This window comes from Ambystoma mexicanum, chromosome 4p (assembly GCF_040938575.1).
Source record: "Ambystoma mexicanum isolate Mex_15411 chromosome 4p, UKY_AmexF1_1, whole genome shotgun sequence".
Lineage (NCBI taxonomy): Eukaryota > Metazoa > Chordata > Amphibia > Caudata > Ambystomatidae > Ambystoma > Ambystoma mexicanum.
Window position 1 is genome coordinate 22,286,759 of NC_090927.1, and position 144,179 is coordinate 22,430,937.

The following is a 144,179-nucleotide window of genomic DNA, read 5'->3' on the forward strand; positions in this document are numbered from 1 at the left end:
TCTCGTTAACAGAGGTAGGGTCTTTGAAACACCACCTGCGGTATTTCAGTAAATATGCACATATTATGTTAGGTAAAATTACCATTTAAACTTTCTGCTAATTCGGCACTATTGACAAAGCCAGAAAAGCATAAGTTAAAGTATTTTATTCTAACTGCACCAGGTGCAGAATTGACCTTGGTCTCTCGAGATGAGGTCAGTTTTGATAGGAGGTCTTCAGACACATCTCACAGAGTCTGCAACAGGTGTCCTCAGAGGAGCATATCATTAAAAGTACTTTTGTGGTTGTTATTCCAAATTAGGCGTTTCTGGATTCTGCTGCTTATTGTCCCATGTTGTCAAGGAGACTGCCTTTAGAAGAAAATCTGTCACTGTCCTGTTGCCCCTCTAGGGACCCTCACCGCAGAGGACACCAGGTAAACATCTTTTCAGAGGGCCGCAGGTGATGTCTTGAAGACTTCAGTGTCTTGAGTTTGTCTCCCTCGGATATGTGCTATTTTCAGTTCTCTGAAGGGTGTCTGTGCTCCAGACCATTTTGTCAAAATACAGGTAGTCAAACAGATTGATTGTGTGTTTAGAAAATGCAGGAGCAGACAGATCATAAATGTATAATTAGAGTGATTGATCACCAGGCCAAGATAGGCCTTCCTCTTTGTTTGGATTCAGGGGGTGCCTCTACAAATAGACCCACAGATTGTGTTGCAGGCGGTCAATTTCCTGCTTCAGTTAACATTGAAAATGATCCTGCCTTTGGATGGATGATTTGGGGTCACTGGTGCATGTACCCCTTCTAGTCCATGTTCATCTTGTGAAAGGAACGGCTGCAGTGAGGGATTCTCTTTAGCAAACAAGGAGACTCAACCTATCAAAATGTTCAAAAATATTCAATTTTGTTCAAGTTTCCTTTCACTCTACGACTGTTTGGTCAGAGTCTTTGGCGCCACCATGTCAGTCCTACATCCCATGATGTTACTCCTTCTGCTGTTGGACCTCCTCTGCGTTCCAGGAGTTGCCAGCGTTATGCACAGTCGGATGTGCACTTTCACAAATCCCCGCGATAAAGGATATAGCAATGATGCAGCCAGAATGAGGGGATATTACCGAGGAGGGGACTTCATCGTTGGTGGCATCTTGGATTTGAATGGTGCGGTCTACGGCAGAACGAGACCATGTGACGAGTAAGTGTGTATGTGTTTCCCTCTTCAGTGAGTGTCCAGCACTCATGACCCAGCCCCAGGCTATAGGATTTTGATGGCTATTTCATTTCCTGGTCAGCATATAGAGTGTGAAGCATTGCCTCGTCTGCTAGCCAGTCCCTCTGTCTCATCTGCGGGCAGTGTTCCTGGGGCATCTGTAGTACTCTCCACTGTGGGCTGTTCTTCAAGTTACATTTGTATCATTGGACTCTTAAAGCAGGTGAATACACCTCTAGACACATGTTCAATATTCTTGCGTAATGCAATGAGGAATAAAATCCAATATGAATTAGCGTCCCACAAATAGAACTGAACTAAAATTAGAGTTTGAGTCGAAGCACATAGTAAAAATATTAATTCTCACTTACAATTATGATGCATAATGAAAGTATTATGATGAATTTCTGACTGAAGAGTTAAACACACACACACATGCATGATCCACAGCCATGCACAAGTGATTTTGAAGGAGCCCTAACTCACCTCCACTGGCTTGAGTGCTACATCAAGCACATGATTACTTTTGGGAAGAAGGAGCAGAGCATCACAGTGACTGGCATCTCTCTGACACCCCAGATCATTTTGTGTGCTGTCACAGTGACTGGCATCTATCTGACACCCCACATCACTTTGTGTGCTGTCACAGTGAATGGCTACAGTACAAGCATGCTTTCTTGTGGATGACAGAGCAGAAAGGCACAGTGAATGCCTTGACTGATTTATACCATGAACATGTGATTTTAGGGAGTAAAGAAACATCAACTCACATTGAGAGGCTCCAGTGTGATACACAGTGTAAATAGGATTTCATGGGGAACAGGACACCAAATCACAGTGAGTGGCTTTAGCGTGATACACATAGTATATAGGATTTCAGGGGGAACGGGACACCAAATCACAGTGAGCAGCTTCAGTGTGATACATGGTGGATATAAGATTTCAGGGGGAAAGGGACATCAAATCACAGTGAGGGGCTTCATTGTGATATACAGTTATTAGAGGATTTCAAGGGGAAGGGAACACCAAATCACATTGAGGGGCTGCAGTGTGATAGACTGTGTATATACGATTTCATCGGGATTGGGACACCAAATCACAGTGAGGGGCTCCAGTGTGATACACCACGTATATAGGATTTCAGGGGGAACGGGACACCAAATCACTGTGAGGGGCTCCAGTGTGATACACAGCATATATAAGATTTCATCGGGAATGGGACACCAAATCACAGTGAGGGGCTCCAGTGTGATATACAGTTTATACAGGATTTCAGGGGGAATGGGACACCAAATCACAGTGAGAGGCTCCAGTGTGATACACAGTGTATAAAGGATTTCAGGGGGAAGGGGACACCAAATCACAGTGAGGGCCTTCATTGTGATATACAGTTATTGTAGGATTTCAAGGGGAAGGGAACACCAAATCACAGTGAGGGGCTCCAGTGTGATACACCACGTATATAGGATTTCAGGGGGAACGGGACACCAAATCACAGTGAGGGGCTCCAGTGTGATACACAGCATATATAAGATTTCATCGGGAATGGGACACCAAATCACAGTGAGGGGCTCCAGTGTGATATACAGTTTATGCAGGATTTCAGGGGGAATGGGACACCAAATCACAGTGAGAGGCTCCAGTGTGATACACAGTGTATAAAGGATTTTGGGGGACGGGACATCAAATCACAGTGAGGGGCTTCATTGTGATACACAGTTTATAGAGGATTTTAGGGGGCAACGGAACACCACATCACAGTGAGGAACTCCAATGTGATACACTGTATTTAGGATTTCAGGGGGAAGGGAACACCACATCACAGTGAGGGGCTCCAGTGTGATACATGGCGTATATAGGATTTCGGGGGAATGGGACACCCAATCACTTTGAGGGGCTGCAGTGTGATACACAGTGTATATAGGATTTCAGGGGTGGAAGGGAACACCAAATCACAGTGAGGGGCTTCAGTGTGATACACAGTGTATATAGGATTTCATGGGGTTCGGGACACCAAATCACAGTGAGGGGATTCAGTGTGATATACTGTGTATATAGGATTTCAGGGGGGAAGAAAACATCAAATCACAGTGAGGGGCATACATGTGATACGCGGTGTACATAGGATTTCAGGAGGAAACGGGACACCAAATCACAGTAAGGGACTTCAGTGTGATACACAGTGTATAAAGCAATTCATGAGGAACGGAAAACCAAATCACAGGGATGGACTTCAGGTTGATACACAGTGTATATAGGATTTCAGGGGGAAGGGACAGTAAATCATAGTGAGGGGCTCCAGTGTGATACACAGTGTATATAGGATTTCAGGGGGAAGGGACAGTAAATCATAGTGAGGGGCTCCAGTGTGATACACAGTGTATATAGGATTTCAGGGGGAAGGGACAGTAAATCATAGTGAGGGGCTCCAGTGTGATACACAGTGTATATAGGATATCAGGGGGAAGGGAACACCAAATCACAGTGAGGGGCTCCAGTGTGATACACAGTGTATATAGAATTTCAGGGGGAACAGGACACCAAATCACAGTGAGGGGCTCCAGCGTGATACATAGTGTAAATAGGAGTTCAAAGGGAATGGGACAACAAATCACAGACACACCACAAGAGGGAATAAGACCAGGACCAAGTGCGGGTGAAGTTAGGTTTGAAATGTATCTAAGTGAAATAAGACATGCAAAGAACTCTGCAAGATCAATGAGCATTCTGCCCAACATTTCATTACATGACATTATATGAGCAAGTTTCGTAATCAATGACGTATAACATAGGTGAAAAATATTTCATGACCATTGGCTAACTGTGAGAGTCCATTATAGTCTATACGGGATAGGACCTGCTTCATTGGCTGGTGCTGAACTGTTGCTCCTTGAGGCAGTGGGTCAGCTGGGCTTATCTGTGTGGAGCGCAAGGTCAGGTGATGTCTGTATTGCATTGCTCTATGCTAGATTTTGCCCTTCTGGCCACACATACTCATTCAGTATTCAAGAATGCCTTATAAATTCCACAGCTTACAATTCTAACATCACACAAAAAACAACACATAGCTCTGGGGTCCTTATCCTGTCTTTACAGAAATACTATGCAATAAAAGGACTGCCCCCTGGGTTCAGGTGGTTCATTGGGGGCACATGTCAGAGGTACCTTTGAGATATATCTTTGTTAGATCTGATGGGGGTCCTTTTTATGGTATGTTAGTACAAGAGTAAATACACTGCCATCGTGGTCCGTCGGGGTTGGGGTGAACTGAGGTACTACCAGGTCACAGGGCACATAGCTGGTACATCAAACTTAACTAAGGGCAAGGGGGCTCGGGGCATATTTCACAAGCGAGGGGTCTGCTGGCACCATGCTAGATTTACAGAGACAAGTGTTTTTTTTCTATGTGAGAGCACAGGCCCAGTTCATTTACAGGGCAGTGAGGCAACAAGGAAGGTGATAGATACAGTGTTTGAATTGTGGCTGTTACATGCAGACTTCTGTGGGAACAGGAATGGTGCTGCAGCAACAGGGTGGGGGGAAGGGAGAGGCGGGTTGGGCTGGCTGTCCATGCGCTGATCCAGGGGGTGAGAGGTGCAGGCCTGCAGCCTGGCATCTCTGAGATGCTCTTTGAGAAAATAAAGTTGGTAACCAAACAAGATGGATGCTATGCTTTGGCTAGAAACAAAGGTATAGGGGAGCAGGGATATTTGTTGCGTGTGCGGTGCACATGTATAATTTGGCCTGAGGCAGCCAAGTTACCCCAGCCGGTGGTGTGTCCATTAAAGGCCAAGTATAGGTGTGCACACGCAGGAGCAGGAACTGGTGGGAGGGGGGGTCGGATGGACCCTTCCTTCCATACAAAACGCAACACCAAATCACAGTGAGGGATTTCAGTGTGATGCACAGTGTATATAGGAATTCATGGGGAACGGGACACCAAATCACTGTGATGGACTTCAGGTTCATACACAGTGTATATAGGATTTTAGGGGTAATGGCACACCAAATCACAGTGACAGACTTCAGGTTGATAATCACAGTGCAGGGCTCCAGTGTGATATACGGTGTGTATAGGATTTCAGGGGGAATGGGACACCAAATCACAGTGAGGAGCTCCAGTGTGATACACAGTGTACATAGGATTTCAGGGGTAACAGGACAACAAATCACAGTGAGGGGCTTCAGTGCGATACACAGTGTATATAGGATTTCAGGGGGAATGGGACACCAAATCACAGTGAGGAGCTCCAGTGTGATACAAAGTGTATATAAGATTTCATGAGGATCAGGACACCAAATCACAATGAGGGGCTCCAGTCTGATATACGGAGTATATAGGATTTCATGTGGAACGGGACACCAAATCACAGTGAGGGACTTCAGTGTGATACACGGTGTATATAGGATTTCAGGGGGAACAAGACACCAAATCACAGTGAGGGGCTCCAGTGTGATACCCAGAGTGTATAAGATTTCAGGGGGAATGTGACAACTGTAGGTGCCTTTCCCCGGCTTACTACGTGTAAGAGAAAATAAAATAAGCAACACAACCCCTGTCGGGGAAGGAGGCACTGAGAACCGGCTGCAAGAGTTCAAAGGATAGTTTATTTCTGCAGCTAGGAAATAACCCAAAAATGCCCACACTCATTTACATCATCACTCATATATATATCAATTATAGTAACTCAAACAAAAAATACTAGATGGACCCGATTGGCCAGGCAGTGTGGTGCTGTAGGTGTGGGTGGAATCTCTTCCTTCTGATTGGCTGAGTGGCTGGTGAGATGATGGACATCAAATATCTTGTGCTTCACGCAGGTCAGGGTCCGGTCACTGTGGTCACTACCTAAACTAATATGTTGCATTCGTAAAACACTAAATAACAAATTATCTAAACATTTTATACTTCTTTTCATATTTCTATACAAATCACACATAGTATTTATTGTCAGTACAATTGGGTCATTTGTGGCTTTAATTGGAGGCCTTGACCTATATTGTGCATGTAAAAAGAGTCAAGCTGTGTTTCACATATCTCCTAAGCTTTAGACCTATTAGTATAAGTAAAAACATATATTGTGGCAAGGTGCTTAAGGTTAGTAGTGGGTGTGTTGGGTGGGTTTTGCAGCGCAGGCGAGGGTCTGGGACTTGAAAGAAATACCTTACAGGGAGCGCAGGGTCAGGATGGCAATAAATTACTCTAAATGGGGGTGGGTGGCTTGCACGTTTATGGGGACGAACAAGCAAAAAAGTGCTTAGCTCATCCTGGTTCACATGCTGGTTCTCATGCTAGCGGTGATCTCAGAGGAAGAAAACTGTATTATATTGATTGTTGCAACTTTCTCCAGCTTCAGCATGAGAATGGGAGCGCAGAGCTTTCCTTCGTAGGGCGAGTGCAAGGGTGGGGGCCAGCCAGCTGCCTGCACTCCTTGTGTGTCTCTGTCCTTGGCTGTTGCGGTGGAAGGGGAGCTGAGCCTTGCTGTACTATCGCAGTGAGGCCTGTTTACCCAAGATGGAGTCGAAAGGGGGCACAAAAGATGGATGCCCCGTGTCCTGCTCATTAGTCCCATATATGTAGCGGTCAACCGTGGTTAACTTTACATAAGGGCAAGGGGCAACCCCACTACTGAAGGCACGTCGTCCAAGTCCCGTACTGAGGAGTGTACGGTGCGAGTGGGCCTAGGGACCCCTCGCTCCCATACATTCCCCCCTTTCGTTACATCTAAAGTAACAAACTACTTATCTTGTTCTTTCCGTTCTCCCTTCGGTAGCACTCAGCTTCGGCCACAGCCTCATCCCAGGCAGGTGTACCCTTTATTGGCATCCATGCTTTGCACACACTTCTTAAGCTGTTACCTCTTCTTGTGTATTCTTCTGTGGTGACCATTAAGTATATCCCGCCATCCCCATCTAAATCTATCCAAACCTCGTTGTACCACAGCAAGTCCTTTGGTTCTTTAATGGTAGTGCGATGTAGATTATCGACCACGTCCCCATACTGCCTATAGATGGCAGTCATTCTATACTGCGGTGTGGTGTATTCTCCAGTTTGTACTTGGGCATCTATCATGGTAGCCACCGTTGTCTGTCGGCCCACTGTTACCATCATCATCGCTGAATTAGGCATATTATTTTCACAGCATCTTAGTCCCAGTTGGCACACACAGAATATTAGGAGAAGAAAGACTATAATGGGAATGAGTATCTTTGCTGCGATGTTCACCCACGATGGTATCCAGCTGAACAGATCGTCGAACCACGTGCTGTTGTCTGCTCCACCTTCTGTTCTCATTCTTTCTCCTAAATTACGCACTGCTGTTATCACGTGTGACAGTGTCCCGTTATCAGCATCTGAAGTTGGTACGAACGTGCAGCACGCCCCCCAATTTTTTTGCAAACACTGCCATCCATCGCCGTGATAAGATCTAAGACATATCTGTTTTGCATCGTCATCAGGCGCAGTGCACAAAGCTCTATTTTTATGATGTTGAATCCTTCTTCAGTGTCGTTAGCCAGCTGGATGAGCTCCAGCGTGTTATCTGCAGCCATTTCGCGTTTGTGCTGGCTTGAACGCCTGTTGCTAGAAATGATGCAAAAAATGTCTCTGCAGATGAGAAAAGCTTGTACTGCTCTGGGATTTCAGCAAGGAGTTCTGACAATTTGGATGAAATATAATTGGATCTTTTGCTGCGTGACAACTTGGTTCTCAATGTTTCTTCTGACAATAGTTCGTATACTGGGGGCGTCGTGATTGTCTCATCGGGCGCTGTCGATGGTTCAGCCGATTGCCCTGCTGCCGATATGTCAGCCGATTGGCCTGCTGTCGAACCGTCAGCCAAAGGCCTTGCTGTAAACTGAACATGGCTCTCTGGTATCACCATTAGTGCTGAGTGAAGTGTGGCTAGGGCACAAGTTCCTCTCCAGGAACCTGGGAGATGCAGGTAAGCTCGTTTGCCACAGATCCAGTATATGTCCATTAATGCAGCAGTGCCTTTTTTCATATCTGGTATTATTAAAGTCTTATTGCACTGCTGTGCGTTTCCCATATTCACCTTCCCTTCTCCATGGAAGCAAAGTTTGTGCGGTATTTCCTTTTGAATCTTTATGGGTCTCTCCAGGGGTGTGACCCATGTCAGTTTGGTGATATGCTGTGACCAGATGGGGATGCACGTTACTTTTGCCCACCCCGTATGTTTCGTCTGGCAGCCCTCGAAGCCCCTCAGCTTTGCATTCAATCATTTCATCATGCCACTTGTTGTCTGCATACCTTGTCCCTTTTATGATGAAAAATGGCTCTTGGAGGCAGATTACTCCTTGTCGTTTGCTGGTGCATGTTTGTTCGTTTTCCAATTTTTCCATGGCGACTGTGTGTGCCTGAAATGTCTTTTTTATTCTACACAGCATCAGATGAATCAAACATTGGGCCTCAGACAAGGGTACTTTTTGTGGAATTAACATTTTTGGGGTTCCAGTTGCATGAGGAATAAGTGAGCACACGTAGCAACTTTCATTACTTGCTTGCTTTGCTGCGGTGCTCATGTCTGAATGCCATTTATTTGATTGGTCAGGGTGTCGGGGGTCCTCTATTTCATCTAACCCCAGGTTATGATAAATATCATATCTGTTTTTTCCCGCCCCCCTTTTTCTCCTCCTTCTTTTGTTTTTTAATTGGGTACCAACTCGTTGATATTGCAGCAGGAATATTCTGGACCATGCATAATCAATGTTGTTCATGGTGACATGTGTGTATTCAGTAGTGGTTTCTGGTGTCGTGTGTGTGTGTGCATGCTTGTATTTCTGGAGTTAGTCAACCAATAGTAACCGTCATTTACATCCCATCCAGGCTCTATTTCCTTGGCCATAGTAATACTCAACAATGGGATAGCAGTTTTGTTTACATGCAATTGGTTATAGGGTGGCGTTGCATTTATACTATTCGATTCAATGTTATAAGTGTCCTTCCAAATGGTTGTTACTCCAGTCCATATTAGTTTAGACCCTGGTTTTATCATGTTAGCCCCGCTCCCCCCTTTGTTCATTTCATTTGTCACAAATAAAACAACGTTATACCAAATAAAATAAAACATCATTATTGCAAATAGTATGGCAGCATATTTTATAACGCATTCTACATTGCTCAGTCTACTGGCCCTAGTGGCATCCCTATTTCTATCTAACATTTCAGTCTGCTCAGCCGTTACATCGCATTGGCTCATGTTGAACCTATGTGGGCGAGACAAATTCGTTGTCATCATGAAAAGAAACATATTTGCAATTGTTCATTCTTTTTCATTTTTTTGCTTAGTTAGGCATTTAACAATTTCTTTCCATTTATCATAAAAACAATGAAGAAAAATAGGAGAAATAACACAATTCATATGAGAATAAGAGAGAAAAAAGAAAGAGAGAGATAGAGAGACAGAATATTAAAAAAAACAATTTGCTTTTCTACTATACTTTTCCTCTCTTAATTGCAGTTTTCGTCATGTCAGACTGTGTTAGTAATGCCATCACACAGTCTGTTTCATTTTGAGGGAGTGCAACACTGCGCGCCCTTCTCACGTCCGAGAGGTGCACCCAGTATTTCAGTCCCTTCACCTTAACTGCAGTTGGTGTGCTGTGCACCACTGTTTATGGACCATGAAATCTTGGTGAATTCCACCTTCTTACAAAGCTTCTAACATAGATGTGTTCCCCTGGCATTAATGGCCCCTCCGGGCTATCTGCTGCAGGCATGGAGGTGTCTGTTGCTACATCTTCAGTAAATGGCGGAGCAATTTGTTTTGCTATGCTGCGTACCGCGCGCGTTAGCTGTGCTAGGTATTCCTTAAACTCTTCCCCCAGCACTGTGGCAGCCCTGTGTGCATCCGACGCCCTCCTAACAGGAGAGAGCAGCGTGTACATTCTTCTCCCCGTCACGATTTTGTGCGGGCTCAAATGGTGATCCTTGCATGGTTGATTTCTGAGTTGGAACAGTGCTAGGGCCAGACAATATATCACATTTTTTTTCAACGTGCTGCATAATTTCGATAAATTTCTTTTGAGCACCCCGTTGATCCTCTCCACAACTCCATTGGCCATTGGATGATAAATCGAACATAGTTTATGTTTCACCCCCAGAAGGGAGGTTACTTCTTTGAAAAGATCATTTGCAAAGTGCGTGCCGTTGTCTGAATGGATCACGTCACAGATTCCCCACCGCGAGAATACTTCTCATACAAGGAACTTGGCAGCAAATTTTGCATCAGGGTGGGGGCAGGGGCCCGTTTCCACCCACCGTGAAAAAGGGCATACCACCACAATCAAGTATCTTGCTCCATTACATCTTTCTCCCATATCGGCGTAGTCGATATGTAGTTCTCTGAATGGACCTGTAGGGCGTGCCACGCAGAGTTTGTAATGTCATTCCTGAATTGTAAGTTTGGCATGTAGTACATTCAATCACAAATTTAGACAAGTATTCGTGCAGATTGGGAACAAACCAATCATCCTGAATGTCTGAGGCGATGTGTTGTTTTGCAACGTGAGCTGGGAAGTGCAGTTGTTGGAACGCTACTTCTAATAATTCTACAGGCATCACTACCTTGCCTGTCGTTTCCTGTCTCCAAATGAGATCTGTGGCTGATTGTTTACACCCTTGTTTGCCCCACAACTCCTGCTCTTCCGGTGGGGCCCTTCTCTGGAGTTCTATCAATTGTGCTATGGGTGTGTTACTGTATGCTTCTGCTGGTTGTTCTGCTGTGACTGTTTTTACAACGTGTTCTGATGTTGGTGTCTTATTGAAGTACGAGGCTTCCTTCGCTGCTGTGTCGGCTGTCGCGTTCCCCAATGAGACGGCATCTGTGTTATGGGTAGGGGCTTGGCATTTAACCACTGCCACTACCGATGGCTCTGCTAAAGCTTCTATTAGTTCATTTAGGAACGTGGCATGTTGTACAGGGGACCCGTCTGCTCTTCTGAACCCTCTCCTTTGCCAACGTGATAGCCCTGAGTGAACTGTGGTGGTGGCGTAAGCTGAGGCTGAATATATTGTTACGGCACAATCTTTGGCTGTGTGTAACGCGCTGATTAGTGCAGTCAGTTTGGCTGCTTGTGCAGAGTAATGTGAGTGGAGGCGCTTTTGAACAATCACTTTGTATGTGTCTTCTTCCATGCACACTACTGCCATCCCCACATGTTTCTCTCCTGTCTCTGAGTTTATGGATACTGACACGTCTATAAAATAGATTTCTCCTTCTGTAAGGGCATTTCCTCTTGCTTTGAGAATGTCATTGCCCTCTCCCTCATACGTGCTACAATCGTGTTCCTGTAAATCTTCATTTGTGCATGGCTCTGTAATGAATGTGGCTGGGTTCACTGTCTTGTATCTGACCACGTGTACATCTGGACTGGATATTATTATTTCATAAGCAGTGTTGTGAGAGTAGATTTTGATGTTTCCAGGATAGCAAATAATGAGTGTTATTGCATATAGCATCACTGAACATCCCATTACGATCGTGGCACTTTTCTCAATGGCGAAAACCACTGCAGCGAGGGCCTGTTCGCAAGCGAAATGTCCCTGCATTACTGGGTCTAATATTCCACTGTAGTATGCAAATGGTTTGTGGCCTAGCGATGTCTTTTGTGTCAATACTACTGTCATCAATGTTCCATTGCTGTGTGAAAACAGGAAAAATTCCCTTTCATAATCTGGATTTGCAAGGACTGGGGCGTCTGCAATAAGGTCTTTTAGTCGGGAGAATTGGGCAATTGTCTCATGTGTCCATTTTATTGGGGACCTGTTCTTCTGTGCTTCCTTCAGTGCTTGTAGCATTGGCCGTGTGTATGCTGCGTAATCGAGGATCCATGCTCGGCAATAGTTACATATGCCAAGAAATTTCTGCATGTCCTTCGCTGTTTTTGGTATGATAATATGTCAAAAAGCTGCTGCTCTGTCTGGTAGTATTCTTTTTCCATCTTTAGATATTTGCTGGCCGAGATATACAACGTCTGCAAGGCAGTATTGTAACTTTCCTTTGTCCACCTTGTATCCCTTGGCATCCAATATATTAAGCAGTGTTATCGAGTCTTCTCTACACTTCTTCTGTTTTGCTGCAGATGAGTAAATCGTCTACGTACTGTATAATGGTGCTCCCTACATCTATGTTGCCGATGTCTTCTCGTAGTTAAAATTGCTTGGGCTCTTGCAATACCCCTGTTGGAGTCTGCGGTGTTCATATCTGCTGTTTCCTAATGTAAAGGCTGTAAGGTACTGTGACTCTGGCACAGAAAAAAAGGAATTTTTCAAATCAATGACAGTGAAGCAAGTTGCCTCTTTTGGTATACTGCACAATATCAATGCCGGGTTAGGCACTAATGGGAACTCTTTTTGGATGACGTCATTGAGTGGGCAGAGATTCTGGACCATTCTCCACGCCCCTCCTTTCGCTTTTATAATCAGAGAAATCGCTGTGTTGCATGGGGAGGTTGATGGCACTAAGATACCTTGGCTTAGGAGTGCATTCACTGTTTCTCTAATACCTTCCTCTGCTTCTTTGGATATTGGGTATTGTTTCACTCTGGGTGGGAGGGCACCTGGTTTCAGTTTTATCTTTATGGGAGTCACCTCATGCAACAGTCCCACATCGTGTGGCCCTGTAGTCCAAATTTCAGGTGCTACCCTGGCCATGTCTTCCTCAAATATTGTCAGTGGGGCCTTTATGTTAGCCATGAGTGGGTTGTGTATTCCTCTGTATTGGATCATAATGTCACATGGTATGCTTATTTACATTATTATTTCTCCATCCCCCTCGTAATCGGTAAACAATTCTTCATCAGTTATATCTTGGAAACTTGAACTGCCTCAATGTCTATAGACATGATTGTGCCTGGCACTACATCTGTTGGTTTGATTGGGCGGAATATGAAGTCTGATGGTATTCTCCACTCTTTTTGTGTTATTTCAGGCACTACTCGGGCTGATACCTGTATTCCATAGACGAACATGTCCATGTCAATGGGGATCCCTCTTACTGCAACTTCCTTTGTAATCATGCTTATTATCAGGAGTGCTCGTACGGGGCATACCCCTGGCGTCGAGCACACTATCCCTCTCTCAGTAAAGGCTATGGTCATGCTTAACTTACTGAGCAAGTCTCGTCCCATCAAATTGATTGGTTTGTCTTCGTAATACAATAAGGGTGCGCGCACTGTTTTTCCTCCTACTGTTACATCAAGATCTTTTGTGTAAGGAACTTTTAAAATAGCCCCTGAGAACCCCTGCGTTTCCAAATTTCTTCCTGAGAGCTGTAACCGCCCTTCTGTGAGACATGATCTTTCTGCTCCAGAGTCTACCATAAAAATAAACTGCTTGTTTCCTATCTCTGCCGTCGCTAGTGGTTCCTCATTTGCACTTTGTGAGGTGGATAGGACTGGACACGCAAGTACTCCCTGTGGGCTGTCCTAGTCTTGGTATCTTTGCTGACCTGGCACTGAAAAAACGTTGTCACCTACAACCGTTATGCCACTGAATGGTGCAAGGGCACCATCTGCAGTCACTACAAAAGGGTTATTATTTATGTTCCCTACTGGGTTTTGTCTTGCCATGGGCTGTAGTGCGTTTTGCTGTTGTGGGGCTGTCTGCCTTTGTTGCATTTGGGGGTCATAGCAGTACTGATCTTGTTGTCCCCCCTCCCCGTTAGATCTCCACAAGGGCTACCTGGGTGTGGGCAGCCCCACCCCTGTTCATTGTTCATGGGCTGCTGCTTCCCCTGAAAATACCCTGATGGTTGCATTCTACAATCTTGTGAATAATGTCCCCACCTTCCACAATTCCAACATGCCCCTGTTGTCATCCTCTTGGTCCTTGCCCACCATACCCTCTGTTTCCCATTCCTCCGTATCCTCCCCGCTGCCCACGGTACCCACCTCTTCCTTGGGCCGGCCTGTTCTGCCACTGTGATCCTTGGCATGGCTGTTCCTCTCGTTCCACTGTCCTTGGTCCTCTCCAACCCACTGCGCTGCTATCCCAACGGGCCTTCCTCCTGCGTTTTCCTCTCCTTCGTTTCCTCTGTCTGCGGTTACACTGGCAGTAATGGTGGCGACCTTCACTAATTTTGTCTGCACTAGTTTTGCTTCGTCGGCCAGCCTCTTTTGTGTGACCTCCTTTTCCTTCTCTTTGATCCTCCTCCATTGGTGTACAATTATGCTCTGAATTTCAGGCCACCCTTTGGCTTCGATCCCAGCTATTTTGTCCAAGGCCTTCTGCACCTCTTTCAGCAACCCCTTTTTAATGATAAAATAGAATAAAGCTGTTGATTGATTACATGCCGTACCAGTTTCACTTCTCCATAAATCTTGCACTCGCAAAATGAATTGCGCAGGATCCTCGCTCTCCTCCATCGTGCACTGCATCACTGCATGTAAGTCTGGAACGTCTGGAAATGCACGCCGCAATGCATCCCACACTTGTGCTCGAACATTGTTGAAAGGTGATCCATCGTGGCGATCACAGCTCATTGTTACTCCCGGGAACCCTGCCCTTTCCCAGATTGTGTCTGCTTGGTCCCCGATTGCTGATACTAATAAGCTTTTCACATCACCTATAGCTAACGGCACGCCTGCCGTGTTCTTCTCGAATACATGTATCCACTTACCTGCTCCTCCCGTCAGATGGGGGAGGAGTTTTAACAGGTTGTTTTTGTCCATTTGGGCCCACGGGATATAGTTTGGCCTACCTGCTCCTTTATGTATTAGTGGCATTTGTAGTTTCTGTTTTTTCCCTGTTTTGCTCGTTCTCCCTTTTTTCGTTTTACTTACCAGTATGTTTCCTGTCCTCCCTGTTCATCGTCTTAATCTACCCTGCCATAATGGTGGTGATAGTGTGTCTGGGTAACGGCAGTTTGGCAGTGGGGAAACCTCTGCGGCAGCTGCCTCTTCGTATTCATCTAAATCATCCCATACTTCTTCTATTTCTGACTCTGGCTCGTTATTATACTCCCAGTTTTCCTTGGGTTCACTTCCTTGTCTTTCACCCTGATCTCCACTTTGTTGACTCTCTGGGGTATCTGTGCGTATAATTCTCACTGGCTTGTTATTCAATTGGAACAGGAACTGTCCTGACTGCCACTCTTGTTCTTGTCTTTGCTGTGATGACGTCCCTTGTGATGCTATAGATTGCCCTGATACTGAGACTGTTGGGTTTGCATTGCTTACTGCCCCTATCGGGGGTGTGAGATCTGCCAGTGACAGCGGGAGACCTCCCCTCCCCCTGGTAGCATTTGCCCTTTGTCGCATAGAGCTCTTAACCGTGTTATTTCCATTTGTGCATGTGCTAGCTGGCGATTTAAATCGCCTGTTAAACGTGCTAAGTTCACAGGAGGTGCACTCGTGGGGCCGTACAGGCCTCCTTTGTCATATGGTGGGGGTTCAGGGGCTGTTGCCCCGCACGGAGCAGTGGGGGTGGGTGGTATATACATGGGCTCACTAAACCTTACAGCTGGCCTGGTCATTAAGGGATAGATTTGTGTTACTTCGTTCTCGGTTGTAGTTGTTGAGCACTCCCCTTTTGGTGTCCCGCTTACTTCTTCAGGTATTTTCTGCTTTTCTATCATTCGGCTTGTACCTATGTCTGCCGTGGGGGTAACTTCCTCAAACATTCACCATAAATCTAACACTTCTCTCCGGTTCTGTAACTGTTTCCCTTTGTATCGTGCTAGCAAATGTGTTGAAACTAGGTCCAACACTCTTTTGTCGAATGACCCTCCTTCTGGCCAAATTGGTATAACCCCATCTCCTTTTATCTCAGTGATCCACTGATCGTGATACTTCTGTATACTGTCGCTATATAGTGGAAGGTGCTGGCAGATATGTGCCAGTGGCGTTACACCCCCATGGCAATACTTCTTTTCCTTTCTTATGTGTTCTGGTACCCTTGAGTCCCTTCCCACCTCTCACTTGGTATATCAGTTACAATATGTGAAAATACGTTCTTTATCAAAGCTCGCAATTATGGTATGTCACATTAGCTGTTCTTCTTGAGAGGTGTTACCTGGTCACCTCTCACAATTTATTTCTTTGCCTATTATTCATTAATCAACAAGTTACTTGTACTGAAATACTTTGGCGTGTTCAACAGGGCATATACACAAAGCAGACCAACAAACATATAATCATGCAACATACACATGCACTGCCTGCGCGCGTTTGTTCTTTCCCTATTCCAGTTACTGTCCCCAGTTTTTCTTCTTCCCTATTCTACCTACTATTTCGCATTCACTCCCCACTCCTTTAACCTTTATTATGTCTCAAGATTTCTTACCTCCACGGAAAAAGAATATTCTAAAACTACTCCGAGTCTACTCAATATACGAGACCCCTACTATTTTCTCTTTATCTCTATTCTGCACTTGGTCGGGACAAATGCTACGCAGAGCCGCCTTTTAACCCGTACGGGCTAGGATACCACTTCTCTTCTTCTCACTTCTTACAACACCAGAAAAGCCTTGCCGTCACTCACACAGACCTCATTCTTAACTACCTTCCGTTTGTTTCATATTTCCCTTTTTCCCGTATTTCCCCTTGCCTTCCTTTGGGGTCTTTGCAACCGGGACTCCACGTGTTCAGTCAGGTACACCGAGGGTCACCGCTCACGGCCGGACCTTGCTCAGGTCCGTCCCCCAACCAAGCCGTGGCCTGCCTTGGCGAGCAGCCTTTTCGATCGGGTTTTCATCAACCGGGAACCCTTGACCCTTTCTTCTTGATGTGCACAGTCTGGTCAACTGCGGAGGCGATGGTCTTGCCGGGGGCGTCCTGGATCTCGCTGCCGGGCGGTGCAGGCCTCGAGGCACCTCTCTAAATCACGTCGTGGGGGTCACCAAAAATGTAGGTGCCTTTCCCCGGCTTACTACATGTAAGAAAAAATAAAATAACCAACACAACCCCTGTCGGGGAAGGAGGCACTGAGAACCGGCTGCAAGAGTTCAAAGGATGGTTTATTTCTCCAGCTAGGAAATAACCCAAAAATGCCCACACTCATTTACATCATCACTCATATATATCAATTAAAGTAACTCTGACAAAAAATACTAGATGGACCCAATTGGCCAGGCGGTGTGGTGCTGTAGGTGTGGGTGGAATCTCTTCCTTCTGATTGGCTGAGTGGCTGACGAGATGACAGACATCAAATATCTTGTGCTCCACGCAGGTCAGGGTCCGGTCACTGTGGTCACTACCTAAACTAATATGTTGCATTCGTAAAACACTAAATAACAAATTATCTAAACATTTTATACTTCTTTTCATATTTCTACACAAATCACACATAGTATTTATTGTCAGTACAATTGGGTCATTTGTGGCTTTAATTGGAGGCCTTGACCTTTATTGTGCATGTAAAAAGAGTCAAGCTGTGTTTCACATATCTCCTAAGCTTTAGACCTATTAGCATAAGTAAAAACATATATTGTGGCAAGGTGCTTAAGGTTAGTAGTGGGTGTGTTGGGTGGGTTTCGCAGCGCAGGTGAGGGTCTGGGACTTGAAAGAAATACCTTACAGGGAGCGCAGGTTCAGGAAAGCAATAAATTATTCTAAATTGGGGTGGGGGGCTTGCACGTTTCTGGGGACGAACGAGCAAAGAATTGCTTAGCTCATCCTGGTTCACATGCTGGTTCTCATGCGAGCGGTGATCTCAGAGGAAGAAAACTGTATCATATTGGTTGTTGCAACTTTCTCCAGCTTCAGCGTGAGAATGGGAGGGTGGAGCTTTCCTTCACAGGGGGAGTGCAAGGGTGGGGGCCAGCCAGCTGCCTGCGCTCCTTGTGTGTGTCTCTGTCCTTGGCTGTTGCGGTGGAAGGGGAGCTGAGCCTTGCTGTACTATAGCAGTGAGGCCTGTTTACCCAAGATGGAGTCGAAAGGGGGCACAAAAGATGGATGCCCCATGTCCTGCTCAGTAGTCCCATCTATGTAGCAGTCAACCGTGGTTAACTTTACATAAGGGCAAGGGGCAACCCCACTACTGGAGGCACGTCGTCCAAGACCCGTACTGAGGAGTGTAGGGCGAGGGGGCCTAGGGGCCCCTCGCTCCCATACACAACAAATCACAGTGAGCGGCTCCAGTGTGATACACAGTGTATATAGGATTTCAGGGAGAATCGGACACCAAATTACAATGAGGGGCATAAGTGTGATACACGGTGTGTATAGGTTTTCAGGGGTGGAAGGGAACACTAAATCACAGTGGGGGGCTTCAGTGTAATACACAGTGTTATAGGATTTCAGGGGTATGGGATACCAAATTACAGTGAGGGGCTTCAGTGTTATACACAGTGTATATATAATTTCAGGGGGAACGGGAAATCAAATCACAGTGAGGGGCTTCATTGCGATAGACAGTGTGTGTAGGATTTCAGGGGGAACGGGACATCAAATCACAGTGAGGGGCTCCAGTGTGATACACAGTGTATGTAGGATTTCATGGGGTTCAGGATACCAAATCACAGTGAGGGGATTCAGTGTAATATACTGTGTATATAGGATTTCAGGGGGGAAGGGAACATCAAATCACAGTGAGGAGCTCCAGTGTGATACGCTGTGCATATAGGATTTCAGGGGGGACCGGGACACCAAATCACAATGAGGGGCTTCAGTGTGATACACAGTGTATATAGGATTTCAGGGGGAACAGGACACCAAATCACAGTGAGCGGCTTTAACGTGATGCACAGTGTAAATAGGATTTCAGGGTGAATGGGACAACAAATCACAGTTAGGGGCTGCATTGTGATACACAGTGTATATAGGATTTCATGGGGAACGGGACACCAAATCACAGGGAGGGCCTTCGGTGTGATAAACGGTGTGTATAGGATTTCAGGGGTGGAAGGTAACACCAAATCACAGTGAGGGGATTCAGTGCGATACATGGTGTATGTAAGATTTCAGGGGGAATGAGACAACAAATCACAGTGAGTGGCGCCAGTGTGATACACGGTGTATATAGGATTTCAGTGGGAACGGGACACCAATACACAGTGAGGGGCTTCAGTGTGATACACAGTGTATGTAGAATTTCATGGGGAACGGGACACCAAATCACAGTGAGGGTATTCAGTGTGATATACTGTGTATATAGGATTTCAGGGGGAAGGGAACATCAAATAACAGTGAGGGGCAAAAGTGTAATATGCAGTGTATATAGGATTTCGTGGGGGAACGGGACACCAACTCACAGTGGGGGGCTTCAGTGTGATACACTGTGTATATAGGATTTCATGGGGAACGGGACACCAAATCACAGTGAAGGACTTCAGTCTGATACACAGTGTATATAGTATTTCAGGGGGAATGGGACACCAAATCACAGTGAGGGGATTGATCCACAGTGTATATACGATTTCGGGGGGGAACAGGACACCAAAACACAGTGAAGAGCTCCAGTGTGATACACATTGTATATGGACTTTCTGGGGGAATGGGACACCAAATCAAAGTGAGGGGCTCCAGCGTGATTCACAGTGTAAATAGGATTTCAGGGGGAATGGGACACAAAATTACAGTGAGGGGCATAAGTGTGATACACAGTGTGTATAGGATTTCAGAGATGAAAGGGAACACCAAATCACAGAGAGGGGCTTCAGTATGATACACAGTGTTATAGGATTTCAGGGGAACGGGACACCAAATCACAATGAGGGTATTCAGTGTGATATACTGTGTATATAGGATTTCATGGGGAACGGGACACCAAATCACAATGAGGGACTTCAGTGTGATACACTGTGTATATAGGATTTCATGGGGAACGGGACACCAAATCGCAATGAGGGACTTCAGTGTAATACACAGTGTATATAGAATTTCAGGGGGAACGGGACATCAAATCACAGTGAGGGGCTCCAGTGTGATATGCAGTATATATACGATTTCTGGGGGAACGGGACACCAAATCACAGTGAGTGGATTCAGTGTGATATACTGTGTATATAGAATTTCAGGGGGGAAGGGAACATTAAATCACAGTGATGGGCATAAGTGTGAAACGATGCGTGTACAGGATTTCAGGGGGAACGGGACACCAAATCACAGTGGGGGGCTTCAGTGTGATATGCAGTGTATATAGGATTTCTGGGGGAATGGGACAACAAATCACAGTGAGGGGCTCCAGTGTGATACACTGTGTATATAGGATTTCAGGGGGAACGAGAACACCAAATCACAGTGAAGGGCTCCAGTGTGATACACAGTGTATATAGGATTTCAGGGGGAATGGGACTCCAAATTACAGCAAGGGGCATAAGTGTGATACACAGTGCATATAGGATTTCACTGGTGGAAGGGAACACCAAATCACAGTGAAGGGCTCCAGTGGGATACACAGTGTATATAGGATTTCAGTGGGAACGGGGTCACCAAATCACAGTGAGGGGCTCCAGTATGATACACTGTATATATAGGATTCCAGGGGTAACAGGACACCAAATCACAGTGAAGGGCTCCAGTGTGATACAAAGTGTATATAGAATTTCAGGGGGAACGGGACACCAAATCACAGTGAGGGGGCTGCAGTGTAATACACAGTGTATATAGGATTCCAGGCGGAACGGGACAACAAATCACAGTGAGGGGCTCCAGTGTGAAACACTGTGTATATAGGATTTCAGGGGGAACGAGAACACCAAATCAGAGTGAAGGGCTCCAGTGTGATAGACAGTGTAGATAGAATTTCAGGGGGAACGGGACACCAAATCACAGTGAGGGGCTCCCGTGCGAAACATGGTGTATATAGGATTTCAGGGGGAATGGGACTCCAAATTACAGCAAGGGGCATAAGTGTGATACACAGTGTATATAGGATTTGACTGGTGGAAGGGAACACCAAATCACAGTGAAGGGCTCCAGTGGGATACACAGTGTATATAGGATTTCAGTGGGAACGGGGACACCAAATCACAGTGAGGGGCTCCAGTATGATACACTGTGGATATAGGATTCCAGGGGTAACAGGACACCAAATCACAGTGAAGGGCTCCAGTGTGATACACAGTGTATATAGAATTTCAGGGGGAACGGGACACCAAATCACAGTGAGGGGCTCCAGTGCGAAACATAGTGTATATAGGATTTCAGGGGGAATGGGACTCCAAATTACAACGAGGGGCATAAGTGTGATACACAGTGTATATAGGATTTCACTGGTGGAAGGGAACACCAAATCACAGTGAAGGGCTCCAGTGTGATACACAATGTATATAGGATTTCAGGGGGAACCTGAAACCAAATCACAGTGAGCAGCGTCAGTGTGATACAGAGTGTATATAGGATTTCAGGGGAGAACGGGACACCAAATCACAGTGAGGGGATTCAGTGTGATAAATGGTGTATATAGTAGTTCAGGGGGGAAACAGGACACAAATTACATTGAGGGTCTTCAGTGTGATACACAGTGTATATAGGATTTCATAGGGAATGGGACACCAAATCACAGTGAGGGGCTTCAGTGTGATACACAGTGTATATAGGATTTCATGGGGAGTGGGACATCAAATCACAGTGACGGGCTGGAGTGTGATACACAGTGTATATAGGATTTCAATGGGAATGGGACACCAAATTACATTGAGGGGCATACGTGTGATAAACGTTGCTTATAGGATTTCAGGGGGGAAGGAGACACCAAATCACAGTCAGGGGCAGCAGTGTGATATACAGTGTACATAGGATTTCAGGGGGAACGAGACACCAAATCACAGTCAGGGGCTCCAGTGTGATACACAGTGTATATAGGATTTCTGGGGAACGGGACACCAAATCATAGTGAGGGGATTCAGTGTGATACAGAGTGTATTTAGAATTTCAGGGGTGGAAGGGAACACCAAATCACAGTGAGGGGCTCCAGTGTGATTCACAGTGTATATAGGATTTCAGGGGAGAACGGGACACCAAATCATAGTGAGGGGATTCAGTGTGATAAATGGTGTATATAGTAGTTCAGGGGGGAAACAGGACACACATTACATTGAGGGTCTTCAGTGTGATACACAGTGTATATAGGATTTCATAGGGAATGGGACACCAAATCACAGTGAGGGGCTTCAGTGTGATAAATGGTGTATATAGTAGTTCAGGGGGGAAACAGGACACAAATTACATTGAGGGTCTTCAGTGTGATACACAGTGTATATAGGATTTCATAGGGAATGGGACACCAAATCACAGTGAGGGGCTTCAGTGTGATACACAGTGTATATAGGATTTCATGGGGAGTGGGACATCAAATCACAGTGACGGGCTGGAGTGTGATACACAGTGTATATAGGATTTCAATGGGAATGGGACACCAAATTACATTGAGGGGCATACGTGTGATAAACGTTGCTTATAGGATTTCAGGGGGGAAGGAGACACCAAATCACAGTCAGGGGTAGCAGTGTGATATACAGTGTACATAGGATTTCAGGGGGAACGAGACACCAAATCACAGTCAGGGGCTCCAGTGTGATACACAGTGTATATAGGATTTCTGGGGAACGGGACACCAAATCATAGTGAGGGGATTCAGTGTGATACAGAGTGTATTTAGAATTTCAGGGGTGGAAGGGAACACCAAATCACAGTGAGGGGCTCCAGTGTGATTCACGGTGTATATAGGATTTCAGAGGGAATGGGACACCAAATCACAGTGACAGGTTTCAGGTTGATACATGTTGTATATAGGATTTCAGGGGGAATGGGACACTGTTAGGGAGAATTCTCTGTTAAGGCTAATTTCCCAAACCTAGTGAGTCCCTCAGCAGCTTTGCTGGATTTTTGGGGTTTATTTTTTCTCCTGCTAAGAGTGAGACTCTTTTTCTCCCACTCTTAGGCATGATTTGAGAACGTCCTTTGACTGTGAATGTGTTTTATGGGCTATGGGATCTTTTACTCCATATGGGTTCATGTGTTTTTGGTATGTGTGTTACACAGCACCCTCAGTGCAGTAACACAGGAGTGTCATAGTGACCCCCAAACATAGACTCCATACCATGTGACTGACTTCTGTCTCCCAGGGCTTTACTAGTCTCAAATTGTGAACAGAACCAGTACAAACCAGCATATTGTGGAAGTACTGGTAGGGGTAATTGGATTGCCCCGGGGTCTGTTTTCCAAGGGGCACTGTCCAGTCCCCCCTTGTTGAGTTTCTGGCTGGTGGCAGTGGATACCATGTATTGGATTTTCCCATTGATTTTAAACGCACCACTTTTTGGTGCAATGTTAAAGATACCGCTGGGTTATTTATTTAATATTAATTCCCTGGTTGGGTCTTTTTGCCAGGACTCGATTTTAAAATGGTGTTTGTGTTCGCCTCTGAAACTCTTACCCAAGTCGAGCCCTTTGTTCCACTTTTTTGGCAGGCTTCTGCACAGAAGCCCTCCAAATGGTGCCACTCTGTCTGGGGTCTACAGGATGTGTGGGAGGGGGATTAGGCACCCTGGACTGAGTTGCCTTGGCAACTCAAGTTGCACTATTGTGTGATTGGCCCAGTGGTGAGCCACCCGGCTCACCACTTAGCATGTTTGATTGACAGCTAGGCTGTTGAATGGGGTTTTTCTGCATAAAAGCAGGACATTGTCGACTGGAACTTCAGAAATTGCCACAGGACCTAAAGAATCTGAAGAGGGGAGAAGCTGAGCCATCTACAACGACAACACCACCGGTGGAGCCCTGCTGTACGAACTCACCACTTCCCCAATGACAGAGGAGATCTTCTTCCAGGAGAGTCTTCTTCCCTTTGAGCTGGTGGGACCAACCAGTTCGCCTTTTTCGCCTTCCTGGAAGTCTCGTGGTTGAATCGCCCATGCCAAGCACCCCGGTGGCCGGATAGCCATGTTTCTCCACTGACCGCAAATAAAGGGTCATACCTTTTTATCGAGAACTCCGCGGTTGGTTTCATACCTGGCAGTGCAACAACTTCTAGCTTCTTCATCGTCGAGATTATCTCTTCCTCTGGTCGAAGCCACGACTTGCACCCGCTGCCAGGAACAACTGCCACTGCTGGAGCCTTCTCACCATTTCAGGTTCTCTGTCCCTCCCGGTCTCCCTTGCAACGGATGGTCCAAGGTGTCCCGTAAATCCTTGACTTTCCAACTGGGTTGACATCAGACCGGCTAACTTTACCTTTCTGAACTGATCCAACCTCTTTTGACAATTTCTGCAAAGACTTTGAGTGCATTTTCACTGTGTGATCTTGGGCACATTCTGCCTTGCTCTCTCCAAGAGTGGGCCTGGCCTATGCACTTTGGCTCTACAGTGGACCCTGCCTTTCTTGACTTGCTGTGGTTTCTTAAAAGTGTTTGTACTGTGTTATTTCCATACTCTGCCTTTTTCTCTCCCTTTTTAACAAATTATTGGAGTGCCATCTAAGGTTACGCGCTCACCCCTGTCTTACTAAAAAATGGTGTCTTAACCTGGACTTGTCAAATAATTAACTAGGGAGGTGTATAAACTTATAGTGACTGTGTTTGAACTTGCTTGATATATTAGTGCCAGTGTATTTTCATAAGTGTGTTCTAAATAAATAATTATATACTTTTAATACCAAAGCTCTGGTCAGTGTTTGCTTGTTCTACTGTGTTTTTGGCCCTATTGTGTATACTCTATATACTGCCTAACTCTTCTTGAGAGAAGTCTGACTGCTCAGCCATAGCTACCAGGTAAATCTGGGTGGTGCAGACTGCTACCAATTGGGTTTACTTCTTACTCCTGTGGTATTAAAATGTTTGCAGTGGTCCCTAAGGGAACTGCACAGCTTTATGCCTAACAGACACCAAATCACAATGAGGAGGCTGCAGTGTAATACACAGTGTATATAGGATTCCAGGGGGAACAGGACACCAAATCACAGTGAAGGGCTCCAGTGTGATAAAAGGTGTATATAGAACTTCAGGGGGAACGGGACACCAAATCACAGTGAGGGGCTTAAGCGTGATACACAGTGTATACAGGATTTCAGGGGGAACGGGACAACAAATCACAGTGAGCGGCTACAGTGTGAAACATAGTGTATGTAGGATTTCAGGGGGAATGGGACTCCACATTATAGTAGGGGCATAAGTGTTATACACAGTGTGTATAGGATTTCAGGGGGAACGGGACACCAAATCACAGTGAGGGGCTTCAGTGTGTGTTAGGGAGAATTATCAGGAATGGCTAATTTCCCTTACCTACAGAGTCCCTCAGCAGCTTTGCTGGATTTCTGGGATTGAATCTTTTCACCTGGTAAGAGTGTGAGCCCTTTTTCCCACTCGTACATGTGTTTTGCTGTTTGAATTTTACATGTTTGTGGTCATAGATTGTGGAGCCTTACCACCGGCATCATCTTTTTATTGTGTGTTACACAGCATCTTCAGTACAGCGACACAGGGTTGTCTTTTAGACTTCACAACTCAGACTCCATTTTCTGGGACTGACTACTGTCTCCCAGAACATGTAAAGTTGCCATTGACTTTATTAGTCTTTTAAAACCACAGACCCAGTACACCCCATCTTCCATGGCGTACTGGAAAGGGTTAATAGTTATCCCTTTTTGTCTGTTTCTCTTGGAGCCATGTTTCACTCTCGTTTCATCAAGACTTGGCTGGTGGCAGTGGTAACTACCCTATTTTTCCTACAGCGGTTATCTTAAATAACTTTGGTACTGTTTTAGGCTATCTTGGTAGCCTCGAACTTAAACCGCTTGACCATATTGATTTTAATATTGTTCCGGCTGGGTTTAGTCACCATTTCTTTTTGAAAATATTTTTCTCGTGTTTTTCTCAGCGCGCCAAACCAGGTTTAGTTCCTTTGTTCACCGTCTTTTCGCGGGCTTCTATGCAGAAGCCCTCCTGAAGTGCCTGTATGTCTGTGGGGGACAGAATGTGAGGGAGGGGTTTAGGACTCGCTGCACAGGGTCTCCTTGGAGATCAATGTCGCACTCTACCATGATTGGCTGTGGTGACTGTCCCGGCGGGACAGCCACCCTGCTGTGTGATTGACAGCCAGGCTGTGTGAATGGGGGAAAACTGCATAAAAAGAAGGGCTCTGGGTCTGGAAAGGCAGAGTCGGCACTGTAACGAAAGAACCAATGAGGAGCTGATGGAAGAGGACCCCTACCACGACTAAACCGCCTGGTGAAGCCCTGCTGCTGGTCCAAAACTTCAAACTCCAACGACAGAGAAGATCCTCCCTGAATCGTCTTCCCCTGAGCTGGTGGGACCAACCAGTTCACCCAAACTACATGCCAGGACTCCCTCCTCTGGTCGAATTCGTTGCACAGTGCTACAGTGGGCCGGATAGCCAGGAAGGTAGGACCCTGTTGGGGTTTTAAGGAGCGCACCTTTTAATTGTTATTTGCTCTGCTGCTGGTTTCTTCCCTGGGTGGCCAGAACCCTCTAGTTTTCCTACTTCATAGCAGTCTGACAGTTGCTTCAGGAACCATGAGCCTAAAGGAACCACCAGGAAAGTCTGCCTCAGCTACAGCTTCTTCTCCATTGAAAGGTACTGTTCAAATCATCTGGTTGTTCATTTTGTTCAGCCGCGGTGTAAGTGTGTGAAATCTTTCTCCAATCCGAGGGCTTGTCCTTCTCTACTCTTTAAACTAACTTTTCTGAGAACCAACTTCGTCCGGAACTCTTGGAAAAGACTTAACCGCGAACTACCCTGAACTGTGTGATCTTGAGCAAAAGACTTTTGTCCTATTGTCTTTGGCCCTAAGCCTATTTCATCTGATTCCCTCACTGTAGTTCCTCTTTCTAGATTGCCCTGCTTACTTACATGTTGGTGCTATTCAATTTCTGCCTAAACTTTGTCTTTCCCTCCCTTTTAATTTACCAGAGTGCCATTTTGTTCCCACTTCATTTTGTGAGCTTAACTTGTCTGGAAACTATTGGAAGTTGTGTGGTGTATTAAGAGTGTGATTTTTAAACTGCTTTACTTTAGTAAAATGTTAAACAACTGTTGAGTCAATAAATATATATTCTTTTAATTGGAAACCTTGAGTCAGTATTTGCTTGAATCATAGTAATTGCTGTCCTTTGTGTAACTATTGATAATGCTCACTTACTCTTGAGATAAGTCTGGCTGCTCAGCCATCGCTACCACTTTTACTGTGTAGTACAGTCTTGTACCAAAGGTAAAATTGTACTGTCACTTGTAGTCTTAATTGTGTGTGGTGTTCTGAAAGGGTACTGCACATAATTCTGACTAACAGTGTGGTACACAGTGTTTATAGAATTTCCAGGGGAAAAGGACACCAAATCACAGTGGGGGGCTCTAATGTGATAACGGTGTATGTTGGATTTCAGGGGGGAAGGGAACACCAAATCACAGTGAAGGGCTCCAGTGTGATACACAGTGTACATAGGATTTCAGGGGGAACGTGACAACAAACCACAGTGAAGGGCTCCAGTGTGATACACAGTGTATATAGGATTTCATGGGGACAGGCCACCACATCACAGTGAGGGGCATAAGTGTGATACACATTGTACATACGATTTCAGGGGGAACAGGAAACACAATTACAGTGAAGGGCTCAAGCGTGATACATAGTTTATATCGGATCTCAGGGGGAATGGAACACCAAATCACAGTGAGGGGCTCCAGCGTCATAAACAGTGTATATAGGATTTCAGTGAGAATCGGACACCAAATTACAATGAGGGGCATAAGTGTGATACCGGTGTATAGGATTTCAGGGGTGGGACGGAATAACAAATCACAGTGAGGGCCTTCAGTGTGATACACAGTGTATTAACGATTTCAAGGGGAACGGGACACCAAATCATAGTGAGGGGCATCAGTGTAATATACAGAGTATATAAAATTTCAGGGGGAAAGGGACATCAAATCACAGTGAGGGGCTCCATTGTGATACAGTCTATACAGGATTTCAGGGGGATCGGAAAAACAAATCACGGTGAGGGACTCTAGTGTGAAAGACAGTGTATATAGGATTTCAGGGGGAATGGGAGCCAAAATTACAGAGAGGGGCATAAGTGTGATACACGGTGTGTATAGGATTTCAGGGGTGAAAGGGACACCAAATCACAGTTAGGGGCTTCAGTGTGATACACAGTGTATATAGGATTTCAGGGGGAATGGGAGCCAAAATTACAGAGAGGGGCATAAGTGTGATACACGGTGTATATAGAATTTCAGGGGGAATGGGACATCAAATCACAGTGAGGGGCGTATATTTAGGATTTCAGGGGGGAATGCGACACCAAATCACAGTGGGGGGCTTCCTTGTGATACACAGTGTATATAAGATGTCATGGGGAACACGACACCAAATCACAGTGAGGGGCATACATGTTTTAAACGTTGTTTATAGGATTTCAGGGGGGAACGGGACACCAAATTAAAGTGACAGGCTTCAGTGTGATAGACATTGTATATAGGATTTCAGGGGGAACGGGACACCAAATCACAGTGAGGGGCTCCACTGTGAGACACCGTGAATAGAGGATTTCTGGGGGAATGGGACACCAAATCACAGTGAGCGGCTCCAGTGTGAAACACAGTGTGTATAGGATTTCAGGGGGAATGGGACACCAAATCACAGTGAGGGTCTTCAGTGTGTGTTAGGGAGAATTCTCAGGAATGGCTAATTTCCCTTCCCTACAGAGTCCCTCAGCAGCTTTGCTGGATTTCTGGGATTTAATTTTTTCACCTGGTAAGGGTGTGAGCCCTTTTTCCCACTCTTACATGTGTTTTGCTGTGTGTATTTTACATGTTTGTGTTCATAGACTGTGGAGCCTTACCACAGGCATCATCTTTTTATTTTGTGTTACACAGCACATTCAGTGCAGTGACAAAGCGTTGTCTTTTAGACTTCCCAACTCAAACTCCATTTTCTCGGACTGACTACTGTCTCCCAGAACATGTAAAGTTGCCATTGACTTTATTAGTCTTTTAAAACCACAGACCCAGTGCACCCCATCTTCCATGGAGTACTGGAAAGGGTTAATAGTTATCCCTTTTTGTCTGTTTCTCTTGGAGCCATGTTTTGATCCAGTTTCATCAAGATTTGGCTGGTGGCAGTGGTAACTACCCTATTTTTCTTACCGCAGTTATCTTAAATAACCTTGGTATTGTTTTAGGCTATCTTGGTAGCCTCAAACTTAAATCACTTGACCATATTGATTTTAATATTGTTCCGGTTGGGTTTAGTCACCATTTCTTTTTGAAAATGTCTTTCTCGTGTTTTTCTCTGCGAACCAAACCAGGTTTGGTTCCTTTGTTCACCGTCTTTTCGTGGGCTTCTACGCAGAAGCCCTCCTTAGGTGCTTGTATGTCTAGGGGGTTACAGGATGTGAGGTAGGCATTTAGGACTCCCTGCACAGGGTTCTGTTGGAGATAAATGTCGTACTCTACCATGATTGGCTGTGGTGACTGTCCCAGCGGGACAGCCACCCTGCTGTGTGATTGACAGCCAGGCCGTGTGAATGGGGGAAAACTGCATAACATGCAGGTCTCTGTGTCTGGAAAGGCAGAGTCGCCACTGGACCGAAAGAACCAATGAGGAGCTGATGGAAGAGGACGCGTACCCTGACTGACCGCCTGGTTAAGCCATGCTGCATGTCCAAATCCTCGAACTCCAACGACAGAGAAGATCCTCCAGGAATCTTCTTCCCCTGAGCTGGTGGGACCAACCAGTTCACCCAAACTGCAAACCAGGACTCCCTCCTCTGGTTGAATTCGCTGCACAGTGCTACAGTGGGCTGGATACCCAGAAAGTTAGGACCCTGCTTGGGTTTTAAGGAGCGCACATTTTATTTGTTGTTTTGCTCTGCTGCTTGTTTCTTCCCTGAGTGGCGCAGGACCCTCCAGTCTTCCTACTTCATGGCATTCTGACAGTCGCTTCAGGAACCGTGAGCCTGCAGGAACCACCAGAAACGTCTGCCTCAGCTACAGCTTCTTCTCCATTGAAATTTACTGTTCAAATCCGGTTGTTCGTTTTGTTCAGCCACGGCGAAAGTGTTTCAAATCTTTCTCCAATCCGAGGGCTTGTCCTTCTCTCCTCTTTAAATGAACTTTTCTGCCGACCAACTTCGTCCAAACTCTTGGATAAGACTTAACCATGAACTACCCTGAACTGAGTGATCTAGAGCAAAAGACTTTTGTCCTATTGTCTTTGGCCCGAAGCCTATTTAATCTGATTCCCTCACTTTAGTTCCTCTTTCTAGATTGCCCTGCTTACTTACTTGTTGGTGCTATTCAATTTCTGCCTAAACTTTGTCTTTCCCTCCCTTTTAACTTACCAGAGTGCCATTTTGCTCCCACTTCATTTTGTGAGCTTAACTTGTCTGGAAACTATTGGGGGTTGTGTGGTGCATTAAGAGTGTGATTTTTAAACTGCTTTACTTTAGTGAAATGTTATACAACTGTTGAGTAAATAAATATACAATCTTTTACTTAGAAACCTTGAGTCAGTATTTGCTTGAATCATAGTAATTGCTGTCCTTTGTGTAACTATTGATATTGCTCACTTACTCTTGAGATAAGTCAGGCTGCTCAGCCATCGCTACCGCTTTACTGTGTAGTACAGTCTTGTACCAAAGGTGAAATTGTACTGTCACTTGTCGTTTTAATTGTGTGTGGTGTTCTCAAAGGGTACTGCACATAATTCTGACTAACAGTGTGGTACACAGTGTTTATAGAATTTCAGGGGGACAGGACATCAAATCACAGTGAGGGGCTGCAGTGTGATACACAGTGTGTATAGGTTTTCAGGGGGGAAAGGACACCACATCACAGTGAGGGGCTCCAGTGTGATACACAGCATATATAAGATTACAGGGGGAATGGGACACCAAATCACAGTGAGTGGCTACAGTGTGATACACAATGTATATAGGATTTCAGGGGGAACTTGACACCAAATCACAGTGAGAGGTTCCAATGTGATACCCTGTGTATATAGGCTTTCAGGGGGAAGGAAACACAAAATCACAGTGAGGGGCTCCAGTGTGACACAAAGTGTATAAAGGATTTTAGGGGGAATGGGACATCAAATCACAGTGACGGGCTTCATTGTGATACACAGTTTAGATTTCAGGGGAGTACGGAACACCACATCACAGTGAGGGGCTCCAATGTGATAATGGTGTAGGTTTGTCAAGATATATACAACCAATAAGGGAAGAGCGGTCGACACTCTCCCCCGAACCACAGAAGCCGAATGAAGTCGACCCTCCCACCGTGGTTGGCACAGGTGCCTGATATAGAGTAAACAGGACACCACGTGCAGCAAGTGGGGGGAAGAGGGGTAGGAAGAGGTTGTGGACAGGGTGGGGGATTACAGGGAAACCGGAAAGAGGTTGAAGGTAATCCTAGAGTGGATAGGTCGAGGGAAGCAACAGGAAAAAACCCTACACTACTAACCTGCCTAGTTTCCTGAACCTGACATGCCTCCAACACACTTGTATACACCTTAGCACATCTTAATACATGTACCACAGTGCACATTGACATAAACAATACATAAAGCAAGCAGTATGGCACATACAATGGAGAAACTCTCCCTTATGAAGGTCATAACACATGGCCCATTTGGGCTAGCAGAATGCAAACATGGATCACAATAACATAGATACACTTACACACGTGGAAACTGTTTTCCTGCTGCCAGATATAAACCTCTAGCGCAGTAATTTCTCGTGTCAGCAGATAACCTTATATGCTGTTTGAAGGAGGACGGATCTCTAAAAGTCCTCAAGAAAACATTGTATACCAGGGCGTAGTTTTTCCTAAATAGTGTTCATTTGAAAATGCCCTCGTGATTCAACATTGCGAAGTATACGGCCACCTCTCCGCATCCTAGCCTTTCAAGAATCAATGTTCGTGATACGTAGACCAAAGACCTCATGCAAGTGGGTAACCATAATTTGCAATAAACACTTATCTGAAGTCCGGGAGGCTCGGAAGCTGTCCCGGACGCTGGAGAACACAGAACTTCACAGCAGCCATTGACGGGACCTTGGAACGCCTGAAAAACCACTCACCACTGCCGCCGTCTCTGCCGTTGAGCATCGCTCCGGCATGGAGCTCAGCGTACACCCACAATAAGCCACACCTGCCATGCGCCACGTGGCATTAATAAACCGTTCTTAATTCACATCAGCTGGTCGCACGCGCGCACAGCAGTGAACTACCAGTCTCTCCCAAGTGTTCATGGGAATTGTAGTTTCTTGTTCATATTTGCATTTTTTGAGGTCTCTTTCGCCCTTGCCAGCCCCTAATCCTGACAAGGTTGGATTTCAGGGGGGAAGGGAACACCAAACCACAGTGAAGAGCTCCAGTGTGATACATGGTGTATATAGGATTTCATGGGGAATGGGACACCAAATCACAGGGAGGGGCTCCAGTGTGATACACAGTGTATATAGAATTTCAGGGGGGAACAGGACACCAAATGACTGTGAGGGGCTCCATTGTGATACATGGTGTATATATGATTTCAGGGGGAATGAGACACCACATCACAATGAGGAGCTTCAGTGTGGTAAACAGTGTATATAGGATTAGAGGGGGAACGTGACACCAAATCAAAATGAGGGTCTTCAGTGTGATACACAGTGTATGTAGGATATCAGGGGGACGTGACACCAAATCAAAATGAGGGTCTTCAGTGTGATACACAGTGTATATAGGTTTTCAGATGGGAACGGGACACCACATCATAGTGAAGGGCTTCAGTGTGATACACGGTGTATATAAGATTTCAGGGGGAACCAGACACCAAATCACAGTGAGGGGCTCCAGCTTGACATACAGTGTATATAGGATTTCAGGGGAAATGGGACACCAAATCTAAGTGAGGGGCTCTAATGTGACACACAGTGTATATAGGATTTCAGGGGTAACGGGACTCCAATTCACAGTGAGGGGCTCCAATGTGATACACAGTGTATATAGGATTTCAGGGGGAATTTGACACCAAATTGCAGTGAGGGGCTGCAGTGTGATAGACGGTGTATATAGCATTTCAGGGGGAATGGAACACCAAATCACAGTGAGGGGCTCCAGTGAGATAACCTGTGACCCTAGGATTTCAGGGGGAATGAGACACCAAATCACAGTGATGGGATCCAGTGTGACACACAGTGTATATAGGATTTCAGGGGGAACGGGACACCAAATCACAGCGAGGGGAATAAGTGTGATACACAGTGTATATGAGATTTCAGGGCAAATGGGACACCAAATCACAGTGAGCAGTGTCAGTGTGAAACACAGTGTATATAGGGTTTCAGGAGGGAACAGGACTCCAAATCACAGTGAGGGGCTCCAGCTTGACATACAGTGTATATAGGATTTCAGGGGAAATGGGACACCAAATCTAAGTGAGGGGCTCTAATGTGACACACAGTGTATATAGGATTTCAGGGGTAACGGGACTCCAATTCACAGTGAGGGGCTCCAATGTGATACACAGTGTATATAGGATTTCAGGGGGAATTTGACACCAAATTGCAGTGAGGGGCTGCAGTGTGATAGACGGTGTATATAGCATTTCAGGGGGAATGGAACACCAAATCACAGTGAGGGGCTCCAGTGAGATAACCTGTGACCCTAGGATTTCAGGGGGAATGAGACACCAAATCACAGTGATGGGATCCAGTGTGACACACAGTGTATATAGGATTTCAGGGGGAACGGGACACCAAATCACAGCGAGGGGAATAAGTGTGATACACAGTGTATATGAGATTTCAGGGCAAATGGGACACCAAATCACAGTGAGCAGTGTCAGTGTGAAACACAGTGTATATAGGGTTTCAGGAGGGAACAGGACTCCAAATCACAGTGAGGGGATTCAGTGTGATACATGGTGCATTTAAGATTTCAGGCGGACGGGACACCAAATCAAAGTGAGGGGCTTCAGTGTGATACACGGTTTACATAGGATTTCAGGGGTAACAGTACGCCAAATCACATTGAGGGGCTCCAGTGTGATTCACAAAGTATAGAGGATTTCAGCGGGAATGGGACAACAACTCACAGTGAGCAGCTTCAGCTTGATACACAGCATATATAGTTTTTCAGGAGGGAACAGGCCTCCAAATCACAGTGAGGGGATTCAGTGTGATACACAGTGTATATGGGATTTCAGGGGGAATGGGACACCAAATCACAGTGAGGGGCTCTAGTGTGATACATGGTTTATACAGGATTTCAGGGGAAACGGGACAACAAATCATAGTGAGGGGCTCCAGTGTGATACACAGTATATATAGGATTTCAGGGGGAAGGGACAGCAAATCACAGTGAGGGGCTCCAGTGTATACACAGTGTATATACAATTTCAGGGGGAACTGGACACCAAATCACAGTGAGGGGCTCCAGTTTGATAAACGGTATACATCGGATTTCAGGGGGAATGGGACACCAAATCGCAGTGAGCAGCTTCAGCGTGATACACAGTGTCTATAGGATTACAGGGGAATGTGTAACCAAATCACAGCGAGGGGCTCCAGTGTGATACACAGTGTATATAGGATTTCAGGGCGAATGGGACACCAAATCACAGCGAGGGGCTGCAGTGTGATACACAGTGTATATAGGATTTCAGGGGGAATGGGACACCAAATCACAGCGAGGGGCTCCAGTGTGATACACGGTGTATATAGGATTTCAGGGGGAATGAGACACCAAATCAAAGTGAGGGCCTTCAGTGTGATACTGTTCGGGAGAATTCTCCAGAATGGCTAATTTTCCTTACCTACTGAGTCCCTCAGCAGCTTTGCTGGATTTCTAGGTTTGTCTTTTACACCTGGGAAGAGTGTGAGCCTTTTTTCTCACTCTTACATGTGTTTTGCTGTGTGTATTTAAATTTGTTTGTGTTCGTAGACTGTGGAGCCTCACCTACTCCACAGGCATACTGTTTTTATTGTGTGTTACACAGCACCTTCAGTGCAGCGACACAGGGTTGTCTTTTAGTCTTCCCAGCCATGACTCAATTTTCTGGGGCTGACTACTGTCTCCCAGAACATGTAAAGTTGCCATTGACTTTATTACTCTCTTTAAATACACAGACTCAGTGCAAACTATCTTACATAGAGTGCTGGAAAGGGTTAATACTTATCCCTTTTTGTCTGTTTCCCTTGGAGCATTGTTTCGCTCCCATTTAATCAGGACTCGGCTGGTGGCAGTGGTAACTACCCTATTTTTCCTAGCGAGGTTATCTTAAATAACCTTGGTATTGTTTTAGGCTATATTGGTAGCCTCAAACTTAAACCCGCTAGACCATATATATTTTTAAACGGTTCTGGCTGGGTTTATTTGCCATTTCTTTTTGTAAATGTCTTTCTTGTGTTTTTCTCTGCACGCCAAACCAAGTTTGGTTCCTTTGTTCACTGTCTTTTCACAGGCTTCTACGCAGAATCCCTCCTTAGGTGCCTGTATGCCTGGGGTGGGACAGGATGTGAGGGAGGGGTTTAGTACTCCCTGCACAGGCTCTCCTTGGAGACCCATGTCACCCTCTGAAAAGATTGGCTGTGGTGACTGTTCCGGCGGGACAGCCACCCTTCTGTGTGATTGACAGCCAGGCTGTGTGAATGAGGGAAAATTACATAAAAAGCAGGTCTCTGGGTCTGGATAGGCAGAGTCGCCACTGGAACGAAAGAACCGATGAGGAGCTGATGGAAGAGGACCCCTAACACGACTAAACCGGCTGGTGAAGCCCTGCTGCTGGTCCTTCAAACTCCAACGACAGAGAAGATCCTCCATGAATCGTCTTCCCCTGAGCTGGTGGGACCAACCAGTTCACCCAAACTACATGCCAGGACTCCCTCCTCTGGTCGAATTCGCTCTACAGAGCTACAGTGGGCCGGGTAGCCAGGAAGGTTGGACCCCGCTTGGGTTTTATGGAGCGCACCTTTTATTCGCTGCTTTGCTCTGCTGCTGGTTTCTTCCCTGGGCAGTGCAGGTCCCTCCAGTCTTCCTACTTCATGTCAGTCCAACAGTTGCTTCAGGAACCTTGAGCCTGCAGGAACTGCCAAGAATATCCGCCTCAGCTACAGCTTCTTCTCCATTTCAAGGTACTGTGCAAATCTGGTTGTGTGTTTAATTCAGCCTTGGTGAAATTGTGTGAAATCTTTCCCCAGTCCGAGGGCTTGTCCTTCTCTTCTCTTCAAACAAACTTTTCTGCTGTCCAAATTCATCAGGAACTCTTGGTGAAGACTTAACCGTGAACTACCCTGAACTGTATGATCTTGAGCAAAAGATTTGAGTCCTATTGACTTTGGCCCTAGGCCTTTTTGATTTGATTCCATCACTGTAGTTCCTCTTTCTAGATTGCCTTGCTTACTTGCCTGTTGGTGCTGCTTAATTTAAGCATAACTTTGTCTTTCCCTCCCAATTAAATTAACAGGGTGCCATTTTGCTCCCACTTCATTTTGTGGGCGTAATTTGTCTGGAACCTATTGGGAGTGGTGTGGTGTATTAAGAGTGTGATTTTTGAACTGCTTTACTTTAGTGAAATGTTATATAACTGAGTTGTAAATAAATGTATATTTTTTTACTCAGAAACCTGAGTCAGTGTTTGAATCATAGTAATTGCTGTCCTTTGTGTAACTTCTGATACTGCTCACTTGCTCTTGAGATAAGTCTGGCTGCTCAGCCATCGCTACCACTTTTACTGTGTAGTACAGGCTTGGACCAAAGGTGAATTTGTACTGTCACTTGTATTCTTAATTGTGTGTGAGGTTCCCAAAGGGTACAGCCTATAATTCTGCCTAACATAAACACAGTGTACATATAGTATTTCAGGGGGGAATGGGACACCAAATTACAGTGGGCAGCGTCAGTGTCATACACAGTGTATTTAGGATTTCAGGGGGAACGGGACATCAAATCACAGTGAGGGGCTCCAGTTTGATACACAGTGTATATATGATTTCATGGGTAACAGGACTCCAAATTCACAGTGAGGGGCTCCAGTGTGATACACAGTGTATATAGGATTTCTGGGGGACGGGACACCAAATCACAGTGAGCAGCTTCAGTGTTATAAACAGTGTATATAGGATTTCAAGGGGGGAACTGGACACCAAATCACAGTGAGGTGCTTCACTGTGATACACCATATACATGTGACTTTTGGGTGTTAAGGGACACCAAATCCCAGTGAGTGTAATGGGTTTAATTCACCACAGACATTTAATTGTATGAAGGTCGTTTATCGAGGTAAAAAAAAAACTCAATCAGAAGGAATGTCTCCAGTTTGATATATTCTATACATGAGATTTTTTGGGCCGGTAACAACACCCTTTAACAATGAGGGGCTTCAGCGTGATACACTGTAGACATTTGATTTCATGGAGGTAAGAAACACCAAATCGCAATGAATGGCTTCAGTGTGATACATTGTATACATGCAGTTTCATGAAAGTAAGGGCCACTAAATTACAGCGAGTGGCTACAGTGTGATACATGGTATAAATGTGAGTTCAGCACAGTAAGGGACACTAAACTAGAGTGAGTGGCTTCAGTGTTATACACAGTATAAAAGTGATTTTACAGAGGTAAGGGACACTAAATTACTGTGGGTACTTGAGTGTGATATAACATAAACAGGTGATTTCAGGACAGCAACAAACAGCAAATCACTGTGAGCAGCTTGGATGTGATACCCAGTATAGATGTGATTTTCTGGTGGTAAAGTAACACCAAATCACAGTGACTGACTTGAGACTGTCACGCACATGGCTTTTTTGAGTTGGGTAGAGGAAATTGACAGTAACTTGCTTGAGTGTGTTGCTACAACGTTCGTGTTATATCTGTCATTTGAGGCATAGATTGTGCACATTGTCATAATTTCATGTAGCCACTGTAGTATGTAGAATTGTTTACCATATGTTAGGAAATGATTATTTTGTGGTCTTCTAGCCACTATCTAGATTCTGTCAATTGCAGCACAACTCCCCCACAATGAGAGTCAGTAAAAGGTGGGCACACCTCAGGAGGGAATGAGACCACGACCAAGTTTGGGTTAAGTTAGGTATTAGTTTTATCTAAGTAAAATAAGGCAAGCAAATAACTCTGCAAGATCTGAGAGCGCTCTCTCCAACAACAGGATGCAGCTTAGGTTTTATACAAAATTATGTCATCAGCAACAGAGGGGCCTAGGGGGCACATAGACAGATGGGATTGGACACTCGGGACTGGTCCATCCAGGATCTTTAGGGTTGGTTGGTGCTCCAGTATTAGCAAGACTTCATGCAATGTCACGATGATGCTAGTAGGTCAGCTGGACTCGTCAGGGTGGAGCGCAGGGTCTGGTGATGTCTGAGTTGATACATTGGGCCTAACCTGACCTTTGCCCTTGTGGCCACACACGCCCATTCATTAATTCAACATTGCCCTATTGGGCCTGCAAGTCGTTATTCTAACATCACAAGAGAAATAACACATAACTCTAGGTGCTCTTATCTCATCATCATAAAACTATTACAAAATGAAAGGATAGCCTTATGGGTTCACGTGGCTTACTGGGGGGCACATTTCAGGGATGCCTCCATAACTCTACAATATTAGATCTAGTGCGGGACATATTTATAGTTTGTTGGTACAAGATTAAATATACTGCCACTGTGGTCAGTCAGGGTTGGGGTAAACTGAGGTACTACCTGGTCAGAGGGCACATATCTGGTACATCAAACAAGGGTAAGGGTAAGAGGGCTGGGGGCATATTCCACATGCAAGGGGTAGGCTGGCACCACATTAGGTTTACAGAGACGGGTGTTTTTTTCCATGTGAGAGCACAGGCCCAGTTAATTTGCAGGGCTGCGACACAACAAGGAAGGTGATAGATACAGTGTTTGAAGTGTGGCTGTTACATACAGACTTCTGTGGGAACAGGCCTGGTGCTGCAGAGACAGGGTGGGGGGAAGGAGGAGACGGGTTGGTCTGGCTGTCCGTGTGCAGACCTAGGGGGTGAGAGGTGCAGGCCTGCAGCTTGGCATTTCAGAGATGTTACTTGAGAATATTACAAAATGGTGTCAGTAACCAAACAAGATGGAGGTCATTCTGAGGCTTGAAATAAAGGTATTGGAGGTCAGGGCTATATCTCGTATGTGGGGCGCACATGTATAAGTTGGCCTGAGGCATCCCCACTACCCTGGCCGGTGGAGCTTCATCTGCTAGAGGGCAAGTATAGGTGTGCAGACGAGGGCTTGAATCGGTGGGAGGGGTATCGGATGGACCCTTCCTTCTATACATTCCCCCTTTCGTTACTTAAGTAACAAATACTTTATTTTGCTCAATCTCCTGCATTCCTCTGCTTCCAACACCGCCTCATCCCATGCAGTCATGCCCTACAAACTGCTCTTAAACTCTCCCCAGCCCTGGCATACACATCAGGGGTACAGGCCATGTAGATACACCCCCCCATCTCCCTCCAGAGCCACCCAGACCTCGTAATAATATTGCAGTGAAGGGGGCTCTTTAATTGTTGTGTAATATAGATTGTCTAGAGTTTTTCTGTTGATAACAGCTCTGTTTTAACCATGTGCCTGGTGTCTATTGCCATTCAAACTGAGTCAAACTGAGTCGCAGATATGTGGGGAAAAAATAGAGGCAAAGACCCCGCCCTCTCAGATCAACAGTAAAAAGATCTCACCTCACACTTAAAAACTGTGCCACACTTAGTAGGTAAGTTGTTCTGAGTTTATAAATCCTTGTTCAATGAAACATAATTGACAAACACTGCCCTTTAAGATAACACGTGTTTCAACACATCAGTGTCCTTTTCAAATCTGGACTGATACAAACTGCATTACGCAAGTGACAAAATTAGTAACAACAAACAACAAAGAAAAAAAGTGCGGCGCAGTTTTTAAGTGTGAGGTAAGCTCTTTTCATAATATAGATTGTCGACAATGTCCCCTGAATAATACATCGGTTGCATCCTGTATTTGGGCTCAGTATCCTCTCACGTTTGCACTTGTGCCTCCTACCTCATTTGCACTCTCCCCGTGGCATTGCCTATCGTCACCTTCATCACAGCCCATTTGGGTACAGTGTTTGTGCAGCACCGAAGACTGGCACACACAAAAAATAAAAAGTAAAAAGATGATGATGGGTATCAGCAATTTAATAGTCACTCCAAGCCATGATGGCACCCATGAGAACATGTGATCGAACCATGTGCTTGGCTGCACACCTCCTTCTCCTTGCATCTGTTCCCTGAGGTTGTGGACTGCTGCTATCACATGGGACAGCGTCCCATTGTCTGCGTCAGCCGATGGTAAAAATGTGCAACATGCGCTCCCAATTTTCTGGCAATCAACTCCATCCATTGCTGTTAACGAGTCTAGGACATACCAGTTCTGCATTGTCATCAGCTGCAGGGCTCTCAGTTCCACTTTAATTATATTAAACCCCTCTACTGTGTCATTAGCCAATTAATGAGCTCCCAGTGAGTAATTTGCAGCCATTTTGGATTGGCTGTCGCTTGAATGCTCGGAATCAGGGAGGCGAAGGTTTCTGCAGTGTTGAAGAGTTTGAACTTGTCTGGCACTTGTGCTAAAAGTTCAGAGAATGACTCAGAGATGTAGCTGGATGATCTGCGCTTGCAAGACAGTGGGGGTCATTACGAGTTAGGAGGTAGCCATGACGCTATTAGAGGCATGGCTACCCCCTTACCGGGTACTGGGTCCGAGTTCCTTGAATGAGGAATAACATGGACATTCCGACCTTGGAGGGCCCGGTAATTCCTCATTCAAGGACCCATCCCCATTGCCATTCGAGCCCCCATAGGGCTCAATGGGAATGGGGAGGGTGCTAACAACGGGCCTGTTAATAACAGGCCCGTTGTTAGCACCATGGTCTGCTCGCGGGACCCGCTAAGGGTGCCTGGTAAAACCAGGCCTCCTTAGCAGGTTCCCGCAAGCAGACTCAATGAGGCGGTAAGGGGGGGATGGGTCCAGCACCTATACCGGTGCAATTAACCCCTTACTGCCTCACTCGTAATGACCCCCAATGTGCTTCCCAATCGTTCACTTGCGAGGACATAGGTTGGGGGCTTGCTGGTTGTTGGTGGGGGCTCTTATTGTTCCGTTGCAGTTCTTTTCTTCCCCTTGGATGTTGCTTTCTGGGATTACCATCAGTACGGAATGCAGCATTGCCAGAGCACATGTTCCCCTCCATTACGGTGGAAGGTGCAAGTACGCCTGTTTGCCGCAAACCCAGTAAGTGTCCATTAGTGCAGCTGTGCCTTTTTTCATGTCAGGAATCACGAGAGTCTTAATGTAGTTTTTGTTTGCACCCAGCTGTGTCTTTCCTTCTCCTTGGAATCATAGTACATATATTCCCTCCCTTTGCAGCTTGAAGGGTTTTTCCAGGGCTGTGACCCACGTTAGTTACGCAACATGCTGTGCCCCGATCGGGCGCACGTTCATTCTACCTATTTCAACTTTTCGTCAGACAGGTCCTTGCAGCGCATCAGCTTTGCGCAGTATCTGTTCTTCCTGCTTTTTATTGTCCAAAAACAAAGTTCCAGCGATCATCAAAAATGGTTCTTTAATTCAAATGACTCTGTGTGGCTTGTGGTAACAGGGTTTCTCATTCTGCAGTATTTGAAAAGAAACTGTGTGTGCCTGAAAGGTGTTCTTTATTCTACACAGGACCAGATGCAGGAGACATTGCGCATCTGCGATAGGAGATTCTTGGGGTAGCAATACCATAGGAGTGCCTGAAGCATGAGGTATCAAAGAGCACACACAGCAGCTCTGATTTGTTGTCTGCTTGGATCTTGTGCACATATCAGAATACCATTTGTTGGACTGGTGCGGTTTTTGGGGGTCTTCTACAGTATCTAATCCCACTCCATAATACTTATCATACCTAATACGCCCCTCCCCCTTTCTGCTCTTGTAGTTGCTTTACACTTTTCAATATGATCGCTGCCCTCCACCATCTCAGAGAAAGACCATGTATCGCCACCTCCCCCTTCATTTCTTTAGTCACATCATAATTTAAATACAGGTCTGATAAGGTAGATTGTGCATAGGTATAAAGTTTGTTATTGGGCCATGGGGTGGCTGAGGGATCAGGGTCGTTCATATTAAAGATGGAAAATGTATGTTCAGTAAATGGGCCAGCTGTTATTGTGCATTCTGGAGCGGCAGAAGTGTCATTAGTCATGGCATTATGATGGGTGCCATGTGCCCAAATCAACTTAAAGCCGTCCCAGATGAAATGTGTGCCCTCTTTCGCCATCTTTATGCCCTCCCCCTCTTTCATGACGATAGACAGGAAAGAGACCAACCAATATACAATCAAACTTAACAACAACATTCAGACAATTACTGCCACTCCAACCAAGCCACACTCATATGAAGAAATATGTAGGCCACTCATACCCCTTCTCCTATTGCTATCTAAATTTGGACAATTGGTAGCATCAGTGTTGGGGGCCCCATTAGCTATGGTTTGTCCTACAGGATGAGAAACAATTGGGTTAAGTACACGTGTATAAAACTTCTTTGAATTAATTATTTCTTGACATTGCATATTTTGTTCTTTTTCACTTGCCACATTTATCATCTACTGTTTGTTTAAACTTATGCATACTTTAATATATGTATATTACACCTGTATACATTGGCATGTCGGGAGAGCCACAATCCTGTGAAACTGGAAGAGGGATGGGGGAGAGAGAGAGAAAGAGAGAAAGGATGCTCTCCCGTTGCCTTGCATATCACTTTTCACATTTTCTTACAGAAACTTTTGTAGATACATATTTACATTTGTCATTCTCTCATGCAAATATTTTGTGTTATGTTTTATTTTCTTTAAAAGCAGTTTATTTATCTCTAGCACACTCGTTTCATTTAACTCATTACTCTGATGTGCTCATTGCACAATCCTCATTTCATGGCAGTACATTGTTGTAGGCTTTTCGGACGTCAGACAGGTGCACACAGTACCTAAGTCCCTTTACATTAACTGCTGTAGGTGTACAATAAATTACTCCATAGGGGCCATGAAATCTGGGTGCATTCCATATCTGTACGAAGCTAAGCACATATACCATCTCTCCTGGCAGTAACTGGCTTGCTGGGCTCGCTGTGGCCCGTGTTGCAGTGTTGCCCTCTCTCTGGTCTCTAGTGAAGGGGGATGCCATGTGTTTAGCAATAATTCGGGCTGCCCTGTCAATTTTTCAAGTATTCATGGAATTCCTCCCCTAATATTGTGGCTTTTGTGTGCATCTGACATTCTACGAAGGGGTGATACTGCTGTGTGCATTCTTCTTCCTGTCACTATTTTGTGTGGGGACAAGTGGTGGTCTTTGCTAGGATGATTCCTTAACTTGAACAGCGCCAACAACAAGCAGTACACCCAATTTTTCTTTAGGGTGTGGCATCATTTAGAAAGCCTGCTTTTTAAAAGCCTGTTGATTTTTTCCACTACGCCGTTCACTTGCAGGTGATAAATTGAGCATAGTTTTTGTGTAATAACCAGCAGTGCTGTGACTGTTTTGAATAAGTCATTGACGAAATGTGTCCCATTGTCGGAAAGTATGACGTCACAGATGCCCGACCTGGGGAACACCTCCCTCACTAAAAACTTTGCTGCACACTTTACATCTGGGTGGGCACAGGGTCCCGCTTCCACGCTGCGTGTAAATGGGCTGACCACCACTGTCAAGTATCTCGATCCATTGCACCTTTCTCCCATGTCTGTGTAATCAATATGAGCAAGTACTTGTGAGTATCGCTTTGCCGTGAGAGCCGTATTCTGGACAAATCTGGGTTCGTCTTTGTCTGCAAGGAAACTTCAAGGAATCTACTAGGTGACTCTCCCTGTGGCTGCTGACTAGTTGGGGAAGTGGATTGTGGCCATTGAAGCTGGTATTTTCCTCCACTGACACTGTTTTGATGCCTGTTTTGTTTGTTTCCCTAGTGAACTTTTGAGTGACATTACTCAGCTCCACCTTAGATTGTGGGGATTGGCTCCCAGGCTGCATTGATATATAGTCTGTTCTACTCACACACAGCGCACACGCATACGAGAAAGTACTAGTAAGTACCTCTTTGCCGCAGCGGCGCAGTAGTTCAGTGAGGTTCAGTGAGATTATTAACATGCTGCTTCATTCCTGCATCTAGGAGCCTCTAGTAAGTCTTGTTTGTGTGAAAAGCGTTACTGGTGTGTGAATTGTTTGTACTGGTCTTCTCTCATGGTGTTTAACATGTACACTTTAAAATCTAACATGCCAAACATGGCACCCAAAGATACGATCCCAGTCTGCACATCATTACCTAAAACAGTGCACACCATTCCAAGGTCATTAATCTAACCCCTTTAGGATCTCAGACTGTTGGCCCATTGGCTGGCGATTCTCCCGCAGTGCTGTTGTCATGCGTGGCGGAGTCAGCATTAGCGGGCAATGCAATTAATCCTGTTTTGGACTCTAACCCTTTGGTGTGTGGTATGCATCGCTGTTTGTCAGATCAAACTATTTTAGATTCTGTCAAGGGCAATGTGGCGGCCAACAAGCAGTGTGTCCTGCCGGTGTTGTCCCCAATTCCTTTTCCGACAGACAGTGGCAAATCCACAGGTATTTCATTCTATGCCAGCCAGTGTGAGTCCCCTATCTCAATAGTGAAAGACATCAATTTGCTTAAAGTATCTGTGGACAGGTTGACTTCTACGCTCTCCCTCTCCTGTTCCACGCTACCCTCCTTTGTGCACCCAACGCATCGAGCACCTACCAGACTAAAGCATGAGCGTTCCGCCCCACAATTACTAGTACCAAATTGTCCCTGTGGCGTGGAACTAGCATTAACAGCCATCAACACATCAGTAGTAGCGTTGGTCAAATTGTTTGAAGTGTTGGATCACAGGTTGGAATCTCAATCCAAATTCCTAACCAATATTGTCTCAAGCATTAATGTAAACCATGACTTAATTTCTGAGCATATGACAAAATGCCATGGCACCACCACACCATGGCTCATACCATTGCCACCTGGAACCAGTAATATTAATCGGCGATTCCATACAAATCAGTGCCCGACGCAGCCACTGGGAGCGATCCATGCTTTCTCGCTCCCTGCATTCGAGAATGTTATCCGTCCGGCAACAAAGACATCGATGACTGAGGTGATCAATGTTGAGAAGGACACCTTGTACATCGATCTCTTGGCAGATCCAAAAAGCAATGGGGAGGCGGAAGTCATGTCTCCTGTGTCTCCCGTAGTTCGTTGTATAGCAAGCAATCTGCTATATAAGAAAAAAGCCAATTGCAGTCAGATCAAGGGCCCCCGTGCCATTGCGAAAAAATCCAAGAATATGCCCGGCATCAGAGGACCCAAAAACACTCTTAATGCTTTTTTTCAACCCATTGGTGGCTCTGCTCCGCCTCCATTGAAACACACGCTACTGGCTGTTCCTAAACCGGCTAGCGGCCCTCTGAAGAGATACCATTGTGTGTCACCCTGGTGCAGGAAGACAGAATCGCTAAAATAAATGTAGCGGATACATCTTTGGCTCCTCCATCACACTCTCCCTTGAATCAACTTATAGATTCCATCAGGCATTCAGAGGCCTAGAGTGCAAATCCTGTGGTGGCAAGCTCATCAAATACAAAAACGGTCACTTTTCAACCGTCTCATAACCTGCCTACTTTGTTCCATGAAAGGCAGTCTACAGAGACGATTGCAACAATAAAACAGGTGATAGAGGCTTACTTGTTGGAACGTGACTCACTTTCTGAGGTGCATGCACAGCCAGCTGTTCCCGTCAATCCTTGCATTCTGAAATCAAATGCACTATCAGAAAATGCATTTCCTTCACGATTTTCAGATGTGATAAGATTCAACAGCCAAGGTCATCAGCCGCCCTCTTTGATCCAAATGCCATGTAGCTCTAAACCTAATTTTGCTCATTCGTCAACTACCCAGGCTAACCAATTTTACCCAAGAGGTAGTAATGCTCATTCATTTATTCTGAAATGCAGAGAGGTAAACTATCCTTCATATGATCTGAACAGAAAGAGTGTCCTGAACATTTTCATTGATGTGAGTACTCTGCAAAACATTGCATCTCAAGACATCGAACAAATAGAATTCATTGCAGATACAACGCAATCAATAATTAGATTATGGATACCTTCAGGGGTGGTTGCAAACCTCATATGGCAGGCAAAAATGCGCCTGTTTGATATGGCATAAAATCGCACCAGGGCACAAAGCATCATGTACAAAACAAACATCTATCAAAGTAGTCGTTCAAGTGAATCCAAGGACACGAGGATCCACGCAGCCATTAGTCAGTAACCATCATTGCTGCCCCCCTCTGCAGGACCTGCTTATCACGAGTTGGAACTCAAGAGGGCACTCACACTTACAAACTGCTATTCAAAATTTCCAACATGAGTTCCAAATAATTGCCCTCCAAGAAACATGGTTAACAACTCCCCCAGCATGGGATGGTTATGACATTGTTCTTTCTCCTGCTTGCCTGACCGGAGGGAGGCCAGCTTCCGGTCTTCTAGTGGCGGTGAATCTAAAAATGGAGCTCTCCACTGCTGAGTGGGGGGTAGAAAGTGCTCACATCTTGTTGGACAAAATAACATGTGTATGCAAAGATTGGCATTGGTTAATTTGTACCGAAACCCAGTAGCACTAACAGATGAGGCCTTTTATGCAGGGTTAAGCCGCCTTCTGCATTTAATACATATTGACAGAGACATCACACATACCATCACACTGGGTGACATTAATCTAGACTGTTGGAATACCAAGTGCCACAGGAAAGAGGTACAGGCTTGGACCTCCTTTATGGTAGAAAGACAATTAATTATGGTGAATGGGGCAATCTAAGGTGACATCCCTACTAGCACAACATGGTTTTGCAAAAACAGTGCAAGCACAATCGACTATATATATGTCGACTAAATGCTATTCAGACATCTGCAGCACTTGGAGATGTTTACCTTACCATATAGTGATCATAAATTATTGTCCTTGACAATCACGGGTACTCGACAACAACATAGAGACCATATTGCCAACCAATACCTGATGATCAGTGCAACAAAAAACAGAATAAAATGGTCTGATGCTAAACATGTTTCATATAGGCAAACACTGGAGAGAAATGTGAATTCTGTTGCCCCAGCATACTACACTGATCTATTAGCACCCTACATCAATACTGTTACTACATTGAGGAAAGGCTTCCCAAATGCAGACATGCATTTGATTCTGAGATTCAAATCAAATGAGCTGATTATCGGGAACAGAGAAGATGTCTGTTAGCTCTAGGATCCAAAACCTGTCGACAGGATTTGAATAACGCCAAATGCATTTACAAGAACTGGCTCAAGTCTCATAAGCACATACTGTTTCAACACGATAGTGAGCACATGGCACGGGCACTGGCCAACAAAAACTCTGCCGAGGTGTGGCATCTACTTAATGCTCAATCCTCCTATACCCAAGCAGACGCTCAATTAAGTGTAATCAATGAACATAGGTGGATTGAATATTACACTAGTCTATAAGCTGACCTGAGTTTCGATGCAGGGCGTAGTGTACCAACATCTAATGCAAACTGGTCCTTGAAGTTCTCCCCATCAGATATTGAAGAGCTGATACGGCGTATAAGCTCGTCTAGAGCTGCAGGTCCAGATGGACTTACCAACTGCATGCTTGAAGCAAATATTTCTGAATGGGCGCTAATCTTGTATTACATCTTCCAAATTGCAATAAAGTCTCAAAATGTGCCGAAATCGTGGAAAACCTCTGTAATCATACCCATATTTAGAAAGGGTGATTGCACGTTACCCCAAACCTACAGAACTATTGCATTGTTGGATGCTCCAGGCAAGATTTTCACAAAGTTAGTAATGATTTACGTGATCCTAATCAAACTGGCTTTGTGCCAAGTATGGGCACACACGTCAATTTGATGTGCCTAAACGCAATCAAGGCTCAGTGTCAGTCCATGAAGCAACCAGTATATTTTGCGTTCGTGCACTTACACTTTCACGTTTGATTCCATCTCGCGAGTTAAAATATTGGAGAAACTAAGGAGAGACCAATGCCCAACCACCTTATTTGAAATCATTCAGGAACTACACTCTGACAATTCCATGCGTGTTCGCCTATCACTAGATGGTGTCCTTTCTGCTCCCATCCCCACAGCAGGTGGGCTTAAACAAGGGTGCCTATTGGCATCCTCAGTGTGTAATTACTTTATACACAATGTTAAACATGTATTTGCAAAAGTTCAACCTGACTCTCCCAAAATGGCCAACGAACATATAAAATCTTTGTTATATGCAGATGACCTTGTCGGTCTGCAAAAATGATTAACAGCTTTTCAAAACTATATCCAAGTAAATGAAATAAGACTGAATACTGAGAAAACACAGGTCGTCCTATACTCCCCGACAAGAGCTGGCTTGAAGTGTTTTTCATTGGCTGTAAACAAAATACTGCAAATTGTGACCCAGTACACTTATCTGGGCACGTGCTTCGAGGGTACAATTAACTCAAAAAGTCAGATTACTTGCATAGAAAAGAAAAGAAACACAGCAGTTTGCCAAATCATCATATGGAGGTATGTATGGGAAATTCTCCATTAAACCAGCATGGGTTTACTGGAACCAGAAGGTGGTGCCGGCAATATTGTATGGCCTGGAAACCTTTCTTATAAGATCTGGTTTTCAATTTGATAAGTCGGAGGCTAAATTCTAGAGGCAAATGTTACATCTCCCAATGTGTGTACCATATGCATGGTTCAGATATGAACTTGGGCTGATTTCTTTACATGCCTTTCATAACTGGCGATGTTGTTCTTTATTTCGGAAATGCTTAATCTCCACTAATGTTAACATCATATTGAGACTGTAAACTTATATGTTTACATCGAAACACTGTTTTATGGCCGACTGGGTAAACAAAGTGTGTCAAATTTTAGCAAACAGCAATATTAGCATTGAGTTGCTGACTACCAATCCAGATAAAGCAAAATAAAAATGATACAATACTGATTGGATCTGCACATGTGAACTCTGCGTTTGCTATAAGGACGGTAATGCGTGCAGGTTTCCACCAAAAAAAATGCATACTTTGCCTGTTTATCTAATTAGAGCTCCAACACCCCAATCCAGGCTGTCAATTTTACGTTTACGATTTAATCTGTGGCCTGTAAAAGACATTCTTGCAAAACGAATCTTATAGACACACAAGCAAAGTGTGCAGTGTTTGTAATGATATAGAGATACCAAAAACCCTGGAACACTTGATTACTCAATGTATGGTCTTACGTCATCTTAGACAAATACATTATGAAAAACACTGTAAATTCTAGAGTAATTTGGCATATAGCACCTACTGGACAATTATAATGAGTAACAAAAAATTACCACTTCAATTGATTGTTTAAAATATTTTTGTTCACAGCAAACCATTGTACATGTTGTATGAATTCAGGGTGGTTGTTGTACATCCTCTTGCTTCAATGTCAAAGTTGTGTAAGGAATGATTTTTTGTACTACTGACACGGACGGTTCAGAGTTCTAGCCTGGGTTTAGCCCATGAGTTGTACCCTATGATCTTTGTGCGTGTCATGTACTTCGTTTTCTGTGTGTTGTTTTTGATTTTTCTGGTTCTTTTTCTAATGTGAATGTTGATGTGCTTTTTTGTTTAATGCTGATGTGCCTAATATGTTGTTGTAACAGCGTTGAAAGGTTGATTTTATGTCCAGTAAATGTAAATTGATTTTTTTTGTAATAATATTGAAAGGTTGATTACATTCAAATAATATAATACAAAAAATAACAAAAAAAATGCAGCTCACGAAAGGGCCCCATCGGTCAGGGCAGTGTTCCTCTCAGTGTTCTTAGTGTCATCCCTGAATTGTATGCCTGACATGTTGTACATTCAATCATCAATTTTGATAAGTGTTCCTGCAATCCAGGAACAAACCAATACTCTTGTATTGTTGCTGCTATGTGCTGTTTGGCATTGTGTGCAGGGAAGTGAAGCTGTTGAAATGCTGTCTCTAACAGGGATGTAAGCATAAATACTTTACCTGTATTTTTCTGTCTCCATAGTAAATCCGTAGATGACTGACTACACCCTCTTTTCACCCATAGCTCCTTTTACTCTGTTGTTGCTCAATCCTGTAAATCTAGTATTTGTGAGACGGGCATTGCATTGTAATTGCCTCCCTGTACTTCCTCTACTACACCCTGCAGAATGAACTCACTTCGTACTTCCCTTTTAATGTATGCTGCTTCTTTCGCGGTTGCGTCTGCTGCTGCATTCCCCATTTGAGATGACATCATCACCATTTGTGTGCGCCTGGCACTTCACTAGGGCTACCATTGCGGGTTCTTTGAGCGCTTCAATTAGTTCTAGCAAAAAGTCTGCATGCTGAACCGGTGACTTATCTGCTCTTCTGAATTAACCTTCTGCTCCACCTTGCCAACCCTCTATGTACCATTGTTGATATGTATGCAGAGTCTGTGTACACCGTTACCGTGCACCCTTAGCTGCATGCACTGCTTCTATCAGTGCTCCAATTCTGCTGCTTGGGCAGAGAAGTGGGTGGGCAATCTTTTCTGCACTAGTATTTTGTACTCTTCCTCTTCCATTCCTACAACTGCTGCCCATACATGCCTTTCTCCTGTGTCGGAATCTATGGACGCTGACCATTCTACAATGTACACTTCTCCTTCCATAAGGGCATTCTCGCTTGCTGTGGGTGTGTCACTGTCTTCCCCCTGTATGTTGCACAATCTTGTGTTTGCATGTCTTCTACTGTGCATGGTTCTGTGATAAATGTGGCTGGGTTCACACTCCTGCATTTTACAATGTGTATGTTCACGCTTGACAAAATTATCTCATAGGCAGTGGCCCGCTGAGTTGTCAATGTGCTATTGGACCTTTCCAGAATTGCAAACAGCGAATGCTCCACAAATAATGTCACTGAGCAACCCATCACTATTGTTGTATTTTCTCAATTGCAAACGCTGCAGTTGCGAGAGTTTGTTCGCATGCAAAGTGTCCCTGCATTGCTGCATCAATTGTCCCACTGTAATAGGCAAGTGGCTTGTGTCCCAGTGTTGTTTTCTGTGTTAAGACTGCTGTCATGAGCGTGCCATTACAGTGTGTGAACAGAAAGAATTCTCGCTCATGATCCGGGGTAGCGAGGACTGGTGCTGTTGTGATCAACTCTTTCAATGTATTAAAAGCAGTGCTCATTTAATGGGTCCACTGTAGTGCAGTGTTCTCCCTTTGTGCTTCTTCGAGAGCATGGAGTAGGGGATTTGTGTATGCTGCATAATCTAATATCCAGGCACGGCAGTAATTGCACATACCCAGACACTTCTGCATTTCCTTTACTGTTCTGGGTTCTTGGACGGCTCGCAGTGCAGCTGCTCTGTCTGGTATTATTTGTTTCCCTTCTTTTGATATTAGCTGACCCAAGTACAATACCTCTGCCAAGCAGTATTGCAGTTTTTGCTTGTCCACCTTGTACCCCTTGTGTGCCAGCAGGGTCAGCAGCGCCACCAAATCTTCTCATTTTCTCCACAAATCAACAAATCATCAACATACTGAATTAACTGAATTATTGTACTCTTTATGTCATTGTTCCCCAAATCTTTGTGTAGTATTCTGTTGAAGATGCTTGGACTCTCACGGTAACCTTGGGGTAACCTGCAGTGCTCATATCTTCATCTTCCCAGTGTGAAGGCTGTCAAATACTGTGAGTCAGGATCAAGTGGTACTGAGAAAAAAGCATTTTTCAAATCGACCACTGTAAAGCAAGTAGTCTGTTTTTGAATACTACATAGAATTGAGGCCGGGTTAGGGACCAGTGGAAATTCCTTCTGTATGACATCATTCAAGGGGTGTAGATCCTGTATCATACTCCACGCCCCTCCCTTTGCTTTTTTATCAGGTAAATACTAGAATTGCAAGGGGAAGTTGACGGTACTATGATACCTTGCTGAAGTAACGCATGTACTGTTTCTTTTTTCATGGTTCGGTTGAACCTTTCTACCAATCCATTGGTTTGTGGGTGGTAAGCTGTTGAGAACTTGTAAGTAACTCCACAGGTTTTCCACATGGCTTTCATGTAGTGGGACATAAAGTCAGACCCCCTGTCAGAGATCACTTCCTTAGGAAACCTGACCCTGGTAAAAATACCAAGGACGGGCCTTAGCCACAGCCGGAGTTGTAACAGTCCTCATAGGAATTGCCTCAGGATACCTAGCAGCATGGTCTACTACAACAAGTATAAACCTGTTGCCTGAGGAGGTTGGAGGATCAGGGGACCAACAATCTCAATCCCTACTCTCTCAAATGGGACTCCCACAACTGGAAGAGGCACTAAAGGTGCCACATTCTTGGAGCCAACCTTACCAGAGGTCTGGCAGGTGTGGCAGCTCCTGCAGTGTTTTCCTACTTCGGGCCCTATCTTTGGCCAATAAAAGTAGAGAGAGAGCCTTTCCTTAGTCTTCTTGAAACTCAAGTGACCAGCCAAAGGAATCTCGTGGGCTAACTGCAAGAACTGTTGTCTGTTCTCTTGGGGTACTACAAGTTGTTTGTAGTCTCCAGGTGCAGACCCTGTCGGTTCACTGTAGAAGAGGCCATCTTCCCAGTGCAACCTGTATTTCCCAGGCTCTTGCCCTTCAGCCTGAGCTTCTGTCTGGTGGCAAAGACCTTCCAGAGTTGGACATTCCCTCTGTCCCTTACTGAAGTCTGCCCTGTTGGGTCCACCGTCTGCCAGTAAGACTGCAGCTCAGGATGGTCAACAGGATCCAGATCTCCAATGAGTTCCTGGCCTTCCATTAGCTCTTATTCAGAGTCTAATTCCACCACACAGAGTTGTACCACCCTCTCAGCCTCAGCTGGAGAGGGAGTTACGGGTGTAACTGTGGACAACCAAGGGGAAGCCCTTGTTGGCTGCACTGAAGTGCTGGCTGCTGGTTTCGGTATAGAAGTTTTAGGTTTCCCTTTCGCTTCCGATTTCTTTGAGAGAGCAGCTGACAAATCCAGTGGAGCAGGAGTGATATCCTTCTTCATCATCTCCTGGGGAGTACCTCTCATGGTTCTCTCCCTTGCAGGTCTGGTTAGCTCCTGTAACCATTTACTAGGAGGTCTGGGGGTATGAGACACAACTCTGAGAGTTTTTAAATCGTTACCCAACAGAACTCGTACTGGTACCTCACTTTGTATGCTGACAGGTATCTTCACAGTCATGTCATTACACTGGATGAGAACTGGTAATTGGGGAAGAATCTGCACAGGCCCTCCAGCTAACTTGGGGAGGCGTTTGGGTGCCTTAGCAACATCCTCAGCCTGAAAAAAAAGATTTATCCACCACAGTTATGCTGGCCCCAGTGTCCCTAATGGCAGGAGTCTCCTGGCCATACACCTGGACACTGTCCTTATAATACTCTTTAATATTATCTGGGATAGAATTATAGACATCTAAATTCTGTTGTTCCCACAAACCCAGAGACACTAAAGAAACACTACCTGAGACTCCAATGGGCTCATCAGCCAGCAGTAGAAAGTTTCCACTTGCCATTTGGACTTCCTCCTCAGGAGAGAAGGCTAAGGAGACAAGCTGGACCCCTGAAGGTTTACCCTTGCATCTGGGATCTCCTTTCACATGGTCAGTAGAGCCACAAACAAAGCATTTTCCAAATGCTTTCTGGAATGGTGGCTTGTTCTGGCCTCCCTCTGGTTTGGAACCAGGAGGTACACTATTCTGCTGCGGTTTTCCTTGTGGCTTACCCTTATGGTTTTGTTTGGGGCCCTATTTGGAATTTGAGTTATTAGAATTCTCTTTTGAGGCTTTTTTAGGCTTTTTTCCCTCATCCTTTTTCTGAGTTGCCCCAGAATCCTTATGAGTAGCCCTGTTGGCAACCCACAAGTCAGCAGCCTTAGCTAGCTTTCTGGAATCTAATTCCTTTGAATCAGCCAAATGCTGTCTGAGCTCAGGAGAACAGGCATCATAAATAGACTCCAACATAAAAAGATTCTTCATACCCTCATGAGTGTTCACCTTGTAACCCTTAATCCATCCCTCTAAGTTTTTCAACCCTTCACTCACCCAGGGAGCCCAAGGGGTACCATCATGCTTTTTGAGGGATCTAAACCTCTTAAGATACTGGGAAGCTATCAAAGCTAGTTTCACACTTTCATACTCTTTCCTATTCTCCTCCCCCAACTCCATTACCAGATCAGTTGCAAGAGAGGGGAGCCTAGAGAACAACCAGGTAAGTAGCTCATTACCTGTGATGTTCTGGAGCCCATGATTGTACTCAAATAAACTCAGCCAATCCAACACATCCAACTTTGGTTCATACATACCAATTAATTCCTTAGGCATCCGGGTCTTTTGGGACTGGAGCTTCTAGAGGAGCCAGAGACAGAAGCATTTTCAACAGACAACTTTTCATTTCTAACTCATGCTTGATCTCCATTTCTCTGAGCCTAAGAATTTGTTGCATTTCTTGGTGTTTCTGTTCAGTTTGAGCAGTAATCCTTCTGAATTCCAAGTCTATTTTCATTTTTTCTAGTTCAAGGACTTGATGACTTAGTGTGGGACCTGCTATAGGCCCAGTAGGTACTGCTGGTAAGGCAGACAGAGGAGCAGGGGAGACAGTTTCATTAGCATCTCCCTCCTCTTCAGCCTCTTCATCACTATCATCAGAACTTTGATTTAGATCAACACCATTACTGTTATCTACATTTGCTGGAGAAGTTGGTTCCTCTGAACCAGTACCCAGACTTTGGTTTTCCAGCAATCTTGCTATCAGTTCTATTTTCTTGCCTCTTACAGAAAGATTCTCTTGTCTACAGAGAGCTCTCAAACTCTCAGTATTTTCACCTGACAAGGACTCTTGACTGTAAACTTCCATAGTAGACATGTTTTTAGAAAGTTGCTTTTTAGTGCTAAGCTTTGTGGTTAGTTATCCTAAAGTGTTGAAAAGCACTCTAAACTATATACTCGATACAAATCCCACCGCTGTACACCAGTGTTAGGCAGAAACCTGTGCAGTTCCCTCTGGGACCACTGCAAAAAGTTTAAGTCTACAGGAGTTTAGCAGTAAACCCAATTGGTAGCAGTCTGCACCACCCAGATTTACCTGGTAGATGTGGCTGAGCAGTCAGACTTCTCTCAAGACGAGTTAGGCCGTATTTGGAGTATACAAGATAGGGCAATTTACACAGTAGAACAAGCAGACACTGATCAGAGCTTGGGTGTAAAGATATATAATTATTTATTTAAAAACACATCTATGAAAAACACACTGGCACTAATATGGCAAACAACTTCAATCACAGTTACTATAAGAATATATCAATCCCCTACAATATTTCGACAAGTCTAGGTTAAACTGCACCACTTATTTTCAGACAGAGGTGAATGCTTTAACCTAGATGGCACTCTAGTATTTGTTAGAAAGGGAGAGAAAAAGGCAGGGTATGAAACCAACTCAGTACCAACACTTTTACGAAACAAATGCAAGGCAAGCAAGGCAGGGTCTACTGTAAATCACAAAGTTCAGAGGCCAGGCCCACTCGGAAAGAGGCAAGGCGGTATGTCCCAAAAGTACCACAGTGGAAATGCACTTCAAGTCTTTGTAGCAAAATGTCACAGAAAGGTTGGACTAGTTTAGAACAAATGTTTAAGAAGGTCTGGAGGCGACCCAATGGAAAGGTAAGGATTTAAGACACCTCACGCTAACCGTTTCAAGGGAAGCCAGGCGGACACAGTACCTTGAGATTGAAGAGACAGCTCCGGCAGGGGCAGTTGTTCCTGGTGGTGGATGCAAGTCGGGCTTTGCCAGAAGATGAGATGATCCCGTCATCGAGGAAAGTTGAAGATCGTTGCACCACCAGGGAAGAGACCAGCCGCGGAGTGCTCAGTCACAAGGCACCACCTTTTGGTCACGGTACAGTGGTTAGTTGCTATCCGGTTGCCAGGGTGCTCAGCACGGGCAATTCGACCACTAGACGTCCTGAAAGCGAAAAAAAAAAAGGGACAAGTTGTTCCCACCAGTCAGGGGAAGAAGACTCTCCAGCACGGAGATCTCCTCTGTCGTTGGGAAGTGGTGAGTCCGTTCAGCAGGGCTCCACCGGAGGTGTCGTTGTTGCAGGTCGGCTCAGCTTTACCCTCATCGGATTCTTAGGTCCTGTGGCGACTTCTGAAGTTCCAGTCCCAAAAGCCCTGCTTTTATGCAGAAAACCCCCATTAATTCAGCCTAGCTGTCAATCAAACATGCTAAGTGGTGAGCGGGGTGGCTCACCACTCGGGCCAATCACACCAGAGTGCGCCTTGAGTTGGCAAGGCAACTCAGTCCAGGGTGCATAAACCCCCTCCCAAATCCCCTGTGGAACCCAGACAGAATGGCACCACTCTTGAGGGCTTCTGTGCAGAAGCCCGCCAAAAGTGGAACAAAGGGCTCAACCTTTGGTTCGGAGTTACAGAGGCGAACACATACGCCATTTTAAAAACCGAGTTCTGGCAGAAAATACCAACCGGTGGATTTATTTAAGACAAATAAACCGGCGGTATGTTAGAGACTAATGTGAAAAAGTATTAGCCTCGAACAATGGGAAGAATCCCATAGGAATATATTTGCGGTCGAATATAAAAAGTAGTATCCACTGCCACTAGCCAAAACTCAACGAGGGTGGACGGGACAGTGCCCCCTCGAACAACAGACCCATGGATAATCCAATTACCCCTACCAGTACGTCCACAATAGGATGGTTTGTACTAGTTCTGTTAGTAAATTTAGGTCTAGTAAAGCCAATGGTGACTTTACATGCCCTGGGAGACAGTAGTCAGTCCCAGTGTATGGAGTCTATGGTGGGGATCCTCTAGGACGCCCCCATTGTTACGGCACGGAGGATGCGGTGTAACACACATAGCAAAACACATGAGGCCCTACGGAGTAAAAGACCCCATAGCCCATAGAACACATTGACATTCAAAGAAATCAACCACAATCATGTCCAAGAGTGGGAGGAAAAGAGTCTCACTGTTGGCAGGATGAAAAAAAAGAAACTCCGGAAATCCAGCAAAGCTGCTGGGGGACTCACTAGGTTAGGAAATTCAACCTAAACAGAGAATTCTCCCTAACACTCGCCATTTTTGGCGCATAATTTCTGGTTGAACTCGGGCCAATACTTTAATTCCTTGAATGAACATGTCTGGGTCAACTGGTACGCCTCGAATATTTTTACTGTGGCTCGCCCGTGTATCACTAACATAGCTCGCAGGCGCATATTCCAGGGGTTGAACACACTATACCCCCCTGTGTAAAGGATATTGTCATGTTGAGCTTGCTGAGGGGGTCCCTCCCCAGAACATTCACAGGCGAGTCTTCGTAATACAGTAGGGGTGCTCACAACATCTTCACGCCCACTGTTACGTCTAAATCTTTTCTAAAAGGAACCTCGACCACCGCCCCAGAGAAAACCTGCATCTCCATTTTATTATTCGAGAGCTCAAACCGACCTTCTTTTAGACCATTTTTTTCAGCCCCCGAATCCACCATAAAGATGAATTGTTTGTTTCCTATTGCCGCCCCCACAAGTGGTTCATGTGCTGCATTGAGGGTCGTCAACAGTACTGGACACGCAAGTGCTCTCTGTGGGCTGTCCTATGCTGGATATCTCACCACGTTCTGGTTGCGGAAAACATTATCCCCCATCATCGCTGTTCCCCAGAAAGGTGCCGGCACACCATTTACTGTGGTTGTGAAAGGATTATCGCGTGCTGGTGGCATGCATTCCTGCTCATGTGTGTTTTGTTGAGAATGTTGTTGTGGTGGTGATTGTGAATTCTGTGTATACCTTGTGTCCTGCTGTTTTTCTCTTCTTGACCCACCCATTGGTAGGCCATATGGGCTGCCAGGCTGGGGATGACCATACTGTTGTTCGTTCTGGTAAGGAGCCATGGGGTTTGCCATGGGGTTGCTCCTGCTCCCTAGCAAAATGTCCCCATCTCCCACAGTTCCAGAATTTCCCTTGTCCTCCCCTGGGCACTTGTCCTCCATACCCAAACCCTTCATCTCGAGATCCTCGGTTCCCACCTCTTCCACCTCTTCCGTTCCTTCCTTGCCACTGTGGTCTTCCATACTGTTCTTCCCCGTAACATTGGGACTGCCCTTGCGATGCCCAGTTTGCTGCCATACGTGCTAGTAATGCTAGCTGCCTCTCCTCTTCCTCCCCTTCTGTGTCTGTGGGGAGCGTGGCTATTGCAGCCGCGACCTTCACCAGTTTCATTTGAACGAGCTTTGCCTCGTCTGCCAGCCTTCTTTGTGCTATCTCCTTTTCCCTCTTTTTGATCCTTTTACAATGGTGCACTATGATGCTCTGTATTTCTGGCCTGCCCTTGGCTTCAATCCCAGCTATTTTATCTAACACTTTCTGTACTTCTTTCGAGAGCCCTCTCTTAATTATGAAGTAAAAAAGGGAGGTAGACTGAAAGTGGTGGCAACATTTTCAGTAGGTTTGCCTCGTCCATTAGTGCCCAAGGTACGTATTGTGGCCTTTTCGCACCCTTATGTATGAGTGGCATCTGCATCTTTCTTTTTCCTTTTCCCGTACTTACCTTTGCCCCCTTTTTACCCACTACTGCCATCCGTCCCGTCCTAGTGCTCAACCTCCCATGCCATCCTTCTGTCATTGCTCTCCCTATCGGACTCAATGTTTCTACTGGGTACACTCCTCCAACTGCCCCTCATAGCCTGCTCCCCGCCCCCACCCGGCCTCTGTGTCACTCCGATATTCTTCCTCTCTGTCTGACCCCTCTACCCCTCCTTCTCCACTTACCCCTTCTTCCACCGCATCGGGGTGTCATTTATTTTGAATAGAATTTCCCCTTTCTTCCACCCTCCCTCTATACAGTTGCTTGGTGTTTGTGTCTATGGTGCTTGCAACCTGCTAGGTGTGGGAGGGGCGCTGTGCTCACATATGTCTCTTAATCTCACTAATTCTGTTTGGGCCATTGATAATCGTGTTTCTAAGTCTTGGTTGACCATTTCAATAGTAGGCATGCTCCCCTGTCCAAAGGCCCCTCGTTGGTCATACAGGGGTGTCGCTGAGGCAGACGTTTGGGCCATGGATGGCGAATTGGGCTCGATACATACACAGGGTCGCTATATCCCTCCACCGGTTTGGGCCCTTCTGCCAGTTTTGACAGTACTGGGTATAGGCTTACCACTGCGTTTCCCCCCTCCTTCTTATCACCTTCCTCTTACTTGCTTGTCCCTGCTAGGGAACACGTTCCCGTTCCTTTGTTTTTACTTGGAGGTATTTCTTCAAAGAGCCTCCATAAATCGAACACCTCTCTTCTATTTTGTTGCTGTTTCCCCTTGTACTTTACAAATAGGCACACATCAACCATATCTAACACTTCTTTATCAAATGACCTTCCTTCTGGCCACACCTGGGGCAATCCTTCCGCTTTCAGCTCAGTCAACCACTCGTCATGATACTTCCGAATCCTGTCGGCATAACCTGGCAGGGTTGATCAAATATGTGACAGTGGAGTCTCTGCCCCCATTGTAAACCTGTGACACTCTGTGACACTTTAGAACACTCTCAGTGGTCTACTGTTTGTAGACCAAAATCGGTATCAATACCAAAATCAACAGTGTTAACCACCTTCTACCTTTAACACTTGTTATTCAATAAATGTTATGCATGCATGTGTGATTCTACACCATTTAAAATGTTGTCAATTAGTCAACTTGACAAGCCTCTTGGCACAATGAAAATGCAGTTTGTGTCATTATCCGATCAACACAAACCGACATGAAATCAACAAGAACATCACATACAACACAACCACTATTTTAGACATATTACATAGAACATAACACTTAAGTCCTACCTGCCTGCTCCCTCTATTGTACTCTTCTCCCCACAAACTTCTCCCAGACCCGTCCCACTGTCTAGCTCCCTGGTGGATCTTTTTCAAACATTTGCAAAGAAATAAAATGAAGCTTTTCTAAAATCAATAACTACTCCGAGCCTTCTCCTTATATATGAGGCTCCTACTTTTTCCACTTAGTCTTCACCTTATATTTCCTGTGCTAGTCGAGATAGCACTAATGGGGTGCTCCCTTCTGACCCCTTGCAGAGCCAGGTTCCCATTCCCCTTTGTAGTACACCTAATGGCCATAGTCTAGATTAGATGAAGAATGAGATTCACCTTTATCCATGCTAATTTCCCCTTTTTACAGTCCTGCTACGTTATCCTAAAAGAGACTCTTTGATCTGACTCCCTTCCCCTTGTGAAGTCACAAGCACTTGATAATCACGTGTCCAATTTGAATCGAGACTTCTCCAGACGGGTCTGGCACAGTGGATTTTGCGAAGCTGGGACCCAGGCCACTTAGCCCTACTGTGTGTGCACATCTAATCGTGCCGGTTGCCGTAGGTGGGCGGGCGGCCTTGAGGGAGCGCGCCCTGTGTCTCAGATTGCTGTTCTGCCCAGGGGACGTCTCATGCCTGAGCGACTGGAAAAATTGCTATTACATAATGTCGGGGTCACCAATGTTTGGTAGCGGCCCCCCACGTGCAGCACAACTCCCCCCAAAATGAGAGTCAGTAAAAGGTGAACATACCCCAGGAGGGAATGAGACCAGGACCAAGTGCGGGTGAAGTTAGGTAAGTTTTATCTAAGTAAAATAAGCCAAGCAAAGAATTCCTGGAGCGCTCTAGACAGATGGGATTGGACACTAGGGACTGGTCCATATAGGATCTTTAGGGTTGGTTGGTGTTCCAGGATTGGCGAGGCTCCATGCAATGTCACGATGATGCTAGTAGGTCAGCTGGACTCATTGATACATTGGCCCTAACCTGACCTTTGCCCTTGTGGCCACACACGCCCATTCATTAATTCAACATTGCCCTATTGGTCCTGCAAGTCGTTATTCTAACATGACAAGAGAAATAACACATAAATCTAGGTGCTCTTATCTCGTCATCATAAAACTATTACACAATGAAAGGATAGCCTTATGGGTTCAGGTGTCTTACTAGGGAGCACATTTCAGGGATGCCTCCATAACTCTACAATTTTAGATGTAGTGCTGGACATATTTATAGTTTGTTAGTACACGTGTCAATAAACTGCCACTATGGTCAGTCGAGATTTGGGTAAACTGAGGTACTACCTGGTCAGAGGGCACATATCTGGTACATCAAACAAGGATAAGGGCAAGAGGGCTGGGGGCATATTCCACATGCAAGGGGTAGGCTGGCACCACATTAGATTTACAGAGACGGGTGGTTTTTTCCATGTGAGAGCACAGGCCCAGTTCATTTGCAGGCAGTGCTGTTACATGCAGACTTCCGTGGGAACAGGCCTGACGCTGCAGAGACAGGGTGGGGGGAAGGAGGAGGCAGGGAGGGATGGCTGTCCATGCACGGACCCAGGGGGTGAGAGGTGCAGGCCTGCAGCTTGGCGTTTCAGAGATGTTCATTGAGAGTATTACAAAATGGAGTCGGTAATCAAACAAGATGGAGGCCATGCTCTGGCTTGAAACAAAGGTATAGGAGGGCATAGCTATACTCGTGTGTGCGGCGCACATGTATAAATTGGCCTGAGGCAGCCCCGCTACCCCGGCCGGTGGTGCTTCGTCTGCTAGAGGCCAAGTATAGGTACGCACACGCAGGGCTGGAATGGGTGGGGGGGGTATGATGGACCCTTCATTGTATACACTTGCTTGAGTGTGTTGCTACAGATGTTCGACTCTATACATACATGTCAGATCTGTAATTCGAGGCATAGATTGTGCACATTGTCATAATTTCCTGTAGCCACTGTAGTATGTAGAATTGTTTACCATATGTTATGCAGTGCTTATTCTGTGGTCTTCTAGCCACTATCTAGACTCTGTCAATTGCTCTTTTATCTGTCTGCTGCGACTGAGCCTTTTTTGAATAGCTGGTCTATATGGTAGCCAGATTCTAGGTAAGATTTACAGACTTTATTTGTGGGACTTTTTTATGTGGTTTATACATCTGAACAGTGAGAATTATTGTGAAGATGTAATGTTTCTTGATAGATATTTTTATCGTTTAAGGTTTGACTCCTGCCACTATATTTCTATTAATTTGTTAAAGATTGCTAACTAATATAAGCCGACCGTTTGGGAGTAATTTCATAATTAGACATTGTAACGGTTATTAGCACATGAAAGATGTTATTGCCTAGTTCTCAGCCAATCAGAATGTTTGGAAAGAAGTCACTAACTGCTGATATTGATTGAATTCCAAGCTATTTGACTTCAGAAGCAGACGGGGGAACAGCAGAATGTGTTTTCTTCATTCAAGAAATAGCTGGGCATTTTCCCAGCAAGAATTCTTTGCAGGCACTCCAAAGTGAAAGGTCAAACAGGGAACAATGCATTCAAAAAGTGAACCCGCTCACTTTCCATTGCTCCTAATGCTCGCTCATGATACTACTGTTCTAGCTCAGCCAGGTTTACAATTAAAATGCGTATCCTATGACTACAGCCATGTTATTTCAATACAAACACATTTGATTTACTAACACGTGTTATGTATTTACTTTACTCAGTATTAATATAATTTATTTGTACTTCACTGCCCAAGCCCAGAACCAATCTTGCTGTAAACCATATGTGCTAATGCCTTTCCAGCCCTGGGGAGGGGTCATTATCACAAGATGCAAGGGGTGCTGATAATGCCCCATGCCAACCATAAAATACACAGATCACTGTTGCGGGTAAGGTCAGCTGTGCCCTTCTTAGAAGTAGGCCTGGAACGAGTGGACATTTTCTACCCATCTGAAACCTGCTCTGCTCTGCACACAATTTAGAAAGGGAACTTCTGTTTAATATCTAAGTAACTTGACACCTTTGCATCTCATCCCTTGAACTCCAAGTCCAGATCCCCTTCCCGGCTGAGATCTGATGGTAAAGTCAATCACTTTGCTCTTTATTTTCAGCAGATTCTAATACACCAGTTCCTTCTGTCAGTTATGGAAGCTATTTTGCCTATCAATTTGTTTTAACCCCAAGTTTATGCTACACAGCGCGTGTTACACCACTGCCCACTCCAATCATTGCTTGCCCCAGGTGTGCTTGTGCTCCCAATGGATGCAATGGATGGAGGGGCTTTAAAAGGAAGAGACACATGCACAGTATGACAGTCATACCCACATACAAGCAATGCATGATAGGGGCTTCAAAAGGGAGAGACACCTGCAGAGTATGGCAGTCATTCCCCCATACACGCAATGTCCTGTGTTTTAGATGTAAAATGGGAGGACAAAGCGGTGCTGAGAGACTGGGAGGAAGAGGGGTAGGAAGAGACTGCAATTGGATTGGAGAGCTATGTTATGAAGTTGTCTCACTGTATGTAAACAGTTTATATATATATATATATATAATTTATTGTGATTTAGTTTACATTGAAACTTTACACATAAAAATAGCTTTTACGTAGAAAGAACATAAAAGAATAAAAAGTGATCATAAAAAGAAAACACATGACATTTAGATACAAAAATGCAAGGAAAGGAAAATCATCGAATTCCCTGAGCAAACAAACCATAATGTCATCATCATTAAGATTTAAATTAACAATAGTCTCAGATTAGTAATAGTTCAAGAACCATACAATGCCTCATAATGCCAACTAATCTTCAGGGCAGACTTTCAGCATTTGATTAACATAGCAGTGAAGGTTTAATATTACAGCAGTTCCGGTTTAAGTGCAAACTCATGACAAGTAGCAAAATCACTTAGGCTTCAACAGTAACTATTCAGTGGCTCATCTTTGTGTCTTCCTATATAGTTATGTTAAGGCTTGTTTCCACCTTCAGCCAAATAATAGCTCCTCTCTGATGTATCCGTGATTGTGCACAAAATTACCCAAACTGAGGTTTATGGCACTTATCATTTTGTGGCATTCAGTCAGCAAATATCTGGCAGTCTCTGGCTGATTCACTTCATTACATAGTCGGCAGAGCCGTAGTTCTGGAGCGATCATGTCTCTTCTACCGTTGATCGTTAACGTAGGTAGTTGTTCAAGCCTTAAAAGTAAAATGAAGCATCTGAGTCTCACATCAGGGCACAGATTGAGGTAGCTCTGAGGTTTTTTGAAGTTGTACAGTCTATACTGGACAAACTGATAGCTTTTCAGCTCCCGGAGATGAGCATAGTTCTCTAGCCAATCCCAGAGATCTATACTTTTACCCAGGGCCCTCTGTACTTCTTCTGTGACACTACCCACCCGGATATGCCACCCAATGGCCGTCAGAAATTTGGACATTTGCTCCTTCAAGTGGCACGGGGGGTGAACCTTAGAAATCTCTTGATGGACAGCATTTAGTAGCCCGTTATTGGTCTCACCACTCATTTTCAGATAGAGTAGGGCTCGCTTTTTTAGAACTAGAGCTTTCAATGAGGTCAGCCCCAGTTCTAATCTTATTATTGCCATAGGAATTCCTGGTGGTAGGCCCAGGATAGAGCGCCAGAATTTTCCTTCAATCACCTGCAACCATTTCAGGTCAGTGTTGAGGAGAGCTTCCAGACCATAGGTTATCATAGGGGACAATACTTGTACATAGAGTTGATGTGTGCCCCAGATAATGAAACCGCCCTGATTTACTGTGAATCTATGGAACAGTGCGGTCAATTGTGCCACTCTTGAAATGCGTGACTGTTTGCATATTCCATAGTCACCGACGCTCTCAAATTCAATCCCTAGATAGCGATAATGAGGCGTGTAGGCGATGTTGTCGAGGCCAACTCTAAGCTGCCACAAGTGGTGTTCTTTTTGGTGAATCTCATGGCCTTAGTTTTTTCCAGATTAATTTTGAGGCCATTTCTCTTGGCATATTCCCATAAGGCAAAGGCCGTCCTACGCAGCCCACTAATGGTGTGGTCAAGTATTACTAGGTCGTCCGCATAGGCAAGAACAGGACAGATGGAGTCTCCTATTTTCGGTGGAAAGTTTGTCGCAGCCCCAATGGCCACGGGGATGTCATGTACGTATAGATTATATATTAGAGGAGCCGTGACACAGCCTTGTTTAACCCCCCTATTTTGGAGCACACTTCTAGTGGTATGACCTTCCTGATCCAGTTTTACTTTTACAGAAGTATTCTGATGGAGCAGTCTGAGATAGTAAGTCAGGCCCTCAGGGCAGCCCATTGATTTTAACTTCTGCCAAAGACAATCTCGGGGAATAGAATCGAATGCCGCCGAGAAGTCTATATAGAGGGCATACAATGGGGCTGCCCCCCTGATCTTGCCCGTGTCCTTAGGAGGTCCATAACCATGAAGTTATGCACCGTGGAATAGCCCTGCCTAAAACCACTCTGGAATTTACAGAGTATATCAGATTGCTCTACCCAAAGCTGTAGCTCTTTTAATAAGAGTGAGTCAAATATCTTCCCTGTGGCATCCAGCATTGAAAGGAGTCTGTAATTACTGGGGTCCGCTCGATTGCCCTTTTTAATGACCGGTATAAGAACTGCCGTTTGCCAGGATCGGGGTATTTTCCCTCATTTAAGATCTTTTTAAACATGATAACTAGTAGGGATGCCCAAAATTCAGGATGAGACTTCATCACAATGTTTGCTAGTCCATTCGGGCCAGGGGCATGTGAGGATTTTAATTCCATAATTATATTCATCACCTTTTCATAGGATGCATTAATAGTTGTAATTAACGGCATATTAACCAATGTACAGGATTCCTCCGTATCTACCTTGGCATTTCGACTTTCAAGGAAAGCTATCCATGTTTCGGCCTTAATAGGGTTAACTAATGTGCTTGTACAGTGCCTCGCGCTTCACCCAGCAAAGACCAGATGTTATGGGTTTTACCTGTATAGATTGTATTTACTAGCCTTTGCCAGGATAGGATTTTGTCAAATCTCCTTTTGGCCTTAATAATAGCTTTATACCTAATTTGACACTCCTTACTTTGATCAAATATTGGTCTGGGGGTATGCTTGTCTCTTGGCAGGCAAGCCGAAGTTCTGCTCTACACTCCCTCTTCACATCTCTGATCATTTCATCAAAGGGGGGCTTTTTTCCCCCCCAGCTGGAAATAGCCCTATGCGACAAAAGGCATGATTCTCCACAAAGGAGCAGATCCAATTTTCGATGGAGTTGATCGTCATCTCCTCAAAATTCGGTAGAAGGTGTAAGTTGTTACTACCTGCTACGGCGTGGGCCACATTCTTGTCAGACCAACTGATCCGTGTGCCTGCTTTATTTGGCTTAATGTTACGCATGTTAGTAACAGGGGGGACATTTACCCTGATTTTCAATTTGCATGTGAGTGTGGCATGGTCACTCCACTCATTAGGGGTCATTTGCATATCATCCACCATCTCATACAATCTTGGGCAGACAATGATGTAATCTAAGGTACTGCAGGAAATACCACTAGACCAAGTGTGGCGACCAGGATAATCACTAACGGTTTTACCGTTGACCATTTCGATGTCCCATAAATCAAACAAGTGTTCCCACCCTCGACCTTCGGGATCACTTTTTTTGGTATGTTGCATGCAATTTTTAGATTTTAACCTAGGGTTATGAGACTTCCCTCTATTCCTGGTCATGTGGCAGTTAAAGTCGCCAACCACTATTACCCCAGTTTTTCCGAGTTTTAACAGCCAGGTAGCCAATAGGTCATGAAGAGCCTCTTAATAGTGCACCAGGGGGTGTTATATAGGCTGACCAGTAGGAAGTGATCCTTTCCTGCCTGGTTGTCATAGTTGACTTCAACCGCCATCATGTTGCTAGAAAGTTGGGTTTCCGCTTGTTTAGAACCAAGAGTATTGGCTACCCCCGTGATAAGGCCACCATAATGTCTACCCTTTGTGCCTGTTTTTGCTGCCATTTGATAAGTGACAAAGCCATCCAAAATCAGTGGATCCATCGGCCAAGTTTCTTGGAGACAAAAACAACTATGTTTATCCAAGATCTTGGTAGAGCCCTCTGTTAACAGCAAATGAGTGAAACCCCTGCAATTCCATGACAAAATTGTAACATCTCATTGTTTTAACAACACTCAGGTAACGAATCCGCCAGCCATTTTAATACTTGTTGAATGTCCGAAACGTCCACATTCTTCCCTAGAGGGAGATTAGGACAGGGACTGACCTCAACTGGCAAATCTAACTTTCTCTGCAATTGTCTTAAGTCGACTTCATTCAAATCGACATCAACCTCCACGTCAACCACTTTCAATTCAGCTTTATAGTTCCTTAGCAATTGTGCGGTTGATAGAAACTTACAGTGCAGCGCAGAAACCTGAAGATTTGTGCCTTTTAGTGGTTCCACGAATTGGAAGTCGTCAGACTTAAGGACCCTCAATTGCAGTACATAGCTCAGTCTAGTTAACAGTTCTGAGCGAGAGAGCCATTTTGGTTCTTCGCTTAAGTATAAGTTCTTTATCAAACATATGCGATTTCCTTCCGTTGCAGCTTTAGTTTCAGTCAGAAGAGTTGTATTAGGCGTTGATGCTGGTGGCTCTGGTATACTCCCAGGGCTCTCCTTGTCTATAGCCACTACCTCTTCACTCAAGTTATCCCCCTCAGGTAAATCATCCTCCTCATCAGGCTCAATCATCTTATCTCTTTCAGGCATTAACCAGCTAGTCAAGCAGCCCTCTCCACTATTCTTCCTTTTCTTCGCTCTAGCCGCTCTTTTTTTGGCTTTCTTTGAGGGATGCCCAGAGGATTCCTTGTCGGGCTTGGTAGGAGCCATAGCTTTGGCTCTTTTGTTCTCAGCCGCCCTCCTCACCATTCTACGTTGCTTACGTGAGAAGAATGGTTCATTGTTTTCCTTGTCAACCTCCAACCCCGGGATTTGTGGTTCCTCAGTTTGATGTTCTTTCATCGACCAATTGTATAGCTTCTGAGAGGTTGTATTCTGCTGAAGGGTCAACGTCAGCAATTCCATCAGCTTTCTCCCTCTTGATCATGTCTAGGGTTAAGGCATTGGAATTGTCCAGTATTCCCCCCACCATTTTCAATATGATTTTAAGAGCGAATCGCAGGGATGCGACTGAAGACTGAATCCCTGCAATCTCCGTCACCCCCGGGTAGGTATAAGCCAGACATTTGCTTTCAGCTTCGGGGCTGTCTTCCATAGAAGCCATCGCCAGGTTCGGAGATACTGATACTCTTCCCATAGATTCCACTGGAGTAGGAGAGGCATATGGAGTATTTCCCTGCATATTTACTTGGGTGCAGTCAATATTGATAGGCATTGATCCTGGAGCAGGGGTCATATTTTTTGGGAAATTGAGACATAGTTCCAGTAGGGAATTGTTGTCTATGTCATCAAAGTTCGAGGCACATAATGGACCTGCATTATAAGGCGCTGGAGTAGTAGCCTCTTCGATAGTGGTGGAGTTAGTTTCAGGGAGTGGGTTTTGTGGGAAAAACTCGGTAATCATGCCCTGGTCCGCGGGTATGGCATTCTTAGTTTTCTTCCTGGGTTTTGCCCGTGCTGTATCATTACTCGGAGGACTCTTGAGTTTCTCCATTCCCTTAGTTCTTCTAAGGTTATACTTAAGCTGTGTAGATCTCTTCATTGGAGGCATTCGGGCTTCCACCAACTCTAGTCCTCCGCACCTTGATTATATCACAGTACAGTATCAATGGGAATAAATCCCTGCAGTCTCCTCGATATATCTGCGGTCAGGATCAAAGGGATCAAGTCCCAACAGTCTCCTAACCACAACTGCTCACAGTATGTCAGCTCTTTATGAAGGGAGGAGGTGTGGGTGTCCGCAACTCCAAGTGGCACCCTGCAGTTTTACGGCCAAATCACTTCCTACGGTGGTGCTCAGGGAGTGTCTAGACAAGCTCATACATTCACTCCCAACCAGATACACAAAAAAAAGGGGGGGAAAACAGCAGAATGGGAGATGATGATGGGCATTATTAGCACATGTTAGCCCCTGGAGCCCCCATCAGAGGCAGAGTTTGGTGCTTCACAATAATAGCCAACAACAAGGTAATCAGAGTAGTGCCCCCTCTATACGCCACCAGTGCATGCAGGCTGCTGATCAGTTAACGATAATGTCAGCAGCCCTGCAGTCCCACTCAGCGTTTGCTGCTCAGCACAGCACTGCTCTCCGCAAGCTGCTCGAGGCGCACGCCTCCCAACTCAGCCCCCCCTCTCACCAGTGATGATCCGACGATGGCGGCTGGCGTGCTCACCTCGTCACTCCACTTCGAGGCTATGCTGGGGATCGATGTGTCTTGCGGCGGGCATCGGAATTCGTCAGCTCCGAGGCTCCAAGGCTCTGAGGCTCAGGGGAAACAACGGGAGAAGCCCTTCGTTTAAAGCTGCAGACTGTGGGCTGCAGGCAGCAGGGAGCGGCAACTCGGTGACACGCCGGCTACACACTACCCGCGGAAAAGAGCAAAGATTGTGGGTGTGTCAAGCCGCACCTCCACCCACAGTAGCACCAGCAACAATGCAAAGGTACGCAGAGGTACGCAAGGAGGGGGCCGCTTCCGACAACGCAATGCAAAAATAGTTATGGCAATGCTTGCTATTCATAGGGAGCAGGGTGTTCATTGTGTATGATGTAGTCTAGTTCTATGTGGAATGTCACAGTGTACTATAGTTCTGAGCAGGGTGTCATAGCCTGCCTGTGGCCAGAGAATGTTTACTCTTAAAGTTGCTTCTATTACTGTTTGCACTAGCCATCCCGGTGTAAGGTTGAGCTGGGGGTCTGTACTTCATGACCTGTAATAAAGGTTATTTTATCTCACCAGAAACTGCGTGGGACTATTCTTGGTGTTCCTTGCAGATTTTGAAAAGTTCAGCTGTGTTGTTAGTGGCTCCAGAGATGCAGGCTTGAATGGGGGCCCACTTCTTGGAGCTGATAGAGAAACATATTGCCATTGGAGCAGGTGACAGGCCAGTTTGTCAGCCAATGTACCCGAGGTCTGCCACTTCCATTCAGCAGCTCTGGACTTACATTCCAGAGAAGCTAGATAAGAGTCATACCAGCCACTACGCTTGGAGGCAGGCCTCAGGCGGATACTCATGACAGGGGCAAGGATGTCAAGGGTATTAGAGATAGAGAGGTGTAGGTTAGCAAGGACAGAGTCAGTAGGAGAGTCAGAAGTGGGGGTTAGAGGGGGATGAAAGTGGAAGCAAAATCAGCGACAGACACTCACTCCCTCTCCCCCTCTGACCCCCTACCCTCTCTCTCACACCAGTCGCAGCAAAGAAACTAAAGAGGAAATGTTCCTGGTCCCCCTCAAACTCTCTGCTCTCCTCGCCTCCCTTGTCTTGACCCACCACCTCTCTCCAACAACCTCCCCCCTCCCCTGTGGCCTCTCCCTTCCTGAAATCCCTCTCCCTTGATTTCTCCTCAACTGCAACTGAAACTCCCAACCGCCCACTCCCCATCCTCAAATCCCCCACCCCAAACCCGATCATCCTATCACACACAGCCACCCAACCCCGCCCGAAGCCTGGAAAACTTTCAGCTCGTCCACTTTTCCCTAGCATCAACAACCTTATCCCTCTCCCTCCTCTCTCTCCCCACAGTCCAATCCCGCTCCAGCACAAAAACCAAGCTTCCCTGCTGATGTGAACTGTATCCTATTTAACGCCCGTTCTGCAGCAAAAAACAGACGTTGCATCTTTGACCTCCTCGCCTCTGTCAAACCAGACCTAGTTTTCATCACTGAAACCTGGTTCTCTGATGACTTCAGCCCAATCGCAAATGAAGCCTTTCCGCCTGACTCCTGCCTCATCCCAATGAAACGTCCGTCCAGAGGAGGGGGGGTAGCATTCGTCTTCAAATCCCTCTCCCCGTCACGCTCACACACCTTCCTAATAATCTACAGGTCCCCTGGCTATGATAGACATTTCGCAAACAACCTTTGCGACTCTATTGCCACCCTCCAAATAAACCATCCCAACCTCACCCTTCTCGGAGACTTCAACATATGGCTCGACATCCCCACCAACCCTATGACACACGCCCTGGTTGACGGTCTAGATGCAATTAATCTCCAACCCCACATAAACGGTCCAACTCATTTTAAACGACACACTCTCGATGCCATCTTTAGCTCCAACACCCTGATTCATTTAAAGCACCCCACCCCGATCATCTGGTCCGATCACTTCATTCTCTCGTTCGCCATCCCCTCACCCAGCCCCCTTCCCGTACTTGCATCTGAACCACTGAACCTACGCAAATGCTGGAAAAAACTAATAATCACCCCGGACCTAGCCGAGGCACTCCTCCAGTCTCCACCACCTACCTGCCGTCCCAACAACCAACTAACACCTGAGGCCTTTGACACATGGCTCAACGCATCTCTGATGCGACTCACCCCCCGTGCAAACCATCAACCCGCCGTGGCCCTTTCCCCAGATGGTTCACTCCTGAGCTGAAGACCACTAAACGACACTACAAATACCTAGAACGCAATTGGCAGAAAGAGAAAACCCACAAGAGCAGGACCACCTTGGCCCGACACTTGTACCGGTACAAGGCCGAAATCCGGAAAGCCAAAAAAGCCCACTACAACACCCGAATCCTAAACTGCAAAAACCCAAGCAAAGAACTCCACAAAATCATCTCCAAATTCACCAATCCAGCTTGTAATTCAACTGCCCCGACTCCGTCACAATCACTGTGTGACTCGCTCTCCCTCCACTTTTACACCACAGCTATTGAAAGGACAAAAACTCTAAACACCAAACTGGCTCTCTTACAGCCAATTGACAAACCTCCACCCGTACCGGCCAGCCCGTCCGCTACAACCTCTACCCAACCAACGTTCGAATCCTTTAGTCCAATATCACCAGAACAATTTCTCAAACTTCTATCTGCCCGCAAACCATCTGGATCCCCACTGGACCCCTGCCCAGCCACAACCCTCAAAGAAATCTTTTCTTCCACCTGCGCAGGAGAACACGCAAGATCTATCATAAATGCCTACCCTTTCCTCCGGTATTTTTCCCGAAGCATTCAAAATGGTACACGTCAAACCTCTAATTAAAAAACCTTCACTTGACCCTCTTGAGCCCAAAAACTACCACCCAATCTCAAACACCAGATTCCTTGCAAAACTCATTGACCGAGCCGCCTACTCTCAACTAAATGCCTTTGGCAAAGCTAACAATCTCCTTGACCCCGCCCAATCAGGTTTCAGAACACGTCACGGAACTGAAACCACCCTAACCTCGATCTGGGATGACCTTAAAATGACAGCAGACTCCGCGGGATGTGCAGATCTAATCCTTCTCGACCTATCCTCTGCCTTTGACACGATCAACCACTCAATCCTACTAGACCGTCTCCACTCCCTAGGAATTCATGGAACCGCTCTTAAATGGATAGCTTCATTCGTCAAAGACAGGGACCAAATAACGACACTCTCCAGCTTTACCTCCCAAGCTCGACCAGTCGACACGGGAGTCCCTCATGTCTATCTGCCCTCCTGTTCAATCTCTACCTGATCACCCTCCCACCAATAATTCGTTCACACAACATCCTATGTTACAACTACGCCGACAACACTCAACTAATTCTAAAATTCCTGAACTCGAAACCCAACTCTCGACCCGACCTGGCGTCCTGCCTCCTTAACATAGAACGCTGGATGACCCAAAGCCACCTCTTGTTAAACCCTTTCAAAACAGAAATCATGGTTTGCGGCAACTCCGACCTTCTTCCGCACCCACTACACTGGCCACCCGCCATGGGCAACTCACCAACACCCTCCAACACAGTGAAAAATCTTGGATGCACCCTGGACTCCGACCTAACACTCTTGCGCCAAGTCAACAATGTCTCAAAGTCCTGCCACTACCACCTTAAAACCCTTAGGCACATCTTTCCATACCTCTCATTTCCCAACAGAGTCTCCGCTGTCCAATCAATCGTTATTTCCAGACTGGACTACGGAAACCCCCTATACCTGGGAATCCATGCCTACCAACTGAATAAACTCCAAAGAGCACAAAATGCAGCGGCCAAAATGCTACTTGCGCTCGGTCCAAGAGACCACGTATCCCCAGCCCTTAAAACACTGCACTGGCTTCCAGTAGCCCGTAGGGTGGCTTTCAAAACCTTATGCCTCTCCCATCGAGCACTGCATAAAACTGGACCTCAATATCTTCAAGACAAACTAATACCTTATCATCCCACTCGCACCCTAAGATCAAGCTCAGCCGGCCTCCTGGTAATTCCCAAGACAAACTCAGTCAGGCTAGGCGGATCATCATTCTCAGCCCTGGCACCAGCCCTGTGGAACTCGCTCCCACCCCACATCCGCCTGAGGACTTAACGTCCTTCCGCAAACGACTGAAAACCTGGCTCTTCCCCTAAAACCAACCAGCGTCCAAACTAGCGTCATCACAATAATACCGACCCATCAAACTACCTCAAATGAAAAATGACAGCTAAATAAACTCAAATGTAAACTAGAAAGACAAACAGACCTAAAGGAGTAAAGGAGATCAAAACAGTGAAACGGATAATAGGAATAAATCATTGAGAAACTTAGGAGATCTGAACCGATGAAAGGGACATAATGAATGAGAAGGGAACACAGTGAATGACATAAATGAAATAGTTAGAATGGATGAAGCATATAGAACAGACGCATACACTAAGTGGAAGCATGCATGAGTGGAAGGACAGACGACTAGAAAGATCAAATGAGTGACCGGATGAATTAGATGAACATAATAATGCCAATGAGTATGAAGAATGATTGGGTGTTTAGAGCGGTCGAGCGTATTGAGTTGATGAGTACGTGTAGAATTAACGAGCACGCAAATTCAGAGAAGTGAACAAACACAAGAGGGTGTAGATCTATATTGAACAGACAAACGTATAGACCTGATGAACATTCGGCCAGACGAACGTGTGAGAGCGAACGAGCATGTAGAGAGGACGAGCATGGGGATCGGATGAACATGGAGAGCGGATAAGCGTGGAGAACGGATGAACGTAAAGAACGGACGAACGTTGAGAGCGGATGAGTGTAGAGTGCGGATGAGCGCGACGATCGAATGTGCGCTGAGATCGGATGAGCATGGAGAGCAGATGTGCATGGAGAGCGGGTGAGCAGATGAGAGTGGAGAGCGGATGAGTGTGGAGAGCAGATGAGTGTGGAGAGCGGACGAGTGTGGAGAGCGGACGAGTGTGGAGCACGGACGAGTGTGGAGAGTGGGTGAGTGTGGAGAGCGAGCGAGTGTGGAGAGCGGGCGAGTGTGGAGAGCGGGTGAGTGTGGAGAGCGGGTGAGTGTGAAGAGCAGGTGAGTGTGGAGAGCGGATGAGCGTGAAGAACGGATGAGTGTAGAGAGCAGAGGAGCATGGAGAGCAGAGGAGCATGGAGAGCAGTTGAGAGTGAACAACGACTGAAGGTGGAAAACGCAGAAGCGAGGGTGGAGAGCAGATGAGTGTGGAGAGCGGATGAGTGTGGAGAGCAGATGAGTGGGGAGAATGGATGAGTGGGGAGAGCTGATGAGTGTCGAGAGCGGAGGAGTGGGGAGAGCGGAGGAATGTGGAGAGCGGTGGAGTGTGGAGAGCGGAGGAGTGTGGAGAGTGGAGGAGTGTGGAAAGCGGAGGAGTGTGGAGAGTGGATGAGTGTGGAGAGGGAAAAAGTGAATGTGTACACTTGGAGCGGACAAATACATAGACCAGATGAGTGTGTGGAATGGATGGACATGTAGAGCAGACGAGTAGTATTGTCAAGCCGCTGAGTAATGTTGTGCCAATGAGTGGGTGGACGTGATGAGTGTTGTGGACTGAACTAGTGTCTAATCTGGACGAGTATGTAGACTGGATGAGTGTGTAGACTGGACGAGTGTGCGGACTGGACGAGGATGCGAACTGGACGAGGGTGCGGACTGGACGAATGTGTGGAGCGGACGAGTATCTGGAGCGGACGAGTGTATGTGGAGCAGACGAGTGTGTGGAACGGATGAGTATGTGCAACGGACGAGTGTATGTGGAGCGAATGAGTATATATGGAGCGGAAAAATGTATGTGGTGCTGATGAGTTGTGGAGCGGATGAGTGTTCAGAGCAGATAAGTGTGTGGAGCGGACGAACGCATGGAGCAGATGGATTTGCAGAGCGGATGAGTATGCTGAACGAAGCAGTATGCTGAATGGATGAGTACGTGGAGCTGAGGAATAGTATGTTGAGGGTATCAGTGGGTAGACCAGATGAGTGTCTCTACTACGGCCTCTACATCATGCCTACATGTAGGTGTAGGTCACATGAGCATACTGAACGGATGTGTATACACAGCAGTTGAAGTATACAGAGCAGATGAACGCGTAGGCATACAAAAGTACAAGCGCGGGGTAGACTGGAGTGCATGCGCAAGAAAGACAAGAGTGCATACATATTGGAACACATGAGAGCATGCGTGAAGCACACTGGAGAATGAAGGACAGACTTAAATATGTCGAGCAGACATGAATGTGTAGGACACTCTTGAACACCTGAAATGAACAAAATGCATAGAACGGACTGCGTGACATACATAATATGCTTTGAAATGCAGGGAACATTTGAAAAAACATACATCATACCACACCCCACGCTTACTCTCTCCCTTACACCATCACTCAACTAGAACACAGAGATACTATGACACCATTCGGTATAACTGTTCTCATATCTACATCTCCCGCTCACTCCACATCACTCTAAGTAAACATTGCTGGTTTCACCCCCCCAGCCAGGCGTTCTCCTCAGGCCTAACGCAGCCACACTCGTTTTGGATAAAGCCGGCCAGAGCGAACACATACTCCTGATCTCTCAACCACCACACCTACCGCTAAGAAGCAGCTACCACTTGAATTCGCACCAGCTGCACACATACCTGGTGCGCACACACACTTTTGGACTCTCTCTACTGACCGGAACTTTGGTTTCCAAGGGCGTTCAACCTACCAGCGCCTTCAGACCATACCAATGGTATATAAGGCGCTATATAAATGCAAAATAACATAACATAACATAACATACCTGGCCTAGTAGTATTGTTGTTCTGTCTTCCGTCTGTTCCCCCTCCCTTGCCTCGTCGCGCCTTGAAACACTTGTGTATAGGCACGTTATAAATGCCATATCATATCAAACGGTATATAAGGCTCCTGATTGGCACCAGTCTGGAGGAGCCAGCCAAGGAAGAGGGACAGAATGCTGGTTGTGGAGCAGAGTTCTTTGCCACCACATCCTCATTTCTGTACAGAATACATTTGTTGTCCTTGCAACATAACGACTCTTGGCCTTAATTCCCTAGAGGGGTGAAGTTTGTTTGTTTGTTTGTTTTATTATTTATAATGCGCGTCAGACCGAGAGGTATCAGGGTGCAGCAGTACATGAATATGCAAAGCTTAGTTACATGAATCTGCCAAGGTATAAGGTACCTTCGAACAAAGTGTTATTTACAGACAAAGTAATATACTTAAGTTTACTATTTACAGAAAGTGCAATAAAGCATAACTATTTACATATATTACATACAATGTGTGAAGGAAGTGGTTAGTAGCCGTGCAGGATTCTATGACATGAGCTTAGTGGTCATTGGATTTCAGCCACGCAGTAATGGTAGGTCTGAATCTGGTGTGAGCATGATTAGCGGTAGCCGATACTTAAGTGCTACCCCTCTAAGTGGGGTACCTTTCAGTGGTGACCTTTGACGTGATCTTAGTTATACCCCCAGACTTTGCAATGCCCTAAGCCAGTCACCAAGGAGAAAGTCCATGCCCTTCCACAGTCCCCTACATCAAAAAACATGTGTTTCCTGAGCGGTTTTAGTAGAAGCCATTTTTAAAGAAATCCTCTCCGCTCACTGAAGCAGGGTGTGGCTCCAGAAAGACAGGACAGTATGGGACTTCGTAACGGAGGAAAACTCAAGTGAAGCACGCCCATGTGAGTATACTCTTGCAAGTGATAACAACAATGGAACATGTATGTGTATGATATGGTGATGTGAATAATAGTATGGTGTTGTGAATGAAACTGTGGTGATGTGAATGATGGTATGATGATGTGGATGATGTACGAGGTCAATGGAATAGATGGAATATGGCTTTTGGTGATGTATTATGGAATAGGATTTCAGGTGATGTATTATGGAATAGGACTTTTGGTGATGTATTATGGAATAGGACGTTTGGTGATGTATTATGGAATAGGACTTTTGGTGATGTATTATGGAATAGGACTTTTGGTGATGTATTATGGAATAGGACTTTTGGTGATGTATTATGGAATAGGACTTTTAGTGATGTAGTATGGAATAGGACTTTTGGTGATGTATTATGGAATAGGACGTTTGGTGATGTATTATGGAATAGGACGTTTGGTGATGTATTATGGAATAGGACGTTTGGTGATGTATTATGGAATAGGATTTCAGGTGATGCACTAAGGAGTAGATTGGATAGGAGGCGGGTTATGTATTGAAATTGTCGCATATTTCAGTTTTTCTACTTTTTATAATGGAAAGGGAACCTCGGCATATAAAAGACTGAGGTGAAAAGGGAACCTCAGTGTATAAAAGACTGAGATGAAAGGGAGCCCCAGCTTATAAGGACTGGGAGGTAAGGGATCCTAAACCATAACAGGTTGAGAAGGTAGTACCACATTATTCTTTTAGGACGATAAGATTAATAGGTAGTATTACAAAGACTATGATGAAAAACAGTAGTGGCTCTGTAAAAGGAATGGGCCTGGATTTTAGCCAATTATTTTTGTATATTTTCTCCTGCTGTCTTTTGTGGTAAAATAGGAAGGAAGGTGGATGAGTCGCAGTGTGTGTGTTTGTGTGCGTGCATGTGTGAAAAAGTGTGAAATCAAAGTGGAAAAAGTGGAAAGGGGAGGGGGAAAATGGGTTGATCTGTATTTTGGTGTAAACAATAGCTTTGTGTGCAGTATAGCAGTAGGGTTTAAGTGAAGCATTAGGAACAAGTGCAATATTATGGGGTAAGAAACCCCAATATAACACATGCATAGGGTTCTGCCATTGTATTGTGACAGAACAAATAAACAATGGATAGTAAAAACAAAGGAAGGGGGGATGTCATGTTCATGGCCAGAACAGGGCTCCCATAACAGAAACATGCTAGGAGAAATGTCCCATCTTTTTACAAGCAAAATATAAAGGAAATAAATTCCAAAAAAGAAAAGAGATTTTAGATCTCTGGGAATTATTCAAGGATATGGAAGATCAGGAAGATGAAAAAGAGATCCAATGTAAGGAGATATATCCTGTAATGCCTAAAACCTGCAGTAGGGTATACAAACCATGTCTGTAAGCCTCCAGTGGTGGAGAGAGTGTCAACAGGATTATCAGGATTAGCAACTAGGGGGGACTCAAGAGCTTTTGCACCTCCATATAACCCATTCACAAGCGCTGATATGCCCGTAGCATTGGTGTACCCATAGAGCCCACAAGTAGATAAAGACAACGAGTTAAGAGCATTCTGCAAAAGGTTAGTCAAGTTACAAGAACCTGAAGAAGTATCACTAAAAATAAGTGTACCAGTGGAGAAAATAGGGGATTGGAAGTCTGGAGATTTTTTGTTTAGATTCAACCCTGAGGCAATAAGAAATGCTTGTGTTGAAAATGATGATGGGCAGAGGGTATGGACGGTCCTGGGACAACAATTAGAACAAGCAAGGAAACATGAATGGGAAGATCAAGGTGGTAGAAATAATGAAGAGGCAGGGCAAGAAGGAGATCAAAGAGAGGAGGTGGCGAGAAACCCGTCCCTGCCACAAGAGGCAGTGAGGTGGTGAGGAGGGACAGACCAAGAAATACACAAGACTTAATTGTGGTAGTACAAAATCAGAAGAATACTAAAGATGTAGAAGACAAAATAGACATGCAGATGACTCTTATACATAAAGGAGTAGGGATAGCGCAGTATGTGCCATGGCCTCAAATGGACAAACATAATGTGATTAAAGCTCTCCCACAGCTTACAGCCATAGCCAGTAAATGGATCTATGAATTTGAAAAACAAACAGCAGGGGTAGCCTTAGCACAAGGAGACCTTAAGAGGTTACTGGTTGCCGTAGTTGGTGACCAGGCTGGGGACATATGGGCAAGGAATGGTTACTGTGGGGTAAGTCTTGCAATTAATGGACATGATGAAGCAGCCTTTAATAAGGTAAGGGCACATTTATTGGATGCCCTACGAAGGATGTACACAGATATCCCTGACTTACATTCTTTAATGGAGTGCTCAATGGGAGATGATGAGGACCCAATTAGGTTTATTCTTAAATTACAGGAAATGCAGAGAGTTGAGACAGTACCATTTTATGATTTTATCATAAAGAGCAGATTACCAAAAGAGGTCAAAAGGGCACTAGATAAAATTGTGGGAATTGAAGCCAAAGGGTGGGCAGAGATACAAAGTACAATAGTCCACCATAAGAGAATAGGAGAATCAAGGAGCGGGACACGGAGACAGCCAGGAAGCAAAAAATGGACGAGACAAACTAGTGGAAAAGAAACTAAATAAGGTTGTCCTCCAAGCAGCAGTGACAGCACTGGCTCGGGAAAGGACAGGAGACACTCAGCAAATTGTGAATGCCACATTTGCAGCACTTTGGGGCAAAGGAGGACAGGGACAACGGGGTGGGGGGACAGTACCCCAACCCACAATGGCAGTATGAAGGAGCACCAAGGAGAAGAGGAGGATTTCGAGGAGCAAGAGCAGGAGGCTTTGGGGGGATAGGGATAGGGATAGGGCCCCAGGGAGGAGGATTGGGAACATCACAGTGCTGGTATTGCGGGAAATGGGGGAATTTTGCAAGGGAATGCAGGAGCAGGCGTGGGATGGGATTTAGTTATGGGCCATCACATCCAGGGCAGGGGCTCCAAGGGCCTTAAGGAGTGGGACAACAGCAATTTAGCCGAGGGGGGAAAAATCAGTTCCCTTATGGAGCTGACTGGCAAGGGCAATGTGGGCAACAACTACAACAGGGTAAAGGAACACAGTTTAACAGAATGTCAGAGGGATCAGGCACCCCATTCCAAGGAGTGACAATGACGTGGTGGCCCTTTTTCATCAACCCGGGACAAATAAATATTCTGATTAAGACAGCCCACAGAAAGCACTTGCATGTCCAATCCTATTGATAACCACACACCCTGAAGAGGAGCCCATGGTGGAGGAGGAAATAGGAAACAGACAATTTATATTTATGGTAGATTTTGGTGCAACTAAAAAATGCATCATGGAGGGGAACTTTCCATTATCAGGTAAAACTCTTTACACACAGGGATTCTCTGGGGCTATTTCTACAGTACACTGAGGAGCTGGAGATAAAAGTGGGAGGGGAGGTAGTATGAGCCCCCTTGTTATATACAGATATTTTCCCTGTTAACTTGTTGGGTAGGGATCTGCTCAGTACAATAAATATAACTATGTCATTCAAAGATCAAGGGGTAGTGTGTTCCACTCTAGGGTTGTGTGTAGCTCAACAATGGTGATAATCAATGCAATAGCAAGGGGGAGTCAGTAGTCTGTGGGGTTCCTGTGGTCCCAGATATATTTTTCTATGGTATTAAAGGTATTAGTAAAAGCAATGCCTCCAAATGCGACAAAGTGATGGCGAGTGCCCACAGATTTTATTTTTCAGCCCATGGTGCCACCCAAGATGGTGGTGGGGAGAATATTGTCATTAGATTTACAAAAACTAGTAGTGTCAGTCAAAAGAGTAGACATGATTGGACCAGACCAGGTTAGATGTGAGTGACTACAGTATTACGTGTAGACCCGACAGTATAATTAAAGAAATGACTGATGAGGAGTTATTTGAGGACCATAAGCACAATGAGGAGATTATTTTGGGAATCTGCATCCCTTGTGATATCATGGTGCATTATAGGAAGGTACCGTGCCCCCTGATGGCAGTGGTGACCCGCTCGTTTTTATTTTTTGAGGAGGACATGCGATATGTGCCAGCATAATTATGGACTGTTAATCCACATGATGTTGGGTTACTGAGAGATGTGACCCCAGTACAGATTACATTGAAGTCAGGTGCCTTGAACAATCATCCAGTGTGTGGATGACCGGTTGGTATGTAGTGAAAAAGAACAATGGCGCATGAGGGATTCTGTTGCATTATTGCAATTTCTGGCTCAAAAAGGGTACAAGGCAGATAAAAAGCAGCTATAATACTGCCAACAGGAGGTACTATACTTGGGGCAACTCAATTTTTGCAAACGTGAAAAAAAAATGTTACCAGATAGGGCGGCGCCAGTACGCGCCACCCCTAGGTCCAGTACTGTGAAGGAAATGTAGCAGGTTTTTGGGTTTATGTAATTATTGTAGGGCATGGACCCTAGACTATGTAGTCTACACAAGTTCACTGTTACAAAAGTCTGAGGGAAGGACAGAGGACTTAAAAGTAAATTTGATTGGACTGACAAAATGACTACACAATTTGAGGAGTTAAAACATCTATTTTCATGACCCCTATTTTAGGAACTCGGGATTATACACAGGACTTTTATTTATTTTCTCACTCTGATTAACGGCTCATGCATTAACAGAAGGAGACATACTATATGTTGATGGATCATAAATAATTGACCAGGTGAGGAGACGAAGGCACACAGGGGCCGTAATGGGGCACGGTAAAGGGGGGAGAAATAGTGACCACCCTTGTAGAAAGCAAGACCACAGTTCCATACATTGCATTTACCATATTACAACTGGACCATTATTACCTGGGAACTGATCAGCCCCAGGTTTGAAGGTCCATATGTGGTGGTGTTCTGTACTCCTCACGCCGTCCGTATGAAGGAGTGTGATATTGGGTGCATCTCTCAGATGTCCGAAGAAGCACCTGAAACAAGGCAAAGCTCAATCAACAGAGTAAGGTAAAGGCTCCATGTCAGGGTGGTGTGCAGTGGCACAGGCCTGATTATTTTCTTTTTTCTTTCTTTTTTTTTAATTTTTTCATTTTTGATTGCTTTTTCTTTTTTAAATCTTTTTTTATCTTTTTTTCAATTTTTCAATGTTTTGAAGGTCCAGAACCATGTCAGCGCTGGTGGTAAAGGGGTCTCTGTCTCTCTCCCTCCCTCGCTCTCTCCCTTTGCCTCTCCCTTCTCTCCCTTACTCCCTCTCTCTCTCTTTTTCTCTCACTTTCTTTCTCTCTCCCCTTGTTCTCTCTCTCTCTGTCTTTCTCATTCTCTTTCCATTCTCTCTTTCTTGATAACCTTTTATCTCCTCTCTGTTATGTAGGGGTAATGATAATAACGTCATTATTAATTCTAGGAATTTAGCAGTATAAATGTTTTGTGTGACACTGGTCATGGTTGTTGCAGTGAATGAAGATATGTCTGTTTATGGAGTGGCCATATAAGGGGGGGTGGACAGTTGGGAAATAAATGCTACAATGAAACAATTGCTAAAAGGAATATGTCTATAAATAGGGAAATCAAAAATGGCTCACTTTTTGCCAGCGCCCCCCTACAAGTTTTATTGAACGAATGAAACGGGAGGTATGCATGATGTATGATTATGATTTATAAAAGAGGTTGGGCTTTGACACTATTTCTGACATCCAGCATTCAGAAACATTGAATAGCAGGTACTCTGATATGCGAACTACAGAAAGAAATGTGATAAATGAAAGCTGTTTGTTAGGCAGAATTATATGCAGTACCCTTGGGAACACCACACACAATTAAGACTACAAGTGAAAGTACAAATTCACCATTGGTACAAGCCTGTACTACACAGTAAAAGTGGTAGCGATGGTTGAGCAGCCAGACTTATCTCGAGAGCGAGTGAACAGTATGAATACTTACACAAAGGACAGCAATTGCTATGATTCAAACAAACACTGACTCAAGGTTTCTGAGTAAAAGCATATACATGTATGTACACATCAGTTGAATAATATTTCACTAAAGTAAAAGAGTCTAATAATCACACTCTTAATACACCACACCACTCCATATAGGTTCCAGACAAGTTAAGCTCAAAAAATGAAGTGGGAGCAAAATGGCACTCCAGAAATTTAAAAGAGAGGGAAAGACAAAGTTAGGCAGAAGTTGAACAGCACCAACAGGTAAGTAAGCAGGGCAATCTAGAAAGAGGAACTACAGTGAGGGAATCAAATCAAAAAGGCTTAGGGCCAAAGCCAATAGGACAAAAGTCTTTTGCTCAAGATCACACAGTTCAGGGTAGTTCTCGGTTAAGTCTTTGCCAACAGTTCCGGACGAAGTTGGATGGCAATGAAGTTAGGTTAAAGAGTAGAGAAGGACAAGCCCTCAGATTGGAGAAAGATTTCAAACACTTTCACCGCGGCTGAACGAAATGAACAACCGGATTTGAACAGTACCTTTCAATGGAGAAGAAGCTGTAGCTGAGGCGGACGTTCCTGGTAGTTCCTGCAGGCTCACGGTTCCTGAAGCGGCTGTCGGATTGACACAAAGTAGGAAGACTGGAGGGTCCTGCACTACCCAGGGAAGAAACCAGTAGCAGAGCAAAGCAGCGAATAAAAGGTGCGCTATTTAAAACTCAAGCAGGGTCCGATCCTCCTGGCTATCCGGCCCACTGTAGCTCTGTACAGTGATTTCAACCAGAGGAGGGAGTCCTGGCTTGCAGTTTGGGTGAACTGGTTGTTCCCACCAGCTCAGGGGAAGAAGATTCCTGGAGGATCTTCTCTGTTGTTGGAGTTTGCAGATTCGGACCTGCAGCAGGGCTTCATCGGGCGGTTCAGTCATGGTAGGGGTCCTCTTCCATTGGTTCTATCATTCCGGTGACAACTCTGCCTTTCCAGACCCAGAGACCTGCTTTTTATGCAGTTTTCCCTCATTCACACAGCCTGGCTGCCAATCTCACAGCAGGGTGGCTGTTCCACCGGGACAGTCACCACAGCCATTCATGTCAGAGTGCAACATGGGTCTCAAAGGAGACCCTGTGCATGGAGTCCTAAACCCCTCCCTCAAATCCTGTCCCCACCAGACATACAGGCGCCTAAGGAGGGCTTCTGGGTAGAAGCCCACAAAAAGACGGTGAACAAATGAACCAAACCTGGTTTGGCGTGCAGAGTAAAACACGAGAAAGACTTTTACAACAAGAAATGGTGAATAAACCCAACCAGAACAGAAATAAAACATATGTGGTCTAGCGGGTTTAAGTTCAAGGCTACCAAGATAGCCTAAAACAATACCAAGGTTATTTAAGATCACCGCGGTGGAAAAATAATGTAGTTATCACTGTCCCCAGCCAAATCTTAATGAAAAGGGAGTGAATCAAGGCTCCAAGAGAAACAGACAAAAAGGGATAAGTATTAACCCTTTCCAGTACTCCATGTAAGATGGTTTGTACTGGGTCTGTGGTTTTACAGAGGCTAATACAGTTAATGGTAACTTTATATGTTCTGGGAGACAGTAGGCAGTCCCAGAAAATAGAGTCTGAGTTGAGAAGTCTAAAAGACAACCCTGTGTTCCTGCACTGAAGGTGCTGTGTAACGCACAGTAAAAAGATGATGCCTGTGGAGTAGGTGAGGCTCCACAGTCTATGAACACAAAACTGTTAAACACACACAGCAAAACACATGTAAGAGTGGGGGAAAAGACTCACACTCTTACCAGGTGAAAAAAATAAATCCTAGAAATCTAGAAAAGCTGCTGAGGGACTAGTAGGAAAGGGAAATTAGCCATTCTGGAGAATTCTCCCTAACACTGTTACGTGTGCACCCTTATCCCTCATGCATCAGGGAACCCTAGGATTTTAGTTCCACATCCAGTCCCAATTACATAGGCACAATGCCTGGCACATCTTGAGCTATGAGGGATAAAGGCACATTGCAGACACACAGCGTGCAGTTGAGGAGCATTGATCGCGAACCAGCGTTATTCAATGGCAACACCAAATACAGCCAGTGTCTACAGGTACCATATTTTTCCTTGGGAGGTTACTGCAAATGGCAGGACACCACAGTGACATGCCTGGCAGATGGACTGATCAAGTACAGCAGAGAAGCAATATGCCAAATGGAGATTATGGGGGCGCAAATATGTTCCCAACACATCACCAGGTTGACATGGATTGCAACAATGAAGAAGCCAGTGCAAATACATAGAGCCATAAACTTTTAACTTTGTTTTAGCAATGAAGGAACAGTTCCTGTTGGTGCAAAAACGCACAGTGCAACCACACTTTTGTGATCCCTGATATGATGAAAGGTACGGCAGTGGTGATGGATTACTACTGGGTTTGTGGCCAACAAGCCTACTTGCTCCTTCCACTCTCATGGAGGGGCAAGTGTTCACTGGCCACCCTGCACTGAGTGCTACTAGTAAGCCTGGAAGAACACCTGGAGGGAGAACACCTGAAGAAATGCCTGTCAAGTTACCAACAGCCACTCCAGCACCTAAACAAGCAGAAAGAAACTTTCAGATCACACAAGAATTTGGCATTCTGCCAGATAAATCACTATTTCAACGGCATGGAAGAAAGAAGAGCGCAAACTGTCTTGAAAGACCTTTCCTCACTGCTCAGAGGAATACCTGACGAGTATTGGCTTTTTTGAAATGGCAGAGATTTTCTTTTCATCTTTTTTGGCTCCTGGGGTACAAGAAGCTGCTCCAATTTTATCCCCTGAGAGGATGCTGAGAATGGGTCACTATCCCACGTCAGCAAGGTGGTGCACAATCTAGGTGTTCAAATGAAGAATGAAGGTACAGTTGAGAACACAGATTGGCTATCACATGCCTATTATTTGGTCAAGTCATGGCTGGAGGCAGCAGTACAAATCCTGTTATTGTGTTCTTCTTGGTTCTCTTCTGCACGTGCCAATTGGCCAAGATGCTGCGGTCCTATAATCCCTAATAGTGCAAAGATGATGGTATCAATTAGGGGATCTAAAACACCTTGCCAGATAATAAACAGCGAAACTCAAACTAATATTTCTGGGGTTGTAATTATGTTGGGTGGGGATGAGTTTGTTACTGTAGAAGTGACGAAAGGGGGGAATGTTGGAGAGGAGGTAGCGTCTTCCTGCACCCCCCAAGCGCTTTACAATTAAGCAAGACTTCTCTATGCACTAGAGCTCTGAGGAAGCTTATTTCATGCAAAAATAATCACACACAGAAGTGGCCAGACACTAAATGAAAATAGTTGTTGTTTAAATATAAGGTGTAAATAACTATTAGAATAACATTTACAAGTGTATTCAGCTATGTAGTTTTAAAATCTCAATGCACGACAATAGTGGGTTCTGTGCCAAAAGGAATGTGGCCTGTGCTAAAAATGGATCGCAGGGCTCATGCAGTGTTGCATCACTGAGGCTAGCTCTGGAAGAGAACGCGAGTTAACTAAGTAGCTGTTTCCTGTCCATCAAAAGCCCATGTATACTATGAATAGGATTGTACATGCTTAATGCACGACATGCAACAGTATGTGAAAATACAGTTTTATGGGGAATTACTGGACCAGATCAAATATGAGTATATTGAGTCAAGTGTAGAGAGTATGGCAGGAAAATGTGTTTATATGTAAGTTGGGGCACCTTTCAGTAGGGAGGAGATAGAGACAGACAAAAGAGCTGCACCTTGCACAAATAAACTCATCAGGCGGGAAAGTAGCTGATAGACAGGCAGATGGACGTCCAAACCGGAAAGGGAAGCAATAAAAACATCGGGATTTGACTTTCAGAGTTCACACGTAGATTAAGATGGCCAAACATTAGAAGGGGTAGGAGGAATGAAAACATCTAGACTCGACTTTCAGAGTTTACATGAACATTGCCAAACATTAAATGTGTTAGGAGGAATAAAAACATCGGGATTCGACTTTCAGAGTTTACAGGAAGATTAAGATTGCCAAACATTCGAAGGGGTAGAAGGAATAGAAACATCTAGATTTTACTTTTTAGAGTTCACAGGAAGATTAAGATGGCCAAACATTTGAAGGGGTAGGAGGAATACAAACATCTAGATTTGACTTTCAGAGTTCACAAGAAGATTAAGATGGCCAAACATTCGAAGGGGTAGGAGGAATACAAACATCTAGATTTGACTTTCAGAGTTCACAAGAAGATTAAGATGGCCAAACATTAGAAGGGGTAGGAGGAATGAAAACATCTAGATTCGACTTTCAGAGTTTACATGAACATTGCCAAACATTAAATGGGGTAGGAGGAATAAAAACACTGGGATTTGACTTTCAGAGTTTATAGGAAGATTAAGATGGCCAAACATTTGAAGGGGTAGAAGGAATACAAACATCTAGATTCGACTTTCAGAGTTTACAGGAAGAGTGCCAGAATTCTTTTTTTTTAAAAAAGGACTGGCAGAATAAAAACATCCATACTAATGACTCAAATAATACTCAGATTGGCAATGCCCAAATTCCGAATCAGTGTGAGTAAGCAATATGCACAGCTTGAGGAATTAGAGCAATAGGATAGGTTTACAGCAAATCAGTCAAGCTGGCACAATTTCAAAGAGATGCAGATCAGAATAACCAGATTCGATTTTTACGGAGTACAGGCAAAGAGCACACAAGTGAATAGGAAGCAAAGTCAAAAATGTCCAGATTCGGATTTCAAAAAGTACAGGCGAAAGGTTAGCAATGAAACTAGGGTTTAAGAGAATAAGAGCAAGCTGGTCTATCCAACAATGAGGGGAGTGCTTCGTAAGATTGGCTCCGTCACAATGAAGCAGTAATGCTGTGTGAAGTCAGGAGGAGGAGGTTTATAGCATTGGGTGTAGATCCAGGTATGAAAAAGGGTTTCTGCGCCCATCTATTACTGCACCACAGTGACGTTCAGGTATCAACCAAAACCAGTTTTTCTTGATTCATCTTATATTTATTGATAGCCCATAAGGATGACACGTGTTTCGGCACCCTAAGTGTGCCTTTTTCAAATCTGGGCATTAAGGCTTGATATACTACATACACGATAAAAGAATAACAATAAAATTAAAGTGAATTTATGTGATGTATAGATAAAACAGATTCCCAGGGGTTCCCAAAAGACCAAATGCATATCAATCATATTATCCAACATATGACCCGAACAGATCAGCATTTTTGTTAAAAACACAAAACAAAATATATCACCAGTTTGTTTCCACAACATTATGATTTCGAGAAAACATGTGTAAATCCATCAAAACATAAAAACATAAAACATACCATCATGGCGCCCAAATGTGGTGATGGGACATGAGAAAAAGTTGTAGCGTGAGCGATCACCGTGGGAGAGGAAGGGGAGGGAGGGAAACATCATTGGTAGAACAGGAAAAAGAATAACAGAAAAAAACGAGACATTAGTTTATATTTCATTTGCTGGTTAGATTTAGGATAGATCTGTCTCCAGATAGGGCTTACCTATCGTCGGAATGCGTGCACTGATCTCGTGTTGTCAGAGAGAGTCCCATCAGACTCATAAGTGCTGCGAGCACTTCAACAAGAAAAAAGAGCATAGTGGGAGAATATGTTAATTTCCCCTACTTGATACCGTATCGAAGTTTTATTTTTGTGATAGAGTTATAGTTTTATTTCTATCAGGATTTGGGTAATTAATTATTCATACTCAAATGCCCAACCTGGAGATGTTGCATTCAAATCTTAACTAGGTTACGTTTTCTCCAGGTTTCTAATAGGAGCAGAAACTCCAGCATAGAGATTAAATTTGGTCATTAAAAAAGACGTATATTCGTAAAGCATACATGTCTTGGATTCCTCATTCAGATGGATAAGCGATATTTGGGTGGGCTTCCGCTGCCCTTCTGCGCTTACCTTAACAATCTGGTTTACTGCTTCACGCGTCGGGCTCTACTAAGTGCCCTTTACGGCAGCCGTGGAGCGTATATGTAGTGTTGCCTAGGCACCTGAGTTGTCCTACTTCCATTTCTGTCTCAGTTGGTCTGTCGGCCATGTTTTGGGATAAAAGGCTCAATGAGAGTCTAAATTACGTTAATTCACAATCTATTCTTATTCATTTAAGCATACACTTGTCATTTTGATATTTAACGAAAAAGGATGAACCTGAGGTGCGTGGATGAGAAATGGGCTTCCTTAATTTTACTGCCAGTGACCCATGTATTTAGGAAGACATGCTCCCAGAGATACATGGGAAATGTAGTTTTCCACTGAGGGGGAGACAATATATTATGTGTGCTCCTTTCTGAGGATTTTTCCCCCCCTTTCCCATATTTAATTTATTTAAATGTGCACATTATGTTCGTTGTTCTACTCGTCATTGTGAGTTTTTTTATCAGATGACGAATCGGTGGTTCTGATATTATTGCCTCATGCCTTCTCGGAAACGGTAAAATACAGAAATAACCCCAACATCAGGGTACTTTCCAAACGTGTTAGATTGTTATTTCTAAATTTTAAGTCAAAGATCTTGAAATGCATGCCACATCATGTGTATGTATATTAATGCAACTATAACCATGGGGTACTTGTATTCTCATATGTACATTACAAATGGTGAAAAATCAGTTTGGACATTCCATTTCATAGTTCAAAACAGTTTTTACAGAAAGTTGGACATTTCATTGTCCGTGTTCAAACCAGTTTCTATACATCTGAAATAATTTATGAGTTTTGCTTCTTCCTGATGAAGTCGCAGTTCTTGATTTCCCCCGTGCGTCCCAGGGTCACCTTTTTGAGTCCAATGAATTTAACGTCTTGCTTGAGTTCCATCTGGTGATGCCTCTGCCAGTGTTCAGCTAGTGGCATATTTCTATCTTGGCTTCCGATAGCTGCTAAGTGTTCCCGAATCCTGGTACGGAGTTCTCGAATCGTACTTCCAATGTACATTTTCCCGCAGGTGCATATGATAGCATATATCATGGACCTAGTATGACACTTGATCTGTTCTCGTATTTGCATCTGAATTCCATTCTTGGTTTTGAAGTTATCTGTCATAGTAACCGCATGTTTACACATGGAGCACATTCCACATTTCCTGAAACCCGGTCGAGATTCCTGCAGCCAGGTACCTGGCGTTTCTTTGTTGTCATCGGGTAATAATGAAGGCTAAGGCTCCTCTTCAGAGTTTTTGCCCTTCTGTAAACTAATGAAGGACAGACATGAATAAATGGCCATATATGGGGATCCAGTTTAAGCAGATCCCAATGTATTTTAATGGTTTTCCTAATCACATGGTTATTAGCACAGTAGGTTGTAATAAATTGAACCTTCTTTTCTTGGATTGGTCTATCCTGCTGGCTAAGTGTTTGTAACCTAGGTGTTTGTTTCGCTTTGTTATAGGCTGTTAGAATGCTTGTTCTAGAGTAGCCTCTGTCTTCAAATCTTGTAGACAGAGTTTCACATTCCTTCTTGAAACTCCTTTGATCATAACAATTCCTCCTTGCTCTGATATACTCCCCTTTGGGGATATTCCGAATTATGGGTTCATAATGGCAACTAGTGGCATGTAATGTTAAATTCACTTCTGTACTTTTCCGGTACGTTCTGGTTTCAAGATGATCTCCTTATAAATAGATTGTCAAGTCCAAAAAGTTAATCTCTGTATTGCTGCATTCTCCTGAAAATTCAATACCTAAGTCATTATTGTTAATTTCTAGCCTGAACAGTTCCAGTTCTTGTGGTGTGCCTTTCCATATGAACAGGACATTGTCAATATAGCGGGTCCATTTAACAACATGTTGACTGTATGTTTCTTTGGTATAAATTTGTAAAGCCTCGAACATGCCCATCACCAGGTTTGCTAAGGCTGGTGCATACTTCACACCCATGGCTACCCCACGTTTTTGCTTGAAGAAGGTGTTATTAAACGTAAAGATACTGTTGTCCAATGTAGCCATGAGCATTTCCTTAAGCATACAAATGAACGGGAAATGTGATGCCGATTCTTGTTTGAATGTATAGTCGATTGTGTCCAGGGCAAGCTCGCAGCCAATGGAGGTATACAGGGCCCTGACGTCCCAAGTTGCTAAATAATAAGACGGATGCCATTGTATACTTTCAATAATGTTGATTGCTGAGGTCGAATCCTTAAGGTATGCCTGTACCATTTTTACCTTGGGTCTCAGTATATTATCTATATACTCTGAAATGGATTCCGTGGCCCAGCCTATTCCACTCAGTATGGGTCTGCCTTCTGGGATGGTTGTGAATGGTTTGTGTATTTTTGGAAGAAAATAGATCGTAGGTAATACTGGTTTTTGTATAAACAGAAATCTTTTTTCCTCATTGGTGATGAGGCCTTGTCTGTGCCAGCCATCTATTGAGTCCTTAAGGTCTTGAACAATCTGAATCTTGGGATTGCCTGGTAGTATTTCATAGCAATTTGGTGTGTTCAGATGGTTTTGAGCCATTTTATATAGTCTAGGCGGTTCATGATGACTATATTTCCGCCTTTATCAGCTTCTTTGATAACAATTGTATGGTCTTGCTCCAATTTCTTTAAAGCGGTTTTCTCCTGAGCTGTTAGATTTTCCCGTTCGTTCTTTCTGCCCATCTTCTTCTGATTGTCCTCTATATTTTGTAGATCTTTCCTCACTGATTTATAGAAGGCATCAATCATGTTATCCAGCGAAAATTGAGGTAGGAATTTGGAAGTTGGTTTGAGTTCTTTTTGGGTTAGGCTGTCGGTGCAATTGTTAGTTCTTGCATTGTTTGGTGAATTGGAAAGGTCTCTGTCTCTTGTAATGATCTTAAGAGATGAATATTGCCTAGTTCTTCTATTGCGACTTTGCTCCTTGTGGCTACATCTCTTGGTTGTTTATATGCAGTTATTTGAGTTGCAAAGAACTTTTTAAGTTTAAGTTTGCGCACAAATTTAAAAAGATCAATATGCACTTGCATGGATTCCATGTATGCTGTAGAAGCAAATGATAGTCCCTTATTCAGCAGACTGATTTAATTTTGATTTAGTTCAACGTCTGATAGGTTCATCACTAGGTTAGTTATTGACTCTTCTTGGCTGCTTCCCTCGTTGCTGCTCGTGTTAATCTTTGGTAATCTTCTAAGGTGTCTGGGTTGCCAAAGTCTACCCGACCCCCTCCTTCCTATTCTCTGAGTAAAGGTTGTTTCTTGGTAGGTAGGTTCGTTAATTGAAAACGGACTTGTTTGGGTGTTTGGATCCTATTTCCTTTTTTATATCTAGGTATATGATTGAGGAAGCCTTTACCAGTTCTACTTCCGTCTTCTTCTGTGTTCGGTTCACCTTCTGCTGTTTCTTCTGCATCTGAGCTCGGTACTGAGCTAGCAGGTGATGTATTTGGTGTACTCTACTTAGATTGTGATTTAGGAAATTTGTTATATTTCTCCTGAAATGTGTACACTCGGTCATCATTATAGTCTCTTTCGTCTCTGAAATTTTTTCGTAATTTGCGCAGTTTGATGTCATCTTGATATTCCTTTAGTACCTCGTACATCTTGAGGTAATTTTTCTCTTTCGTTACTGGGGGAGATATGGTAATCACTTCCTCCAGGTATTTTAAGGTAAAGGGTTGGTCTGAAAAGTCATTTTGACTGCTAGTAAGGTGTGGAAGTTTGAGTTGTGTGAAGACCTCCACTATGTCAGTAGAGGGTATATGAGTACTGTGGCCATTTAGTGTGGCATAGTAGGTGGCAACAATGTAATTGATCGCAGTTTGTGCTCTCTAATGTTCCCTACATTCATCTCATAAAAGTGTAATTGGAACTTTGGGATATTCCTTACGGCACAACCAAATGAGCAGTTTCCCAGATTTGTCCCCTTCTACATGTGTATGTGCCGTGCTGGCGACATAGTTACACTTTGATAATCTCTCCCAAGTGGCTTGGCAGTCAGACCTAACCTTACCAAGGGCCTGATCCCATCAGATAGCACATGTGTTTGTAGTGACTCCAGTTCCCTAACCTTGTTTCAAAGACCTCCAGCTCCACCCTTAATTGTTTACGGACTCCACAAGTCCGTGCATTAACTTTGCCCCTTGACCACTTTTAGGGGTTTCCCAAACAGTCCCCCAGCTTTTAACGCTGCTGATATTCTCTTTCAAAAAGAGGTACAGTTTTTCGCAGAGTTGGTACCGAAAGGCCAGGTCTGCCAAAGTGTCCGTGGGCATGCGCCACATCGGGACAACGGTGCACGGTATCTCACAATTCCACGTCACAATAAGCGGGGAATAATCGGATATAATGCGAACTGTATATTTTGCACCTGCAAATTCCTATAAACGTTCAGTGCCCACAAAGATGTAGTCTAACCTAGTATGGAGATCATGCGGGGAGGAGTAATACAAGTATTCTCTGAAATCTGGATGAATCTCGCGCCAGATATCCGCTAAGGCTAGATCTGTCAGGGCAATTTGAGGCTGGGGAGGAACGGCACCTGAGTGGTATGAGGATATAATGGGAGAGGCTGTAACAAACTAACTGGATCAAAGTGTTCATTAAGATCTTCAGTGAGTCTTGAGCCTCCCTGGCTCGCCTGCACCTGTTTGGAGATTTAGCTATAGCCATCAAATAATTATGCATCTCTTTACCAGCACTGTTTCTGAATTCTCAGTATCTGTTTGGGCATGTGTGGGAGGAGCAATTGGGACACTCATGCTATGTCTTCTCACCAGCTCATGAAGAGTCAAGTGTGGTCAGAGACTGGCTGATTGTGTAAGGCAAAAAGAGCCATGAGAAGGCAATCCAACGAATATTCGTGCAACGTGTCTTTCAATTTGGCAATGCGATCCTTCCGAAGGCTGTTTCGGCATTCACAAATTCCATTCACTTGGGAATGATTAATAGGGGAGAATTTGTTTCTTATTCTCAATAGGGATGTAGTGTGTTCAAACACCTCATTTGCAAAATAGGGTCCATTGTCAGAACAGAGCATGTCGCACACGACCCATCTAGGAAATACCTATTGTACGAGAAATTCTGCAGCTGATATGGCATCTTGATGTATGCAGGGACCTGTTTCTATCCATAAAGAAAAGGGGAATACTAGCACAATCATATATTGGCAGCCGTTACAATTTTGAAGCACATCCACATAATCGATATGAAATGTAAAAATGGTCCATTAAGATGGGGTATTGCTCCTCTCACTGTTCTTAATGTATGTTCAGCCATACACTTTTGACATATCATACAATTAATTATGGAAATCACATGCTCGTTCAAAGTAGGGATGAACCAGTCGTTCAAAATAGATGCTACAAGACACTCCCTTGTGGTGTGTGCTGGATAATGTAAATGTTCTAACGTTACTGCAAGCAACTCTAAAGGCATGATCGGTTTCCCTGTGCTATACTGTTGCCAAATTAGTTCTGTGTGGGGATAAGGACCACCCCCTTTTCTTCCACAATTCCTGCTTTTCTTGCGGCATGCGTCCCTGCAACTGTATAATCAGTGTTACCAGCTGTTTATTAACACTTTCTTTCATCACCATGTTGTGTGCATGTGTGCGTCTGTTTGGGAAGTTGTAATGCCAAATATATCAAGGAAATGCACTGCACTTTTTGCTTCTGCGGCTTCATTGCCATGGTAAATCATGTCTACATCTGTTGTATGCACTGCACACTTCACTATGGCTACTCCTGAGGGACAGTCAAGTGATTCTATCAGTCACTCTAACAATGGTGCATGTTGTACTGGCATACCATCTGCATGCTGGAAGCCCCTCCTTTTTCAAAGTGGCAGACCTGAGTGTACTGGTGCCGTCATGTAGGCGGAGTCAGAATACATCATTACTGCCTCATCCAGATGTGCTTCAAGCTGTAAAATCATAGTGACCAATTCTGTAGCTTGCATTAAAAAATGTGCTAACAATCTAGCACTATACACTATCTCAAACTTTCAATTCTCCTTTGCCTTCAGTGCTGCTTTCCCACTATGTATCTGTCCAGAATTGTGATCGATCGTCGATGAACCATCAATGAAGAGAATTATGCCCCCTCCTAGGGAGTTTTCTTTTACAAGGCGCAGGTCATCATAATAATCAGTAGAGGTAGTGCAATCATGTATATTATCTCCCTCCTGCACTGTTTCTGCTACACATGTTAAAGGATTCACTATGCAGCACCTAACATTTTGATTGATGGATTAGATATTATAACTTCATTGCCAGACACTCTCTGGGTGGACAATGTGCTTTTGGGATTTTCAAGGATTGCAAAAAGGGCATGTTCACAGTGTGTTTTATTTGAGGATTTCTCAACTGCTAAAGCTGCTGCAGCCAATTCCTGCTCACATGGATAATTTCCTCTCATTACTGGATCCAAGATCCCACTGTAAAATGCCAATGGTTTGTAATCATCAAAGTTTTTTGTGCGAGAACTGCTGTCATCACAACTCCATTTGAATGGGAGAACAGGAAACACAATTAATTATAATATGCAATCCCTAACACAGGATCTGTGCTTATTGTATTTTTCAGTTCATCAAAGGCATCTGTCGTGTTGCCTTTCCACACAAGATTGCTTTTGTCTTTCTACACTTCTTTGAGTCCTTCTAAGGGAGGCCAAAACTATGTGCTGTAATCAATGACCCATGCACAGCAATAATTGCAGAGTCCCAAAAACTGCTGTAACACTTTTTTTGCATTTGGCTGGGGAATTCTGGTAATATCTTCTGCACTTTCAGGTTTCACCTTTCTTTATTCTTTTGATATTATCTTGCAATACTTCTTCCTGACAATATTGCAGTTGCCCTTTGTCCACTCTATACCTTTGGTCAGCTAATACTTTCAATAGTTTCACTGAGTCCTCCTTGCACTCTTCCTCTGTGGCAATACAAACTAGTAAGTCATCCACATACTGTATATGACTGTGGGAGACGACTGTGCAATAAGTAAACAATCAAATATTCTGAATCTTCATGGAGGGTGCAAGGGAGGCATGGTATCACAAGCAGACAATGACACAAGAGAGATACATTTTCAAGACCTTTATTTAATATTTGTGGGATTGAAAAACTCCTAACTTGCCCTAACACTAAGATGGGAACAGTCTCTACCACCAAAATAAAGAAGACACAGTCCTAGTCAGTCTCTTAGTCGAATAAAAAATGGCCTATACTAAAAATCCTAATGCCTGCCCTTACTCTTGTCGAATAACTGTGAACAAGAGATATGTATATGTAAAATGGAAAATTAGTGTTCAAATTAATGGTCAAAATAGCTGAGCCAATTCTCTTCCCCGTGTTTGTATAGCACGGGATAAGGTGGCACACTCCAGCTGGGTGACACTCTGGGTCTGGTTGTAAGGATGCAGTTCTCAACCTGGACCAGGACCTACTTGGCCTTCCATGTCAACGTTCTTTGTTCTACAGTTCAACAAAGTTCCTTTACTTTCCAATATCAAAGTTCAAATTAACCATACAATTTCTTGTAGGTCTCCCTCCGTTGGACTCGGACCTCTCAATCACAATGCTTAGGGGTTCACTTCCCCAAACTTTTATCAAAACCTGTCAGGCTCCCTGCCGTTGGGCTCAAGCCTTTCTTTACTATTCTGTTACTGTCGAAGACTTTCGATTGTGCAAGGATTTTTCGGACACCTCAGCATGACCATTTCGACTTTGACTCAATTGTCACTTTTCCACTCTTATCCCACAGCATTCTGGTCTATGTAGTTTTGAGCACACATTGGTTACAATCAATTCACATAGGTTTCTCTTCATCAGGATCAAATCCTTTCAATTCAGCATTACAAAGTTCCCCCATATATCTCATATATCTCCGTTACACTGTATCTCTCGAAGTACACTTTAACAAATGAAGGCTTTCTCATGCGCGATTTTGGCACACGCCAATCTTCAGTCGCTAGACACACTCTTGCTGTTACGATTCTTTCTCAATACAGACCAGCCTTTCAAAGCTATCATCTACTCACTGGCTTTGTTGATTTCATTTGCTTTGCAGGCTTTTAATATCGGAGTCAAGGGTGCTACAACATGTGGTGCTTCGCTTCCCCAACTCTGTCGTTCTCCCGGAAGGGTGGCTGTGGTCTATGAAGCATAAAGGACCTTTGTTGGCGTGGCCTGAAGCTCATGCTGTAAGGCTGTGTTTGAGCTGGGCTCTGGCGTTCATCTTAAAAAAGATCATGTAACAAAGCGTTTTACAAGTTCTTCCTCTTACTGAGGCGCACAATCGGCAACCTCCACTGACATGAACTATATTGTGCTGAGTCTGCTTACTCGAGGCTGAGGCACAAGAGAAGCGACAGAGATCAGGACCAACACACAGCACAAATGAAAATAAAATGGTGGCTGGTATTCACAGCCTGACTTGAATGAAGCCGAGTTGCAAAATAGCAAGGCAAGAGTGTGATATTGGTGACTGAGCGGTGGATGATCGTGGGGCTGGATAGCGGTTCTGACCCCTCTAATACATGGTAAAAGTTTGAGGTCTGGTGCAGCTGCACCCCGGCAACAGAGGAGTGCACCCCTGCAAGTTGCTCAGTGGCTCGCCCAAGACGGCGCTACGTCCTGGACACCGGTGGAGAGCTAATGTGAGAGACGGCTCCCTGCTTGTGTGACACCGCAATGTGAACACAGTGAGGAGGGAAACAGCAGATTTGCTCACATCAGAGCACCGAGGGAGACAATGCTTTCAATGGGAGGCGTGCTGCGATGAACCTGCGTGGGCACCCGACAACTGAATCCCATGGACCTCCACAACACAACAGAGCAGTTGAAGCCGGTGCCCCCCATTTCTGCAGAAGCTAGATACCACCAGAATCCTTGAATGTCCTGTGAGGACTGTGAAGCCGTTCTGAGCAGCGGACACTTGTCAGGTCAGTGATTGGGTTGCTGCAGTTAGCGGGGCACCGGCTGGCAAACAGTTGTCCCCCCTGTCCAGGGAAAGAGCACACCCAAATGACCGAGCTCGGTATGAGAGCTTGCCTCCCCCTTCCATGGTTGGTGACTGCACAGTCCTGTGTAGCATGAGTGCGGTGCTGATCCTAAAATAGTGAAAGAGTGTGGGAGGTGGCTAGTAGAGGTGCCCGGTAACAGACACACAGAAGAGTGAATTGGTGGCCATACCCACAGGGTCGGGACATGGTATCTAAGCCCTTCATTGGTGTGCATGACCAGCCTTTTGCTTCCCACCATCGTTCTGCACTCCTTGTGGTGACTGCAGATTACCTTAGATCAACGGAACCAGAGACCTGCTATGTATCCGGCAGGTAGCTGTGCCTCCCCTCCCTGGTAGATATATGACCGCACACCAGACATAGCCATCCAGGGGAAGACCTTGAGCACTGGTGCCTGTCATTTGATTGACGTCTTTGCATTTCTGTGTGGTGTGTCGGCAGAGACTTGGCTCACTTTGCACTACTTGAGGGGAGCCAGCATTTTGGGTGCTACACTTGCTTGCTGCTACGCAACAGGAGAATCTATTTTGTCGCAAGCTCCTTTCTGCAACTGGTAGTGGACGAACTGGGGCAGTAACTGGTTGGCCTCATGAAGACATAATAGGACCTTGCCTGGACTGAGGCACCAGGGGGCTCCAAAGTGCTTGGCTTGACCCCAGAACTACTAAGCCTGCACGCCCTGTATCCCATTCCGAAAAATCAATGTGCTCGAGATCTGGGGGGACACCTTCTTATGGCCCCATCAATCAAGGAATATCACTGCGGAACAAGAATTCACATGGGTGTGGCTGCATATGGCAAATCGTTGATGCAGCAAATCTGGACCGCAATAGTCTTACAGCGGCCTGGTGAGGCCCTGTCAGAGTGAAGCTTGTATTTGTATTTTGTATTTATTTATTTATAATGCGCACCAAACCCAGGGGTAGCCAGGCGCAAAGGCAGCAAGAGGGTTGCAAAGCTTAGTTACATACAGTAGGGTGAGGTCCAGCTGCGGTTACAGTGCCGGACGTATCACATCAAATAGGAAGGGTAGGACATAAACATTGTAGGCTGTACTATATACATATTTACATTCAATGTGGTAAGGAGCCACATGGTAGTGGCGCATCTGGGCATCGGAAGTCATTATGAGTCGAGAGATTTGAGCCAGTGGATAGTCCTGGCTCTGGACTGGTGGTAGGGTAGGTCCTCCCTGCAGGTAGGAGGAAGGGAGTTCCAGAATTGCGCTGCTTTTACTGGGAAGCTATTACCTCCAGACATTGTACATTTGAACCTGGGCACCAGAAGAAGGTTGGAATTGGCCGTTCTCGAGGGGCGAGAGAGGGTGGGTCTAGTAAATCTGGCGATGAGGTATTGAGGGGCTGCTTGGTGGAGGCATTTATGAACCAGAGATACCGATTTAAGGAATATCCTGTCCTTGGTGGATAGCCAGTTGACAGATCTTCTGGAAACTGAGATATGGGCTTTCTTCGGGATACTGAGGGCCGCTCTAAGGGCATTATTTTGGAGGATTTGGATTTTATTTGAGATATATTTGTTACAACCTACATATAGAGCGTTACAGTAGTCCAACTTTGACAGGATCAGCGCCCTGGCCAGGGTGGTACAGTTGGTGGGGGAGAGAAAGGGTTTGGCTGCCCTAATGAGTTTGCAAGTGTAGGAGGTGGCGGAGGCCATAGCATTCACTTGTTTGTTGAAGGTGAGGGTGGAGTCTAGATAGAAGCCGAGTGTTTTAACCTCCTTAGCTACTTTGATCTTGTTGTCGTCAATTATGAACGATGAGTATTTGTGGCCCAATTTGTTGAGGTAGTGTGTAGATCCTAGAATAAGGAGTTCCGTCTTGTCATCATTCAGGCATAGACCGTGTGAGGCCATCCATGCCTGGATGATGAGGTACACTTTATTAACGAAGGCCAAGTCCTTGTCATAATCCCCCGACAACGGGATGAGGATCTGGGTATCATCGGCGTAATTAGTGTAGGTGATACCCAGATCGTCTAGATCATCGAAAAGGGGCTTCGTGAAAATGTTATAAAGGGTAGGGGAGACGCAGGATCCTTGAGGCACGCCGCAAGTGATAGGTGTAGGGTCGGCTGCTGCTGACAATGAGGAGACTCTCATCGTGCGGTTATTGAGGAAGGATTGGATCCAGTTGGTTGCTTCTTGAGAGAAGTGGGCAGCTTTTTGTAGGTGGTTGCACAGGATCTCATGGTCGACCAGATCGAAGGCCGCAGAGAGATCGAGGAGTAACAATAGTGCTGTCTTGCCCTGGTCTCTCAGCTCGTCTATCTGTGCCTTGAGATCTATAAGTGCAGTTTCGGTTCCATGCTGTGGCCTGAAACCCGATTGTCGGACGCCTAGGAGATGGAAGTGCTCAAGGTAATGTTGTATCTGGTGGTATGCTGATTTGTCGATGATTTTAAGAAGGAACGGTACTGTGGTGATGGGGCGGTAGTTAGTTGGAGTGGAAGGGTCTAAGTTTGTTTTTTTAAGCAGAGGGAGGACCCAGGACTGTTTTAAGTTATTAGGTACGGTGCCTGATGTGAAGGACGCATTTATTAGTTTGGTAATAAATGGTGCGAGATCATGGGCTGCATCCTTAATCAGATGAGCGGGGCATAGGTCTCCGTGGCAATTTGAAGGTTTGAGGGTGAGAATAGTGTTTTCTACCTCTTTGGTGGATACTTTATGGAAGTTAAAGGTGGGGTTGTGCACTGGGGGGGATGATTGCGTCGGGTGAGACTTTTTATGGGAGGCGGTACTCGGCTTAGTAGAGGAGAGCAGAGTTTCTTTTTTAATGCTTATTTTAGTCTTAAGGGAGGAGATTTTGTTCGCTAGGGCATTTTGTATGCCCGTGCACCAGTTTTTATCTTTGATACATGAGTCGGGCACTTGGATCGGGGATTCAACCTCTTTAAGTATTGTGAAAAGCTCTCTAGTGTTAGATTTAGCTTGTGAGATTCGCGTACTATAAGATGTTTGTTTGGCCAATATAATTTCTTTTTTATATTGGGAAGCTAGACTGCTCAAGTTTTTTTTATTATTTTCTGAGGGGTAAACTCGCCAAATTTTTTCACAGCGTCGCTTTTCCTGCCTGAGGGCTTTAAGATGAGGCGAAAACCAGGAGTTGATGTGTTTCCGGGGCTTGCTCTTTTTTAGCTTTAAAGGCGCTATGGCATCAAGGGATGAGAGCATGATTTTATTATAGATGTCCACCATCGTAAATGGATCTGTATGAGCCGGGATGGCATTCAAGGTTGGTGTGATTAGCGGGATCAGGTTTTCGGGGGTGATGTTTTTTTTATTTCGGGATTGGACAGCTGGAGCTATGCTGCTAGCTTGTGCTGGGGTTGCCTCTAGGGTGAACGAGATCAAGTAATGGTCTGTCCAAGGCTGCGGGAGTATGGCAGTGACTAGGACTGGGCAGTTGTGCACAGCTAGCCAGTCCAGAGTTCTCCCTTTGATATGGGTGGGCTCAGTGATCTTCTGGGTGAAGCCCAGTTCCTCTAGGGTGTTATTGATTGTACTGGCATTGGCTTCTACGGGGTCGCTAAATCCTAGGTTAAAGTCTCCTAGTAAGATGCGTTGTGAGGAATTTTTAAGATTGTTTGATAGGATGTCTGTGAGGTCTTCTTCAAATGACCCTAAGGGGCCCGGCGGTCGGTAGATAAGGTGAATGGAGATGGATTGGGTATTAGATAGTGTTAACTTGGCTGTTAGAGATTCACAGGAAGTAACATTAGTGGGTGATTCAATTGTAATAGGGAATTTAGTTTTGGCTATAATGGCAAGACCTCCACCTCTAGAGGTGGTACGATCAAGTCTTAATAGCGTGTAGTCATCTGGTACCGCTAACATAATTGCAGGGCCTGCCGTCGGGTGGAGCCAAGATTCGGTGACTGCTAAGAAGTCCAAGTCTTCGTTGTGTAGCAGGTCGGCAATGTCTGAAGCATGGGCTACCATGGAGCGGGCATTTATTAGTGCACCCTTAGTTCCGAGATCTACTGGGTATAGGGGTGGTGGGGCAGATTCATGCGTACTTTTCTGGTCACGGATGGGCTCACGGTGGAGTCTACTGTTCAGTTGAAGAGGGTGTAGGGATGGAGTCCTAGTCACCTTATTGTGGGCTAGTTTAGATAGAGGGTCATGGAGCCTTGAGAGCCTGGCACGTAATCTAAAGTTCCTCATGAGAACAGGGCAAGGTGTGGAGGTCCTTTCAGTTGATGTGTATGGGTTATATGCAGGCTCAAGTGCTAGTAAATTGGGTAGCATGGTTAGGTATTGGCTATTCAAGATGTGCAGTATTGATCTCAGTAACACTGTGTAAAGCGCATGGAGATACATTGTGGTATTGGGCAAGATAAGGCTAGTACAGTGTAGTTGTTATCCAGTAGCGTAAGGTCTAGTCTAATGGGTCACTTAAATTCGATTTTAGCAATCAAGGCACAAAAGCATAGGTCACTAGCAGGGTGCATAGGCAAAGGGTCACCTAAATTCGATTTTAGCAATCAAGGCACAAAAGCATAGGTCACTAGCAGGGTGCATAGGCAAAGGGTCACCTAAATTCGATTTTAGCAATCAAGGCACGAAAGCATAGGTCACTAGCAGGGTGCATAGGCAAAGGGTCACCTAAATTCGATTTTAGCAATCAAGGCACAAAAGCATAGGTCACTAGCAGGGTGCATAGGCAAAGGGTCACCTAAATTCGATTTTAGCAATCAAGGCACAAAAGCATAGGTCACTAGCAGTCAAGGCACAAGAGCATAGGTCACTAGCAGGGTGCATAGGCAGAAGGGTCATCAGAAACAAAATTAGGCAATACCTATGTGCTAAGGCTAGTAGCAATTGGGGGCGATCAGACTCAAGTTCAAGTTGTGAGGCGCAACAGAGTTCGGCTATACAGTTATCCTAATGTTAGCGTCACATGTGGGCCTAATAGGTAGTGGACAGGGCCACATATACATATATAGGCAAGTGTCATTGCATGGTAATTATTAGTGGGCAGAGCAGTAGTTAGTTAACGGGGCTGGAGTGCATTAAGTAGGTCAAGCATTTCAGATTATCAATGAAAGCTGGTTTTAGACATAGCGCCAACAGCAACTGTCTTTGAGTGGCAGATGCATTATTACAAGAGTTGCGGGTCAGGTACAGTATAGTGATATGAGTCCTGCAGTAAATGCCCCTAGGGCCTTACCGTGTGAGTCTCAGTGGAGCCGGAGAAGTAGAAAGGTGCAGCGCCTGTGCGCTACCATTTCGCTAACAGGCGCAAACAGGGCCTTTGTACGGCCTTCGTGCAGGCCAGCGTATCCGCCTACCGGCGGAGGCAAGGGGCTTTGATGTGCCCGGAACGAGGCTCAGCCTCGCTGTAGTGCCGCGTCGCGCCCGGCATGGAGGAGTCAGGCAGGCGGGAAGGACACGGTCAGGCAGGCCGCCGTGTGCTCTGCAGCGGGTCTGCAGTTGCTGCGTGCGTGGGTGGTCTGCTGGAAGAGGGGGGGGCTCCCTCTACCCTCGTCAGAGGTCGTCTGGAAGTGCCCAGGCCTCAGTGACTACATTTGGTGCAAGTAGACAGCACTGCAAGCTTAAGTCACATAACGCGACTCAATGACTACATTTGGTGCAAGTAGACAGCACTGCATGCTAAAGTCACCAGGACGGACGCTATGCCCTCACCAAAAAGCAAGCAGAAGGCCAGCATCATGGACTCCTTTGCAGAACTTGGGAGGACACAGGCGCCAGCCTCGAAAGGTAGCAGAATGAGTGCAGTAGACAGTGAAACAAATGCAGTCCCACAGGAGGATAAAGTCATTGCAACAATTGCTGCATTAAGGACCTCGCTAGAACACAAAATAGATGAGGTTAAAATAGACATGCAACTCTTATGTCAAGATGTGCAGTCCTTAGCAGAGCGAGTCACAAACACTGAGAAACTTTTGAAATACACCGCTGCCACCACCACTGATATCGCCATCTGACTGAAAACCCTTGAATCCAAAAACCGCTTCCTGGAACAGAGAGCTGAAGATGAGGAGGGCCGCTCCTGTAGAAATAACTGCTTATTATGCCTTTCGGCGGAGTCAGCATATCTCTTCCTGTTTTTAGATTCAATATGCTTTTGGCATTTTGTGGCGTGCTTGGAATACCCGAAGACACAGAAGGCAGAGACCAAACAACCTATATAGAAAATCTGTTGCTGCAGGAGGCAGGCCTGGGCACATTTTCACAGGGATTCGCTGTTTAAAGGGCTCATTGATCGCTACAAAAGAGGCCCCCACCTGGATCATACCCTCACCCTATAATAGCCAAGATGCTGAACTTTAGGGATCGGCAGGTGCTCTGAAAGTTCTCCAGGGACGGTGGAGTGATACAACGAGGTGGCTCAAATGTAACCATCTACCAGAATATACCCCCTTGGTGCAGCAACAATGTAATAGATTAATCTCAGTTAAGGTCAGGCTATGAAAAAAGGGGATTAAGTACACGCTCATGTATCCAGCGAGACTTAAAGTGATACATTAAGGGAGATCACGGTTCTTCGAGAGCCTGGAGGCAGTTTCAATGTGGATGGAGCCCAACAACCTAGACACATACGAAGATCATACGCATCAGGAAGGGGAACCGGAGCCACTAAGACAGCAGTTGATGAGGAACACCATCACACTGCATCGTAGCGAGACACCTGGAAAGGAAAGGTTGAGTGTGTCCTCTGGGAATGAGAGCACTGACATTGCTGACACAAACTTTACTGGAGGCTCTGCCCACGGCCACACAGTGGCCTATAATGACATGTACAAGATTGCGTGGAAACTGCAGCTATCATGCCGGAGCTGGTGACCAAGCCCACTGAGCTCTGATGGAATTCACCCCGATCCATCCAGTCGGCAAGTTGCACTTGTCGACTTTTCAAGCTGGTGTCTGCTGGAGGACGCAAGTACCAGTAGGCCCGAGTAAACTACATCTGTTGGGCATAGTTGGAACCCCATGTTCTGCGGTTGGTTGTTTAAGTTCAATCTGATTTACCCAACCAATATGTTCCTTTTTTTCTTTCTTACCCACTGTTCGATTAATTCTGCACAGCAGAGGGTCGAACGATATTAGTAGCTGTGTAATGACAGATGCATCACACGTGAAATAGGTATAGCGCTACTCATACTTCCACATTCAGTTGGGCCCTGGGACACAGAGGGCCAGTACTTGATACTCAAGAGAATATGTTCACAATACGGCGCAGATTAAGATCGTGACATGGAATGTGAGGGACCTTGGCACATATATACGCAGAAATAAAGTCAAATCATATCTTCAGCGTAAGAAGATATCAATAGCCCTGGTATAACAAACCCATTTGACAGCTACGGAGCAGGAGACAGTAATACAGTGTTTGGGAGGCATGATAGATGGGGCCCCATACTCTAGGAATTCGAGAGGAGTGGGTCAATTGATTGCTCTCATTCCAGTTCCTAAATTTTGAAAGAGATACATAGGGCCAATACGTTATCCTCAGAGAGTATTTGGGTGGTACGGAATTGGTTGTACTCAATTCTTATTTCCTGAACCATGCTATACCAGCACACATCCAAACATTAAGCACGCCCATGACACCCTACAGGGATGCCTTCTTTACATAGGGCAGGGATTTTAACTGTGTCAATGACACCGCATGTTACAGGTCCATACCACTCAGGTGCCGTTCCTCCCCAGCCTCAACTGCACTTAATACTGCCCTGACAGATCTAGCCTTAGCGGTTATCTGGCGTGAGATTCATCCAGATTTGAGAGAATACTCGCATTACTCCTCCCTGCATGATCTCCATACTAGGTTAGACTACATCTTTGTGGGCACTGAACATTTAGAGGAATTTGCAGGTGCAAAATATACACTTTGCATTTTATCGAATCATTCCCCGCTTATTGTGATGTGGAATCGTGAGATATGGTGCACTGCTGTCCTGATGTGGTGCATGCCCACAAACGCTTTGGCAGACTTTCCCCTGAGAAGAATTCCCCTGCCACCTTCCAGAGATTGGTCATCCATGCGCTCAGTGGACTGGAAGCCTTTTGTGTGGCTTACTTAGACGACATTGCCGTCTACAGTTCCACCTGGGAAGAGCATTTGACACATCTGGATAAAGTGTTGCAGGCCTTGAAAAGGGCTAACCTCACTATCAAGGCCACCAAGTGCCAGATAGCTCAGGGGAAAGTTACCTATCTTGGTCATGAGGTAGGAGGGGGTCAAATCCAACCTCTCTCCAGTAAAGTACAGGACGTACAGAACTGGGAGACTCCCACTACTCAAACCCAGGTGAGAGCCTTTTTGGGCCTCACTGGGTACTATCGCAATTTCATGGCAGACTATGGAACCATAGCTGCACCCCTGACAGCTCTAACTTCGCCCAAACAGCCTAGGAAGGTTAATTGGACCGAAGACTGTCAGAGGGCCTTCAATGGCTTGAAAGAAAGTCTGTGTAGGGCACCTGTGTTGTGTGCGCCTGACTACAGCCGACCCTTTATCGTCCAGACGGATGCCTGCGACACCGGAATTGGAGCTGTCTTGTCCCAGTTAGATGACAAAGGGAGAGAACACCCTATCATATTCATCAGTAGACAACTCAAGGGTAGAGAACTTAGGTGGGCTACTGTTGAAAAGGAGTGTTTTAGCATAGTTTGGAGCCTTAGGCGTTTTAGGCCCTACCTTACGGGGTCTACCTTCAAGGTCCAAACAGATCATAAGCCCCTGAAGCGGCTTATGCAGATGAAGGGTGAGAATCCGAAATTGCTCAGGTGGTCCATTAGCCTGCAAGGGCTAGACTTCACCATAGAGCACAGACCAAGGAAGAGTCACGATAATGCGGATGGCCTTTCCAGAAGGTATGTTGACCGTCTGGATGAGGGTGTCTATCCCGTGGGAGATTAGACCCCCTCCACCTCAGTCTGGGGGGGGCGACTGTGATGCTGGAAATGCATCAGAGGGACAGGGCCTCTGAATCCTTGTCCTTTTCTGCCTTTTATCGTGTGTTCTGTTATGTTTTCTGCCCAGGAGTCCATTTGGGACTCCTGGCAGTGCAGCTCTCTCTTTTGGTTTGGTGAACAGACCCATGGGATACCCTTATGGCACCCCTGGGTAGGGGTACAACCCTGTGCCCCTAGTGTATGTTTTTGGGCACCTGTGGGTGGCCCACAGAGCAGGGTATGGGCTGGTGGCAGCTCCATGCTGAATTGGACAGGTGCTCTGGGTGTCCTCCATTTTGGGATACCCAGGCCCTGCCATTGGGATCAGTTGATTCCTGATAGAAAACAAGATGGCCCCTGTGGCCTCTTGCTTTCTATTGCCTGTTGTCTTGTTTTTCCCAAAGTCCTGGGAAGCCCTGACTCTGTCCCTTCCCCCTGACTGGCTGTTGGGTGGAAGTTCCATATATGGTGTTGTTGTGAAGGCCCAGCAAGACTGAATGGAGCCTTCCCTTTGACTGTATGTTGTGGGTACCTCCTGTGGGTGGGACCTGGGTGAATGGAGTGTGTGATCAATATACACTTCTTGTTGTGGTTGTCTGGTTTCTGGCATGTGAGACAAAGACTGAGACAGCCCTGCCCGAAACTGGCCTGAATGCAGTGTGTAGTGTTGAATGGCTGGGTACTTGTCCCAATCCACATTCCTTGTTGTGAGTGTCTGAAAGGGAGGAGTGTGGCCTGAATGCACTGTGTGCCTGATTGGCTGACTGACTGCATGAATGCCCTTCTGTGTGATTGGCTGCTGTGTGTGTGCCAGCAGTGTGGATGAGAGACAGAATAGTATATCTGGGGACCTCTCACCACTGGAAATTGTTCAGAAGCATTCAGAAGCTGAGTCTCCACTCAAGAGTAACTGGATTTGCTGATCCTCGACGTCCAGCTGGAAGAAGAAGACTTGCTGTGGCATTTGCTTCGACAGAAACTGAAGGTTGTCGAAATCGTCGAGGACTGACCCGAGAGAGGACCTGGCTAGGCGGCCTCTTCCCGTGCTCCGAGGGACCATCGAGCACCGCTGAATCTTCGCCGAAGCGCCCTGGAAGTCAGACCCTCGAAAGGCTGCCGACCCGAGACGGGACCGCCGAGGAGATCGAAGTGAAGCACCCGGACATCGACGCTGTCGAAGTCCATTGCCGTCGACCAGGGTTCGCAGGTCTGTGTAACCGCTGGAGGCCCGTCGAAGTTGTGTTGCCCAGCCGTGGGAACCACTTGACGCCGTGCCGCCGACGACCGGAGCCGTCCGCTCCTTGCCTAAGAACATTTGACTCGAAGGACTCCCTCGTCCGCACCGTCGACCGCTTTTGTCCTGCCGGAGAAAGTCGAGGACGACCAACGCGCCGAGGAGAATCCGCCGGTGGGTTTCCCGCCACCTCACGACCCCAAAGACTCGAGCGACTCGACGCCCTTGCTGGGCCACAGTCATCCACAATCTTTGCGGTCCAGAACTAGTGTCGCCGAGGTGCCCTGCACGCCTCTTCCTCGCAGGACGCCGACGTCTCGACGCCGACGAGCACCGCTCGGATCGAAGCCTGCCGCCTCATCGACGCCGTTCTACCTTGTTTGTTGTCGGACGTTCGACGCCCCGTGTCTCCCGCTTGAAAGGGAAGGCATTCAAGAAGGGCCGTCGATTCCCCGACACCGAACACCGAGTTCTTCAACGCTTCTCGACGCCTCTCGACGATCCGTGACTCCTGCTTTAAAGGGGGTCATTCAAGAAGGATCTGTCGACGCCTCTTCGAAGAACTCGACTCCACCAGGTACATTGGGGGGGTAAAAACATTGTAGGAGAGAATAAGACTATTGAACAATATATGGACTGGGCTTGTGTTATATCTCTTTATTTTACAGGTTGCCCAGGTGGGGGGATCTCCACACAGAACTGTGTCCAGTAGCGAGGGCCAGTATTCTGCCTATTGTTTCAACCATCTTTGATCTCTCCTCTCTCTATTGCTGGTTTCCTTCTTATTGATCTGTGTGCCATTTCTACAGTATTGTGAATGCACTTTAATGAGGTCTAATATTAGTGGTACCACTTTAGAATTGTAGATATTTACCATTATTGATTTTCCTGAGCACAAAGTGCGTTATTGTGATAAGTGTACATAACCCTTGAATATTAATTATATAAAGACTGTGTTTTCAGTAATACAGTGTGTGGACATTCCTTTGTGGGGGCTTGGGGATACACTGTACTTAAGAACCAGCCTGCATCACCTCCTGAGAAGCTAGGCCTTGATTGCTCGCCCACTGCTACCGAATTAGAGAATCTTGGCTGGGGTCCTCTGTGCCTCTCCTCTACCATATAGAGAGCAGAAGTGCAGACCCCCCCACCAGTCTTTACAAGCATGGCTAAGGGTCTGGATGAATCGCATACATCATCTGGTTTCCCAGGTATAAGGACTATCCATGTTTCTTGCATCATGTCCGGGAGTTCACCTGTTTCAAAGGTCTCCTCGAAGACCTTCAAAAGTGTCAGGGCTAATGTGGTTTGGAATGTTTTGTAAAACTCCGCTGGGAGACCATCTTCTCCTCTGGTCATACCTGGGGGAGATATGGTAATCATTCCTCTGGGTCTTTTAAGGTAAAGGGTTGGTCTGAAAGGTCATTTTGACTGCAAGTGAGGTGTGGAAGTTTGATTTGTGTGAAGACCTCCGCTATGTCAGTAGCTGGTATATGGGTACTGTGGCCATATAGTGTGTCATAGTAGGTGGCAACAATGTCATTGATCACAGTTTGCGCTTTCAAAGGTTCCCCACATTCATCTCGTAAAAGCCTATCGAAATTTTGGTATATTCCTTACGGCACAACTAAGCGAGCAGTTTCCCAGATTTGTCCCCTTCCGCATGTGTATGTGCCGTGCTGGCGACATAGTTACACTTTGATAATCTCTCCCAAGTGGCTTGGCATTCAGACCTAACCTTACCAAGGGCCCAATCCCATCAGATAGCGCATGTGGTTGTAGTGACTCCAGTCTCCTAACTTGGGTTTCAAAGACCTCCAGCTCCGTCCTTAACTGTTTACGGACTCCATAATAACCTTGCCCCTAGTGACCACTTTTAAGGTTTCCCAAACAGTCCCCCAGACTTTAATGCTGCCAATATTCTCTTTCAAAAAGAGGTCCACTTTGTCGCAGAGTTGGTATCGAAAGGCTAGGTCTGCCAAAGCGTTTGTGGGCATGCACCACATCGGGACAGCAGTGCACCATATCTCACGATTCCACATCACAATAAGCGGGGAATGATTCGATATAATGCAAAGTGTATATTTTGCACCTGCAAATTCCTCTAAATGTTCAGTGCCCACAAAGATGTAGTCTAACCTAGTATGGAGATCATGCAGGAAGGAGTAATGCGAGTATTCTCTCAAATCTGGATGAATCTCACGCCAGATAACCGCTAAGGCTAGATCTGTCAGGGCAGTATTAAGTGCAGTTGAGGCTGGGGAGGAACGGCACCTGAGTGGTATGGACCTGTAACATGCGGTGTCATTGACACAGTTAAAATCCCTGCCCTATGTAAAGAAGGCATCCCTGTAGGGTGTCATGGGCGTGCTTAATGTTTGGATGTGTGCTGGTATAGCATGGTTCAGGAAATAAGAATTGAGTACAACCAATTCCGTACCACCCAAATACTCTCTGAGGATAACGTATTGGCCCTATGTATCTCTTTCAAAATTTAGGAACTGGAATGAGAGCAATCAATTGACCCACTCCTCTCGAATTCCTAGAGTATGGGGCCCCATCTATCATGCCTCCCAAACACTGTATTACTGTCTCCTGCTCCGTAGCTGTCAAATGGGTTTGTTATACCAGGGCTATTGATATCTTCTTACGCTGAAGATATGATTTGACTTTATTTCTGCGTATATATGTGCCAAGGTCCCTCACATTCCATGTCACGATCTTAATCTGCGCCGTATTGTGAACATATTCTCTTGAGTATCAAGTACTGGCCCTCTGTGTCCCAGGGTCCAACTGAATGTGGAAGTATGAGTAGCGCTATACCTATTTCACGTGTGATGCATCTGTCATTACACAGCTACTAATATCGTTCGACCCTCTGCTGTGCAGAATTAATCGAACAGTGGGTAAGAAAGAAAAAAAGGAACATATTGGTTGGGTAAATCAGATTGAACTTAAACAACCAACCGCAGAACATGGGGTTCCAACTATGCCCAACAGATGTAGTTTACTCGGGCCTACTGGTACTTGCGTCCTCCAGCAGACACCAGCTTGAAAAGTCGACAAGTGCAACTTGCCGACTGGATGGATTGGGGTGAATTCCATCAGAGCTCAGTGGGCTTGGTCACCAGCTCCGGCATGATAGCTGCAGTTTCCACGCAATCTTGTACATGTCATTATAGGCCACTGTGTGGCCGTGGGCAGAGCCTCCAGTAAAGTTTGTGTCAGCAATGTCAGTGCTCTCATTCCCAGAGGACACACTCAACCTTTCCTTTCCAGGTGTCTCGCTACGATGCAGTGTGATGGTGTTCCTCATCAACTGCTGTCTTAGTGGCTCCGGTTCCCCTTCCTGATGCGTATGATCTTCGTATGTGTCTAGGTTGTTGGGCTCCATCCACATTGAAACTGCCTCCAGGCTCTCGAAGAACCGTGATCTCCCTTAATGTATCACTTTAAGTCTCGCTGGATACATGAGCGTGTACTTAATCCCCTTTTTTCATAGCCTGACCTTAACTGAGATTAATCTATTACATTGTTGCTGCACCAAGGGGGTATATTCTGGTAGATGGTTACATTTGAGCCACCTCGTTGTATCACTCCACCGTCCCTGGAGAACTTTCAGAGCACCTGCCGATCCCTAAAGTTCAGCATCTTGGCTATTATAGGGTGAGGGTATGATCCAGGTGGGGGCCTCTTTTGTAGCGATCAATGAGCCCTTTAAACAGCGAATCCCTGTGAAAATGTGCCCAGGCCTGCCTCCTGCAGCAACAGATTTTCTATATAGGTTGTTTGGTCTCTGCCTTCTGTGTCTTCGGGTATTCCAAGCACGCCACAAAATGCCAAAAGCATATTGAATCTAAAAACAGGAAGAGATATGCTGACTCCGCCGAAAGGCATAATAAGCAGTTATTTCTACAGGAGCGGCCCTCCTCATCTTCAGCTCTCTGTTCCAGGAAGCGGTTTTTGGATTCAAGGGTTTTCAGTCAGATGGCGATATCAGTGGTGGTGGCAGCGGTGTATTTCAAAAGTTTCTCAGTGTTTGTGACTCGCTCTGCTAAGGACTGCACATCTTGACATAAGAGTTGCATGTCTATTTTAACCTCATCTATTTTGTGTTCTAGCGAGGTCCTTAATGCAGCAATTGTTGCAATGACTTTATCCTCCTGTGGGACTGCATTTGTTTCACTGTCTACTGCACTCATTCTGCTACCTTTCGAGGCTGGCGCCTGTGTCCTCCCAAGTTCTGCAAAGGAGTCCATGATGCTGGCCTTCTGCTTGCTTTTTGGTGAGGGCATAGCGTCCGTCCTGGTGACTTTAGCATGCAGTGCTGTCTACTTGCACCAAATGTAGTCATTGAGTCGCGTTATGTGACTTTAGCTTGAAGTGCTGTCTACTTGCACCAAATGTAGTCACTGAGGCCTGGGCACTTCCAGACGACCTCTGACGAGGGTAGAGGGAGCCCCCCCCTCTTCCAGCAGACCACCCACGCACGCAGCAACTGCAGACCCGCTGCAGAGCACACGGCGGCCTGCCTGACCGTGTCCTTCCCGCCTGCCTGACTCCTCCATGCCGGGCGCGACGCGGCACTACAGCGAGGCTGAGCCTCGTTCCGGGCACATCAAAGCCCCTTGCCTCCGCCGGTAGGCGGATACGCTGGCCTGCACGAAGGACGTACAAAGGCCCTGTTTGCGCCTGTTAGCGAAATGGTAGCGCACAGGCGCTGCACCTTTCTACTTCTCCGGCTCCACTGAGACTCACACGGTAAGGCCCTAGGGGCATTTACTGCAGGACTCATATCACTATACTGTACCTGACCCGCAACTCTTGTAATAATGCATCTGCCACTCAAAGACAGTTGCTGTTGGCGCTATGTCTAAAACCAGCTTTCATTGATAATCTGAAATGCTTGACCTACTTAATGCACTCCAGCCCCGTTAACTAACTACTGCTCTGCCCACTAATAATTACCATGCAATGACACTTGCCTATATATGTATATGTGGCCCTGTCCACTACCTATTAGGCCCACATGTGACGCTAACATTAGGATAACTGTATAGCCGAACTCTGTTGCGCCTCACAACTTGAACTTGAGTCTGATCGCCCCCAATTGCTACTAGCCTTAGCACATAGGTATTGCCTAATTTTGTTTCTGATGACCCTTCTGCCTATGCACCCTGCTAGTGACCTATGCTCTTGTGCCTTGACTGCTAGTGACCTATGCTTTTGTGCCTTGATTGCTAAAATCGAATTTAGGTGACCCTTTGCCTATGCACCCTGCTAGTGACCTATGCTTTTGTGCCTTGATTGCTAAAATCGAATTTAGGTGACCCTTTGCCTATGCACCCTGCTAGTGACCTATGCTTTCGTGCCTTGATTGCTAAAATCGAATTTAGGTGACCCTTTGCCTATGCACCCTGCTAGTGACCTATGCTTTTGTGCCTTGATTGCTAAAATCGAATTTAGGTGACCCTTTGCCTATGCACCCTGCTAGTGACCTATGCTTTTGTGCCTTGATTGCTAAAATCGAATTTAAGTGACCCATTAGACTAGACCTTACGCTACTGGATAACAACTACACTGTACTAGCCTTATCTTGCCCAATACCACAATGTATCTCCATGCGCTTTACACAGTGTTACTGAGATCAATACTGCACATCTTGAATAGCCAATACCTAACCATGCTACCCAATTTACTAGCACTTGAGCCTGCATATAACCCATACACATCAACTGAAAGGACCTCCACACCTTGCCCTGTTCTCATGAGGAACTTTAGATTACGTGCCAGGCTCTCAAGGCTCCATGACCCTCTATCTAAACTAGCCCACAATAAGGTGACTAGGACTCCATCCCTACACCCTCTTCAACTGAACAGTAGACTCCACCGTGAGCCCATCCGTGACCAGAAAAGTACGCATGAATCTGCCCCACCACCCCTATACCCAGTAGATCTCGGAACTAAGGGTGCACTAATAAATGCCCGCTCCATGGTAGCCCATGCTTCAGACATTGCCGACCTGCTACACAACGAAGACTTGGACTTCTTAGCAGTCACCGAATCTTGGCTCCACCCGACGGCAGGCCCTGCAATTATGTTAGCGGTACCAGATGACTACACGCTATTAAGACTTGATCGTACCACCTCTAGAGGTGGAGGTCTTGCCATTATAGCCAAAACTAAATTCCCTATTACAATTGAATCACCCACTAATGTTACTTCCTGTGAATCTCTAACAGCCAAGTTAACACTATCTAATACCCAATCCATCTCCATTCACCTTATCTACCGACCGCCGGGCCCCTTAGGGTCATTTGAAGAAGACCTCACAGACATCCTATCAAACAATCTTAAAAATTCCTCACAACGCATCTTACTAGGAGACTTTAACCTAGGATTTAGCGACCCCGTAGAAGCCAATGCCAGTACAATCAATAACACCCTAGAGGAACTGGGCTTCACCCAGAAGATCACTGAGCCCACCCATATCAAAGGGAGAACTCTGGACTGGCTAGCTGTGCACAACTGCCCAGTCCTAGTCACTGCCATACTCCCGCAGCCTTGGACAGACCATTACTTGATCTCGTTCACCCTAGAGGCAACCCCAGCACAAGCTAGCAGCATAGCTCCAGCTGTCCAATCCCGAAATAAAAAAAACATCACCCCCGAAAACCTGATCCCGCTAATCACACCAACCTTGAATGCCATCCCGGCTCATACAGATCCATTTACGATGGTGGACATCTATAATAAAATCATGCTCTCATCCCTTGATGCCATAGCGCCTTTAAAGCTAAAAAAGAGCAAGCCCCGGAAACACATCAACTCCTGGTTTTCGCCTCATCTTAAAGCCCTCAGGCAGGAAAAGCGACGCTGTGAAAAAATTTGGCGAGTTTACCCCTCAGAAAATAATAAAAAAAACTTGAGCAGTCTAGCTTCCCAATATAAAAAAGAAATTATATTGGCCAAACAAACATCTTATAGTACGCGAATCTCACAAGCTAAATCTAACACTAGAGAGCTTTTCACAATACTTAAAGAGGTTGAATCCCCGATCCAAGTGCCCGACTCATGTATCAAAGATAAAAACTGGTGCACGGGCATACAAAATGCCCTAGCGAACAAAATCTCCTCCCTTAAGACTAAAATAAGCATTAAAAAAGAAACTCTGCTCTCCACTACTAAGCCGGGTACCGCCTCCCATAAAAAGTCTCACCCGACGCAATCATCCCCCCCAGTGCACAACCCCACCTTTAACTTCCATAAAGTATCCACCAAAGAGGTAGAAAACACTATTCTCACCCTCAAACCTTCAAATTGCCACGGAGACCTATGCCCCGCTCATCTGATTAAGGATGCAGCCCATGATCTCGCACCATTTATTACCAAACTAATAAATGCGTCCTTCACATCAGGCACCGTACCTAATAACTTAAAACAGTCCTGGGTCCTCCCTCTGCTTAAAAAAACAAACTTAGACCCTTCCACTCCAACTAACTACCGCCCCATCACCACAGTACCGTTCCTTCTTAAAATCATCGACAAATCAGCATACCACCAGATACAACATTACCTTGAGCACTTCCATCTCCTAGGCGTCCGACAATCGGGTTTCAGGCCACAGCATGGAACCGAAACTGCACTTATAGATCTCAAGGCACAGATAGACGAGCTGAGAGACCAGGGCAAGACAGCACTATTGTTACTCCTCGATCTCTCTGCGGCCTTCGATCTGGTCGACCATGAGATCCTGTGCAACCACCTACAAAAAGCTGCCCACTTCTCTCAAGAAGCAACCAACTGGATCCAATCCTTCCTCAATAACCGCACGATGAGAGTCTCCTCATTGTCAGCAGCAGCCGACCCTACACCTATCACTTGCGGCGTGCCTCAAGGATCCTGCGTCTCCCCTACCCTTTATAACATTTTCACGAAGCCCCTTTTCGATGATCTAGACGATCTGGGTATCACCTACACTAATTACGCCGATGATACCCAGATCCTCATCCCGTTGTCGGGGGATTATGACAAGGACTTGGCCTTCGTTAATAAAGTGTACCTCATCATCCAGGCATGGATGGCCTCACACGGTCTATGCCTGAATGATGACAAGACGGAACTCCTTATTCTAGGATCTACACACTACCTCAACAAATTGGGCCACAAATACTCATCGTTCATAATTGACGACAACAAGATCAAAGTAGCTAAGGAGGTTAAAACACTCGGCTTCTATCTAGACTCCACCCTCACCTTCAACAAACAAGTGAATGCTATGGCCTCCGCCACCTCCTACACTTGCAAACTCATTAGGGCAGCCAAACCCTTTCTCTCCCCCACCAACTGTACCACCCTGGCCAGGGCGCTGATCCTGTCAAAGTTGGACTACTGTAACGCTCTATATGTAGGTTGTAACAAATATATCTCAAATAAAATCCAAATCCTCCAAAATAATGCCCTTAGAGCGGCCCTCAGTATCCCGAAGAAAGCCCATATCTCAGTTTCCAGAAGATCTGTCAACTGGCTATCCACCAAGGACAGGATATTCCTTAAATCGGTATCTCTGGTTCATAAATGCCTCCACCAAGCAGCCCCTCAATACCTCATCGCCAGATTTACTAGACCCACCCTCTCTCGCCCCTCGAGAACGGCCAATTCCAACCTTCTTCTGGTGCCCAGGTTCAAATGTACAATGTCTGGAGGTAATAGCTTCCCAGTAAAAGCAGCGCAATTCTGGAACTCCCTTCCTCCTACCTGCAGGGAGGACCTACCCTACCACCAGTCCAGAGCCAGGACTATCCACTGGCTCAAATCTCTCGACTCATAATGACTTCCGATGCCCAGATGCGCCACTACCATGTGGCTCCTTACCACATTGAATGTAAATATGTATATAGTACAGCCTACAATGTTTATGTCCTACCCTTCCTATTTGATGTGATACGTGCGGCACTGTAACCGCAGCTGGACCTCACCCTACTGTATGTAACTAAGCTTTGCAACCCTCTTGCTGCCTTTGCGCCTGGCTACCCCTGGGTTTGGTGCGCATTATAAATAAATAAATACAAAATACAAATACAAGCTTCACTCTGACAGGGCCTCACCAGGCCGCTGTAAGACTATTGTGGTCCAGATTTGCTGCATCAACGATTTGCCATATGCAGCCACACCCATGTGAATTCTTGTTCCGCAGTGATATTCCTTGATTGATGGGGCCATAAGAAGGTGTCCCCCCAGATCTCGAGCACATTGATTTTTCGGAATGGGATACAGGGCGTGCAGGCTTAGTAGTTCTGGGGTCAAGCCAAGCACTTTGGAGCCCCCTGGTGCCTCAGTCCAGGCAAGGTCCTATTATGTCTTCATGAGGCCAACCAGTTACTGCCCCAGTTCGTCCACTACCAGTTGCAGAAAGGAGCTTGCGACAAAATAGATTCTCCTGTTGCGTAGCAGCAAGCAAGTGTAGCACCCAAAATGCTGGCTCCCCTCAAGTAGTGCAAAGTGAGCCAAGTCTCTGCCGACACACCACACAGAAATGCAAAGACGTCAATCAAATGACAGGCACCAGTGCTCAAGGTCTTCCCCTGGATGGCTATGTCTGGTGTGCGGTCATATATCTACCAGGGAGGGGAGGCACAGCTACCTGCCGGATACATAGCAGGTCTCTGGTTCCGTTGATCTAAGGTAATCTGCAGTCACCACAAGGAGTGCAGAACGATGGTGGGAAGCAAAAGGCTGGTCATGCACACCAATGAAGGGCTTAGATACCATGTCCCGACCCTGTGGGTATGGCCACCAATTCACTCTTCTGTGTGTCTGTTACCGGGCACCTCTACTAGTCACCTCCCACACTCTTTCACTATTTTAGGATCAGCACCGCACTCATGCTACACAGGACTGTGCAGTCACCAACCATGGAAGGGGGAGGCAAGCTCTCATACCGAGCTCGGTCATTTGGGTGTGCTCTTTCCCTGGACAGGGGGGACAACTGTTTGCCAGCCGGTGCCCCGCTAACTGCAGCAACCCAATCACTGACCTGACAAGTGTCCGCTGCTCAGAACGGCTTCACAGTCCTCACAGGACATTCAAGGATTCTGGTGGTATCTAGCTTCTGCAGAAATGGGGGGCACCGGCTTCAACTGCTCTGTTGTGTTGTGGAGGTCCATGGGATTCAGTTGTCGGGTGCCCACGCAGGTTCATCGCAGCACGCCTCCCATTGAAAGCATTGTCTCCCTCGGTGCTCTGATGTGAGCAAATCTGCTGTTTCCCTCCTCACTGTGTTCACATTGCGGTGTCACACAAGCAGGGAGCCGTCTCTCACATTAGCTCTCCACCGGTGTCCAGGACGTAGCGCCGTCTTGGGCGAGCCACTGAGCAACTTGCAGGGGTGCACTCCTCTGTTGCCGGGGTGCAGCTGCACCAGACCTCAAACTTTTACCATGTATTAGAGGGGTCAGAACCGCTATCCAGCCCCACGATCATCCACCGCTCAGTCACCAATATCACACTCTTGCCTTGCTATTTTGCAACTCGGCTTCATTCAAGTCAGGCTGTGAATACCAGCCACCATTTTATTTTCATTTGTGCTGTGTGTTGGTCCTGATCTCTGTCGCTTCTCTTGTGCCTCAGCCTCGAGTAAGCAGACTCAGCACAATATAGTTCATGTCAGTGGAGGTTGCCGATTGTGCGCCTCAGTAAGAGGAAGAACTTGTAAAACGCTTTGTTACATGATCTTTTTTAAGATGAACGCCAGAGCCCAGCTCAAACACAGCCTTACAGCATGAGCTTCAGGCCACGCCAACAAAGGTCCTTTATGCTTCATAGACCACAGCCACCCTTCCGGGAGAACGACAGAGTTGGGGAAGCGAAGCACCACATGTTGTAGCACCCTTGACTCCGATATTAAAAGCCTGCAAAGCAAATGAAATCAACAAAGCCAGTGAGTAGATGATAGCTTTGAAAGGCTGGTCTGTATTGAGAAAGAATCGTAATAGCAAGAGTGTGTCTAGCGACTGAAGATTGGCGTGTGCCAAAATCGCGCATGAGAAAGCCTTCATTTGTTAAAGTGTACTTCGAGAGATACAGTGTAACGGAGATATATGAGATATATGGGGGAACTTTGTAATGCTGAATTGAAAGGATTTGATCCTGATGAAGAGAAACCTATGTGAATTGATTGGAACCAATGTGTGCTCAAAACTACATAGACCAGAATGCTGTGGGATAAGAGTGGAAAAGTGACAATTGAGTCAAAGTCGAAATGGTCATGCTGAGGTGTCCGAAAAATCCTTGCACAATCGAAAGTCTTCGACAGTAACACAATAGTAAAGAAAGGCTTGAGCCCAACGGCAGGGAGCCTGACAGGTTTTGATAAAAGTTTGGGGAAGTGAACCCCTAAGCATTGTGATTGAGAGGTCCGAGTCCAACGGAGGGAGACCTACAAGAAATTGTATGGTTAATTTGAACTTTGATATTGGAAAGTAAAGGAACTTTGTTGAACTGTAGAACAAAGAACGTTGACATGGAAGGCCAAGTAGGTCCTGGTCCAGGTTGAGAACTGCATCCTTACAACCAGACCCAGAGTGTCACCCAGCTGGAGTGTGCCACCTTATCCCGTGCTATACAAACACGGGGAAGAGAATTGGCTCAGCTATTTTGACCATTAATTTGAACACTAATTTTCCATTTTACATATACATATCTCTTGTTCACAGTTATTCGACAAGAGTAAGGGCAGGCATTAGGATTTTTAGTATAGGCCATTTTTTATTCGACTAAGAGACTGACTAGGACTGTGTCTTCTTTATTTTGGTGGTAGAGACTGTTCCCATCTTAGTGTTAGGGCAAGTTAGGAGTTTTTCAATCCCACAAATATTAAATAAAGGTCTTGAAAATGTATCTCTCTTGTGTCATTGTCTGCTTGTGATACCATGCCTCCCTTGCACCCTCCATGAAGATTCAGAATATTTGATTGTTTACTTATTGCACAGTCGTCTCCCACAGTCATATACAGTATGTGGATGACTTACTAGTTTGTATTGCCACAGAGGAAGAGTGCAAGGAGGACTCAGTGAAACTATTGAAAGTATTAGCTGACCAAAGGTATAGAGTGGACAAAGGGCAACTGCAATATTGTCAGGAAGAAGTATTGCAAGATAATATCAAAAGAATAAAGAAAGGTGAAACCTGAAAGTGCAGAAGATATTACCAGAATTCCCCAGCCAAATGCAAAAAAAGTGTTACAGCAGTTTTTGGGACTCTGCAATTATTGCTGTGCATGGGTCATTGATTACAGCACATAGTTTTGGCCTCCCTTAGAAGGACTCAAAGAAGTGTAGAAAGACAAAAGCAATCTTGTGTGGAAAGGCAACACGACAGATGCCTTTGATGAACTGAAAAATACAATAAGCACAGATCCTGTGTTAGGGATTGCATATTATAATTAATTGTGTTTCCTGTTCTCCCATTCAAATGGAGTTGTGATGACAGCAGTTCTCGCACAAAAAACTTTGATGATTACAAACCATTGGCATTTTACAGTGGGATCTTGGATCCAGTAATGAGAGGAAATTATCCATGTGAGCAGGAATTGGCTGCAGCAGCTTTAGCAGTTGAGAAATCCTCAAATAAAACACACTGTGAACATGCCCTTTTTGCAATCCTTGAAAATCCCAAAAGCACATTGTCCACCCAGAGAGTGTCTGGCAATGAAGTTATAATATCTAATCCATCAATCAAAATGTTAGGTGCTGCATAGTGAATCCTTTAACATGTGTAGCAGAAACAGTGCAGGAGGGAGATAATATACATGATTGCACTACCTCTACTGATTATTATGATGACCTGCGCCTTGTAAAAGAAAACTCCCTAGGAGGGGGCATAATTCTCTTCATTGATGGTTCATCGACGATCGATCACAATTCTGGACAGATACATAGTGGGAAAGCAGCACTGAAGGCAAAGGAGAATTGAAAGTTTGAGATAGTGTATAGTGCTAGATTGTTAGCACATTTTTTAATGCAAGCTACAGAATTGGTCACTATGATTTTACAGCTTGAAGCACATCTGGATGAGGCAGTAATGATGTATTCTGACTCCGCCTACATGACGGCACCAGTACACTCAGGTCTGCCACTTTGAAAAAGGAGGGGCTTCCAGCATGCAGATGGTATGCCAGTACAACATGCACCATTGTTAGAGTGACTGATAGAATCACTTGACTGTCCCTCAGGAGTAGCCATAGTGAAGTGTGCAGTGCATACAACAGATGTAGACATGATTTACCATGGCAATGAAGCCGCAGAAGCAAAAAGTGCAGTGCATTTCCTTGATATATTTGGCATTACAACTTCCCAAACAGACGCACACATGCACACAACATGGTGATGAAAGAAAGTGTTAATAAACAGCTGGTAACACTGATTATACAGTTGCAGGGACGCATGCCGCAAGAAAAGCAGGAATTGTGGAAGAAAAGGGGGTGGTCCTTATCCCCACACAGAACTAATTTGGCAACAGTACAGCACAGGGAAACCGATCATGCCTTTAGAGTTGCTTGCAGTAACGTTAGAACATTTACATTATCCAGCACACACCACAAGGGAGTGTCTTGTAGCATCTATTTTGAACGACTGGTTCATCCCTACTTTGAACGAGCATGTGATTTCCATAATTAATTGTATGATATGTCAAAAGTGTATGGCTGAACATACATTAAGAACAGTGAGAGGAGCAATACCCCATCTTAATGGACCATTTTTACATTTCATATCGATTATGTGGATGTGCTTCAAAATTGTAACGGCTGCCAATATATGATTGTGCTAGTATTCCCCTTTTCTTTATGGATAGAAACAGGTCCCTGCATACATCAAGATGCCATATCAGCTGCAGAATTTCTCGTACAATAGGTATTTCCTAGATGGGTCGTGTGCGACATGCTCTGTTCTGACAATGGACCCTATTTTGCAAATGAGGTGTTTGAACACACTACATCCCTATTGAGAATAAGAAACAAATTCTCCCCTATTAATCATTCCCAAGTGAATGGAATTTGTGAATGCCGAAACAGCCTTCGGAAGGATCGCATTGCCAAATTGAAAGACACGTTGCACGAATATTCGTTGGATTGCCTTCTCATGGCTCTTTTTTCCTTACACAATCAGCCAGTCTCTGACCACACTTGACTCTTCATGAGCTGGTGAGAAGACATAGCATGAGTGTCCCAATTGCTCCTCCCACACATGCCCAAACAGATACTGAGAATTCAGAAACAGTGCTGGTAAAGAGATGCATAATTATTTGATGGCTATAGCTAAATCTCCAAACAGGTGCAGGCGAGCCAGGGAGGCTCAAGACTCACTGAAGATCTTAATGAACACTTTGATCCAGTTAGTTTGTTACAGCCTCTCCCATTATATCCTCATACCACTCAGGTGCCGTTCCTCCCCAGCCTCAAATTGCCCTGACAGATCTAGCCTTAGCGGATATCTGGCGCGAGATTCATCCAGATTTCAGAGAATACTTGTATTACTCCTCCCCGCATGATCTCCATACTAGGTTAGACTACATCTTTGTGGGCACTGAACGTTTATAGGAATTTGCAGGTGCAAAATATACAGTTCGCATTATATCCGATTATTCCCCGCTTATTGTGACGTGGAATTGTGAGATACCGTGCACCGTTGTCCCGATGTGGCGCATGCCCACGGACACTTTGGCAGACCTGGCCTTTCGGTACCAACTCTGCGACAAACTGTACCTCTTTTTGAAAGAGAATATCAGCAGCGTTAAAAGCTGGGGGACTGTTTGGGAAACCCCTAAAAGTGGTCAAGGGGCAAAGTTAATGCACGGACTTGTGGAGTCCGTAAACAATTAAGGGTGGAGCTGGAGGTCTTTGAAACAAGGTTAGGGAACTGGAGTCACTACAAACACATGTGCTATCTGATGGGATCAGGCCCTTGGTAAGGTTAGGTCTGACTGCCAAGCCACTTGGGAGAGATTATCAAAGTGTAACTATGTCGCCAGCACGGCACATACACATGTAGAAGGGGACAAATCTGGGAAACTGCTCATTTGGTTGTGCCGTAAGGAATATCCCAAAGTTCCAATTACACTTTTATGAGATGAATGTAGGGAACATTAGAGAGCACAAACTGCGATCAATGACATTGTTGCCACCTACTATGACACACTATATGGCCACAGTACCCATATACCAGCTACTAACATAGCGGAGGTCTTCACACAAATCAAACTTCCACACCTCACTTGCAGTCAAAATGACCTTTCAGACCAACCCTTTACCTTAAAAGACCCAGAGGAATGATTACCATATCTCCCCCAGGTATGACCAGAGGAGAAGATGGTCTCCCAGCGGAGTTTTACAAAACATTCCAAACCACATTAGCCCTGACACTTTTGAAGGTCTTCGAGGAGACCTTTGAAACAGGTGAACTCCCGGACATGATGCAGGAAACATGGATAGTCCTTATACCTGGGAAACCAGATGATGTATGCGATTCATCCAGACCCTTAGCCATGCTTGTAAAGACTGGTGGGGGGGTCTGCACTTCTGCTCTCTATAAGGTAGAGGAGAGGCACAGAGGACCCCAGCCAAGATTCTCTAATTCGGTAGCAGTGGGCGAGCAATCAAGGCCTAGCTTCTCAGGAGGTGATGCAGGCTGGTTCTTAAGTACAGTGTATCCCCAAGCCCCCACAAAGGAATGTCCACACACTGTATTACTGAAAACACAGTCTTTATATAATTAATATTCAAGGGTTATGTACACTTATCACAATAACGCACTTTGTGCTCAGGAAAATCAATAATGGTAAATATCTACAATTCTAAAGTGGTACCACTAATATTAGACCTCATTAAAGTGCATTCACAATACTGTAGAAATGGCACACAGATCAATAAGAAGGAAACCAGCAATAGAGAGAGGAGAGATAAAAGATGGTTGAAACAATAGGCAGAATACTGGCCCTCGCTACTGGACACAGTTCTGTGTGGAGATCCCCCCACCTGGGCAACCTGTAAAATAAAGAGATATAACACAAGCCCAGTCCATATATTGTTCAATAGTCTTATTCTCTCCTACAATGTTTTTACCCCCCCAATGTACCTGGTGGAGTCGAGTTCTTCGAAGAGGCGTCGACAGATCCTTCTTGAATGACCCCCTTTAAAGCAGGAGTCACGGATCGTTGAGAGGCGTCGAGAAGCGTCGAAGAACTCGGTGTTCGGTGTCGGGGAATCGACGGCCCTTCTTGAATGCCTTCCCTTTCAAGCGGGAGACACGGGGCGTCGAACGTCCGACAACAAACAAGGTAGAACGGCGTCGATGAGGCGGCAGGCTTCGATCCGAGCGGTGCTCGTCGGCGTCGAGACGTCGGCGTCCTGCGAGGAAGAGGCGTGCAGGGCACCTCGGCGACACTAGTTCTGGACCGCAAAGATTGTGGATGACGGTGGCCCAGCAAGGGCGTCGAGTCGCTCGAGTCTTTGGGGTCGTGAGGTGGCGGGAAACCCACCGGCGGATTCTCCTCGGCGCGTTGGTCGTCCTCGACTTTCTCCGGCAGGACAAAAGCGGTCGACGGTGCGGACGAGGGAGTCCTTCGAGTCAAATGTTCTTAGGCAAGGAGCGGACGGCTCCGGTCGTCGGCGGCACGGCGTCAAGTGGTTCCCACGGCTGGGCAACACAACTTCGACGGGCCTCCAGCGGTTACACAGACCTGCGAACCCTGGTCGACGGCAATGGACTTCGACAGCGTCGATGTCCGGGTGCTTCACTTCGATCTCCTCGGCGGTCCCGTCTCGGGTCGGCAGCCTTTCGAGGGTCTGACTTCCAAGGCGCTTCGGCGAAGATTCAGCGGTGCTCGATGGTCCCTCGGAGCACGGGAAGAGGGCGCCTAGCCAGGTCCTCTCTCGGGTCAGTCCTCGACGATTTCGACAACCTTCAGTTTCTGTCGAAGCAAATGCCACAGCAAGTCTTCTTCTTCCAGCTGGACGTCGAGGATCAGCAAATCCAGTTACTCTTGAGTGGAGACTCAGCTTCTGAATGCTTCTGAACAATTTCCAGTGGTGAGAGGTCCCCAGATATACTATTCTGTCTCTCATCCACACTGCTGGCACACACACAGCAGCCAATCACACAGAAGGGCATTCATGCAGTCAGTCAGCCAATCAGGCACACAGTGCATTCAGGCCACACTCCTCCCTTTCAGACACTCACAACAAGGAATGTGGATTGGGACAAGTACCCAGCCATTCAACACTACACACTGCATTCAGGCCAGTTTCGGGCAGGGCTGTCTCAGTCTTTGTCTCACATGCCAGAAACCAGACAACCACAACAAGAAGTGTATATTGATCACACACTCCATTCACCCAGGTCCCACCCACAGGAGGTACCCACAACATACAGTCAAAGGGAAGGCTCCAGTCAGTCTAGCTGGGCCTTCACAACAACACCATATATGGAACTTCCACCCAACAGCCAGTCAGGGGGAAGGGACAGAGTCAGGGCTTCCCAGGACTTTGGGAAAAACAAGACAACAGGCAATAGAAAGCAAGAGGCCACAGGGGCCATCTTGTTTTCTATCAGGAATCAACTGATCCCAATGGCAGGGCCTGGGTATCCCAAAATGGAGGACACCCAGAGCACCTGTCCAATTCAGCATGGAGCTGCCACCAGCCCATACCCTGCTCTGTGGGCCACCCACAGGTGCCCAAAAACATACACTAGGGGCACAGGGTTGTACCCCTACCCAGGGGTGCCATAAGGGTATCCCATGGGTCTGTTCACCAAACCAAAAGAGAGAGCTGCACTGCCAGGAGTCCCAAATGGACTCCTGGGCAGAAAACATAACAGAACACACGATAAAAGGCAGAAAAGGACAAGGATTCAGAGGCCCTGTCCCTCTGATGCATTTCCAGCATCACAGTCGCCCCCCCCAGACTGAGGTGGAGGGGGTCTAATCTCCCACGGGATAGACACCCTCATCCAGACGGTCAACATACCTTCTGGAAAGGCCATCCGCATTATCGTGACTCTTCCCTGGTCTGTGCTCTATGGTGAAGTCTAGCCCTTGCAGGCTAATGGACCACCTGAGCAATTTCGGATTCTCACCCTTCATCTGCATAAGCCACTTCAGGGGCTTATGATCTGTTTGGACCTTGAAGGTAGACCCCGTAAGGTAGGGCCTAAAACGCCTAAGGCTCCAAACTATGCTAAAACACTCCTTTTCAACAGTAGCCCACCTAAGTTCTCTACCCTTGAGTTGTCTACTGATGAATATGATAGGGTGTTCTCTCCCTTTGTCATCTAACTGGGACAAGACAGCTCCAATTCCGGTGTCGCAGGCATCCGTCTGGACGATAAAGGGTCGGCTGTAGTCAGGCGCACACAACACAGGTGCCCTACACAGACTTTCTTTCAAGCCATTGAAGGCCCTCTGACAGTCTTCGGTCCAATTAACCTTCCTAGGCTGTTTGGGCGAAGTTAGAGCTGTCAGGGGTGCAGCTATGGTTCCATAGTCTGCCATGAAATTGCGATAGTACCCAGTGAGGCCCAAAAAGGCTCTCACCTGGGTTTGAGTAGTGGGAGTCTCCCAGTTCTGTACGTCCTGTACTTTACTGGAGAGAGGTTGGATTTGACCCCCTCCTACCTCATGACCAAGATAGGTAACTTTCCCCTGAGCTATCTGGCACTTGGTGGCCTTGATAGTGAGGTTAGCCCTTTTCAAGGCCTGCAACACTTTATCCAGATGTGTCAAATGCTCTTCCCAGGTGGAACTGTAGACGGCAATGTCGTCTAAGTAAGCCACACAAAAGGCTTCCAGTCCACTGAGCGCATGGATGACCAATCTCTGGAAGGTGGCAGGGGAATTCTTCAACCCAAAGGGCATGACCCTAAACTGGTAGAGTCCCTCAGGTGTGGAGAACGCCATCTTTTCCTTGGCATGGTCCGTCAGAGCTATTTGCCAATAGCCTGAGGTAAGGTCAAAGGTGCTCCCAAATTTGGCAGCACCTATGGTGTCCACGAGCTCATCAGCCCTGGGCAATGGGTGCGCGTCAGTTTTGGTGACAGCATTGACTCCTCGGTAGTCCACACAGAACCTCCAATCCTTGGTACCCGCCTGGGAACTTGCCTTGGGGACAAGGACCACTGGACTGGACCAGGGACTGGTTGAGGGTTCAATAACACCCAGATCCAACATCTTGGCGACCTCAGCCTGGATGTGGTTTTTGACGGTATCTGACATACGATAGCTCCTGCTCTTGACAGGCACGCTGTCACCAGTGTCAATTTCGTGCTTACACCACGGTGTAAGGCCCGGTGTCAGTGAAAACAGAGAGGCATACTGCTGGAGCAAAGCCCTGCAGGCCCTCTGCTGCTCTGTTGTCAAATCGGGAGAGAGTTGTACTCCCTCCACTGAGCCATCCTGAGGGTTGCTATGCAGCAAATCAGGAAGGGGCTCACTCTCATCCTCTTCTTGCCCTGAAGCTAGCAAGAGACATGAGACCTCTGCTCGCCTGTGGAAAGGCTTGAGCCTGTTGACATGGAATACCTGGGGGGCTACCCCAGAGGCTCCCATGTCAACCAGATAATTGACTTCGCCCATCTTGGAGATGATCCTGAAGGGTCCAGTCCACTTGTCTGCCAAAGCTCTAGGCTTGGTAGGCTCCATCACAAGGATTTCCTGTCCCGGAGTCCAATCCACTTGCGAAGCTTTAAGGTCATGCCAGTACTTGTTCAATTCCTGGCTGGCCTTGAGATTTGCTGTTGCCTGACCCATCATTTGTGTCATCCTCCGCCTGAGGCCTAACACATAGTCCCCCACTTGCTTGGCGGGACCTGGAGGGGTGGCTTCCAAGCCTTCTCGGATCAAGGCGAGGGGCCCCCTCACGGGATGTCCAAAGAGTAACTCAAAGGGGCTGAAACCAACACCCTCTTGAGGTACCTCCCTGTAAGCAAACAGCAGGCATGGCAGGAGGAGATCCCATTTCCTCCTTAGGGGCTCTTCCAAAGCACCTAGCATGCCCTTGAGAGTTTTATTAAATCTCTCAACCAGACCATTGGTCTGGGGGTGGTAAGAGGTGGAGAACTTGTAGGTTACCCCGCACTCTTTCCACATGGTTTTCATGTAACTAGACATGAAGTTGGATCCTCTGTCAGAGACAACCTCCTTGGGGAATCCAACACGGGTGAAAATGCCCAGGAGAGCCCTGGCAACCACCTTGGCAGTAACAGTCCGAAGGGGTATTGCCTCAGGGTACCTGGTGGCATGATCTACCAAGACCAGGATGAACCGATGTCCACCTGAAGTGGGAGGGTCAAGGGGACCGACGATGTCGATGCCCACCCTCTCAAATGGTGTGCCAACCACTGGTAATGGCTGCAGTGGGGCAATGATCCTGCCTCCAGTCTTGCCAGACAACTGACAAGTGGGGCAGGTCCTGCAGTGGGACTCCACCTCTACCCCCATCCTTGGCCAGTAGAAATGGGCAGAGAGCCTCTGCTTAGTCTTCTTAGTCCCAAGATGACCAGCCAAGGGCACCTCATGCGCCAACTGCAGTAGGAAGGGCCTGTAAACCTGGGGTACCACCAACCTCTTGCGGGCACCAGGTTCAGGCTTAGTGGGCTCACTAACAAGGAGCTCACCCTCCCAATAAATCTTGAATGTCCTAGGCACTTCACCTTGTGCCTGGGACAGGGCCTGTTTCCTCAGACCCTCGAGAGAGTGGCACTCTCTCTGTCCTTTACAGAAGTCTGCCCGGGAGGGTCCCCCTTCAGCTAACAAGCATTGAAGGTCGGGGTGCTCCTCCGGGTTAAGAACCTCTCCCACAGGAGAGTCTTCTGCCTCTTCTCCCACAGGAGTTGAGTTTGGGTTTTCCACTGGACCCAGCCCGTCCGGAGAATGGATCCCAATGGGTGCTGTCGGAACAGCAGGAAGAGAAGGTGTTCCCTCCACAGAGGTGGCCTTCTTGGTCTTCCTTCTTCTTGCCTTAGGCCTCGCCTTTGGCTCGGGTACCTGACTCACAGCCAGACCCGGTGTCACCTGTGACCTAGTGACCGCAGCAGCAGTCAGGGGAAGACCATCCGAGATCAACCCCAACTCCACTAGATCATTACCTAACAGAATGTTAGCAGGGACATTGTCCTGAACCAGGACAGGAAGCTTTGCTGTCTTGTCTCCAATCATGAGTGTGACTAAGGCTACAGGTGATAATTTGGGAGGCCCACCAGCTAATCTGGTGGTTTGCAGAGGAGCACCTTCATAGTCCTCTGGCTTGAGCAGGGTCCTGTCCACCACTGTCATGCTTGCCCCAGTGTCTCTCAAACCAGTAGAAGGCTGGCCATTCAAGAGGACACTTCTCAAAAACCTACGGGTGTTCTGTGGGATAGTCGCCAGTACTTCTGCGTACTGGTCCCAGGCCCCAAGGGACACTAAGGAAATCTCTACCGGAGCACCAAAGGTGATTCCGGTAGAGGAGGGGAGGACAGTGGCCTCCACCTCAGACACGGGGTAAGGGTAGGTCAGGCTGACGCCTGTACTCCAAGTGCCTTACCTTTACACTTGGGGTCACCCCTTTTGTGACCCAGAGCCCCACAATCCCAACAAGTGCCTGGAGTGCGGGGTACGGTACTGGAACCACTGGGAACCTGCTTTGCAGCAGGTGGACCACTACTCTTATTCCCACCCACAGAGGACTTATCCCCACTAGATTTTTGGGTCTTAGGAGAGGAAGGTTTTGGTTTACCCGACTGTGACTGCTTTTGGGACTCCTCAGCTTTCTGAGAGGCCCCCTTTTCTTTGTCCTTGTCCTTCCCACTGGAGTCCTTAGGGGACACCCGATGGGAGACCCACTTGTCAGCCAACCTAGCCAGCTTAAAGGGGTCCAAAATGTTCTGGTCAGCCACATACTGACGCAGCTCTGGTGAACAGGCTTCAGAAAAATGCTCAAAAAACAAGAGGTGGGACAACTCAACAAAAGTTTTCACCTTGTATCCATCAATCCACCCCATCATGTTCATGTGCGCAGTACTCACCCAGTCAACCCAAGACACATTCTCTCTTTTCTTAAATTCCCTGAACCTTTTAAGGTATTGGGTAGGTGTCTTGCCAAACTTGGAAATCAAAGCGGACTTCATACACTCATACTGACCCCTTTCTTCCACACCCAGCTTCAGAATACAGTCATATCCAGTTTGAGGCACTCTGCTTAACAAACACTTAGCCCAATCTCTTTTATCTACATCATGAATTGCACAAGCCATTTCAAACGCTTCAATCCATTGGAGGATATCTGAACCCTCCACAAACACACCAACCAAATCTTTCATAAACTTGGTGGCTGGGGACCTGCCACTCTCAATTGGTCTAGCTGAAGTCTCCACTCGAGCTTTCTCTAACTGGATTCTCTGACATTCAGTGTCCTTTTCTTTGAGCGCAAGATCCCTATTCTTGAGTTCCACTTGCTGTGCCAGCTCCTCTTTCTTAAGCTCAGCTTCTATTTCCAACTTGCGATATTCAAAGGCTAACTTCATCCTTAATAACTCAAGTTCCATGGAATTGCTGGGGTTTGGAACAGAGGCAGCAGGAATGGTGGCATTCCCAGAAACAGATTCAGCGACAACCCCAGGGGCAGAGTCCTCACTGGTTGCATCCCCCCCTTCCTCAAGAGTTTCACCATCAGTCTGGTAATCCACCAGGGCAGCTATCAGCTCAGCCCTAGACTTATCCACAAAGTCTAACTCCCTGGCTTCACAAGCACTCTGGAGAGCCTCTAAGCTCATCCGAGTCAATTTACCATTTGCAATGGACTCCATTGCTTGTAATGCAGTTATTTGGAACACACCCGAACCTTAATCTAATAAAAGTGCGGATATTTTGTAAGTGGCACGGTTATACACTGAGTCTTAAAACCATAAGCATCCCACCGCTGGCCACCAGGCTTTGTAAAGACTGGTGGGGGGGTCTGCACTTCTGCTCTCTATAAGGTAGAGGAGAGGCACAGAGGACCCCAGCCAAGATTCTCTAATTCGGTAGCAGTGGGCGAGCAATCAAGGCCTAGCTTCTCAGGAGGTGATGCAGGCTGGTTCTTAAGTACAGTGTATCCCCAAGCCCCCACAAAGGAATGTCCACACACTGTATTACTGAAAACACAGTCTTTATATAATTAATATTCAAGGGTTATGTACACTTATCACAATAACGCACTTTGTGCTCAGGAAAATCAATAATGGTAAATATCTACAATTCTAAAGTGGTACCACTAATATTAGACCTCATTAAAGTGCATTCACAATACTGTAGAAATGGCACACAGATCAATAAGAAGGAAACCAGCAATAGAGAGAGGAGAGATAAAAGATGGTTGAAACAATAGGCAGAATACTGGCCCTCGCTACTGGACACAGTTCTGTGTGGAGATCCCCCCACCTGGGCAACCTGTAAAATAAAGAGATATAACACAAGCCCAGTCCATATATTGTTCAATAGTCTTATTCTCTCCTACAATGTTTTTACCCCCCCAATGTACCTGGTGGAGTCGAGTTCTTCGAAGAGGCGTCGACAGATCCTTCTTGAATGACCCCCTTTAAAGCAGGAGTCACGGATCGTCGAGAGGCGTCGAGAAGCGTCGAAGAACTCGGTGTTCGGTGTCGGGGAATCGACGGCCCTTCTTGAATGCCTTCCCTTTCAAGCGGGAGACACGGGGCGTCGAACGTCCGACAACAAACAAGGTAGAACGGCGTCGATGAGGCGGCAGGCTTCGATCCGAGCGGTGCTCGTCGGCGTCGAGACGTCGGCGTCCTGCGAGGAAGAGGCGTGCGGGGCACCTCGGCGACACTAGTTCTGGACCGCAAAGATTGTGGATGATGGTGGCCCAGCAAGGGCGTCGAGTCGCTCGAGTCTTTGGGGTCGTGAGGTGGCGGGAAACCCACCGGCGGATTCTCCTCGGCGCGTTGGTCGTCCTCGACTTTCTCCGGCAGGACAAAAGCGGTCGACGGTGCGGACGAGGGAGTCCTTCGAGTCAAATGTTCTTAGGCAAGGAGCGGACGGCTCCGGTCGTCGGCGGCACGGCGTCAAGTGGTTCCCACGGCTGGGCAACACAACTTCGACGGGCCTCCAGCGGTTACACAGACCTGCGAACCCTGGTCGACGGCAATGGACTTCGACAGCGTCGATGTCCGGGTGCTTCACTTCGATCTCCTCGGCGGTCCCGTCTCGGGTCAGCAGCCTTTCGAGGGTCTGACTTCCAGGGCGCTTCGGCGAAGATTCAGCGGTGCTCGATGGTCCCTCGGAGCACGGGAAGAGGGCGCCTAGCCAGGTCCTCTCTCGGGTCAGTCCTCGACGATTTCGACAACCTTCAGTTTCTGTCGAAGCAAATGCCACAGCAAGTCTTCTTCTTCCAGCTGGACGTCGAGGATCAGCAAATCCAGTTACTCTTGAGTGGAGACTCAGCTTCTGAATGCTTCTGAACAATTTCCAGTGGTGAGAGGTCCCCAGATATACTATTCTGTCTCTCATCCACACTGCTGGCACACACACAGCAGCCAATCACACAGAAGGGCATTCATGCAGTCAGTCAGCCAATCAGGCACACAGTGCATTCAGGCCACACTCCTCCCTTTCAGACACTCACAACAAGGAATGTGGATTGGGACAAGTACCCAGCCATTCAACACTACACACTGCATTCAGGCCAGTTTCGGGCAGGGCTGTCTCAGTCTTTGTCTCACATGCCAGAAACCAGACAACCACAACAAGAAGTGTATATTGGTCACACACTCCATTCACCCAGGTCCCACCCACAGGAGGTACCCACAACATACAGTCAAAGGGAAGGCTCCAGTCAGTCTAGCTGGGCCTTCACAACAACACCATATATGGAACTTCCACCCAACAGCCAGTCAGGGGGAAGGGACAGAGTCAGGGCTTCCCAGGACTTTGGGAAAAACAAGACAACAGGCAATAGAAAGCAAGAGGCCACAGGGGCCATCTTGTTTTCTATCAGGAATCAACTGATACCAATGGCAGGGCCTGGGTATCCCAAAATGGAGGACACCCAGAGCACCTGTCCAATTCAGCATGGAGCTGCCACCAGCCCATACCCTGCTCTGTGGGCCACCCACAGGTGCCCAAAAACATACACTAGGGGCACAGGGTTGTACCCCTACCCAGGGGTGCCATAAGGGTATCCCATGGGTCTGTTCACCAAACCAAAAGAGAGAGCTGCACTGCCAGGAGTCCCAAATGGACTCCTGGGCAGAAAACATAACAGAACACACGATAAAAGGCAGAAAAGGACAAGGATTCAGAGGCCCTGTCCCTCTGATGCATTTCCAGCATCACAATGCTAAACTGCAACGTTAAACTATTAACTACAATGCTCGCCTCTCGACTTTGTTGGTGCATAGCAACGCTAATACACTCAGACCAAACAGGCTATGTACCTGGTCGTAGCACCACTGTCAATTTACACAGATTACAAAATATAATTGATCAGACAAATGGATGCCCAGAGCAAAATGTAGTAGCATCATTGGATGTGATTAAAGCTTGCGATTCGGTGTATTGGGAGTGGATAGATGCTGCACTAAGGGGTTTTGGGTTTGGAACATTCTTTAGAAGATGGGTCAAAATACTTTACACTTCCTCCCACCACTAGGGTCAAAACCGGGCGACTCATATACAGGCATTGGGACATACAATCTCTGAGGTTTATCCACGGTTGCTTTGTGACACTCAGTCAAGAAATGAACAGAATTACCTTTGGAAATTCTCGTCCCTGGGGCAGCAGAAACAGTTTCACCTTCTTGATCAATTACAATTACAGCCACTTGCTTCGCCGTTGGGGGTCATTTTATGAAAATTGTGCTGCATCCATTTTGTACACTCTATTACTGCTTACATTAATTCGGTTTTCCCCTCAACCTCATTACGAGCTAAGTCACCTTACCTATGTTTCCATTTTGATGACCACTCTGCTTCAAGGTCTAGCCTCTGGATTTGATTTACAAACTTTTCCAATGAAGTAAGTTTTTAATTCATCGTAGCAAGTAAAGAACCTTGATCGTTTAGAGATTCCTTCAGTGCCTCGTATAGTTTTACAAATGGGACCATTGCAATTGTTGTCAGGGCAAGTACATTGTTATGAATCTGCAGACCAGCTGCAACTGATAGCTGGGGCTTAACATTAGTTGATTGGCCCTCTGACTCAACAGCTGCATCAACAGAAAGATGTTCCTTAGAGTGGACTGGAGAATTAGGCAAGTGTGGCTTTATTAAACGCCCTTCCTTTAGATGTTCGCTGTTTGCCTGGCTTGACTGCTTATTATGCCTTTCGGCAGAGTCAGCATATCTCTTCCTGTCTTTAGATTCAATATGCTTTTGGCATTTTGTGGCGTGCTTGTCATATCTTTAGTGAGACTTTTTGCCTTAAAGCACCTCTCATTCATCTTTGGGTTTGCCAGGGGATCTCGCAGGCCACTGTCTGGTCTTTTAGATCTTAGTGAGTCCGTTGCTGATGCTATATTACAGTGGCATTTAGCCTGTCTCTTAAACTCGAACAATTAGCCTTAAGATGTTCAGCCAGGCACGCCTTTCATAGTTCCAGGTTGTTATCTTGGCAATATGGAATTGATGAAACCAAGTAGATGTTGTTTATCTACATTCAGGTAACTGGCTTGGTACTAACGAGAGGCTGCAATGGCCCATAACATTACTTATAGTATTTTTTTACGCCGTACCCTCTATTTGATGGGAAGGCCCTGACATATGTATAGAATCCGATTGCTTTTCAGGAGCATTCGCTCTGCTCATTGAAAGGTTTTGGTCTTCAGACTTTTCAGACTTTTCATAACCCTGAATGGCCACAATGCCCTCAAAGACCTCCTTGTTCTAGACACTCAAGCCTCCCACCATGAAATGCAGCTGCAGACTCCTTCCTCCAACTGAACCCAAGATTCAAGATTCAGCTTTCAGCTTCAGCTCCAGAACGAATTGGTGAGTGCGGGGTCCCTAGTTATACAAATTTGTTCCCTGTTCACTCAGGTTGAGCCAAACTCAGTCAGCCAATCATTCATGACTGCATTCATGTGGGCAGGCTACCATCATCCTCACAGACATTCAAGTAATTCACCCAAAACCGGACACCCATAACACAGAATGTGGATTGGAGTAAACACTCAGCCTTTTAGAGCACTACACTACATTCACTCCAGTTTCAGTCGGGGCTGGCCTAGGCATTTTATCACAAAACCAGAAACCCACAACCCAGAATTTGAGCCGCCTTCATACTCCATTCATGCAGGTGCCACCCCAAGGGTGCACCCACAACACACAATCCCAGGGAAGGCTCTAGCCAATCTGGCTGGAGGCAATCCCAGAGCCATATATGGTCCTCCCATCCAACAGCCAGTGAGGGAGAAGTGGACAGAGAAGGGCATCTCATGACTTTGAAACACAAGGTGTAAAGGCAACAGAAACCAAGAGGCTACAGTGACCATCTTGCCTCTGTTCAGGAATCCATTTATTTCTAGGGCAGGGCCTGGGTGTCCCCATAATGGAGGACACCAGGGCCACTGTCAAGTCAGCAAGTAGCTGCCACTTGCCCATACCCTGCTCTGTGGACAACACACATGTGCCCATAGACATGCTCTAGGGGTCCATGGGTGCCTTAAGGGTTTCCCACGGGTTTTGTTCACAGAAAGGAAAAATTAACAGCTGCACTGCCAGAGGTCCGGGTTGGACCTCAGTGACAGAAAACATACAGAGAACACAAACACGGAAGTTGTAGGACAAGGACTAAGAGGCACACATTCAACCCTTCCAAGGTTAGGGTGCACTAATGTCCCATGAGATTGCCACCCTCATCAGATGGTCAACATACCTTCTGGAAAGGCCATCTGCATTGTCATATAGGAGTAAATGCTGACAACTGATTCCATTCAATGTTTTTGTGGGCTCGTTGTGGTTAGAAATAGCCATAAAAGTATTGGTTCCCAACATGGTTTTTCTGCTCGTGCTTTTTTATTCATGTCAAATGATCCTGTGATGTCATATAAAGACCTTGCAATGATGATGGTGTCAATAACTCTGCTCCTTCTTCTGTAGTCAAAAACCTGGGAGTCAGCTTTGACTCCTCTCTCTCCTTCCCCCCTCACACTCAGGACATTGCCAAGAAGTCCCACTTTCAACTCTTCCTTCTCAAAGTAATTCTCCCTTTTCTCACTTTCCCCCAGAAGCTCAATGTTTCCAGAGCCCTGTTTCTCTCTAGGCTTCACTACTGCAACATCCTTGTCCTCAATCTACCTTCTTCTACTCTGCGACCCCTTCAGCTAATCCAGAATAGAGCAGTGAGACTTATCATTCACCTTAAACCCAGCAACCACATCTATCCTGCCCTAAGAAGTCTCCACTGGCTCCCGGTTGCTGCATGGATCAAATTCAAATCCCTCTGCATCATCCACAAGGCTGTCCGGGGCCAGGGACCACACTATCTTACTTATATAGATCTACACTCCTTTGGCACTAACCTCCTGTGTATAAAGCGTTTTGCTAAACAGAGAGAAGGAGGTTTTTCTCTTTCCTCAGCTTGATCCCTCCAATGGGAAAGCATCCCCCTCCCTCTGCCACTTGAGCAGGACCATCTTAAGTTCTGAAAGCACCTCAAGACTTTCCTCTTTTCCTCTTCCTTCCCTTCTTCCCTCCTCTTCTAATTTCACAGTTGCTTTGTCTCACACTCAGCGGGGTTATTCGCAAGTTCAGTACCTGTCGCACTTGCCCACTCCTCACCTGAGGTCTCTGAAGGGTCTTCAGATGGTTCTTTAGAAGATACTTCCTTTTTCTTGCCTCTCTTTGCACTGGCAAAATCCTTCCTTCCTTTCTTTCCTTTTGGTAGAGGTAAGGACGGGCTCCCCCTGAGGCCACTTTGCCTTATAAGCAGTGAGGACTACGGGGAGCCCGCCCCAGTGCAGGGACAATCGGCAGATGAAAAACCCTGGTGTTGTCTGAGACGGCTGCGGTTACTGTTGGGCTGTTCCTGAAGAAAGGTCCAATAATCCTTGATGTACTGTAGTCTTGCTGTTCTTGACAGGAAAAAGGACTACGGGTCCCAGCACCCTCTTGAGATAAGTCTGACTGCTCATCCACAGCTACCAACTAAATCTGTGTGGTACAGACTGATACCAAAGGGGATTTATTGCATATACCTGTAGTCCTAATCTTCTGTAGTGCTCCCTAAGGGAACTGTATAGGATTCTGCCTAACAGATACCATCCCTCATTTCTAGGCTATGAGCCAGGATAATTTCTTTACATTTGGCTTGCATGGTTTCTCATGTCTGGGGATATGTGTGAGGAGTGAGACAGGCGTCCTATCTGTGTCAGCTACTAATGAATAGACAGTGTTCTTCAATTATGGGTCACGTGTGATGGGACCGTAATTGGAATTATTTCACCCTGCATTTATTAGGATTTGAGCTAATATTGTTGAGAGTGTTAGGGTTTCTTTTACCACTACGGACATTCTTGAGTCTTGAAGTCTTTGGGCTTATAATTGTCCTCCACCAGGGTTACAAAGACTTGTTGCTCTCTTATAAAACTTTAATTAACTGGGAGTATCCTTCTTGCGTCCTGGGAATTACTATCTCATGCTTTCACAGCAATGTTCCGACACTCCCTAAATTTCCGGTAACCTTGGCTGTGGTTGTCAAATCCTGTCTGCTGTGCACAGATCTTCATTTTGTTATTTCAGCATTTTGAGTTCTTGTGAAGCCTTTAGGTCTTTCATTTACCTAGTTGCGGCTTCCATTTTGGAAAAGATGGCTGCCCATTACTGTTGCGTTTCTTTGCTAGTGAGCTTTATTTCCGTGTTATACATGTTGCATTTATCTTATACATTGCTTATGTTAGTATTCTTCATGTCTTATGGATGCTATATTGATATTTTTCATGTATAAATGCATGTGTTACCTAGTGTTTGCGTTCTTAAAAGTAGAATGCATATTTGTTTTGCGTTTAACACATGCACATGTATTGTTGTATCGTTGTAAGAGATGTTTTTCTTTTCCTATGTGAGCCTTTGCGCTTGAAGTTCTGGTGTCCCCACAGATTCCCAAATCATATAATAATTGTGAGTTACACACTTGTGAGTGTTTTACATACAGTTTATACACTTCATTTAATGTATTCTTTATTCATATCATCAACACAAGTTATTTCACTTAGTGTTTGTTCTGTTTTGTTCCATATTCATCAATATGACACAAGTTATTTAACTTAGTGAATTCCCTTGTGACATTAGTGTGACTTTTTTAGTGAGAGATGCATTATTTCTTATATAAAGCATTCATGCCACTGCGAAATGTGTTATTTTTTACAAAAAACATTTGTGCTAAAATTTCTTTGCACGTTCTACTGTTTTGCCCTTTCTTGGGCTTTGTCAAGGCACATTCTTTACTTAGTATTGTGCGTCACTTTTGTATTACGCTTCACATTTGAGAGCAAACATTTCAAGTTTATGACACACGCCTATGTAGTGTATGCTTGCAGGTATATACATAAGTTTATTTCATTTCTTCTTTTTTCTTGCTTTGAGAGAGAGGAAACTTCAGTGGGTCTCATGTACCAGGTAAGTACACTGGTATGTTGTTGGTGTACTGCGGTTGCTTAGTGTGTTTCTTCTAGTTTGTTAAGTCAGTAATTCTGTTTTCTGTTGCTTTTATAACAAGTCCTGTTGAGCAGTAAGTCTTCTACGTTCCCGTGCTCGGGTACTCCAGTCGTTCTGTTCCGCTAGTTGTTGTATCGTTGGTTTGGTAACTCATGCCACCTTCTGCATTAGATTGTGTCCATCTCCTGCTGTATCACGGCTTTCAGATTGAAATGCTAGAGGCCCAGTGTTTACCTATCCGAGAGAAGTGAGGAGACGAGAAGCCAATTCCTGGTGGTGGCCTGACCACAGTAGCTTTTGTGGAGGGAATTGTGCCCATAAAACAATGCTGAAAACACTGCACTGAAGGAACAGCGAAGCATCCAGGGACAGAGAAAATGAAGACTGGGACATCGGCAGACTTCAAGCGAGAGCGTACCGAAGGCAAGGAGAAGAACGTGAGTGAACGCTGGTTCCGGGGACATTTCCTATCAACTCAGAGGTAACAGGGGTTAGGGAGATTTCTCACCCAAGTGCTGAATTCCATCTACCTTAGAGCCCTCCAGCTCCGTTGCTATATTTTGAGGCTTTGAACCTTTCATTTTCAATGTGTTTTAAATGTGCTCATGGACTATGGAGTCTCACCCACTCCATAGGGATCATCTTTTTACTGTGTGTCTCACAGAACCTTTAGTGCAGTGACACAAGGTTGTCTTTTTAGACTTCCCACATGAAACTCCATTTTCTGGGACTGACTACTGTCTCCCAGAACATGTAAAGTTGCCATTGACTTTGCTAGTCTTTTTGAATCTACAGACCCAGTACAAAATATCTTCCATAGCGTACTGAAAAGGGTTAATAGTCATCCCTTTTTGTCTGTCTCTCATGGAACATTATTTCGTTCCCCTTTCACTAAGATTAGGGTGGTGGCAGTGGTATCTACCATTTTTTTCCTACCGCGGGCTGTGAAAATAGCCTTGGTACTGTTTTAGGCTATGTTGATAGCTTTGAACTAAAACCTGCTGGACCCCACTTACTTTTATTTGGTTCCGGTTGGGTTTATTCGCCATTTCTTTTTTATAAATGTCTTTCTTGTGTTTTACTCTGCGTGCCAAACCAGGTTTGGTTTCTATGTTTGCCGTCCTTTGGCAGGCTTCTGCCCAGAAGCCCTCTTCAGGTGCCTGAATGTCTGGGTGGACAGGATGTGAGGGAGGGGTTTGAGGCCCTCTGCACAGTGTCTCCTTGGAGACCCAAGTCACACTCTAGTTTGATTGGCTAGGTGGCTGTCCTGCCAGGACTGCCACCCTGCTGTGTGATTGACAGCCAGGCTGTGTGAATGGGGGAAAACTGCTTAAAAGCAGGTCTCTGGGACTTGGAAGGCGGAGTCGCCACTGGATTGAGAGAACCGAAGAGAAGCTGAAGGAAGAGGACTACTGCAACTACTGAACCTCCCGGAGAAGCCCTGCTGTGGGTCCAAATAACCTGAAACTTCAATGACAGAGGATATCTGAAAGGAATCTTCTTCCCCTGAGCTGGTGGAACCAACCAGTTTGCCAAACAACAAGCAAGGCCTCCCTCTCCTGGTCAAATTTGCTGTGCATCACTTCAGTGAACCGGATAGCCAGGAGGACCGGATCCTGTTTGGGTTATAAGGAGTGCACCTTTTATTCGTCGCTTTGCTCTGCTGCTGGTTTCTTCCCTGGGCAGTGCAGGACCCTCCAGTCTTCCTCCTTCTTGTCAGTCCGACAGTCGCTTCAGGAACCGTGAGCCTGCAGGACCTGTCAGGAACTTCTGCCTCAGCTACAGCATTCTTCTTCTACTAAGGTACTGTTCAAATCTGGTCGTTCGTTCCGTCCGACCGCAGTGAAAGTGTTTTAAATCTTTCGCCAATCCGAGGGCTTGTCCTTCTCTACTCTTTTAAGTAACTTTTCTTCTGGCCAACTTCGACTTGAACTCTTGGCAAAGACTTAACTGCGAACTACACTAAACTGTGTGATCTTCTGCAAAGACTCTGAACCATTAACATTGGCCCAGGCCTATTGATTTGAATCCTAGTTGTAGTAAGCCTTTTCTAGATTGCCCTACCTATTACTTGTTGGTGCTGCTTCATTTTTGATAACCTTGTCTTTCCCTCCCTTCTTAAATTGCTGTAGTGCCATTTTGCTCACACTTCATTTTGAGCTTAACCTGTCCAGAAATTATTGGGTGTTGTGTAGTATAGTAAGATTTTGATTTTCTGCTGCTTTATAATAGTGAATTGTTTTGTAACTGATGGTGTAAATAAATGTATAATCTTTTACTCAGAAACCTTGAGTCACTGTTTTTTTTTAACCATAGCCATTGCTGTCCTTTGTGTAACTTCTGATACTGCTCACTTTACTCTTGAGATAAGTCTGGTTGCTCAGCCATCACTACCACTTTACTGTGTAGTACAGGCTTGTACCAAAGGTGAATTTGTACTTGCACTTGTAGTCTTAACTGTATGTGGTGTTCCCAAAGGGTACTGCATATGATTCTGCCTAACAGATGGGACAACAGGGAGGCTGCCGGTGAATCATTACACCTTAGGAAAAACTCGGAAAAGGGAAATTGACAAGACATGGGATAGAAAGGTGGTAACTGGAACTGCAACAATGTGAGATAGAGAATCCTGATTAAACCTATAAGAGAGACAAATAAGAATTGGGTACAAATACCCTGCGAAGAGAGGAGATATCCCATAAAACAAGACGTGCAGAGTGGAACATAGTGGGAAGAGAATCTTATGAGTGTGAAATAAAGAACTATGGCTGTGGAAGAGAAAATCCAGAAACCTACTGAACGAGTCACAAGCTCTGATACAGACAGTGATGAGGGATTATTTCATTATTCAAAGATATCATGTTAAAAGACTTTGAATTGTAGAACACACTCTTTAGGAAGAGACAGTCAGGAGAAGGAAGTCATTCTCCTGACTTCATTTACTTTGGTTAGAATAGTGGTAGGGTCGGGTAGAATTAGATTTTGTACAGGTGACTATTTTTATTTGGAGACTTGTTTATGAATGACGAGCATCTTAGTTATTTATATAGGCAGGGAAATCCCTGATAGCAATAGGGGGAGATGGGCATTATTCTTATCATGTAATAAATAATGTGAGAATTGCCAACACAGTTTCCGCGTCCTCCTTCTGGCCCACCACACGGCCCCCACACACGTATCCAAGGGGAAGCCCGGCCCTCCAGGTTCCTGACCTGCCATTTGACAGGCTACACCCAGTTCACCAGAATACACATCACCTCCAGCAGCAGAGCTGACTCACAGGAGCTGACACATGAGCAATATCAATTGCAATGTGGCGGTCGTGATCATGTGTAGTACCATGCACTATCCCTATACATAGGCATAGCTTTCATTTAGAGTTTACCCTGCCACTAACATGGGCTTATGATCATCATAGTTTAGGGTGCAGGGGGCATATCTCAAATGACACCCAAGCACTGCATGGACCTGGCTGTCTCTGTGGCTGTCACGTGGGCATCTCATGACCTCTGAATCTACTTTGTGCCACGAGTAGAGCAGGCACCATGATCAGGCAACTGATTCAGCAGGGTATGAACGCACTATGCTTTTGGCATGGAGTTGACGGAAAAGGGGAACCTGTTGGCAGATTACCCCTTTTGGAGATGGAGTTTCCCTCATCCTTCTATCTGTTAATACAAATCTAAAAAGCCATGGCTTTGCACCCTTGCCAGATGGCAATTCCTCACATGAACTCTTGGCTTCCCAATCAGGTAAGCTTCGGTGGGAAAGCACAGTACTCGTTAGACTCAAAAGCCTGTTCCCAAGCGCGTGAATGAGGGCAAAGTGAACAATACTTGAGAGTACATGAGCAAAGAGCTTACTCTGGGGTGCAACTGCAGAGCCTAAAACGTCATATAACCAAATGTTCATGTAGAAGTCATTGAATACATGCCATGCATAGTCTAACTAAACAGTGCATGAAGTCTGTAATCACTGTCTGATTTTCTGTCCTGCTCTTCATATTACATACTTTTATCTTCACAGAACTCACTTTGGAAAATACATAACTCTCTTGAGCTTTGTTTATGCCATAGAGGAGATCAACCAGAGCCCCGTCCTGCTACCCAACATCTCCTTGGGATTTCACTTGTATGACTCCTGTGCAGATGAAATCATGGCAACCAATGGAGCTTTTGGGCTTCTTTCAGGAAGAGGAGCATCAGCTGCGAATTACAACTGTGATCTGCGCAGACGTGTGATTGCCGTCATCGACGACTTTACGTCTGTGTTATCTATAAATATGGCTAATCTGTTCAGAGGATACAAATTCCCGCAGGTACAGTATAATCAGTGAATGTTTATGCCGTTAATAGTGGATAGATCACCCCTTGGTCTACCCAGACTACTTCTATAAGAGTGAGTATGCTATTGGACATGACAACAGACTTGGAGGTCCCACAATGTAAGTCTTTGAGTTTTCCACTGCATGGCATGTATTCCTCCACTCATGATTATGCATTGGCTTTTTACAATACTCGTAATGGGTGTGCATAGTAATATATATACACATGTACAAGGGTGAAGCATTAAGATGGACCTGGACTGCTGATGATGGAAACAGAGTATAGAAACAGGGATTACTGGCAAGAATCGAGCTATATTGCCTACATCCCTTCTTCATAGATCATTATGCCCGCAGAGACCGCAATGTCCCCTCTTTACGTCTCCCCCCGGCTAAGCAGTAACTCCAGTGGTGAGAGAGATGGTCCACAGCACTGCCATTTAGTTCTATGCGATCTGCGGCATGGCTCGTCACCCTGAAGAATAAGGCTCACATGATATACTACTCAGCATATTCCTGCACATTTGCAGGAACCACACTGTCTTATTAACACAGTGCCACGTTCCTCTGCATGGCTGCTTCAGGGTGTGTATGTTAACAAAATTACAGAATGACACGTCAGACATGACGACGATTCTGCACAAAGCGACACATCATCACATCCCTCCCCAACTCCACAACAGTCGCCATTACTGCTCTCTGTGGATACCCCCTCATACAGTTTTACACCTACTACTACTGGCATATCTAAGTCCTGTAGGATATGAGGAAGTCTAGGTCATGCTCTCCAGCTGCTTTCTTATTTGAGAGTTGGGCATCTCGAGGGCAGAGGTTGGAACATCTAAAAGGTTGGAAGTTTCATCCTGAGCTTCCCGTTTGTTCTTTCGACTGTGGCCCTCAGTACCGGCCTCATAGCCCCTGTCTGGTTTATTTACTTCGGACAGTTCCTTTTTCATTATAGAGGATGAC